At 35.1% G+C, this 144,179-nt stretch overlaps 11 protein-coding genes and 2 pseudogenes across 11 annotated transcripts; 7 read left to right on the top strand and 6 right to left on the bottom strand.

Annotated features, from left to right (window-relative positions):
- The first annotated feature begins 13,744 nt into the window (after positions 1-13,744).
- LOC115962567 (UDP-glycosyltransferase 83A1-like) lies at positions 13,745-16,122 on the top strand. The gene is made up of 3 exons (XM_031081427.1): positions 13,745-14,114; positions 14,378-14,874; positions 15,076-16,122. Exons 2-3 carry the CDS (start codon positions 14,403-14,405, stop codon positions 15,957-15,959), a joined length of 1,356 nt encoding a protein of 451 aa, XP_030937287.1. The 5' UTR covers positions 13,745-14,114; positions 14,378-14,402; the 3' UTR covers positions 15,960-16,122.
- An 11,302-nt stretch (positions 16,123-27,424) lies between these two features.
- On the top strand, positions 27,425-29,820 carry LOC115965359 (UDP-glycosyltransferase 83A1-like). Its single transcript, XM_031084559.1, has 3 exons — positions 27,425-27,821; positions 28,084-28,580; positions 28,782-29,820. Exons 2-3 carry the CDS (start codon positions 28,109-28,111, stop codon positions 29,663-29,665), a joined length of 1,356 nt encoding a protein of 451 aa, XP_030940419.1. The 5' UTR covers positions 27,425-27,821; positions 28,084-28,108; the 3' UTR covers positions 29,666-29,820.
- Positions 29,821-36,078: 6,258 nt separating this feature from the next.
- LOC115964466 lies at positions 36,079-36,816 on the top strand (annotated as a pseudogene).
- A 5,044-nt stretch (positions 36,817-41,860) lies between these two features.
- Positions 41,861-44,375, top strand: LOC115964465 (UDP-glycosyltransferase 83A1-like). Its single transcript, XM_031083772.1, has 3 exons — positions 41,861-42,335; positions 42,713-43,427; positions 44,063-44,375. The coding sequence occupies exons 1-3, from the start codon at positions 41,861-41,863 to the stop codon at positions 44,373-44,375; spliced, it is 1,503 nt and encodes a 500-aa protein (XP_030939632.1).
- A 10,879-nt stretch (positions 44,376-55,254) lies between these two features.
- On the top strand, positions 55,255-61,315 carry LOC115964464 (UDP-glycosyltransferase 83A1-like). The gene is made up of 2 exons (XM_031083771.1): positions 55,255-55,369; positions 60,993-61,315. Exons 1-2 carry the CDS (start codon positions 55,255-55,257, stop codon positions 61,313-61,315), a joined length of 438 nt encoding a protein of 145 aa, XP_030939631.1.
- A 1,973-nt stretch (positions 61,316-63,288) lies between these two features.
- On the top strand, positions 63,289-64,506 carry LOC115964463 (UDP-glycosyltransferase 83A1-like). The gene is made up of 2 exons (XM_031083770.1): positions 63,289-63,760; positions 63,971-64,506. The coding sequence occupies exons 1-2, from the start codon at positions 63,289-63,291 to the stop codon at positions 64,504-64,506; spliced, it is 1,008 nt and encodes a 335-aa protein (XP_030939630.1).
- Positions 64,507-70,716: 6,210 nt separating this feature from the next.
- Positions 70,717-73,917, top strand: LOC115965857 (40S ribosomal protein S19-3-like). The gene is made up of 4 exons (XM_031085146.1): positions 70,717-70,881; positions 72,506-72,596; positions 72,710-72,893; positions 73,508-73,917. Exons 1-4 carry the CDS (start codon positions 70,798-70,800, stop codon positions 73,578-73,580), a joined length of 432 nt encoding a protein of 143 aa, XP_030941006.1. The 5' UTR covers positions 70,717-70,797; the 3' UTR covers positions 73,581-73,917.
- A 4,358-nt stretch (positions 73,918-78,275) lies between these two features.
- LOC115962973 lies at positions 78,276-79,532 on the bottom strand (annotated as a pseudogene).
- A 9,858-nt stretch (positions 79,533-89,390) lies between these two features.
- On the bottom strand, positions 89,391-90,629 carry LOC115963025 (probable F-box protein At4g22030). The gene has a single exon (XM_031081909.1). It carries the CDS (start codon positions 90,627-90,629, stop codon positions 89,391-89,393), a length of 1,239 nt encoding a protein of 412 aa, XP_030937769.1.
- Positions 90,630-94,564: 3,935 nt separating this feature from the next.
- Positions 94,565-109,388, bottom strand: LOC115964462 (probable F-box protein At4g22030). Its single transcript, XM_031083769.1, has 2 exons — positions 109,294-109,388; positions 94,565-95,729 (listed from the first exon to the last, which is right to left on the bottom strand). The coding sequence occupies exons 1-2, from the start codon at positions 109,386-109,388 to the stop codon at positions 94,565-94,567; spliced, it is 1,260 nt and encodes a 419-aa protein (XP_030939629.1).
- Positions 109,389-109,694: 306 nt separating this feature from the next.
- Positions 109,695-110,990, bottom strand: LOC115964461 (cell division cycle 20.1, cofactor of APC complex-like). Its single transcript, XM_031083768.1, has one exon. The coding sequence runs from the start codon at positions 110,988-110,990 to the stop codon at positions 109,695-109,697; it is 1,296 nt and encodes a 431-aa protein (XP_030939628.1).
- A 13,281-nt stretch (positions 110,991-124,271) lies between these two features.
- LOC115962974 (probable F-box protein At4g22030) lies at positions 124,272-125,510 on the bottom strand. The gene has a single exon (XM_031081857.1). It carries the CDS (start codon positions 125,508-125,510, stop codon positions 124,272-124,274), a length of 1,239 nt encoding a protein of 412 aa, XP_030937717.1.
- A 17,044-nt stretch (positions 125,511-142,554) lies between these two features.
- LOC115962967 (probable F-box protein At4g22030) lies at positions 142,555-143,805 on the bottom strand. The gene has a single exon (XM_031081855.1). The coding sequence runs from the start codon at positions 143,803-143,805 to the stop codon at positions 142,555-142,557; it is 1,251 nt and encodes a 416-aa protein (XP_030937715.1).
- Positions 143,806-144,179: the final 374 nt, after the last annotated feature.

The following is a 144,179-nucleotide window of genomic DNA, read 5'->3' as shown; positions in this document are numbered from 1 at the left end:
TAATAGCCAAACTTTGGGAATTCGTGGGGGTTCATGGCTTTATTGTCACAACCTTAAATTTTGTGATTTTTTTAGTAAGAAAAGAGAGAGAGAAAAAGAAATAGAAAAAAGACGTGGCTTACTGACAAAAGCAATGTGCTAATGCATATCAGAATTTACGAACTAGTTCCCGAGGCATACCAGATAGGAAAAAGAAGGCCATTGTAAGGCTGTAGACTGCCAAGTTTTTCGTCATTGTACGATTGTTACTCATGGTGGTAACAAGTAATAAATAACAAGTATGACAAAGTTTATGGCTTTATTGTCACCGCGTAAAATTTTGTGATTTTTTTTATAGGAAGAAAAGAGAGAGAAAAAAAGAAATAGAAAAAAGACGAGGCTTATTGACAAAAGCAATGTGCTAATGCATATCAGAATTTAAGAACTGGTTCCGAGGCATACCAGATAGGAAAAGGAAGGCCATTGTAACTTGTAAGGCTGTAGACTGCCAAGGTTTTCGTCATTGTACGATTGTTACCCATGGTGGTAACAAGTAATAAATAGCAAGTATGACAAACTTCTCTCAAAAGGTACGATGAACTTGGTTTTGGTTAGGCCAATTTTTCTTTAGTCTAATTTAATTATACAAATATATGTATATAATGTTTTTTTAAGAAATTTGAATTTTGATTCTTATTCTTCCTTTCTAAATACTTATACATGTAAAGTGGTCATCACATTAAAGATATGTAATGATAATAATGATATTTCTCACTTTCCTTGCTAAGAAAATTTCTTGTGTGGATGTTTTTTGTTGTGTCTTAGCATGCTTGGATGATGAGAAATTTGAGTGGGGAAGAAAGCAATGATTTTGAAAAGGGCATGTGGTTGGTCATTATGTGGTTTTCTCTTTATAGGTTTTGGAGATTTAGCCACCCAAAAAAAAAGAAAAAAAGGGGGGCTTTGTTTTGGTTTTATTGAGAAATCTGGTTTATTGAATGCTTCAGAGTGGTTTGATAACTATGACATCCGTTGATTTGGATGGGTTTTTATTTTATTTTTATGTTTTAAAATGTGTATAATTATTGAGAATAATGAGTCTTAAATTTTTTTTAATTGTGATCTATGTTTCATACTCACGTATCCTTGAATTCTTTATTTTTATTTTTATTTCATTTGCTTCTTCTATTCCCTGCTTATTATGCAGTGTACATTTGGGTTTTGTTTGATATTTTATTTTTTGAGTACATTGCTTTTTGGACAGTCGATTTGAATGGTCGAATGAAAGAGAGAGGAGTTGAAATTTGGGTTTGCTCAATTTATTATTTTAATATTCTTTTTAATTGATTTTACATATTGTTATGTATGTAACATGTTTTATTTGATCTACATTTTATAATTGGTAGTTTGGAAACGATGGGAGGTGTCACTTATTTCTAACCTCCATCATGTGAATTGAGTTAGTTTGTTATTATAGGTTTTGAAATTAATGTAACTAGTTATTAACCCATACGATATACAAAAAAACTATTGATTCTGAAAAAAAAAAAAAAAAAAAAAAAATCCAATAATGAGTAAATAGACATTATGAAGAAAAAAAAATCAATTGAAATTAATTATTTTTTCAACCTACTAAGACACAAATACCAAAAGTCCCAAGACTTAAAACTTCAAAATTTATAGAATCCCCAAATTCAACTTCAGAACCAAACCAAATTCAACAAATTTATATATAACATACCAAATAAAAATTTAATGTTCCCTAGACTGGAAAACATAGGTTGCATTTTTTATTTTTCTCCAAAAAAATAGATGCTTATCTGTCATGTATAATAAAAAAAAAATAATTAGTAGAAATTTCAACCCAAAAAACCAAATCCACGATTATCAACGTGAGTCTCTTTTTTTCAATGTTAGTCTCTTTTTTGTTTTTTTTAGTCCTATCATAATTTTTGTTTTTATATAGATTATCAACATTTGAGTTTGAGTTTAAGTTGAACTTGTTAGAGAGATAGAGTTTCACTCCTTATTAAGTTTTGATTAAACAAAAATAATTTTATTTTAAAGAAAATGATAATGATGAGTTTGAATTTAAGTTGAACTTATTAGAGAGATAGAGTTTCACTCCTGGTTAAATTTGAACTAAGAAAATAATTTTATTTAAATATTGTGCTGATGTGAAAAATTGTAAGAGTTTTAGAGGTTTCAATTATATATATATATATATTAGCAATATGTTAAGGGACTTCAAAATTTGAAAACAATAAGAGCTATTCTTCATACCATTAAATCAGTTATGGCATCAATTATATGCCTTAATCTTAACTCCAAGCACAAGGATTTGATTTTCAAACGGTGTTATTGTGTCTTGAAGTTATCATGGAAATGAAGATGGAACCATTCCTTTGTAATGGGATATTTAGAACTCTTTTTTTTTTTTATTAGTTAATTATAGTTTATCTTTATTATATTTTTAATTGAGTGATTGAATAATGAGCGGAAGATAAAAAAAGAAAGTAAACACAAAGGTTTATGTAGTTCGACTTAATAACCTACATTCATGGTGAAAAACCCTTAATGGCTATATAATTGTCTATTAAGCTCTTATATTGAAATGAATTCAATATATATAGGATTTATGAATTACAAAACAATATTCTAACTCTAGCCTAACTGTATATTAACCAATGCTAATTGTTTATTCTATAAATACATGGGACTACAATTGATTTGTTCCTCTTGGACTATAATATAGTTAACACCCCCACTATACTAATAAGGTGGAAATCTTGAGTTTGAAAGATCTTGAATGTAAAACTTGACAAGTCGGGGGTAGTATACAACCACACATGATGATGATGGTTGACACCAAGAGTTTGGAAGTTGAGTCGTTAAGTGAAAGTATTGTGTGACTAGCGTTGTTGAAGACAAGTACAACATTTTGCATGAGGCTGGCAACGCAATTAATATGGCACATATGCTGCCTGACTGACATGGTGGGATCTTTTGTTACTGGCATGTCACTAATAACGAGGTTGACATCTAGCGGACAGGGCAAAGTTTAGATGTGGCAAAACGGGCGGGTCAGATCAATCGGGTTTGTAGGTTAATTGGGTTGCAGGTCAATCGAGTTGTGGGTCGAGTCATGTTGCAGGTCAGGTTGAGTTGACCCATATTTTTCAAACAAGTTCTTTTTTTTTTTTTTTTGGAAATAGATGCAATCTGTCAATTATTTATGAGTTCCTTAACTGTGATTAGATTCTCACTGGTAATACTGTTACCACTTACCAATTACCATTAAACACTTGATACCCAAATTTGGTACAACTCTTGTTCCAGCTTTCTAGAAGCTAATCTTAGTATAATTTTCGATTTGTTTAAAGTAGGAAGAGAAAATGAAGGTGATAAGTAAAGAATGACAAACTATAATGGAGTACATAACATATTAAGTAAAGAAGAATAAGTAAATATTTTATAAGAATTACATCTCAATTTCAATTTACTCAACATTGGTAGACGTGACAAAATGGGCGGGTCGGGTCTGGTTCGGGTTGGGGGGGTTGCGAGTCAATCAAGTCGTGGGTCAAAATGGGTCATTTTCAAATGGGTCAATCGGGTCAGGTTAGAAAATTCTGATCCGTTTTGACATGTCTAGCAGAGTTGCAGCCTACAAGCAGGATCCAATCCCAAAACTTCATATAGAATGACTCTATTGATATGAAAAGTTATGTGACTATGGCTAATACATGGTAGTACTTTTTAAAATTAAGAGGTGTTCAGTAATATTGTTTTAGTAATGTTGTTTAAATGTTGTGAAAATATGTGTGAGTTTAAAAGTGTTGTGAAAATACATATTGTATTGTTTAATCAACGAAAACTGTTGTTCAAACAACGTTACCTAGCAGACCCTAAGTTTTGCATTTTCCAACTTGAGACCCTTGTTCTTGAAGTCAAGATTAATTAAAAATTGGTTTCTATCCTAATAAATTGGCGACTATAGTGAGAGTAAATGCTAGTAAAAGCTCGAAGAATAATAGATAATATTGCTTCAAGTTCAGACCTATTTTACTTAAGATGAGTCGAGAAAATCAAGCGTTAGCCATTGTTGGACACCAACATAAAATAGATCAAAGCTTTGATAGGTTGGGTCATAGAATAGCTGAAGTTTGATGCCTTACCTAAGCAATTCTCAAAAGAAATGGCAAAAGTACTTCGAATGTGTCCAATTACACTTTGTAATATAGACTTAGTACAAAACTCCACTGTTTTCAGACCCAAACCGGACTGGAGGTCGGACCGTGAAAACCGAAAACCAGATTGAAATATGGTTTTTTAAGCATAGAGAACCAAGCATATGTGGCAATTCCGTGAACCCCTGAAACCAGGGTTGGACCACATGGTTCATGTAGAACCAGTGGCAAGAACTGTGAGGTCCAACCCCTTAGCATTTTTTTTTTTTTTTTTTTATAAAAACAACTTAACACAATTTTATTCTACTTAATTAAATTATCCATCTCTTACAAGGAATAAAAAAAAATTATAATTAAAATCCTTCAAAAATATTCAACTTTACTTCAAAAATTAATCATAAATTTTAATGTTTTCATGGTTATTATTTTATTTTATTAACTTTCTTATTTAATTATTAAATATATGCTTGAAAATCATTAAATTTCCCTCACATATATAGATATATTAGTCAATTTTGCTAGTTTTATAAATTTAAATTTATATTTAGGCTTTACTTAATTATAAAATTAATTATAACATCATCATGGTTCGACCCCGGTTCAACCTCGGTTCAACCTCAAAAACCTTGAACTTCTCCCTTTTACTGTTCAATGAACAGTCCAGGTTTCAAAACCTTGCAAAACTCTGGAGTGGTGGATGGTCCTACTCCTCAGACCAATAATACACTGGCCAGGGGGCATGAAAGGCCTTTAGGATATCTTGAGGTTAACCAAAGTAAACCACCTCAAGTAGAACAACCTAGAGTTGAGCCACTTCGAGTAGAGCCACCTAGAATTAATGGAGTCACCTTGAATTGCAATTCTTAGGGACAATTTCCCAAGGGATGAAGAAAAATCCACTAAGGTTGTGTTTGTTTCACCTGAAAATGCTTTTAGGAAACTGTTTTACACCTTTAGGTGTGTTTGGTACCCATAGAAAATATGATCAAACAGAAATTTAGCAACCCGTTGACCGTAAAATCAACCACTAAAAGCATAAAATCATTTACACTTTGATTTTACCTTCAAACATTTTCCGAAAACCACACCTAAAGAGAGAGAGCTCAAGCACACTCCTCACATGGTCCAAAACCCATCTCCAAGCTCACCTCAGCCAAGCTCCAGCCAACCCAGATCATGTCGCCCCCACCGCCTAGATCACGCGCCGACCAAGCTTCCTCTTTTTTCTCTCTTCTTCCTCAACTCTTCTTCTCCTTCTTGCTCAATGTCGCTACCATCTAGATCGGAGCCTTGCATCTCGTTCTCGTCGTCGCCACCCAAGACCGATCTCGTCGCCGCCACTGAAGACCAATCTCATTGATCCAATCTCCATCTCTTTCCCAATCTATCTCTCTTTCCCTTAATCTCTCACTCTTTCTTCCTCCTCTTACTGAGTTTGTGAATAAAAATGTTTTTATTTTGATATTTGGTTGTGTTAAGTGTATATTTTGAAATTTTTTGTTATAAAATTTGTTTAGGAGCTGAAAAAATGGCTGAGAAAATGTGAAAATTTTGTAGGAAAATAGCATTTTCATAATGTTAACAAACACCAGAAATCGTTTTCTGGACTATTTTCTATTGTAGAACCAAACACTCGGATTTCATTTTCCTTACGAGAATTCACTTTCCCCTGCATTCATTTTACACTCAGAATTCGATTTACATAGAACCAAACGCAACTTGAGACTTAAGAATTAGATTTTGAAGGGCATAAAATGCGCTATAACTCTAGTCTTGAAGAATGTGAGTTTAGTGGTTAAGAGATTGATAAGGAAGGCCATGATCTTTCCATATATAGAAAATTATGGCCAATCACAAAAGATGAGTTGGTTGATGAAAAATTCACCAACCATCTAACTTGAGAATTAAAACTCGGAGGGAATGAAATCATGGTTTTGAAACTTGGACCGTTCATTGAACCGTAAAAGGGAGAGGTTCAAGGTTTTTGAGGTTGAACCGAGGTTGAACTAGGATCGAACTGTAATGATGTCATAATTAATTTAATAATTAATAAAAATAAAAATAAAGGTATTAAATTCATAAATATTAATAAAATTGACTAAAATATTTTTAAAAATTGAAACAAACTTTAAAATAAATTTTATTATTTATTCTTATTATACCTAAATTATATAAATTAATGAATTAACTATAATGTTTTTTTTTTTTTTTTAAATCCAAAAAAGAGGGGAGATGATAAGATTTATTATTAAAAAAAAAAGACTAAAGTAAAAAACTCAAATATAGACTTTTATTAGGAAATAAATTAGTATAGTGGGGATTTGGCTATTTGCATTTTGCAAAATAGGAACCAGAAGATTCCTTTTTTTTTTTTGGCTGAATGAACCAGAATGGATGAGTGAATTTAAATTTGAAAATCAAATTTAAATTCACTCATCCATTCTGACTCCATCCACATGATTTTTGATTTATCTATTCCCAATGCTTTTATTACTTTTACTTTGTGAAGCTTTACTTTTACACGGTTATCCAGCATTAGAGCATCCACATCAGTAGATGCAAAAATTGTGTAAATTTACACATCTAAAACCTACTTTTTCTATTATACACACTCACTTTTACAAATCAACCACATCAGTATGTTTATTATACACATTTATTCAAATAAAATATTCAATTCACACCCACCGTCAACCCAACCAGCCACCATCATCAACCCACCCAGCCACCATCTTCAACCCACAAATCTTTAGCTAATTCATTCTTATCAAACCCATAAACAGTCAACAAAATTTAAAAAAAAATAAAATAATAATAATAATTCTAAGCAAAATTATGAGCAGCCAAACAAAAACGCAGGTGCGTTGGTGTTGCTCTGTTCCTCCAAGGTTCCAGGCTTCAAACGCCTGGCTGGATAGAGTTTTTCCAAGTGGGTTTCTTGTCGAACCAGACAAAACCGCATGTTGCGTTTGGGTCCCACCAGAGCTCGGTGTATCGGCTACGCTTGTTCCATGTATGAACCGTGCCGGTGAGGCCGAGGAGGAAGGCGGTGCAGGGGATGAGGCCCATGAAGGTGATGGCGAAGGATGTTGCTCCGGCGCAGGGGTCAAGAGTTTTTGAGCGATCTGGAAGAGGATCTGAGTTTTTGAGCAGTGTAGGCGAAGGATGTTGCTCCGGTGGCATCATTTTGGCTAGCCGGAATATCAGATTGAAGAAAAGGATCTGAGATTGAAGAGAAGGATCTGAGAGCAATAGGGACAAAGAAAGGGACTGAGATAGAACGAGAGAGAGGTGAAAGTGAGGCGAAGGAGTGAGAAAAAATTAATAAAATAATTATAAATGAGCTACAGTAACCGTGTATATTTACACGGTTACTGTAGCTCGTGGAAAGGTTTACACGATTTTACACATTTTTACACCCACTGATGTGGGTGTTTTTTTGCTCAAAATGTGTAAAATTTGTACTTTCTTCTAAAATAGAAGACTATACATGGACTGATAGGAATGCTCTTAGCCTTCTAGTTCAGTACTCCTACAGTCCTCCCTCTTCTTCCTCCTCACGAGTCACGTCTGCAACTGCGCTCATCTATTTTTTTTTTTTAATCTCATCATGCCATCAATCGGTGCTCCTTAAATTTCTTACTTCATCTTCGAATCTTCTTCATCAGTTTCTCTCTTTCTTTTTATTTTTATTTTTTTTCACTTTAGATCCATGCCAGAATATCAGATCTGAAAATCAAATTTCACCAACGTCTTACGGTTGGATCGGCTTACAGTTTGAATGGTTTTTCAGGTCAAACCTCGGTTCAAGTGGTTCTCTCATATTTTCTATATACCTGGTTTTCATGTATAAAAATCCGTTTTGATGAACAGTTCACAGTTAACTCGATCGGACTATACGGTTTGGGTTTAAAAGCCATGCATGCATAAAATGCCTTATGATTTTAATATTGAAAAGAGATGTGCTACGTCTACAATATTTTTATAATATTTTTACAACAAATCATAGGTGGTTAGTTGTTATTAGTTCTAATTTGAACCTACTACTGAAATTATTTTTCTACCCCATTAATAACAATCCATAATAACCTGTCACATTAGATTTGTTATGAAAATGTTATGGACATAACATTTCTTTATTGGAAAAAAAGTAAATTTAAATGGAAAGAGTTTGCTAATGAATGATTAGTGAAAATATCCAATTATATTCAATGTCATTATTCAATGATAGAGATTATAAGAATATTTTTCACTCACTCTAAGTGGGTTTATAATAGAAAGAAATGTAAAATTTTATACATTTTTCTTTAAAATAACTTATATATGTAAATGTATAATTGTGTAAATTTACAATGAAACTATTCATTTTACATTTAGTTTGTTATTTTATTCTGAGAATGAATGAAGAGAGTGAATAATGATTATTATACTCGAAGAAAAAAATAATTAAATAGTTAAAAAAATTTTAATATTTTAATAAAATGTAGTATAAAAAAGATAATTTAATGTGAATTATTTTGATAAATGGGTATGTAAAATAATAAATAAATAAAAAAGGTACGTTTCTATATTAAAATAGATATAATTTTTTTCACAAGCTTATGTGAATTTTCTTACCAGCAAAAGACGTACACTTCGAAGTGGTATCCACTGTTCGATGGCCCATCCTTAAATCAATAATTCATAATCAATGGCCAGTATCAAAGTCGTATGTTTTCGGTTCATCAAAAAAGTTGTATGTTTTCTTACTTCGAAGTGGTACCCACTGTTCGATGGCCCATCCTTAAATCAATAATTCATAATCAATGGCCAGTATCAAAGTTGTATGTTTTCGGTTCATCAAAAAAGTTGTATGTTTTCTTACTTCGAAGTGGTACCCACTGTTCGATGGCCCATCCTTAAATCAATAATTCATAATCAATGGCCAGTATCAAAGTCGTATGTTTTCGGTTCATCAAAAAAGTTGTATGTTTTCTTACTTCGAAGTGGTACCCACTGTTCGATGGCCCATCCTTTAATCAATGGCCAGTATTCATCAAAAAAGTTGGTATGTTCAAAGTACGTATGTTTTCGGTTCATCAAAAAAGTTGTATGTTTTCTTACTTCGAAGTGGTACCCACTGTTCGATGGCCCATCCTTAAATCAATAATTCATAATCAATGGCCAGTATCAAAGTCGTATGTTTTCGGTTCATCAAAAAAGTTGTATGTTTTCTTACTTCGAAGTGGTACCCACTGTTCGATGGCCCATCCTTAAATCAATAATTCATAATCAATGGCCAGTATCAAAGTCGTATGTTTTCGGTTCATCAAAAAAGTTGTATGTTTTCTTACTTCGAAGTGGTACCCACTGTTCGATGGCCCATCCTTAAATCAATAATTCATAATCAATGGCCAGTATCAAAGTCGTATGTTTTCGGTTCATCAAAAAAGTTGTATGTTTTCTTACTTCGAAGTGGTATCCACTGTTCGATGGCCCATCCTTAAATCAATAATTCATAATCAATGGCCAGTATCAAAGTCGTATGTTTTCGGTTCATCAAAAAAGTTGTATGTTTTCTTACTTTGAAGTGGTACCCACTGTTCGATGGCCCATCCTTAAATCAATAATTCATAATCAATGGCCAGTATCAAAGTCGTATGTTTTCGGTTCATCAAAAAAGTTGTATGTTTTCTTACTTCGAAGTGGTATCCACTGTTCGATGGCCCATCCTTAAATCAATAATTCATAATCAATGGCCAGTATCAAAGTCGTATGTTTTCGGTTCATCAAAAAAGTTGTATGTTTTCTTACTTCGAAGTGGTATCCACTGTTCGATGGCCCATCCTTAAATCAATAATTCATAATCAATGGCCATTATCAAAGTCTTATGTTTTCTTCTTCTTCTTTTTTGAGAAAACATCGTCGTATGTTTTCGGTTCATCAAAAAAGTTGTATGTTCTCTGACTTCGAAGTGATATCCACTGTTCCATGTCCCAGCCTTAAATCAATAATTCATAATCAATGGTCATTGTCAAAGTTGTATGTTTTCTTACATCCAAGAGGTATTTTTACTTCGATTGGACATGCTTGCATCAATGGTCATTGTCAAAGTTGTGTGTTTTCTTACATCCAAGATATTTTTACTTCGATTGGACATGCTTGCATCAATGGTCATTGTCAAAGTTGAAGTTGTATGTTTTCTTACATCCAAGATATTTTTACTTCGATTGTACATGCTTCCATCAATGGTCATTGTCAAAGTTGTATGTTTTCTTACAAAGTCGCACGTTTTGCTTACTTGCTGACTAAAAGTAAATGAAGGTTCACGTCTCTGCCTCGATGAACAGATCATAGCTGCCGTCTAATATTTTGCAGGAATTTTAATCGAATTGTATGTTTTCACTTTTCACACCAGCCAAACTTTGGACTATAGCTGTTTTGCTCTGATTTTACAAGATTTAATACATTTGTTTATTGAGTTAGAGTTTTAGAGTTTTTTTTTTTTTTTTGAAAGCGAGTTAGAGTTTTAGAGTTTGAATTGCATTTATTCGGTGCTTTTGATTTTCTAGTTTTATACATATTCTTATAGCGATTTATATTACGATTATTGTCCTGATTTGCTACACGTAGCTCATTACATTGATAAACTGCTCTTTCAATTCTTACCTGAGGACAGTCTATTCTTTATTGATTATTATTATTATTATTATTATTTTGAATAATTTAATAGTTAGAATAATAAAGAGAAATTTGAACCATGATTCTCCATTTATACTCATATAGAGCTGACAATTTCATTAGTTACTATATTCTGAATTACACTTTGTATCCTAACCTTTTATAATGCATGATTAGTAACTTAAATTATAACTCGTGTTACACTTTACACTAGCCATTAATTCTACTATTATCCTGGATGGAAAACCAAAGTTTAGGGTACAAAATCTAATTGGGAATATAGTTTAGGATGGTAAAGTGTAACTTCTTCTTTGTTTTTATGGGATTGAGAAGATGGACAATTGGGTCTTTTTAAGTGATGTCATCCAAGATAATGGCAAAATTGATGGCGGTGTGCAAAGTATAACATGAGTTATAGTTTAGAGCGCTAACCGTGTATTTTAAAAGTTTAGGATGCAAAATGTAATTTAAGGTATAGTTTAAAATAGTAAAGTATAATTTCCCCTTTATTATTAACCAAAATAGTCTTTTTTGATTATTGATAATAGAGTTATTAATCATTTTTTTTGTAGACACAAAAAAATTAATAAAACTTTTCACAAATTCTAACATAGCATATCGTTAATAGTAGGTAAGAAAATAATATCAATTATTGATAAAACCTTGTCAACCTGTGAAAAATGTGGGCAAATTTTTTGTGTACATCCTTGTAGAATTATTACTCAACGACAATCGACTGAGCCTTCCAGTGTACAAAGTCCTTTTCGTTGGGCATGGTTTGAACGGTGGCTCTTAATTTAAGATTAGAAAGAAAGGAAATTTTTACCAGCCAATAATGGCAAAAATAGCCAAATACCACTAATTTTCGAAATTTTTAGTTGAAACTCAAGTTTGCAAAACTTGATTTTGACATGAAACTCAAGTTTACAAAAAACGAGTATTTGAAAAAAGTCCACTTGGAACTCGAGTTTTATAAACTCGAGCTCCTTGTGATATCTTTTTCCTTTGGAAGAACCAAGTTATTGTCACAAACAGAGTGGTCTGGCGACTTGACCTCGTGACTTGACTGAGTCACGAGTTTGAGTCGCGAGCTAATCGTCTGGCCAGACTGGAAGTTTTGTCCTATAATGCTCCAGCTGGCATGACTCTTCAGCTCCTCTGCATGCTTCACACGTGTGCCAGTTTTGGCGACTTGCCAGCCACGAGCCAGTCACAAGGCATTGCTGAGTGCACACTCTTGAGCATTTCTTCACACTCTCTCACATACTACCCTTACATGAATCCCACCTAAATACAGGGTTTCTAAATGCTGAATTACAAGCAAATTTGGCACGGAATAAAGCAAACAAGATGGTTGATTAAATTCAATCTTACAAACATCATACTTATAAATGTCACTTTAAATGTAACACTTTCGTTATTGTGCCAAAACCAGCAAAGTAAGGGGTGGTTTGGTTTGACATAATAATAAAAGAGTGAGGTTTAAAGTGAACACACACACAAAAAAATAGTGTTGGGAATTTAGAACCTGATTGTTACAAATTAACTAGTTTAATGCCAAGTTAAGTTAATTAAGATATTATGCTTTCAAGTTCAATTTATGGTTAATTGTCTCACAAACCAATACCACAAAACAAGTGCAAAAAATAAAGAACAATGCAATATGGTTACAAAGGGAAAACCCTAGAAGGGAAAAACTCACTAAAGATTTACCACCAACCCTTAAGGAAATAGATCCACTATATAGAATTGAAGTTTATAATAGAATTGACCCTAATCTTATAGCAACTCCAAGTAGAACTTACTGACATGACCACACACAACACTAAATCTTTGGACTCTTCTATTGTGGATTTTGTTCAACTTGAATGCTAGACTACAACTTCAAGAATATTCTTGAAGATTCTTCATAGTAGCAATCTCTGTGGTTTTTGAGTGTGCAACAACTTCACTTTTAGCATCAGTCTTGAACGGTAGTCTTGAACATCAACTAGTCTTGAAAATGACTTCTAGACTTAATCTTTGTTCACAATTTCCAACCTATAAATACAAATCTAACAAAAAAGCCTAATGGATTGCAAGAGTTCATTGTATGTATCCTTACTAATAATTCTAAATTTTAAGATCTTCTCTTTACTCATTCTTGATAAATTTTAATATCTAAATCATATATTAAGAAAATTCATATTCTTATTTTTATTTTATTTTTTTATTTTTTGAGAAGAAGGAAATTAAACCCTTGATTTTAAAAACTTTCAATTAAAATAAAATAATGAAAAATAAAATAAACCATCTCTTTTTTTTTTTTGGTGAAACCTAGTTTGACATTTATTATCCCGTTATTCTATAAATCACAAAAATGTAATATTTATTATCCCGTTATATCTCCAATATTTTTCTAACTAAAATATTAATTATTGTGGCCAAGTAAGAAAAAAAAAATCTTGCACTAAGTTTTATATTAGTCGCCCAACATTATTTTCTATGATATGTTTAATACTCTTCAAATGAATTGCCAAGTAAAAAGAAAAACCCAAATGAATGAATTAGGTGAAAAGGAATTACCTTTAATTCTTGGCTTGCACTAATGCCAATCACCTTCTTCAGGTCGCATTCATTTTTACTTGATAAAATTATAGACAAAAAATTTGACAAAATTTTTCACAAATGCTAACAAAACATATCGTTAAAAGTAGGCAAAAAAAATAATATCAATAATCGATAAATCCTTGCCAACCCGTGAAAAATGGGGGCTAAGGACAATAGACTGTTTTTTGTGCAAGTCCTTGTAGAATTATTATTCTAAGGACAATAGACTGAGCCTTCCAGTGGGTAAAATTTTTTTGCAAGTCCTTGTAGAATTATTATTCTAAGGAGCCTTCCAGTGTACAAAGTCCTTTTCTTTGGGCATGATTTGACCGGCGGCTCTTAATTTAAGATTAAAAGAAAGGAAATTTCTACCAGCCAATAGCATACTTGAATCCTCTGAACAAACTCTTATTTCTTTCATTTGAATAAAATTTCCTTCACCAAATACTCAAGAACCCTTCAAGGCATGCACCTTTTGATGACATTTGATTTCACATTTGCTATAAAGAGCTCTAAAAATCAAACCAATAGCTCCCAAGCACGTCTGTGAGAGCCTGAAACACTCTTTTCCTCTCTTCAACTTTTAGCCGGTTTGAGCTTTCGACTTAAAAGAGTTTTTAAGGGCTTACTGAGCTTACTCACACAGTCACCGATCATAGATGCCGTCTGATATTCTGCAGGAGTTTTAGTCGAATTGTATGTTTTCACACCTGCCAAACTATGGACTATAGTTGTTTTGCTCTGATTTTCCCAGATTTGATACATTTGTTTATTGAGTTAGATTTTTAGAGTTTGTATTCTATTTATTTGGTTCTTTTGATTTTCTAGTTTTATTATTGACCAAAATAATCTTACAATTATCTTATTATAGTAGCATGTGCTGTACTGCTTATCATACTCTTCAGTTGTCTCCATTGGTAAGTTACTAGATATTTTGGTTATGATTTGTAATTTTGCAGACTTCAGAATTTAGAATTTGGGGTCATGGGTGGCCAACCACATGTGCTAGTCATACCATTTCCAGCACAGGGCCATGTTGCCCCACTTATGAAGTTTTCTCACTTTATTGTTGATCATGGGATCAAGGTCACATTTGTTAGCCCTGAGTTCATACATGAAAGATTAAAAACTACAATGCCAATGAAGAGCCCAATAAGGCTAGTCTCATTCCCAGTTGGTCTAGAACCCGGCGATGATCGAAATGATACTATTAAGCTGATCAATAGTTTTCTAGAAGTTATGCCAGGTCATTTCAAGAAATTGATTGAGAAAATTAACGAGTCTGATGATGAGCGTATCAGTTGTGTCATTATTGATGGAATGGTTGTGCCCGCACTCGAAGTAGCTGAGAAGATGGGAATTAAAATGGCTATATTTTGGCCTGCTGGACCAGCAACCTTGGCCATCATACTAAGTATACCAAAGCTTATTCAGGATGGAATTATAGATACTCGAGGTAATAATTAACTACTATTTTGTCAATGACCCTATGTCAATTAACACCTCTAAGTCTCCATTTCGAGGTTAAGATTTTATTTTAAATGAAAAGAAAAATGGAAAAGGGGATAAAGTTCATACGGATGTTATTTTTATATTAAACAATTGATATGTTATATGGTACTTGTTTGGTTTTGATAAAAATAATTTGACGATGTAGGAGCTCCATTAAAAAATGAGTTGATTTGGCTGTCAAAGGAAATCCCTGAATGGACAAGCACAAAGTTGCCATGGAGCTGCCCTGGAGACTTAGAGTGTCAAGAATTTTTATTTGGACACGTTTTCAGGATGAATCATTTTGTCAAACAATGCAACTGGCTTCTCTGCAACTCATTCTATGAACTTGACTCATTGGCCTTAAATTTAATTCCTGAAATCATGCCTGTTGGCCCATTACTTTTGGCCAATCAATCAGGCAGTCATATTGGAAGCTTTTGGCCAGAGGATTCAACTTGCCTAAGTTGGCTTGATAAACAACCTGTGGATTCAGTCATTTATGCTTCCTTTGGCAGCACATCAACCTTCGACCAACAACAATTGGATGAACTTGCACTTGGACTTGAAAACATAGGCCAACCATTTTTGTGGGTTTTTCGGTCAGATATCATCAATGAAGCACTTTCTGAATTCCTGGATGGGTTTAGAAGAAGAATAGCTGATCGTGGAATGATTGTTAATTGGGCTCCTCAAGAGCAAGTGCTAGCTCACCCTTCTACTGCATGTTTTCTAAGCCATTGTGGATGGAATTCAACCTTGGAGGGTATAAGCATGGGAGTCCCATTTCTATGTTGGCCTTACTTTACAGATCAATTCCAAAATAAGAGTTACATATGTGATGTTTGGAAGGTTGGTTTAGGGTTGAACCCAGATGAAAATGGGATTATCACCAGGCATGAAATCAATACAAAGATAAAAACATTGCTCTTTGATGATGGTATAAAAACAAGTGCATTGAAGCTGAAGGAGATGGCTAAAAAGAGTGTTACCGAAGGTGGATCTTCTTTTAAGAATTTTGAAAGCTTTATTGAACAAATAAAGCATTAAGATGTTTTTAGAGTGTTTATGTTTTATTGCTTCTATGTCTATCAAAGTATGCAATTTCATTTAAGTTTTATTGCTAAAAAATGAAGATGTGAACAGGTGTTTAAAGATTTGAATTGCCATAATGGCTTGCAAAGTTGGCATCATGAATTGCAATTAGCCTTAATTCTGTTTAAGCTTAATTAACCTGCTTATTGAGTATTTTACTTCCCCTTTTTCTGTTCTTTTTTGGTAAGCAAAAAGGCTAAGTGCTTCAAAGTTGCAATTTATCAATTATGACTAAAGTTTTAGCAAACATTATTGCTTCTAAAGTACACAAGTGAAAATGCTAGCTTAACCACAATTCACAATTTTTTTTTTTTTTTTTGATACCACAAAGGGGAGAAAACAAACCAACATTACACAACAGCTGGATTAAACCAGCTACAGTTTAGAGGCATTTGACATGCCAAGCTAGCAACTGACCAAACAGAATTTACAACAAGTTTAGGCACTAAGTACACATCACAACAAAGCCCATTGTGGTTCAAAAAGTCTAAATCAGCAAGCTGGATCTGTTGCAGCCGGTTTGTGGTCTTCCTATGTTGAAATAGATGGACTAACTGTCTGCTAGTGCCTAGAAACAAAATATATTGGAAACCATGGTTTTTTGCTTTGAGAGCAGCTTCCACCATAGCATCCAACAGCGCCTCACATGTTGTATCAGCTACACTACCATTAACACCATAAAACAAGCTATCTCCCTGCCTAGTAATAGCTTCATAAGCTGAAGACCAACGGTTTAGCTTCTTGCTCTTGGCTCCAGCAAGCTTAACGATCAACTGCCACTGCCCTGAGGATGAGTAGTGGTCTGGTTGAGATCTTCTTGGCTAACTAGTGTGTCTTGGTTGATCAAGGAAAGCCTCTTTGTACCTGCAAGCCATAGATTGAGAGATTAAAATCACACTAATAGGATTAGGTTGTAACCCATCATAGAGCACTCGGTTCCTATGTAACCAAATATGCCAAAGGGTTGTAAAAATTGCTTGTAAGTAAGCCATAGAAGAAGGCTCCCTGGATTTGAACTTCATGAGGATTGTTGAAAGCCAATGCTGGACACTTAAACTCCTAAAGTCAGTAGCATGTACAGCCAAGGTTGATCCGTGCCAACAAGCTCTAGTAAAAGGGCAGAAGAGAAAGAGATGAGTTGAAGATTCAACATTAGAATCACAGAGGGGACATGTTGTTTGGGTTGGGATGCCTCTGTTGTTTAGATTAATAAGAGTGGGTAATCTATCCTGGATAAGTTTCCAAACAAAAGTATTGATTTTCAAAGGAACTTTGACTCCCCAAATCAGATTCCACACATTTTGGTCTCCATGAATATTTCCAGAAGAAATGGAATCCTGTATAAGAATCTCATAGGCTCTTTTGACTCCATAGTTACCGTTAGCCGCATTGGAAAACTTCCAAAGCAACTGGTCTTGCACATCATGAGTTTTAGGTAAAGGAATTTGAAGGATTTGTTTGCTCAAAGGAAAGGGGTATAAGGTTCGGACCAAGTTAGCTTTCCATGTTTTGGAATTGTGGTCAATAAGATCCCCAGCTGTACCTGTTTGTATTTCAGGATGATGCAAGGTACCATGAGAACTAGGAAACCAGTTTTGATGAGTAAGTGGGGTATTGAATCCATTACCAACTCTCCACTGCCCCTCCCTAAGTCTAGAATCACCTTGCTTAACAATGGTCTTCCAACACCAAGAATGATGAGACTTTGGAGTGTATTCTTGTAAAGAACAATGTGGGTAGTATTTAGCCTTAAAAGTCCTTGCCAGCAAAGAGTTAGGATTTTGGTACAACTTCCAATATTGCTTTGCAAGCATAACATGGTTCATGGGACCAAACTTTTCAATACCAAGACCTCCCTTCCTCCTATGTTGACAGATTTTTTCCCAATTCAAAAGGTGAAGTTTTTTTTCACCTTGCCCATGCCCCCACCAAAAGGCACTAATAATGGTATCCATCTCATTACACACCTGATCAGGAACCTTAAAACAAGAGAATGTGTATAAAGGTAAAGATTGAAGCACAGAGGAGATAAGAGTTGTTCTTCCTGCTTGTGATAATAATCTAGCCTTCCAACCCTGCAATTTGGACTGGAGTTTTTCAACCAAGAAGTGAAAATCAACTATTTTGTTACCCTTAAGCTTAAAGTTGAGGCCGAGGTACTTGGTAGGAGTATGCACCAGATTAACTTTTAGCTTTCTAGCCAAGGCTTCCTGGTCTTCCATAGGCATATTAGGTGAGCAAAATAAATCAGATTTGAGGGGATTTATAGACTGCCCAGATACCCTACAATACCAATCCAAAATTTTCAGCAAGGTGTCAACAGAGTGCTTATCCTTCTTGAAGAACAGAAGGGAGTCATCAGCAAACAACAGATGGGTAAATGAGATGTCATTCCTTCCAACTTTAACCCCTTTTAACTTGTTTAAGGTTTCAGCTTGTGTAAGGGAGATGGAGAAGATATTAGCACAAAAAAGAACAAATAAGGGGATAGAGGGTCCCCTTGCCTCAACCCTTTAGTTGGTGTGAAAGACTTAGACATGTGACCATTAATGAGTAAGGTAAATTGCACAGAGGTGACACACTCCATAATCCAATTAATCCATTTTGAGTCAAACTTTATCACCACAAGCACTGCCTTCAGAAAATTCCATCTAACTTTATCATAAGCTTTGGTCATATCTATTTTCAAAGCCCCAAAACCGAATTTCTTCCCTCTCTTCCTCCTAAGGTCATACATGATTTCATGTGCTATAAGAATATTGTCGGAAATGTTTCTTCCTTTAATGAAAGCATTTTGAAAGGGAGTAATGAGCTTATCCATAAGTGGTTTTAGCCTATTAACAAGAATTTTGGAAATAATCTTATATAAGACATTGCAAAAACTAATAGGCTGGAAATGAGTAACCTCTTCAAGGTAAGTGACCTTAGGAATAAGGGTAATGAAAGTATGGTTAAGCGGTTTGAAAAGTGAGCCAGAATGGAAAAAGGCTTGGACAGTATTAATAACATCTGACTTGACAGTTGGCCAATACTCTTGATAGAAGAAGGCAGGGATACCATCAGGTCCAGGAGCTTTGTGAGGTCCTAATTGGAACACAGTGTCTTCAATTTCCACACTTGAAACTGGTCTAATAAGATAAGAACAATCCTGGGCAGATAGAGTGGGAATAGGTAAACCTTGGAGCTCATCAACTAGTTCCTCCACACTAATGTTATTTGTAGCCTCAAAATTTTCCTTAAAGTGATCATTAAGTGTGGTCTCAATCTCTTCAAGCTTATCAGTGAAAATGCCCTGATCATTCTTGATGTGAAGGATCCTACTTCTAGCTCGTCTCTGTTTAACCACTGTTTGGAAAAATTTAGTGTTCCTATCCCCTTGAAGGAACCACTTAGTCCTTGCCTTTTGGGCCCACATCAACTCCTCTCTATCTAACAGGGTTTCAATCTCCATCCTAAGGGTTTTTTCAGCTTTAGCATCCTCAACAGAATTGATAGAATTCTGGAGAACTTGCAGTTGAGCTTGTTTCTCTTGAATCTCAGTTTCCACTCTACCAAAAACCTGTTTATTCCACTCCAGAATACTTTTTCTCACATTAGATAATTTGTTTCGAAGCTGGGCAGCTCTAGAACCAAAAGAATTAAAATTCCAAGACTTCTTAATCAAATCATGACAAGTAGGATGAAAAATCCACATGTGCTCAAACCTAAAGGGTCGTTTCCTATAAGGACCACGAACCTCCAAATCCAAGATAATAGGTCCATGATCAGAATGGATGATAGGAAGGTTCCTTAAAGAGTGTAAAGGATACATATTAACCCATTCAACTGTGGCAAAGGCCCTATCCAACCTTTCCATTACCAAATCCTCATCATCTCTATTTTTTATCCATGTATATCTCTGCCCAGTGGCCATTAAGTCACACAAATGAAGATCATCTATCACCTGTTGCAACAAATTAGCACCAACAATGTTGCCCTGATTGAAGGACAGTTTATCCTGAGAGTTTAGGACTTGATTAAAATCCCCAATACAGAGCCAATTTGGATGTGAATGATCTTTCAAAGATTTAAACTGTTGCCATACAAGGTCTCTTTTGGCATGATTAGGATGTCCATAAACAAAGGTGATTGAAAGAGGATTCCGTTTATTGTCTAGTAAATTAATATGGATGAGATGTTCAGATGCAAATTCTACAACAAGACTCTTCCTAGGCATCCAAGCCAGTATCAGCCCCCCACCAAACCCTACTCTTGGAACCTCCCACCCATCAGAAAACCCACACTTATCCCAAACTTTTTTCTGACACTTAAGAACTGCAGAGGATTTGCCCAAACCTCTACAGTTCCAACTCATAATCCTCATGGCTGTTGGGGAAGTTGCTTTGGGCCAACTTCCCAACACCCATTTGGATATTCACGGAGCAATTCATCATCAGGAGGTACATGAGACAATGAATTAGGAAGTGATTTAAGCAGAGAAGAGTCATTGGTAACTTCTTTCTGGAGAAAACCACAGAGTAACCTCTGTCTAATGTTCCTTCCTAGCCTCCCCAAATCAGGTTCGAACCTCTTCCTAGCAGCACAGGTTGTCTCTGGCAACACATCACAATGCAAACTTGATAGATAGCCAGGATCAGAGTTAATAGAGGCAGGTAAAGGTGGACCTGGGCCTAGCCCATGCCCCTCAGAACCAAAAAAGGAGTTAAGGCCAGTATCAAGGCTCATAGTCTGTGATGGGCCTGCCTCAGAAACTCTTCTAGCCTGCGGCCCAGAACTAGTATCTCTGTCCACTCTGTTAGCTATAGGTTGAGCAATAGGGGCAGCAACTTCAGGAATTTGTCCCGCATCCCATGCATTGCTACGTACTCACTCAAGATGACCTTCATTCAGCATATCCAGATTAAACATCCTCACCATTTCAGAATCACTCTCTGTATCCGAGTTCACACCTATTTGAACTCTCAATTCCCCAGTTGATTCACAAAATATTTAACATTTCAATTTTTTTGCAAAAAACACTTTTGAGTTAACAACTTAGCATGCATGTTGATACTTAAACAATTGTAGGGATGGAAACAAGGAAAGTTTTGGACAGGGATCTCATTCCCAACCATTTCTACTACATACGAGTCAATAGCATCTCAGAAAACACTTTTGAGTTAATTGCAACATTTTTTTTTTTTTTTGTAGCCTAAAAAAAATTAAAAAAACGACATGGCATTATTTTATTGAATAAATTGAATGCACGTGGTAAGCATATGTGGCACTTAACAGAAAATATGGATGAATGAATTGCTAATGCAAATGGAATAAAACTTCAAGAGATAAAATCTAAATTCTAAAACTTCATAGTGTAAAATCCAAACAAATCCAAATTTTAGAAGTGCTGTTTTTAATTTAGCCTTAGTTTTTTAGAAAAACTTAAAAAAAAAAAAAAAAAAAGCTGAGACTATCATCGTTAATCAGTAGAGTCTATATCAATCAATAATTGCTTGGTAAGAAAATATGGAGGATCTTCGATCTAAACTTGTTTAGATGCAAATATCTAGTTTAAAAATGATGCAGCATTATTTTATTGGATAAACTAAACAAGCGTGACAAGTTTATGTGACATTTAATGGAAAATTAGAATGGATGGATTGCTAATGCAAACATAATATAACTTTAAAGGGTTAAATTTCAAATCTTGAAACTTTAAGGTGTAAAATACAAACATTCACAAACTTTATATGGCATTTAACGGAAAATATGGATGAATGAATTGCTAATGCAAATGGAATAAAACTTCAAGAGGTAAAATCTAAATTCTAAAACTTCATAGTGTAAAATCCAAATAAATCCAAATTTTAGAAGTGTTGTTTTCAATTTAGCCTTAGTTTTTTATAAAAACTTTAAAAAAAAAAAAAAAGTTGATACTATCATCGTTAATCAGTAGAGTCTACATCAATAAATAATTGCTCGACAAGAAAATAGGGAGGATCTTCGATCTAAACCTATTTAGATGCAAATATCTAGTTTAAAAATGATGCAACATTATTTAATTCTTGGATAAACTAAACAAGCGTGACAAGTTTATGTGACATTTAATAGAAAATATGGATAGATGGATTGCTAATGCAAACATAATAGAACTTTAAAGGGGTAAAATTAAAATCTTGAAGTTTTAAAGTGAAAAATACAAACATTCCCAAATTTTAGGGCTTAATTTGCACTTTAGTTTAGTTTTTATTCTTTTAGTCTTTAAAATCTATTTTATTGAATTTTTATTTAGTAACTCTCATCTGGGAAGCATCGACATGCTGCATATGTGTCCCAGCCCCTTTTTTCTTTTAAGAAATTATTGGACACGACAAAAACACGTTGGAGACACAGCCTATGACGATAAAAAAAAAATAAATAAATAAAGATTTATAACCTTGCATCTCCATTATTTAACCTTCTCTCTCTCAATTATTGTTTTCAAAATAATAATAATTTTTTTTTTTTTTTTTTTTAGAGTTGTGTGGCTGACCGCCCTTTTTTTTACTTTCAATTGGACTTTTGATGGCTAGCTGTCAACCACTCCTTCTCTATCACTCGTGTCTTTTTTTTTGAAACTCACATATGAGCAAGGCACTCACATAATGGGCGGCTTTGATATGTTTGGGCACACGCACTGAACGTGTGATTGGATTAGAATTAAAAATTAAAATTATTCTAATATTTAGCTTATTTTTGTTATTTTTTTTATTTCATTTTTTTTGTCATATTGGAAAAGTTAATTTTTTTAAGGGAACATCGTTTATTGTCCTGTCTATCTTTTAAAAATGTATAAGTTTCTAAAACTACCATTAAATAAATTTATCAAAAAATTGAATTTGCTGGTTTTTTTTTTTTCAAATAGTTTTGAAAATAAAATAGGAGTATAATAGGAATATTACTAAATTAATAACTTTTATTTTTATAAATAGGACAATATTTTGGGACATCCTAAAATGGAATAGAGGACAAACAAAGTGGGATGAAGATAGTATTATTTATAGGCCTTATTGTACTTTTTGGCACTATTTATGAAGAAATTATACAGTCCGCTGGTGGACCACCATGTCGCTTGTCCACCATTCCACTAAAAAGCTCCTACTTGTTTAAAATTGTTGAGTCAGTAATCAATTTTTGTTTAAAAAAAAAATTAACTCAGCAATTTTAAACAACTGTGAGTCTTTTAGTGGAATGGTGGACCATGTCACTTGTCCACCATGTGCACCTTATAATTTCTCTTATTCATGAGCCCCACAATACTTTTTGGCACTATTCATGAGTTCCACTGTACTATTTTAATTAACTTTTACTTTTATTTACAGTATTTTTAGCAATAATTTTTCAGTTTCAGCAAAATAAACAGTATCCAAACACACCTTAAAATTCAAACTTCAAACCCTATGAATAGTGTTCAAATGTCACTTTTTCAAAGTAAATGTGGGAAGAGACAAAAAAAATTTTGAATGACAGAAAAAATTTAGCTTTCTCTCATATGTATATTAGTTGGGATGATAGAAAAGCGGAGAGATCGAAAATTTTTGTATTTAGTTGAAGAGAAAAGTGAGGGAATAAAAAATATAACTTATATAAATTTACTTATTACATTAAATAAGAAAAATATTATTTATTATCAATTAAAATTAATGAAATTACTCCACGTCTTATAAAAACGAACACGTTGCACATATTATACTATTTTAAATTTTTGTTATTATACATATTTTTTAAAACAATGCAAAAAAAAAAAAAAATTTAAAAAGAAAAAAAAGAAGAGCACAGACTAACGTTGAACAACATGATGAAAATAATAATAATAATGTTATAATTGAGGGTAAAATTTTAAATTAAATGGCTCAAGCAAAATGGCTTCTATTATACTCACCAATTTTCAATGCCATAGACTTAAACTCTCTTTTTTTTTTTTTAATAAAGAAAAACACTATTCTCCGTGAGATTATTTAAAAAATAATCGGTTTTGGTGGTGAGAAAACTCTTGGCCCGCCAAAAATTATCCTACTTTTTCTCCTTTACTGGACAAACCAAATCCAAAGATGATCCTCACTCCTCCACCGCTACCACCAGCTTCGCCGCTGCTGCTTTTCGGCAAGTACAAGTCAAAGACAGAAGAACTACTAAGAAGAAAGATAATTCTAATTCCAAAGTCGATTTCAACAACGCTGGGCTCCAAGACAAAAACAGGGGTAAATCTACTATTATCTATGTAGATTTTTATTTCCTATCCCTGCAAAAGACTTGTTATTGAGATTTATTGAATTTGGTGCCTATGATGTGTCTAACGAAATTCCTTAGTAATAAGAAAGTTGTCATAAGGAGTTTCTTTGAATATGATCACAAGCCCAACTAAATTGTAGTAAGCTTAAAGTCTATAGTGAGCCCATTTGAATTTTCTTTGATCTTCTTTTCTGTAAAACTTTTCTTATAGATCTATGTGATTGTGGAATGCTTTTTCAAAGATGCAGTTGCTTCAAAGTTGGGCTTTTTATTTTTATTTTTATTTTTTATCTCATCAAAAAAGTTGGGTTTTTTTTTTTTTTTTTTAAATTTTTACAAAACCTCAACTTTTAAGTCTTATTTGTTTTTTCTTTTTTTGAGATACATAAAAATGAAACAAATATACATGTTTACACTTTAACCTTCATGTCCAATTACTTTAATTTAAATCATAAATCCCGCTCCAATTATTTTTCAGGGCCTAAATTGATGGAATAGTCCATGGACATTAATTCAAGACTATAGATAAATAAATAAATAAAGACTAGAGATCAAATTCTTGAGAACCCTGCAAGGCATGCACCTTAAATTGTCACATCCAATTTCACATTTGGAAGAATGAGTTATAAAAAGCAAACTAAACCAGCTATTACTCTTCAATTTTTAGTTCCTTTGAGCTTTTCACTTTAAAGTTTTAAGGCCTTATACACACTGTCACACACATAGATCATAGCTGCCTGTCTAATTTTTTATGGATCTTCAGTTCGACTTCCTGTATGTTTTCATACCAACCCCTTCGTGAACTAGAGTTACTTGTTCTGTTTTTACCTTATTTAATACATTTATTTATGAAATTTGATGGTCAAAGTTTGAATCACGTATATGGGTAAAACACAACTAGTGTCATCTTTTCTAAGAAAAATTTAATTCAAAACAACCAAGTGTTTGAATTTGATTGAGAACCTAAAGTAATGTATCTTTTTTTTTTTTTTTTTCCTCGAAAGTCTTGTAATTCAACTGTACTTCTTAGTGTTTCAAATGAAGATATCCAAAATTAGAATCCTCTACCCCTAACTATTGAATTATCAAACAAAGAACAAAGTTTAGCTACAACATTGGTTATAACTTAAGGCTATAAACTCACTCAATAAAATAAATATTACAATATATTACAGTAATGTATCTTTTCTTTTCTTTTTTTGCCAAGAGTCTTGTAATTCAACTGTACTTCTTAGTGTTTCAAATGAAGATATCCAAAATTAGAAACCTCTACCCCCAACTATGGAATTATCAAAAAAAGAATAAAGTTTAGCTATAACATTGGTTGTAGCTTAAGGCTACTAACTCACTCAATAAAATAAATATTACAATATATTTTGAAAATCTAACCGTTGAATTGTATGTTCTTTACACTCTTAATACACATGTTAAATTTTGTGTCAATTGGATATTATTTACTATATGATCTATAAGCTTATATTTTGTGCATAATTTTAAATTACAAGAGATAATTACAGTAAACTCATCTGAGATTTGGCCCGTTTATGCTTTGCTTATCCGTGGTTTAAAACTTTATACTTTGCCCACCTGTACTTCAATCCGTTACCCCCCCCCCCCCGACTACCCACCTCACCCTCAGACGTTAGAAAAACACATTTTTATTCTAAATTAGAACATAATACAAATTGAAGTACACAAACTCACTCTCTTTTCCTCACGAGCCCTAGAAACACGAAAATCCCTGTAGATTCCCCATTCTGCATCTGATATTGACATAGTGTTGCAAGTGTAAACCTAGATGAGCAACGGGTTGTTCGAGGGACTAAAATCCTGATAAGAAATTAGTCACTATTTGGGTTTTTACTTTGGGCTTGTGGTTGTTTTATTGTTTTTTGAGTAATCAATCAATGGTCAATGTTACATGTATTGGAATGAGAATATTGGTTGTATTTGTTGATGTTTATGAAAAATGTGACCACCTGTTCTTTGGATTTGTGTTTGTTTATGGGCATTTTATCTGTTGTGGTCATTGTGTCTCACAGTGGACCCAAGTTTCTATTGGGTTTAAATTTTAGTGTTTGCATGTGCTATTTAGTACAACAGAATCAAAAGTAAAGCAGAAAATGTGGTCCCTCTGTGTGTGTTGCATCCCAAAAGCAAAATAGAAACATGCAAGTGTTTACTCTTTTGTTGTTTACAATTCTTTAATTGTTAATTGTATACGTGTCAAATGGTAATTTGTTATTGCAAATGGATGATGAGGAAGTGAAATTAGAGGTACATTATGAGAGTACTTTTCTGTGGAACCCTAGTTTAGAATACTTTGGTGGGAAAGTTGAAATAGTGTACAGGGATCTTGATAAGCTTAGTTATTTTGAAATAAAAGGTATATGTGAGGAATTGAGGATTGATGAACCGTGTAAAGTTCATTATTTAGGTCCTAGGGGCAACTTGGAGCAAGACTTGAGGCTCATACAAGATAATCAAGTTGTGGTGCCCATGTGATAGCCTAATTAGGGAGGGCCAAGAGACACCATCATACTATATGTGGAGAGTGGTAATGCTCCACTTGTAGTTGAAGTTCCTGATGGTGGAGGGGTTGGTGTAGGAGCTGGTGCAAGGGCTGCTGTAGGGGGTGGTACAGGAGCTGCTACAGGGGGTGATGGTCTGGAAAAGGAGTTTGATTAGTTGAATGAAGGTCTGGAAGGAGAAGACTTTGCTGATGACATTTTTGGTGAGTCTTCTCCACCTCACACAGTGCCATATGAGCCTAACACTGTTCCAACCACTGATACATCTCATCTAAACACTAATACATCTCATCCATTCAAACACTAATACACCTCAGCCAAACACAAATGTACCTGGTCCAAGCAATGTTCCTCCTCCAAACATAGATTTAGATGAAGAGTGGGCTGAACCAACTTTAGAGGATGATATTGCAAGTATGGATGGTTTTGATGATGAGTAGGGACTTAACAATTTAGAGTTCAATAAGAGAACTGATACATACTTATTTTTTACATGTTTACTTATTGACATTGAACGCTTACACAAAGATATTGTTAATAAGAACATATTGTTAAAAGTAAACAAGGAAATAATTTCAATTATCCATAAAGTCCTTGTAGAATTATTAATCAACGACAATAGACTGAGCCTTCCAGTGTACAAAGTCCTTTTATCTGGGCTTGATTTGACCGGCGGCTCTTAATTTAAGATTAGAAATAAAGGAAATTTCTACCAGCCAATAGCATACTTGAATCCTCTGAACAAGCTCTTATTTCTTTCATTTGAATATATTTTCCTTCACCAAATTCTCAAGAACCCTTCAAGGCATGCACCTTTTGATGACATTTGATTTCACATTCGCTATAAAGAGCTCTAAAAATCAAACCATTAGCTCCCAAGCACGCCTGTGAGAGCCTAAAACACTCTTTTCCTCTCTTCAAATTTTAGCCGGTTTGAGCTTTCGACTTACAAGAGTTTTAAGGCCTTACCGAGCTTACTCACACAGTCACCGATCATAGATGCCGTCTGATATTTTGCAGGAGTTTTAGTCGAATTGTATGTTTTCACACCTGCCACACTATGGACTATAGTTGTTTTGCTCTGATTTTCCCAGATTTGATACATTTGTTTATTGAGTTAGATTTTTAGAGTTTGAATTGCATTTATTTGGTGCTTTTGATTTCCTAGTTTTATTATTTACCAAAATAATCTTACAATTATCTTATTATAGTAGTATGTGCTTCACTGCTTATCATACTTTTCAGTTGTCTCCATTGGTAGTTACTAGATATTTTGGTTAAGAATTGTTATTTTGCAGACTTCAGAATTTAGAATTTGGGGTCATGGGTAGCCAACCGCATGTGCTAGTCATACCATATCCAGCACAGGGCCATGTTGCCCCACTTATGAAGTTTTCTCACCAGATTGTTGATCATGGGATAAAGGTCACAATTGTTAGCCCTGAGTTCATACACGAAAGATTAAAAACTACAATGCCAATGAAGAGCCCAATAAGGCTAGTCTCATTCCCAGATGGTCTAGAACCCGGCGATGATCGAAATGATAAAATTAAGCTGATCAATAGTTTTCTTGAAGTTTTGCCAGGTCATTTCAAGGACTTGATTGAGAAAATTAACGAGTCTGATGATGAGCATATCAGTTGTGTCATTACTGATGGAATGGTTGTGCCGGCACTCGAAGTAGCTGAGAAGATGGGGATTAAAATGGCTGTACTTTGGCCTGCTGGACCAGCAACCTTGGCCATCATACTAAGTATCCCAAAGCTTATTCAGGATGGAATTATAGATACTCGAGGTAATAATTAACTACTATTTTGCCAATGACCCTATGTCAATTAACACCTCTAAGTCTCCATTTCGTGGTTAAGATTTTATTTTAAATGAAAAGAAAAATGGAAAAGGGGATAAAGTTCATATGGATGTCATTTTTATATTAAAAAATTGATATATTATATGATACTTGTTTGGTTTTGATAAAAATAATTTGACCCTGTAGGGACTCCATTAAAAAATGAGTTGATTTGGCTGTCAAAGGAAATCGCTGCATGGACAAGCACAAAGTTGCCATGGAGCTGCCCTGGAGAGTCAAAGCGTCAAGAAGTTTTATTTGGACATCTTTTCAGGATGAACCATTTTATCAAACAATGCAACTGGCTTCTCTCCAACTCATTCTATGAACTTGACTCATTGGCCTTAAATTTAATTCCTGAAATCATGCCTATTGGCCCATTACTTTTGGCCAATCAATCAGGCAGTCATATTGGAAGCTTTTGGCCTGAGGATTCAACTTGCCTAAGTTGGCTTGATAAACAACCTGTGGATTCAGTCATTTATGCTTCCTTTGGCAGCACATCAAAATTCAACCAACAACAATTGGATGAACTTGCACTTGGACTCGAAAACATAGGCCTACCATTTTTGTGGGTTTTTCGGTCAGATATCATCAATGAAGCACTTTCTGAATTCCTGGATGGGTTTAGAACAAGAATAGCTGATCGTGGAATGATTGTTAATTGGGCTCCTCAAGAGCACGTGCTAGCTCACCCTTCTACTGCATGTTTTCTAAGCCATTGTGGATGGAATTCAACCTTGGATGGTATAAGCATGGGAGTCCCATTTCTATGTTGGCCTTACTTTACAGATCAATTCCAAAATAAGAGTTACATATGTGATGTTTGGAAGGTTGGTTTAGGGTTGAACCCAGATGAAAATGGGATTATCACCAGGCATGAAATCAACACAAAGATAAAAACATTGCTCTTTGATGATGGTATAAAAACAAGTGCGTTGAAGCTGAAGGAGATGGCTAAAAAGAGTGTTACCGAAGGTGGATCTTCTTTTAAAAATTTTGAAAGCTTTATTGAAAAAATAAAGCATTAAGATGTTTTTAGAGTGTTTATGTTTTATTGTTTCTATGTCTATCGAAGTATGCAATTTCATTTAAGTTTATTGCTAAAAAATGAAGATGTGAACAGGTGTTTAAAGATTTGAATTGCCATAATGGCTTGCAAAGTTGGCATCATGAATTGCAATTAGCCATAATTCTGTCTAAGCTTAATTAACATGCTTATTGAATATTTTACTTCCCCTTTTTCTGTTCTTTTTTGGTAAGCAAAAGTGCTTCAAAGTGGCAAATTATCAATTATGACTAAAATTTAGCAAACATTAGTGCTTCTAAAGTACACAAGTGGAAATGCTAGCTTAACCACAATTCACAAACTATATTTAACATTTCTATCTTTTTGCCAAAAAAACACTTCTGAGTTAGCAACTTAGCATGCAACAATGAGTTGCAGGGATGGAAACAAGGAAAGTTTGGGACGGGGATCTCATTCCCAACCATTTCTACTACATACGAGTAAATTGCATCTCAGAAAAAACTTTTGAGTTAATTGCAACAATTCTTTTGTAGCCTAAAAAATATATAAAATGACATGGAATTATTTTGTTGAATAAACTAAACACTTGGTAAGCTTATGTGGCACTTAATGGAAAATATGGATAAACAAATCGCTAATACAAATGGAATAAGACTTCATAAGGTAAAATCTAAATTCTAAAACTTTATAGTGTAAAATCCAAACAAATCCAAATTTTAGGGGTGTTGTTTTCAATTTAGCCTTAGTTTTTTATAAAAACTTTTTGAAAAAAATAAAAGTTGATACTATCAGCATTAATCAGTAGAGTCTACATCAATCAATAATTTCTCGGCAAGAAAATAGGGAGGATTTTCGATCCAAACCTGTTTAGATGCAAATATCTAGTTTAAAGATGATGCAGCATCATTTTATTGGATAAAATAAACAAGCGTAACAAGTTTATGTGATATTTAATGGAAAATATGGATGGATGGGTTGTTAATGCAAACATAATAGAACTTTAAAAGGGTAAAATTCAAATCTTAAAATTTTAAGTGTAAAAAACAATTATCCTCAAACTTTAGAACGTAATTTGCACTTGAGTCTAGTTTTTATTCTTTTAGTCTTTAAAATCTATTTTATTGAATTTTTATTTAGTAATTATGATCTGGGAAGCGTTGCCTGTATTGCTTGTGTTAGACACGTACGGGACATGCTGCAAATGGGTCTGTTTGGATTGAGTTTAATTTTGCTAAAACTGAAAACTTAAACTAAAAATACTGTAGCAAAATATTTTTTTAAATGTGTGAATAGTACCGTGGGATCCATTTTTAATGAAAAAATTGCTGAAAAGTGAAATTTGTGGATTCGTAAACAGTGCACGGATGCACTGTTCACTGTGGAAAAGTCAACATTTGTGGCTACTGTTCATGAATAGTAGCCGCATTACTCCTGAAACGCATGAAAACAAAACAAAACAAAAAAAAAAAAAAGAAAAAAAAAAAGAGAAGAAGGACACGTTTACTGCGTGCAACTGTAACGTAAGTCCCATGCCCAAAACGCAAACGCTGAAACATAGTAAAACGTCCAAACCAACAGGTACTATGTGTCCCAGTCCCTTTTTTCTTTTAAGAAATTATTGGACACGTTGAAGACATGTTGGAGATACAGCCTATGTCAAATAAAATAAAATAATAATAATAAAAAATGAAAAAAGAGAGAGATTTATAACCTTGCATCTCCATCTTCAATCTTTCCCTCTTTCTCATGTTGTGTTTATTTTTTTTATTTTTTTATTTTTTTTTACCTTCTCTCTCAATTATTGTTTTCAAAAAATTTCTTTCTTTCTTTTTTTAGAGTTGTGTGGCTGACCTTCTTTTTACTTTCAATTGGACTTTTGAGTGGCTAGCTGTCAACCACTTCTTTTTTATCACTCACGCGTCTTTTTTTTTTTTTTTCTTTTTTTTTTTTTTTTTTTTTTTTTTAAATTCACATATGAGCAAGGGACTCGCATAATGGTCTTTAATATGTTTGGGCACACACACTAAAATTCAAACTTCGAACCCCATAAATGGTGTTCAAAGGTCACCTTTTCAAAGAAAACGGGGGAAGAAATAAAAAAAAGTTGAATGATAGAAAATATTTAGTTTTCTCTCATATATATTTAGTTGGGAGGATAGAAAAGTATAGAGATAAAAAAATTTTGTATTTGGTTGAAGAGAAAAGTGAGAGAATAAAAAATATAACTTATATAAATTTACTTATTACAGTAAATAAGAAAATTACTCCCTCCGTCCCACTTTTTTTGTCCTGTTTGAAATGTTAAACTTTTTAAGAAAATATTATTTATTGTTTTGTCTACCTTTTAAAAATATATAAGTTTTCAAAACTACCTTAAAAAAATTTATCAAAAAATTGAATTAGTAAATTAATAGGGGTATAATAGGAACATTAGTAAATTAATAACTTTTATTTTTAGAAAACAGGACAATATTTTGGGACATCTCAAAATGGAATAGAAGACAAGAAAATGGGACGGAGGGAGTATTATTTATTATCAGTTAAAATTAATAAAATTACATCTTATAAAAATTAACACATTACACATATTATACTATTTTAAATTTTTGTTATTATATATATTTTTAAAAACAATGCAAAAAATAAATTAAAAAAAAAGAGCACAAACTGACGCTGAACAACATGATGAAAAAAAATAGAAATAATGATATAATTGAGGTAAAATTGTAAATTAAATGGCTCAAGCAAAATGGCTTCTATTATACTCACGAATTTAATTTGGGTTCTAATTAGCTCAACTCGTAAAATCTCTAATGGTGTATAAGAGATCTGGAGTTCAGTCCCTGCCTATACTAAAAACTATTCTTCGGTGCCCCGAGATTATTTAAAAAATGGTCTAATTAATACCATCCATTTTTGGAAATTTTTTATGAGAAATTGAAAAAACTATCATACCAGTTAATTACTTTGTCGTTTTTTTCATAAAAAAATTCCTAAAATAGTTTACTAACGTGTGCCCTAAGGGCACCGTTAGTAAATCCCATTAAAAATAACCAGTTTTTGGCGGTGAGAAAACTCTTGGCCCACCAAAAATTCTTCTACTTTTCCCTCTTTTAGAGCATTCCAATCAAAGCTTTCAAAATTTTTAGCATTTAGCATCTCAAAAAGTCATTTTGTCAATTTTAACACCTTATTTTACAATACATCCAACATCAAAAGTTTTATTTTTTTTTTATCACTTCATTTAAAATAATATAAAAAACTTATTAAAATAATAATAATAAACTACCTCTACAAACATTAAAAGCAATGCCACTTATCTAAGGAATATAATAATATTTCTTGTTATAAGATTTGAGCTACAGTAGGTTGCTATCTATGGCAGTCTACTGTAGCTCATATGCCAAAATTTATAAAAATAGCATCTTCGTTTTAGGGTGTTTTTTGAGGAATGGGGTGCTAAAATTTGACTTTTTAGCTTTTAAAAGTCTTATTGTGAATGCTCTTACCGGACAAACCAAATCCAAAGATGATCCTCACTCCTCATCGCTACCACTAGCTTCACTGTCGTTGCTTTTCGGCAAGTACAAGTCAAAGATAGAAGAACTACTAAGAAGAAAGATAATTCTAATTCCAAAGTCGATTTCAACAACGCTGGGCTCCAATACAAAAACAGGGGTAAATATACTATTATCTATGTAGATTTTTTTTTTTCCTACCACTGCAAAAGACTTGTAATTGAGATTTATTGAATTTGGTGCCTATGATGTGTCCGACGAAATTCCTTAGTAATAAGAAAGTTGTCAAAAGGAGTTTCTTTGAATATGATCACAAGCCCAACTAAATTGTAGTAAGCTTAAAGTCTATAGTAAGCCCATTTGAATTTTCTTTGATCTTCTTTTCTGTAAAATTTTTCTTATAGATCTATGTGATTGTGGAATGCTTTTTCAAAGATGCAGTTGCTTCAAAGTTGGGTTTTCTTAATTTTTACAAAACCCCAACTTTTAGGTCTCTTTTTTTTTTTTTGGAAAGAGACATAAAAGTGAAACAAATATACATACTTACACCTATTTTTATTAAAGGTGGGTTACAAGAGACAATGTGACAATTTTTAAATCTCGGGTAGGCAATGTAAATTAAGGTCAAATTACAATAGGTTTATTGTAATTACTCCATAATTAATATAGGTATCTTCATCGCACCTGTGTCCTAAGTTTTCAAAACTTGTCATGTCATATACGTACCCATAACCATACATGTAATTGTGACCATACTTCCTAGTCTATGATTCTTATTAAAGGCACGCGTAATAGTAATATGGATGAATCTTGAAAATATTTTTTGTTATTGGGCCTGCACAGGAATTCTATGTCCCTAGCAAAACCCAAGAAATTTTGGTTTACCAAATACCCAATCACCTTCATGTCCAATTCCTTTAATTTAAGATTAGAAATTCAGCTCCAATTATTGTTCCGGGCCTAATTTGATGGAATAGTCAATGGATATTAATTTAAGACTAGAGATCAAATTCTTTAGAACCCTGCAAGGCATGCACCTTGTCTTGCTGCATCCAATTTCACATTTGCCAGAAAGAGCTATAAAAATCCAACTAAACCTTCTATCTCTCTCCAAATTTTAGCTCCTTTGAGCTTTTGACTTTAAAGTCTTAAGGCCTTAACAGTTAATTCACACTATCTGATTGTCACACACAGAGATCATAACTGCTGTCTGATATTTTGCTGGATCTTCAGTTGACTTCTTGTATGATTTCACACCAACCCTTTCACGAACTAGAGTTATTTTGTTCTGCTTTTTACCTGATTCAATACATTTATTTATGAAATTAGATGGTCAAAGTTTCAATTACATATATGGGTAAAACACAACTAGTGTTATCTTTTCTAAGAAAAATTAAATTCAAAACAACCAATTGTTTGGATTTAATTGAGAACCTAAAGTACTATATTTGAGTTTTACCCTATATTTGATTTCTTTTTTTTTTTTCTTTATATATATATATATATATATATATATATATCCTTATTGTGTATTAAGATTATTGTCTTTTTGCCATTCGAATCCCTCACCCCTACCTATCAAATTATCAAAAATATATGTGGATATTAATTACGATGATTGTCTTGATTTGCTACATGTTATTACATTGATAAATTGTTCTTTCAATTCTTACCCTGGGGTCATTCTCTTCATGTTCCTGTTTTATTATCAAATCGGAAATTTTACAATTATCCTTTTGTAACAATAGTGTGTGATTACCAATGCCTTTCTCGGCCTTCTAGCTAAGATCAAGTGTGTGAATTACCAATTATCATGCTTTTTGCTCATAATATATTGTTTTATTTCCTTGTTTTTTACTACCTTCAAACTATGAGACCATTCTAAAGCCTGTCAGTATTCGACTTCTTGTGAATTATTGGAGCTCTTCTAAAAAACAAAAAAGTTTTTTTTTTTTTTTTTTGGCATTCTTAGAGCGTCATGCTATCCATATTCTAGCTATGTGTTGGAGATTTACATGAGATATTGTTCATGATTTAATTGGAATATGACTTCGATGTGTTATTTTGCAGATTTAGGAATTTTGAATTTGTGATGTTATAATTTTTGTGGCAATATAGCGTAGAATTTGTCATGGGCAGCCAATCACATGTGCTAGTCGTATCATTTCCAGCACAGGGCCATGTTGCGCCACTTATGAAGTTGTCTCACCAGATTGCTAATCAAGGGATCAAGGTCACATTTGTTAGCACTGAGTTCATAATTGCAAGATTAACAACAACAATGCCGGTGAACAGCCTGATAAGGCTAGTCTCACTCCCAGATGGTCTAGAACTTGGGGATGATCGAACTGATGCTCTTAAACAGATAAATAGTTTTCAAGAAGTTATGCCAGGTCATTTCAAGGACTTGATTGAGAAAAGTAACAAATCTTAAGATGATCGGATTAGTTGTGCCATTGCTGGGATATCAGTTGTGTGGGCATTTGAAGTTGCTGAGAAGATGGGAATTAAAAGTGCTGCATTTAGGCCTGCTGGACCAACAACCCTGGCCTTTACACTCCAGATCCCAAAGCTACTTGACACCTCTAGTCTCTCCATTTCACTTGAAATGAAGAAATTTCATTTCATGGTTAAAATTTTATTTTAAATGATGAAAACAAAAAATGGAAAGAAGTTAAAGTTCCATGAAGGTTACTTTTAAATTAAACAGTTGATACATGATATGGTACTTGTTTGGTTTTAGTAAAAAGAATTTGATGACCCTGTAGGAGCTCCAATAAAAAATGACTTGATTTGGCTGTCAAAGGAAATCCCTGCATGGAAAAGCTCAGAGTTTCCATGGAGCTTCCCAGGAGAATCAAGGATGCAAAACATTTTTTTTCAATATGCTTTCAGGATGAATCATTCTGTCAAACTATGCAACTGGCTTCTCTGCAACTCATTCTATGAACTAGACTCGTTGGCCTTAAATTTAGTTCCTGAGATCATACTTGTTGGTCCATTACTTTCAAGCAGTCAATTGGGCTGTCAAATTGGAAGCTTTTGGCCTGATGATTCAACTTGCCTAAGTTGGCTTGATAAACAACCTGTGGGTTCGGTCATTTATGTTTCCTATGGCAGCACCTCAATTTTCAACCAACAACAATTTGATGAACTAGCACTTGGACTTGAACTTATAGGTCCTCCTTTTTGTGGGTTATTCGATCTGATATCACCAATGAAGCACTCTCGGAATTCCTAGATGGGATTAGAAAGAGAATAGCTGATCATGGAAAGATTGTTGATTGGGCTATCTCACCCTTCTACTGCATGATTTATAAGCCATTGTGGATGGAATTCAACCTTGGAGGGTATAAGCATGGGAGTCCCATTTCTATGTTGGCCTTACTTTACAGACCAATTCCAAAATAAGAGTTACGTATGTGATGTTTGGAAGGTTGGTTTAGGGTTGAACCCGGATGAAAATGGGATTTTCACAAGGCACGAAATCAACACAAAGATAAAAGCATTGCTCTCTGATGATGTTATAAAGACAAAGGCACTAAAGTTGAAGGAAAAGGCTAAAAAGAGTGTTAGTGAAGGTAGATGTTCTTTTAAGAATTTTGAAAGCTTTATTGAACAAATAAAGCATTAAGATGTTTTTAGAGTGTTTATGTTTTATTGTTTCTATGGCTATCGAAGTATGCAATTTCACTCAAGCTTATTGCTAAAAAATGAAGACGTGAGCAAGTGTTTAAAGATTTGAATTGCCATAATGGCTTGCAAAGTTGGCATTATGAATAGCAACGAGCCTTTACATATTATTTATATATTTTCATGCATCGCAATGTTCTTTAATCCAAGTTCATATATAAATATTTAGTTGTTTATAGAGACTTGATCTTTATATAAAAGGCAAAAAAAAAAAAAAACATGATTTTGGTTCTTATATTTTGGGGTTATAGTCGATTTGATCCTTAGATTTTGGTAGCCGTCAATTTGGTCTATATTATTTTTAACTTACAATCAAATTGATCTTTACCGTTAACTTATTAACAAAAAAGAATAGTGCTACAGACACAAACTATTTTACAATATTTTTACAAACTGCATTATTGGCACATGGTTAATAAAATAATAATAATAATAATTTAATTACTGCTTTTTAAAAAGCCCCATCGGCAATTTTATTGACATCAGCAAATTAAAAAAAAATGGGAAGAAGGGATGAGTTTTTTTATTATTAAAAAATATCAAGTTTTTCTTACACTTTCTTGTTAGCCAAACACAGAAACCCAGAAATGCAAAAGTAAAACTCATCCCAGGAAATTCATTCATTATCTCACAATCAAAACTTATCATTATCACCCACAAAACCTTTGAATATGAATTCAGCAACACAAAGTGGTGTACCCCTACTATAACACAACTAAAACGCACAATCCCACTTGAAGGAAGTGAAAAGAGGATTGATTCCTTCTAGTGGGAATCAGAGTTAGTGAGGAAAAGATTTTGGGTTTTGGGTTGGTGTGAGTGCCTAAGCAAATGTCTTCTATGTTGTGGGTTTAGGTACTAGTATTGATTACAAGGTACTGAATTTTCTAGGTTGAGCTTATTTAGTGTTTTCAGGTTGCTGTGTTTGGCTAACAAGAAAGTGCAGGAAAATTATGATTTAAAATGGAAAAAAATTTTAAAAAGCACTCATCCTTCTTCTTTTTTTTTTTTCCGTTTTTCTCTGATCTTTCTGATGTTTAATTTTTTTTTCATTTTTAAAATTGATGATGTGGCTTTTTTTAAGAAGTAATTAAAAATTTTCATTATTTTATTAGTCACCCGTGTGCTTACAATACACACCATTTGTTACGTAAATATTTTCCGTTAGTCAGTTAATGATAGAAACCCATTTTATTGTAAGTTGAAAATAATATTAACCAAATTGACTACTACCAAAATGTAGAAATCAAATTAACTATGACCTCAAGATGATGTTTTCTTGGGTGCATATAATATGCACTCAGTCATATATAATTTAAAGTAATTTTTATTCTTTTTATTTAGTTTACCTATGATTCTTATTAAAGGCTCGCCTAACAGTTATAATATGGATGAATCTTGAAAAAATATTTTGTTATTTTTCTTGCACTGGAATTCACTGTCCCCAACAAAACCCAAGAAATTTTGGATTCCCAACTACCCAATCACCTTCATGTCCAATTACTTTAATTTAAGGATCTGTTTAGATACTGCTTATTACTGAAAACTGAAAACACTATAACAAAATAATTTTTAAATGTATGAATAGTGTTGTGGAACCCAGTTCTAAAGAAAAATTTGCTAAAATCTGTACTTGCGGGTTCCGTAAACAGTACATGGGAAACACACAAAAAAATGCAGACATGCATGTTTGCTATTTTCAGTGCAAGCTAAACATACACTAAGTGTGAGTTTGGGAAGTACGTTTTGTGCGTTTCCCAGTGGGTGCATTTTTTTAGTGGGTCTCGTGCACTGTTTATGGGACCTACAAGTACTTTTTTCAACAAAAACAACTTTAAAACTGGGTCCTACGGCACTATTCACACATTTAAAAATTATTTTGCTACAGTGTTTTCAGTTTTCAGTAATAAGCAATATTCAAATAGACTCTTAGTGTGTGTTTGGATACCAATGAAAAATTAAAATTATTTTACTATTTATCTTATTTTTTATACTATTCATGGGCTCCATTGTACTTTTTAGTACAATTCATAGGCTCTGCTATACTATTTCAATTAATTTTTACCTTTATTTATAATACTTTCAGCACTAAGTTTTCAGTTCCAATAAAATAAACAGAATCCAAACAAACCCTAAATCAGAAATCCATCTCCAATTATTTTTTAGGGCCTAAATTGATGGAATAGTCAATGGACATTAATTTAAGACTAGAGATAAAATAAATAAATAAATAAATAATAGAGATCAAATTCTTGAGAACCCTGCTGCAAGGCATGCACCTTAAATTGCCACATCCAATTTCACATTTGCAAGAATGAGCTATAAAAAGCCAACTAAACCATCTATTACTCTTCAATTTTTAGTTCCTCTAAGCTCTTCACTTTAAAGTTTTAAGGGCTTATACACACTGTCACACACATAGATCATAGCTGCCGTCTGATATTTTTCTGAATCTTCAGTTCAACTTATTGTATGTTTTCACACCAACCCTTTCATGAACTAGAGTTACTTGTTTTGCTTTTACCTTATTCAATACATTTATTTATGAAATTTGATGGTCAAAGTTTGAATTACATATATGGGTAAAACACAACTAGTGTTATCTTTTCTAAGAAATATTAAATTCAAAACAACCAAGTATTTGAATTTAATTGAGAACCTAAAGTAATGTATCTTTCTTTTTTGCCAAGAGTCTTGTAACCCAACTAGTTGGTACTTCTTAGTGTTTCAAATGAAGATATCCAGGATTAGAATTCTCAACCCCCAACTATTGAATTATCAAAAAAATATGTACTTTGAGGGGGGATATTAATTTAGATTATTGTCTTGATTTGGTACATGTTATTACATTGAGAAACTGTTCTTTCAATTCTTACTCTAAAGTCATTCTCTTCATGTTTCTATTTTATTATCAAATTAGAAATTTTACAATTTTCTTGTTATAACAGTAGTATATGAATTACCAATACTTTTCTTGGCCAAGGAAGTCAATACCATATCGGAAGGCATTTTGGTTTATTCAAAAAAATGAAATATTTCGGTACCGATTTATATCGGTGTACCGTTTCGGGATTACTGCTAATACATATATACCATATATGCATTGAGTTAAAAGTGTGTATATAGTTATTAAATTTATATCCATCCTATATGTTTTTTTTTTTTTTTTGAAAACTATCCATCCTATATGTTTAGTTCAACATATAAAAATGGGCCAAGTCCAATATATCATATCAGTCTTACATTATCTATCTAAGACTTAAAAAATAAAAATTTAAATTTAAATATAAGTACAGAAAAAATAAAAAGTTTTCAAAAAACAAATTGAAAGTAAAATTTCAAAATTGAAACTTTTAAGATTGATTGTCTTGGAAATAGAAGAGAGAGTTTGTGTGGATAATAACACTACTCCTTATCCCTCAGCCACATATTTTAACTTTCAATCATTTCTTATTTTTTGTTGTATTTTCATTTTGTTACTTTTTCTCCTTATCTCCTTCTCCACTTATTCAACTATTCTCTCTTTCTTCCATAAACCATCCAACCAAGCTTCAGTTCCACTTAGCCCAACTAAAGCTTCAGTTTTGAAAATTCAAATAGTGTGTAAAACACCCTTGAACGTTTAGACCCCCAATTACAAAATAACCAATTCAAGCTTTATGTCAAACAACTAGTGCGTAGAAAATGAACAAAAACTATAAAACAGAATTAGTAAACAATCTAAGCCAATTAAAATCACAACTCACAGCAGATAATAAAAGGCAAAGATAAAAGGGAAGGAAGATGCAAACACAAGGACAACACACGATGTGTTATCGAAGAGGAAACCGAAGCCCTTGGCGTAAAACCTCTTTGCCGCCCTCTGAGCAGTAAGTAATCCACTAGCAAATGTAGTTGGGATACATGGACAGCAATAGACCCTCCAAGCCTAATCTACCCAGTGCACCTAAGCCCTTCAAGCTTCTTGCTCCAACGAGGTTGCGCCGAATCTATTTTTTTTCTAGCTTCCTGGATTTCGCTACTTGACCATAGCATCAACCAATGTAGATTGGTTCCTTCCTAACTGTTTCCCAGAACACCAAACAACCCTCTCACAGTAATGGATATGGTGAGAAAAGGTTTTGGTAAAAGACCTCTCAAGGGTTTAACAATGGAAAGGAAGAGAGTTAAGGAATTTGAAGAGACTCTTATGTAAAGATTGTAGATGAATCAATCTTGTTTTTCTCTAGGGTTTCTCTCTCAAAACTCTCTTTCTTATATGGGTATAAGGGGTATTTATACTGGGGTGAGAATGGAATGTGAAGAGTCAGGTTTTACAAAACAGGGGTGGCTCGTGGCTTGATTGAGTCACGAGATCTAGCCGCGCGGTAACAAAACTGCCAGTTGTCCTATTTTGTCCTGTAGTGCTCCAGCTAGCATGACGCTTCAACTTCTGGCATGCTTGGCACGTGTGCTGCTTTTGGCAGCTTGAAGCCGTGAGTCACCCGCCAGATAAAGTCGCGACTCTCTGTTTTCTTGCACACTCTTGAGCATTTCAATACTCTATCTCACTCACTACCCTTACAACAAACTCACCTAAATACAGGGTTACTAAATGCTGAAATACAAGCAAATTTGGCACGGAATAAAGCCAACAAGATGGTTGATTAAATTCAACCTTACAAGGTCCACCACTTATACTGCTTTTTGCTCATAATATGTTGTTTTATTTAATGGTTTTTTACCTTCAAACTAGCTCTTATGCACATAGTTCTATGAGACCATCTAAAGCCTGTCAAATATTCAACTTCTTGTCACTTATTGTATCTCCTCTCACAGAAAAAAATAAAAAATAAAATATATTTGACTTATTGTTGCAGTGTTAAAGGGTGATGCTATTCTTAATCTACCTATGTGTTGGAGACTTACTAGAGAGATTGTCTATGATTTAATTGGAATATGACTTCCATATGTTATTTTGCAGATTTTGGAATTTTGAATTTGTCATGGGTAGCCAACCACATGTGCTAGTCATAGCATTTCCAGCACAGGGCCATGTTGCCCCACTTATGAAGTTGTCACACCAGATTGTTGATCATGGGATCAAGGTCACATTTGTTACCACTGAGTTCATAAATGCAAGATTGATAACTACAATGCCAGCAAATAGCCCGATAAGGCTAGTTTCACTCCCGAACGGTCTAGAACCCAGGGATGATCAAACTGATGCTCTTAAACTGATAAATAGTTTTCAAGAAGTTAAGCCAGATCATTTCAAGGACTTGATTGAGAAAATTAACGAATCTGATGATGATGATCGGATCATTTGTGTCATTGCTGATGTAACAGTTTCGTGGGCATTTGATGTTGCTGAGAAGACGGGAATTCAAAGTGCTGCATTTTGGCCTAATGTACCAACAACGTTGGCCCTTATACTTCTTATCCCAAAGCTTATTGAGGATGGAATTATAGATACTCAAGGTAATAACTAACCAGTGTTCTTTGCACCTCCCAGTCTTTCCATTTCACTTGAAATGAAGAAAGTTCATTTCATCGTTAAAATTTTATTTTAAATGACGAAAAGAAAAATGGAAAAGAAGTTAAAGTTCACATGAAGGTTATTTTTGAATTAAACAATTGATACATGATATTGTACTTTGTTTGGTTTTGATTAAAATAATTTGATGACCCTGTAAGAACTCCAATAAAAAAAGACTTGATTTGGCTGTCAAAGGAAATCCTTGCATGGAAAAGCTCAGAGTTTCCATGGAGCTTCCCAGGAGAATCAAGGATGCAAAACATTTTTTTTCAATATGCTCTCAAGATGAATCATTCTGTCAAACTATGCAACTGACTTCTCTGCAACTCATTCTATGAACTTGACTCGTTGTCCTTAAATTTAATTCCTGGGATCATACCTGTTGGTCCATTACTTTCGAGCAATCAATTGGAAAATCATATTGGAACTTTTTGGCCTGTGGATTCAACTTGCCTAAGTTGGCTTGATAAACAACCTGTGGGTTCAATCATTTATGCTTCCTTTGGTAGCACCTCAACCTTCAACCAACAACAATTTGATGAACTAGCATTAGGACTTGAACTCACAGGCCTACCATTTTTGTGGGTTATTCGTTTAGATATCGCCAATGAAGCACTTTCTGAATTCTTGGATGGGATTAGATTGAGAATAGCTGATAGTGGAAAGATTGTTGATTGGGAACCTCAAGAGCAGGTGCTAGCTCACCCTTCTATTGCATGTTTTATAAGTCATTATGGATGGAATTCAACCTTGGAGGGTATAAGCATGGGAGTCCCATTTCTATGTTGGCCTTACTTTACAGATCAATTCCAAAATAAGAGTTACATATGTGATTTTTGGAAGGTTGGTTTAGGGTTGAACCCAGATGAAAATGGGATTATCACAAGGCACGAAATCAACACAAAGATAAAAGCATTGCTCTCTGATGATGTTATAAAGACAAAGTCACTAAAGTTGAAGGAAATGGCTAAAAAGAGTGTTAGTGAAGGTGGATCTTCTTTTAAGAATTTTGAAAGCTTTATTGAACAAATAAAGCATTAAGATGTTTTTAGAGTGTTTATGTCTTATTGTTTCTATGTCTATCGAAGTATGCAATTTCATTGAAGCTTGCTAAAAAAATAAAGTTGCGAAAATGGAATCATTAATAGCAACTAGCCTTTGTTTTGCCAATTCATGAATCTCAATTGCATACTTGTATCATATTATATACTATATTATTATGTAATAAAAATTGTGTTTGAAGCATTAGTCATTTCTGTAATTGATGTTAATAAAAAGCTTGAGAGAATTGCATCAAAGAATTCTGCAGGAAGAAGTCCAATGAAATATAAATAGTGTTATTTTTTTCAATGATGATTGTAAGAGTCATATTTTTATGTATTGGCATATCCGAGATTAAAAAGCACTTTATATGCAATTGAGTCTTAGTTTCTAGTGTACTTAAGAATAACATATTGTTCACCAACAAGTGGTACAAGTAGTTTTATTGAAAACACAAGATTACTCAAAAAAACTGCTCAAGAAAAGTTGAATTGCTGGTCTCGATACCCATCGATATATCAAGAATAAATGATCTTGATATCTCTCTATCTATCGTGCCTTGCAAAAACTAAACGTTTGCTTCTAAGCATGTACATATCATAGCTCCTATTGGTGCCTCCTTTCTTAGGCAAAGAGTAGCTCAATTAAAAGCTAGCTTAAAACGTCCTAGAGTTGAGTCTTCTATAGGTGACGCATTTAGAGGTCATCCTTCTAGTGATCCTTCAACTGAGGAGTATGTGGATCCCACTGCTGTTGTGGATCCTGAGCCATCCACATCTACCACCATTTCTACTAGATCTATGTTGGAGACCGTACTTATAGTCCAGTCTGCACATGGACAACTGCTCTTGGACTTGCTCAATGAGGTTGCTACCTTAGAAGCTGAGCTTGCTGCCACTAGTGGTGCCTCTCCACCAGCTCCACCCTCGGATCAGCCATGATTTCCCTTTGGCAATACGTCGCAAAAAGGGGGAGTGCATAGAGATAGGGGGAGTGTGATAGATGAGATAGGGGGAGTAGTTTTTTTGATGTATTTTGAGATGTATGTTCTTTGTTCTTATTTCACAAACTTTGATGCATTGTTTATGGTTTATATATTATGATGTTTATTCATTATATGATGGTTACTCATTATAATATGTGTAGTTTATTTTAAACGTAGATCAGAAAATTCTGCGGAAATTTCAAACGCAGCCCAAGCCCATATGATGTGTAGGGTCATGTGTTTCACTCCTAGTATAAAAGAAAAAACTCTAACCACGTTTTAGAGGTCTTTGAATAGCTTTTTGTTTTCTCTCGTGTGAGATTTGAGAGGTGTTTTCCTTAAAACACAAGGAAAGCTCTCCTAAAGTCTAGATTTGAAATTAAGTTTTGGTGGTGATTCAATTGTTGCACAAGGATCCTTCAAAGTACAAAACCTTTGAGTGAAGTCTTAAAGTCACAAGTAGAAGAACTTGTGTTTGGTGCAGTAAGTAGTCTATGGACTCAGATCTATCATGTGGTCGTGGTAGTAAGTTTTCTACTCGAGGTAGCATTAGGATGTTAGTAGTCTAAGTCCTTTTGTAAAACTTCAATTCTTTCATAGTGGATCTATTTTTACCTTGAGAATAGCTAGGTTAAATCCTTCCCAGGTTTTTTACTGGTTTGGATTTTCCTGAGTCATCAGATTTTTGTGTTCTTTACTTTCCACATTATATTTGTTTTGCTCATAATTGTTTAACCTAGACTTGAATAACAAACTTGTTAATCAACTTGACTTAATATTAGGTTGAACATTTTGTGTTAAGGCGGCTAAAAACCTAACAATGGTGTAAAATCCAAATATTTCCAAACTTTAGGGAGTAAAATCCAAACACTCCTAAAATTTAGGGGGTAAAATCCAAATTCTAAAACGTTAGGCTATAAAATCAAAACACCCACAAACTTTAGGTAGTAAAACCCAAATTCTGAAACTTCAAGATATAAAGTCTAAACACCCCCAAATTTTAGGAGTGTAATTTGCAATTTACCCTAATCAATTTAAAGGGTAATTGCAGTAAACTCACCTGTGTTTTGGCCTAAAATTATTTTGCCTACCAATGATTTGAAAAGTTTCAATTTACACACTTGAGGTAAACTTCGTTTATTTTCCATAACCAACTTTTGTTAAAAACAATGGTAAATATGTATTTTTGCTCTCCTTTTTATGTCTCTCTCTCCCCCCCCCCCCCCCCCCCAATAACATAAAAACACAATAGAAATAAGATCAAAATGGAATTGGTCACTCTTTCCATTCACATAGATCTTAAACACGAAGAACATAAACCCAAAAAAATCAAATCCAAATCAAATCTCCACAATTTTATAGCTAAAGCCCACTTTCTACTAATTTTATATTTGTTGCTTGCTAACCCACTTTCCACCAATTTTATATTTGTTTCTCTTTTTTTCTTTCTGGGACAGTCTCTCACCTCCTTCCGTCAGACCAGAAGGTCCAAAACTTTCTTCTCTTCTCTCTCATGGAAATTTTTGTTACGTAGGAATTTTCATTGGTTTGCTCATATGAATTTTCTTTGATCTGGTTTGTGTTTGGAACTTAGGATTGGGGTTTTGTTTGATCTAGGAGGTTCAAAATTAAGCCGGATCTAGAGGAAAAGGAGCAGATCCATAAAATTAAAAGAGCGTAAATATATTGAAAAGGTTTGTGTGGATTTGGTTCTTGGTGACAAGATGTTGAGGTTAAGGACCCGGTCAAAATCCCCACCAAGTATCTACACGTCACCACCAGGAAGTCCCCTTGTGGTGAAGGTACGAACACTTTGATAAAATTGTAAAAATTTGGCTTGGCAACGCACTGGTCAGGTTGATTGGGTCATTCAATAGCTGATTTTATAGATTATTTTTCCATAGAAACTAAATGTTACACCCAGTATTGAAAAAAAAAAAAAAAAAAAAAAAAAAAAGGTTGATTAGGTTGTGGATTTCCTTTTTTATTTTTTCCTAAAATCATGTGGTGTTCTTGTAATGGTTTTTTTGTTTGGCTTTGTTTACTATGGCCGAAATATCCTTCCACTTTGGTTTGGTTTTAGTTGGTTGATTTGGTGGTTGAATCTTAATGCTTCTTAATCCTAGAATGAATGTGTTATGAGAAATTTTGTATTTTGATAGGAATTTTGGATGAACTATTAGATTTCCTTCCTCTTCAATTTTTTACAAATAGCGCTTTTTTATTTTATTTTCTCTTGTCTTTTTACTTTTTTTTTTTCGATAACTTTTTACTTGTTTTTTGATTTGGGAAGAGAGAGACATAAAAAGAAAGTATAAGTACATATTTATTCATGTTTTTAACAAAAGTGGGTTACAGAAAACAAACAGAATTTACCTCAGATGGATAAAGTAACACTAACCACAAATAGGAAAAGTGATTTTGGGTTAAACCACACTTGAGTTTACTACAATTTTCCCCTAATTTAATGAGAGTATTTAAAAAAAAAAATGAGTAAAAAGTAGAAGGACAAAGTTTAGCTATAAAATTGATTATAACTTTAGTTTATAACCTTACTCAATATCTTTTTATTTGAGTGAATTTGACAAATCTACCATTAGATTACATCATCTTCTTATATCTTCCATTCTTGCAAAAATTTTAAAAAATTAAAGATCAATAGGAATTGTAGGGACACGGTTTTAGTTGACCCGATCCTCGTTGGTCAGGTTTTGGCCCAAAAGGTCCCACACAATGAATTTTTGTAGAGTATAGGCTGAAGAACTGGGTTTCAGTTAGCTTAAACGGTTTGTTGCATGGGCTCAGGGGATACAAAAACAAGAACAAAAGGAGATAGTAGTGAAGAGAGATCCTTCTCAAATGATCAGGTCTTAAACTTGATTAATGGGCACAGATTCATGCAAATAAAATTTCTCTACAGTGTTCTCTCCTCTCTTTTTCTCCGTCTCTCGTCCCCTCCTCTTGGGGGACTTTTACATATTATATAGGCCATCTCCTATCACCTGAGCTTTACACTTGTTGATCATCCAAACCCCCACTTGAGCACATGTTCCATCAGACACCCTTATCAATTTTTTGTGAGTTGCAGTGGTCAAGGTAGCATTGTTCAGGGGTCTTCTCTTCATTAATGCGGCCAAGAGAGTAGTTGTGATATATTTAATGTGGTGGTGGCAGCCTTTGCTGAGATATTTTGGGTCTTCTTCCTTTTTGCGGATTCGGGGAATGGACTACAGTGGCTGGGACACACCTTCGATCTGGATTTTGCAGTGTCCGAGGAGGAATTCGTCCTCGGACATATTCTCTTTACCCCAGTGGGCCTAAATAAGGATTTTGGGCCACGATGTCTCCTTGGACGGACTGGTCCTCGGACGGGCCCAGGGCCTAGTCAACCTATTATTCTGGGCCGGTCCCCACAATAGCCCCTCAAAACTCCGGTTTTTGATCTCCTTCTGAGGAGAAAAGCGGGGTTTTGACATTTACAAAGGATGGAATTAATGAGATCTTGGTTCGTGCATGCGGGCAGTTACTTTTAACGCGCTACAATTTACGAGATGCGGTCATTTACTCTAGGTAGCTTTATGTCTCCTTTATCCAACAGCGAGGCGTAGATCTGACGGCCAGCATTTTTCCTTGAATTTTTGAGCGGGAGTGATTTTTTCTCTCCCTTTTGCTATATAAAGCACTAGAGAGGCTCATTTTTTCTTTTTTATCCGCATATCAAAAGTCTAGAGAACTCTAGAGAACTTCAGCGCCCAGAGATCTACGAACACTTCCGTTCTTCAGATTTTCATAACCGTTTCTGCGAAGCGTCCTTCCTAGAAGAGATCTTCAAGCATCTTACTGGTCGTTTGTGGAGGTACTCATAAGTTCCGTTCATTTTGTTGCTTCGAATTTCTCCTCGGTTTTCACTTTTCTCCTCGGTTTTTATTTCCGTCCCTCCAGTTCATCTTAGATGGGTAGATTCAAAGACCTAGTAAACACTCCGGCTGCCATGGAGGCTTTTAGGGTAAAATACCACATCCTGCAGGGGGTGGTTCTACGGTACTGTCCCCCAGAAGGAGTATTGACAGATAGAGACGTGGGTGAAGTTGTCATTCCTATGATTGCCTTTATTGAAGGAGGAATGACACTCCCCATGCGTAGGATTACTCGGGACTACTTGTTCCACCATAGGTTGACACTGCATCAGTGCGCTCCGAACATGTTCAGGGTATTAGGCTGTATAGATGTCTTAAACGAGCGGATGGGTCTAGGCCTGACCTGCCATGATGTGGTTCACCTGTACGAGTGCCACTACGTCGAGAAGGGAGGGTATTACCTTAAATCTCAGTCCGAGGTGGTTAGGCTAATCTCCTGCCTCCCCATATCCAATAAAACTATGAAGGATGACTTCCTCATTACCTCAGGAGAGTGGAGCGATGGTTTTCATTGTCCAACTCGGGCAGGAATTCCAGGTGCGGCGCCTTTAGGGCCAATCCTTTAGGGAGGGGGCTTAGCTCTTCGGATTCACTCTCTTTTTTGCTTAAGAGTCATAAATTTTATAATTTAACTCTAATCCCCTTCTCGGCTGTATTGCAGATAGAGCTCTGGTTGCTCCCAAGCTGAGCCACGTGAATGTTTCAGCCTTGAACTATCTTTTAAGGTCAGAAATCTACGCCACCGAGGACGGGCAGCTGCGCGCGTGTCATTTGGTTTTGGGCTACCGACCACTAACCCACTCTTTCCAAGCCATTGGCCATGCCATAAGAGCTGGTAGTCCAAGGTTGGCTAGGATTGACGTATCCAAGCCCAAGTTTTTGGCCCGACAAGATCTCAAGCCAGTCATGTTACCTGGCGTTCAGAATCTTCCACCAGCCGTGCAACTGCCTCCGCCAAACAACCTTGACGTTGCTGCGCCAATTGAAGGAGAGACCGAATCATCTTGTCTTTCTCTTGAGGAGGAGATAGACGAGTTCTATTTTGAAGAGGAGGTTGATCAAGCCCCTTTGATTAAGCTTTCAGACCCTGAAGGGGAGCAGGATCGAAACTCCATGGTCGGCGCTCCGATTATTATAGCCTGCTCAGACGACTCTTCAGACGAGGAGGTAGACAATGGCTGGCAAAGGAAAAACCTTACGAGAATTGATCTCCTCCCGAGGAAAAGGTCAATCTTCGAAGGTGTCTGCTCAGTCGCAGACCCAGGACCTTCCTCCAGTCGCTCCTCAGGTTCCTTCTGACCTCGGCCTCAAGGTTAACTCGGACTTAAAAAAGAAAAGGCCGGCTGAAATCCCTGAGGAAGGCGAGGTGGTGCCTCGCCAGGGCAAGTAGCAAAAAACCACCCGGGGGCAAAAGAATAAAAGGGCTTCCTCCGTAGAGAGCCGAGAGGAGGAGAACCGGGCTGAAGTGCGTGTTCAACCACGCACTTGGAGCCCAAAGTTGGAGCTAGATGGGGTTGCTATCCCTTACATTGCATCGGTCCGAGAATACAACAGGGGTCGAGCAGGGTACATAGCTGAGGCTTTGGAGCAGCCAGTACTCCTCCCTCGGGATATAGAGGCCTACAGGCGGTTCTCTCAGCTCGAGCTCTTTCTATCCCTTAAGAGGGACCTTGCAATGGTAAGTGACCCTTCTACCCTTTCGTTAAATCATTAGACATTGTTGCATTCTAAGACAATTTTTGTTTTGTTGGCAGATCACTCAGCAGGTGTTTGTGGCTGAGGAGTTCTGTCGCAGCAACCGCAGCTTAGCTGAAGCTGAGGCCCAATCTTGGACAGAGGTGGAGAAAACCGTGAGGTGGAGAAAACCGTCGGCATGGGATCAACGTGAGATGGCGGCCATCATACACTGCCTGGCCATGGCCTGATCTCCACGAATCTCTTCTACTTGGCTTCTAGATGGGTATTTTACCTTTTGGTGAAGTGTGGAGGATACAGCTTCTAGGGCATGGATCCATGGCCTGGCTACTATCGCTGTGTAGGGCAAGTAGGCATCGACCATGATAAAGTTCACCTCCACCACCTCTGACCCAGTCTATATGGGTAGTCTGATCTGCCCTTTTGGCGTAACAGTCTTCCCTTCGAAACTGATAAGGGGAGAGTCATAAGCCGTCAAATCCTCCGGCCTCAGGTTCAGCCCCTTGTATAGATCAGGGTACATTACCTCTACTGTGCTACCCGGGTTTACCAGCACCCTTCTCACATCAAAGCCTTCGATTCTCAGCGTAACCACTAAGACATCGTCGTGAGGTTGGATAGTTCCCCTCTTATCCTCATCTGAGAATCCTAATATTAACGAGCTTCCCTTTTTAGACCTTTTAAATTCTCTTCCCTCGTCCTCGGCAGAGAGCCGAGCCACAGACAGCACCCTGGAAGGAAATGACCTAGTTCTTCCTGGAGTGGCGAGGATGACATGGATCGTTCCTATGGGGGGTCTTAAGGATACATCTTTTCGAGGCTTTTGCATTGCCTGGCTCGGATGACCGGTCGAGGGGTGTAAAAGGTGACGTAACTTTCCTTCTCAGACCAACTGATCTAGGTGATTCCATAGATTCCTGCAATCCTCAGTGGTATGTCCGTGGTCCTGATGATAGTGGCAATACAGGTTCTGGTTACATTTTGAAGAGTCTCCAGCCATCTTTCCCGGCCATCTGAAGAAGGGTTCGTTCCTTACTTTCTCCAGCATTTGTTGTACTAGCTCTCTGAACATGGCATTCACCGTTTGCAGGTTACTTTGTCCAGCTTGTCTCGAAAAATCTCTCCTCGGCTGGTTATGGTTATATCGTTCCGACCTGAAATCATTCGCTTTAGGGGGAATGATCTTCTCCTTTCCCTTTCCTTGTAGCTGATCTTCTTCCACCCTTTTGTACTTATCAATCCTATCCATCAACTGATGAACGTTGGCAACTGGTTTACCAGTGAGAGATTTCCTTAAGCCATGCTCGGTGGGGAGACCGCTTTTGAATGTGCTGATAGTGACATCGTCATGGTTCTCATCCAACTCGTTATACAGCTCCCAATATCTAACCGAACATGCCTTCAGGGTCTCTCCCTCGTGCATGGATAAGGACAACAACGAACTTAGGGGTCGAGGGACTCTGTTATTTGTAATAAAGCGAGAGCAGAAAGCTTGAGTGAGCTGCTTATATGAGCCTATGGAATTTGTCTTCAGGCTATTGAACCATCTCATCGCCATTGGTCCTAAGCTGGATAGGAAGACTTTGCACATTAGGGCTTCATTTTGTGAGTAGATAGCAATTTTTTGGTTAAACTGACTCACGTGCTCCACCGGATCTGCCAGCCGTTGTAGATGGCGAACGCTGGTTGATTAAAGCGTTGAGGCAACTTAGCCCCTTCAATTCTATACATGAAGGGTGATCTTGAAATCTGGTCTAGTGCCCTATTCATAGCATCGTTTCCCAAACCCTTGCTGGATGGGCTCTCATAATTTCGTACAGGGTAAGACTCCTTCTCGCAAGAAAAGGTTTCACTTGGGGGTGTTCTCGATCTCCGTCGATAACTCACGTCCTCCTCATTAGAGGACGCATCTGAGTTGGAGGGAGATCGCTTTCGCCACGTACGTCGCAACTTCCTTTTCAGGTCATCTATCTCTCCCTGCATGGCCTGATGACTGTTTCACCTTTGGGATACATGACTATCTATCTGCGTATGACTTTGGCTCGTCTGGGTAATATGTACGCTTCCCTCACGATGCATTCTGCTGCCTAGGTTGGCAGGATTATTTTGCCGCTGGGACTCAATGGGTTCTGTCTGTTGAGGGTTAGCCTGGCAAGGATTCTCCTGATGTGGACCTAGTTCTGCCATGCTCGACCGTTGTGCTTACTGATATTTTAGTTCTTCCCACAGACAGCGCCAATTGTAGGGACACGGTTTTAGTTGACCCGATCCTCGTTGGTCAGGTCTTGACCCAAAAGGTCCCACACAATGAATTTTTGTGGAGTATGGGCTGAAGAACTGGGTTTCAGTTAGCTTAAACGGTTTGTTGCATGGGTTCAGGGGATACAAAAACAAGAACAAAAGGAGATAGCAGTGAAGAGAGATCCTTCTCAAATGATCAGGTCTCAAACCTGATTAATGGGCACAGATTCATGCAAATAAACTTTCTCTAAAGTGTTCTCTCCTCTCTTTTTCTCCGTCTCTCATCCCCTCCTCTTGGGGGACTTTTACATATTATATAGGCCATCTCCTATCATCTGAGCTTTACACTTGTTGATCATCCAAACCCCCACTTGAGCACATGTCCCATCAGACACCCTTATCAATTTTTTGTGAGTTGCAGTGGCCAAGGTAGCACTGTTCAGGGGTCTTCTCCTCATTAATGCGGCCAGGAGAGTAGTTGTGATACATTTAATGTGGTGGTGGCAGCCTTTGCTGAGATATTTTGGGTCTTCTTCCTTTTTGCGGATTTGGGGAATGGACTACAGTGGCTGGGACACACCTTCGATCTGGATTTTGCAGTGTCCGAGGAGGAATTCATCCTCGGACATATTCTCTTTACCCCAGTGGACCTAAATAAGGATTCTGGACCATGATGTCTCTTCGGACGGACTGGTTCTCGGACAGGCCCAGGGCCCAGTCAACCTATTATTCTGGGCCGGTCCCCACAGGAATGTTATCAATAAATTATTTAAATTGCAATTTTTTGTACTTTAAAATTACGTATAAAATATAAGTTTATAAGTCATATAATAAATAATATCCAATTGATACAAAATTTTACATATGTATTAAGAACATAAAAAACAAGCAATTCAACGGTTATATTTTCAAAATATGTGATAATGTTTATCTTATTGACTAAAATTGTAGTTTTAAGTTATAACTAATTTTGTAACTAAACTTTATCCATAGTAAAAAAAGTCAGATTTTTATTATTATTTTTATTGATCTAAAATAAATTTAAATTTTTGCATGGTGATTTGAACGCTCAAAGATCAGTTCAACTTCAACGTTCAACCAAAGAAACAAAAACTTCAACGGTCAATCAAAAAAACTGAAAAAATAAAAACAAAAACAAAAAACAAAAAACTTCAACGTTCAACCATGTGCTATACGCAGAAGTCCTTGTATGCAACGCAAGAACTTCATCCTCAATTTCCTTCTCTCCTCCCACGGTTCCACCCATAACCGAGCCACTGTATCAGCAGCGAAGGTACTCTGATCTTTTCCCCTCTCTCAATTAGTCAATTTGATAATTGATTCACCAGATTTTCTCCTAACTTATTCTGTCTTGAACTATCGACTTCCTCTCTCTCTACCAACTCCAAGTTTCCAATAATTTTATAACTTTCTGATTTCTGGGGATTACATCTGTTAGATTCGGATTCAGAAGAAACGACTATATTATAAATATATAGGCTAGCGTGAAAACAAATTACAGAATTTACAGTCTGCTGCTAAAGTTGCGTGAGGTACTTTTTTCTATTCAGTTCATTTATGAAATAATTATTCCTGAAATTTTCAGTTAAACAAAGAATAAACACTATGCAAAATGCAAATGCATAATAAAGAAGAATTAAACATTATTCCTGAAATTTAGAAAACACTGTTGCGTGAAATTTAGTCAATTGTTTATGTAATTGTTAAACAAAACTTATATTTGTTCCCTTTTTTTTTGGGATCCAATCCTCTCCATTTCCCTTTGAAATGGAGAGTGTCCATTCCATGGACAGGATCTTTTTGAAAAATAACAAGGGTTAAAAACGTGACAGCTCATAACTTAACTCAATATCAATCTTAACTGTGGTTAAACACTTAAACTAGAGGGCCCTTTAACTCAACCGGACAAATTCTACTAGAAAACAGAAAAAAAAAAAATAAAACATAAAAGTGAAAAGAGAGAGAGAGAGAGAGTTACAGCTCTTTTAGGAGGTAAAAGTGAAAACCAAACGTGCACGTTCAAAGCTTCAAAGAACACGTTCAAAGGTTCAGAGAACAAGTTCAGAGCACATCTCTGTTTCTATCTTGCCAAAACAGAGGTATATCCGTAAAACTTGTTTATGGTTATCTTATTTGATGTTTGATCATTTTTCTGCATTTATATTGTTGTCTTGGTGAGTTTAATTATATTGTTGTTTTGGTGGCTGAATGCAAGTTAGAGTCTATTTGAATTTTTATTTTTAATTTTTTGAGATAAAGATTGAATCTTTATAATGGCTGGATGATTCTTGGAGTCCATCTCATTTTTCTGCATTTATACTGTTGTCTTGGTGAGTTTATATTGTTGTTTTGATAGTTGGATGCAAGTTAGAGTCTTTCTGAACTTTTATTTTTAATTTTTTGAGAAAAAGATTGAATCTTTATAATGGTTGGATGATTCTTGGAGTCCATCTCAATTTTTTTGCATTTATATTGTTGTCTTGGTGAGTTTATATTGTTGTTTTGATGGCTGGATGCAAGTTAGAGTCTATCTGAACTTTTATTTTTAATTTTTTGAGATTAAGATTGAATCTTTATAATGGTTGGATGATTCTTGGAGTATCTTTTTTATTTTTTTGAAATAAAGATTGAATCTTTATTAGTATATGGCATATTTGATTGCCTAGTCTATCCATACCAATGGTCCCTGTTCTGCCTGGTCTATTTCCCATTTGATTGCTGACATTCAAGACTTGGCTATGTCTTTTGTTTCTTGCAATTTTAGTTGGATTAGTAGATGCCATAACTCTACTGCTCATTCAGCAGCCAAATTTTCCCTTGCTTCCAATGACTCTTTCATTTTTACTTTGGCTACTCTTTCATTTTTACTCTATCTCATTTTTTTAAATCATCTCTATTTTGAAAACAAATGATAGGTGAAAGTTATAATAAATTTATGGTCAATTTTTTCTAGGGATAATGATGGAAATACATGTTCCTTCTAATGTGCCCATGGAATCTACCCCATTTAAAGGGATGGAGTTTGAAGAAGATGAAAATGCATATGATTTTTATAATGAATATGGCAGAAAGGCTGGTTTTAGTATTAGAAAAGAGTATGTAAATAAATGTAAAAAGACTGGAGTGGTTACTTCAAGGAGATTTGTATGCACGGAGGAGGGAGTTCGATGCAAAGACAAGAGAGATCAGAATATAAAAAATCTATGAGCAGAAACAAGATATGGTTATGTGTCCCACCCCATTTTTCTTTTAAGAAATTATTGGACATGTTGAAGACACGTTGGAGATACAGCCTATGTCAAAAAGAGAGAGAGAGAGAGAGAGAGAGATATATTTATAACCTTGCATCTCCATCTTCAATCTTTCCCTCTTTCTCATGCTGTGTTTCTTCAATTTTTTTAACCTTCTCTCTCAATTATTGTTTTCAAAAAATATCTTCCTTCTTTTTTTCTCTCTCTTTAGAGTTGTGGCTGACTACCCTTCTTTTTAATTTCAATTGGACTTTTGAGTGACTAGTTATCAATCCCTTCTTCTTTATCATTCACGCATCATTTTTCTTTTTTTTTTTTTAATTCACATACGAGCAAGGCACTCACATAATGGGCTTTAATATGTTTGGGCACACACACTAGAATTCAAACTTCAAACCCTATAAATGGTATTCAAAGGTCACTTTTTCAAAGAAAATGGGAGAAGAGGTAAAAAAAAGTGGAATGATAAAAAATATTTAGTTTTCTCTCGTATGTATTTAGTTAGGAGAACAGAAAAGCGGAGAGATAAAAAACTTTTATATTTGGTTGAAAAGAAAAGTGAGAGAATCAAAAATATAACTTATATAAATTTACTTATTACATTAAATAAGAAAAATATTATTTATTATTAATTAAAATTGATAAAATTACATCTTATAAAAATTAACATATTACACATATTATACTATTTTACATTTTTGTCATTATATATATTTTAAAAAAATGCAAAAAATAAATTTAAAAAAAAAAAAAGAGAGAGAGCAGATTGACGCTGAACAACATGATGAAAAAACAAAGGAAAGAAAAAAAAAAAATAGAAAAGATGTTATACCAAATCCAAAGATGATCCTCACTCCTCTATCGCTACCACCAGCTTGGCCACCGCTGCTCATCGGCAAGTACAAGTCAAAGACAGAAGAACTACTAAGAAGAAAGATAATTCTAATTCCAAAGTCGATTTCAACAACGCTGGGCTCCAAGACAAAAACAAGGGTAAATCTACTATTATCTGTGTAGATTTTTATTTCCTACCACTGCAAAAGACTTGTGATTGAGATTTATTGAATTTGGTACCTATGATGTGTCTGACGAAATTCCTTAGTAATAAGAAAGTTGTCAAAAGGAGTTTCTTTGAATATGATCACAAGCCCAACTAAATTGTAGTAAGCTTAAAGTCTATAGTGAGCCCATTTGAATTTTCTTTGATCTTCTTTTCTGTAAAAATTTTCTTATAGATCTATGTGATTGTGGAATGCTTTTTCAAAGATGCATTTGCTTCAAAGTTAGGTTTTTTTAATTTTTACAGAACTCCAACTTTTAAGTCTTATTTTCTCTTTTTTTTTTTTTGTTTGTTAGAGAGACATAAAAATGAAGCAAATATACATATTTACACTTATTTTTATTAAAGGTGGGTTACAAGAGACAATATGACAATTTTCAAATCACGGGTAGGCAATGTAAATTCAAATCAAATTACAATAGGTTTATTGTAATAACTCCATAATTAATATATGTATCTCTGTGGCACCTGTGTCCTAAGTTTTCAAAACTTGTCATGTCATATACGTACAGGGCCGAGGGGGGGCAGGCGCCCCCCCGAACTTTCAATTTTTTTTAGTTCTAATATGGTACATATATCACACATGCGCCACCAACACAAAAGACATTAGGTTGTGGATTAAAAAAAAAAAAAAAAAAAAAAGAAGAAAAGAAAAGAGGATCCTACTGCCAAATGAAAAAGGGAGTATACAACCTAATACTAATACTAATAGGACTCTATAAATATATATATATATATATATATATATATATATATATATAGTATAAAGGAGTAAAGGATGCCTCACATTAAAATAAAAAAAAATAAAAAAATCTTTTGATACTAGTCTCTTTCAATTTGTAACTTAGAGTTTTTGTTGAGTTTTTAAAAGCATTCAGCACTTAAAGGAATTGTCCAGCTTGCTGAAAAGATGGTAGAAATGAAAAATGATGCTTCATATCCATTGGTTTACTCATTAGTGACCTTGGCATTGATCTTACCAGTTGCAACAGCTATTAATGAAAGAGTTTTTTCAGTAATAAACATAATTAAAAATCGACTATGCAATTGAATGGGAGATCAATGGATGAATGATTGTTTAGAAAGATATATTTAAGACTATTAAATGTGAAAAAATCATGCAACGGTTTCAAAATATGAAAAATCGTCGAGGGCAATTGAGTAAATTAAGTTAGGTGTGAAAAGCCAAATTAAAGTTTACATTTTATGTTAGATTCTATATGACAAGTACATTAGCATATAGTTGCTTATTTATTTTGTTATTAATATTGATTATTTTTTTAGATTAGTTTTTTACTTTTAATCTTGTCTTTTAATCTTGCTTCCCCTAACCTAAATTCCTGGCTCCACCACTGTATATCATACCCATAATGGCCTGTTTGGAAGTTTAGAGAGGGAGGAGAGTAGAGGGGAATGGTTATCCTCCACCTTATTTGGATGTTTTTAAAATTAGTAAGGGGGAAGGGAGTAATTAGCCCTTCCTCTTATTTGGATGTTTTAAAAATTAGGATGGAAATGAGAGGAAATGATTTAAATAGACAAATTTACCCATATTTGAAAATCTTTTTTTTATCTAATTAATAAAGCAAAAACTTTTTTTTTTTTAAATCTGTTCTTTTGCTGTTTGGATGACAAGAAAATGCCATCCCCCATAAGAAATTTTTTTTATTGTTATGAGTGCTCTTTAACTTGCATACAGATACCAATAGTTTCTTTATTGACCAGTAACAAATATCTGCAAAACTCTTCATAATGGACTTAGACAAAATCCTTTCTCATCACCACCATGAAGGGCATAGAATTCTAAGAAAATTTTAGGATATTAAAGCTCCAGAAACAATAAACTTTGCGTTAGAAGTCTCTCATTCAATAACATTACAGGGCTCTAGATGTCAAGAATGGAAACCTCCTTATTGGAAACGCACAAGTTTGCAAAACAATAGAGACATTAAAATTATTATTTTATCAGATCAGTCACAACAAGGTGTATGTGCATGTGCATAGTGAAGCTTCGCTTTGATTTTCGTAAGATTTCATTTATTTTTGACTATCTCTGTTTTCTCAACAACCAAACGGTGATATAATTGTACTCTATATGTAAATCTTACTCTGTTCAAAGTAGGTGATCTGATGAGCATCGGATGAGCATATTGTCCTTATAATCATTGTTTTTCCTTTCCCCTGTTCTATATACGTTAAAACAGGGTATCCTTAGCTTGTATACTGTTTGATATTATTAATACAATACCTATCTTTTATCTCAAAAAAAAAAAAAGTAGGTGATCTGATTGGTTTGTTTTTGTTCAAAGTAGGTGACATTCATTTTCGTCAACTTCAGATGGATGAGATTTTTTTTTCTTGGCTTTATCTATTTTCTCAGCAACCAAACGGGGGATAGGTGTACTAGATTTGTGAATTTTACTCTGTTCGATTGGATTGTTTTGTTTCCTATTCTTGGATTTTGAAAATTGATCAATTTTATTTTGTTTATATCTTCAATCATGAAGCAACATGTTGATCAATTAAAAATAATATACAACGACCTGGTGCTGTGTTTGATTCCTGAGAATATGCTTTGAAGATTTTTCAAAATCAAATAATTGATCGTCTATTTGGTTACTGAGGAAAATCATTTTTTAGTTAGTAGTTATTGAGGAAAATATTAAGGGAAAGAAAAGAAAAGAAGGATCTATGTTAATTTTTTGGTTTGTAATTTTGTTAATTTAGAAAGGGTAAATTGGGGAATTTATTTGGTCAATAATTCATCTACTCTACTCTCCCTCCAAATCTCTCTAATTTAGGGGAATTAAAAATGGGGGGTTAGAGGTAGTTGAAACCCCTCCAAACCCCTCCTCTTCCTTCCTTAAAAAACTTCCAAACAAGGTAATTGAATTACTCTCCCTCCCTTTACTCTACTCTCCCTCCTTTTTTTAACTTCCAAACAGGCCATAAATGTAATTGTGATTTGTGACCATGCTTCCTAGTCTATGATTCTTATTAAAGGCACGCGTAATAGTAATATGGATGAATCTTGAAAATATATTTTGTTATTGGGCCTGCACTGGAATACTGTGTCCCTAGTAAAACCCAAGAAATTTTGGTTTTCCAAATACCCAATGACCTTCATGTCCAATTTCTTTAATTTAAGATTAGAAATTCAGCTCCAATTATTGTTCCGGGCCTAATTTGATGGAATAGTCAACGGATATTAATTTAAGACTAGAGATCAAATTCTTTAAAACCTGCAAGGCATGCACCTTGTCTTGCTGCATCCAATTTCACATTTGCCAGAAAGAACTATAAAAATCCAACTAAACCTTCTATTTTTGTCCAAATTTTAGCTCCTTTGAGCTTTTGACTTTAAAGTTTTAAGGCCTTAATAGTTAATTCACACTATCTGATTGTCACACACACAGATCATAGCTGCTGTCAGATATTTTGCTGGATCTTTAGTTGACTTCTTGTATGATTTCACACCAACCCTTTCATGAACTAGAGTTATTTTGTTCTGCTTTTTACCTAATTTAATACATTAATTTAAAAAATTAGATGGTCAAAGTTTGAATTACATATATGGGTAAAACACAACTAGTGTTATCTTTTCTAAGAAAAATTAAATTCAAAACAACTAATTGTTTGGATTTAATTGAGAACCTAAAGTACTATATTTGAGTTTTACCCTATATTTGATTTTTCTTTTCTTTTATATATATATATATATATATATATATATATATATATCCTTATTGTGTATTAAGATTATTGTCTTTTTGCCATTCGAATCCCCCTCCCCCACCTATCAAATTATCAAAAATATATGTGGATATTATTTAAGATTATTGTCTTGATTTGCTACATGTTATTACATTGATAAATTGTTCTTTCAATTCTTACCTTGAGGTCATTCTCTTCATGTTCCTGTTTTATTATCAAATCGGAAATTTTACAGTTATCCTTTTGTAACAATAGTATGTGATTACCAATGCCTTTCTCAGCCTTCTAGCTAAGATCAAGTGTGTGATTTACCATTTATCTTGCTTTTTGCTCATAATATATTGTTTTCTTTCCTTGTTTTTTACTACCTTCAAACTATGAGACCATTCTAAAGCCTGTCTGTATTCGGCTTCTTGTGAATTATTGGAGCTCTTCTCAAAAAACAATTTTTTTTTTTTTTTTTGGCATTCTTAGAGCATCATGCTATCCATATTCTAGCTATGTGTTGGAGATTTACATGAGATATTGTTCATGATTTAATTGGAATATGACTTCGATGTGTTATTTTGCAGATTTTGCAATTTTGAATTTGTGGATGTTAAAATTTTTGTGGCAGTATAAAGTAGAATTTGTCATGGGTAGCTAATCACATGTGCTAGTTGTATCATTTCCAGCACAGGGCCATGTTGCGCCGCTTATGAAGTTGTCTCACCAAATTGCTAATCAAGGGATCAAGGTCACATTTGTTAGCACTGAGTTCATAATTGCAAGATTAACAACTACAATGCCAGTGAATAGCCTGATAAGGCTAGTCTCACTCCCAGATGGTCTAGAACCTGGGGATGACCGAACTGATGCTCTTAAACTGATAAATATTTTTCAAGAAGTTATGCCAGGTCATTTCAAGGACTTGATTGAGAAAAGTAACGAATCTTATGATGATCAGATTAGTTGTGTCATTGCTGGGATATCGGTTGTGTGGGCATTTGAAGACTGAAGTTGCTGAGAAGATGGGAATTAAAAGTGTTGCATTTTGGCCTGCTGGACCAGCAACCTTGGTCCTTACACTCCGGATCCCAAAGCTTATCGAGGATGGAATTATAGACACTCAAGGTAATAACTAACTAGTATTCTTGACATTGACCAAATTAACTACTACCAAAATATAGAAATCAAATTAACTATGACCTCAAGAGGATGTTTTATTAGCGTCACTCAGTCATATAATTTAAAGTAATTTTTATTCTCTTTATTTAGTTTACCTATGATTCTTATTAAAGGCTCGCCTAACAGTTTTAATATGGATGAATCTTGAAAAAATATTTTGTTATTTTGCTTGCACTGGAATTCACTATCCCCAGCAAAACCCAAGAAATTTTGGATTCCCAAATACCCAATCACCTTTATGTCCAATTACTTTAATTTAAATCAGAAATCTAGCTCCAATTATTTTCCAGGGCCTAAATTGATGGAATAGTCAATGGACATTAATTTAAGACTAGAGATAAAATAAATAAATAAATAAATAAAAGACTAGAGATCAAATTCTTGAGAACCCTGCAAGGCATGCACCTTAAATTGTCACATCCAATTTCACATTTGCAAGAATGAGCTATAAAAAGCCAACTAAACCAGCTATTACTCTTCAATTTTTAGTTCCTTTGAGCTTTTCACTTTAAAGTTTTAAGGCCTTATACACACTGTCACACACATAGATCATAGCTGCCTGTCTAATATTTTTTTGGATCTTCAATTCGACTTCTTGTATGTTTCACACCAACCCTTTCATGAACTAGAGTTACTTGTTCTGCTTTTACCTTATTCAATACATTTATTTATGAAATTTGATGGTCAAAGTTTGAATTTGATTGAGAACCTAATGTAATGTATCTTTTTTTTTTTCTTTTTTTTCTTTTTTGTTACCAAGAGTCTTGTAATTCAACTAGTTGGTACTTCTTGGTGTTTCAAATGAAGATATCCAATATTAGAATCCTCTATCCCCAACTATCGAATTATCAAAAAAAGAATAAAGTTTAGCTACAAAATTAGTTATAGCTTAAGGCTATAAAATTGGTTGTAACTTAAAATAAATATTACAACATATTTTGAAAATCTAACCATTGAATTGTATGTTTTTTACACTCTTAATACACATGTTAAATTTTATGTCAATTGGATATTATTTACAATATGATCTATAAGCTTATATTTTATGCATAATTTTAAATTACAAAAACTTGCAATTTAAAAAATTTATTGATGACATAGCTATTGATCTTTAATTTTCTTGAAATTTTACAAACAAGGAGGATATAAGAAGAAGATGTAATCCAATAGTAGATTTGTCAAAATTCACCTCCAATGAAAATATATTAAGTAAGTTTGTAGCTTAATACTACAACTAATTTTGTAGCCTAAGATTACAACTAATTTTGTAGCTAAACTGTGAGGGGGGATATTAATTAAGATTATTGTCTTGATTTGGTACATGTTATTACATTGATAAATTTTTCTTTCAATTCTTCCCCTGAGGTCATTCTCTTCATGTTCCTGTTTTATTATCAAAACAAAAATTTTACAGTTATCTTGTTATAACAGTAGTGTATGAATTACCAATCCCTTTCTTGTCCTTTTAGCTAAGATCAAGTTTGTGGTTTACCATTTATACTGCTTTTTGCTCATAATATGTTGTTTTATTTAATGGTTTTTAACCTTCAAACTAGCTCTTAAACACATAGTTCTATGAGACCATCTTAAGCCTGTCAAATATTCAACTTCTTGTGACTTATTGTATCTCTTCTCACATTAAAAAAATAAATAAATAAATTTGACTTATTGTTGCAGTCTTAAAGGGTGATGCTATTCTTATTCTACCTATGTGTTGGAGACTTACTAGAGAGATTGTTTATGATTTAATTGGAATATGACTTCCATATGTTATTTTGTAGATTTTGGAATTTTGAATTTGTCATGGGTAGCCAACCACATGTGCTAGTCATACCATTTCCAGCACAGGGCCATGTTGCCCCACTTATGAAGTTGTCACACCAGATTGTTGATCATGGGATCAAGGTCACATTTGTTACCACCGAGTTCATAAATGCAAGATTAACAACTAAAATGCCAGCGAATAGCCCGATAAGGCTAGTTTCACTCCCGGACGGTCTAGAACCCGAGGATGATCAAATTGATACTCTTAAACTAATAAATAGTTTTCAAGAAACTAAGCCAGATCATTTCAAGGACTTGATTGAGAAAATTAACGAATCTACTGATGATCGGATCATTTGTGTCATTGCTGATGTAACAGTTGCGTGGGCATTTGATGTTGCTGAGAAGATGGGAATTCAAAGTGTTGCATTTTGGCCTGCTGGACCAGCAAACTTGGCCCTTATATTCCATATCCCAAAGCTTATTGAGGATGGAATTATAGATACTCAAGGTAATAACTAGTATTCTTGACACCTCCTAGTCTCTCCATTTCACTTGAAATGAAGAAAGTTCATTCACTGTTAATATTTTATTTTAAATGATGAAGAGAAAAATGAAAAAGAAGTTAAGGTTCACATGAAGGTTATTTTTAAATTAAACAATTGATACATGATATGGTACTTTGTTTGGTTTTGATAAAAATAATATGATGACCCTGTAGGAACTCTAATAAAAAATGACTTGATTTGGCTGTCAAAGGAAATCCCTGCATGGAAAAGCTCAGAGTTTCCATGGAGCTTCCCAGGAGAATCATGGATGCAAAACATTTTTTTTCAATATGTTTTCAAGATGAACCATTGTGTCAAACTATGCAAATGGCTTCTCTGCAACTCATTCTATGAACTTGACTTGTTGGCCTTAAATTTAATTCCTGGGATCATACCTGTTGGTCCATTACTTTCGGGCAATCAATTGGAAAATCATATTGGAAGCTTTTGGCCGGAGGATTCAACTTGCCTAAGTTGGCTTGATAAACAACCTGTGGGTTCAGTTATTTATGCTTCCTTTGGCAGCACCTCAACCTTCAACCAACAACAATTTGATGAACTAGCACTTGGACTTGAACTCACAGGCCTACCATTCTTGTCGGTTATTCGGTCAGATATCGCCAATGAAGCACTTTCTGAATTCTTGGATGGGATTAGATCGAGAATAGCTGATAGTGGAAAGATTGTTGGTTGGGCACCTCAAGAGTAGGTGCTAGCTCACCCTTCTACTGCATGTTTTATAAGTCACTGTGGATGGAATTCAACCTTGGAGGGTATAAACATGGGAGTCCCATTTCTATGTTGGCCTTACTTTGCAGATCAATTCCAAAATAAAAGTTACATATGTGATTTTTGGAAGGTTGGTTTAGGGTTGAACCCAGACGAAAATGGGATTATCACAAGGCGAGAAATCAACACAAAGATAAAAACTTTGATCATTGATGATGGTATAAAAACAAATGCATTGAAGCTGAAGGAAATGGCTAAAAAGAGTGTTACTGAAGGTGGATCTTCTTTTAAGAACTTTGAAAGCTTTATTGAACAAATAAAGCATTAAGATGTTTTTAGAGTGTTTCTGTTTTATTGTTTCTATGTCTATTGAAGTATGCAATTTCATTCAAGCTTGCTAAAAAAATAAAGTTGCAAAAATGGAATCATTAATAGCAACTAGCCTTTGTTTTGCCAACTCATGAATCTCAATTGCATGCTTGTATCATATCATATATTATATTATTATGAAATAAAAATTGTGTTTGAAGCATCAATCATTTCTGTAATTGAAGTTAATAAAAAGCCTGAGAGAACTGCATCAAAGAATTCTGCAGGAAGAAGTCCAATGAAATATAAAGTGTTATTTTTTTCAATGATGATTGTAAGAGTCATAATTTTATGTATTGGCATATCCAAGATCAAAACGCACTTTATATGCAATTGAGTCTTAGTTTCTAGTGTACTTGAATAACATATTGTTCATCAACAAGTGGTATTATTGAAAACACAAGACAATTAAAAAAAATTGCTCAAAAAAAGCTGAATTGCTGGTCTCAATACCCATTGATATATCGAGAATAAATGAATCTTGATATCTCTTGATCTATCGAGCTTTGCGAAAACTAAACATTAAATTTTATTTTTAGCCCATGATGACTTGACCTTCTTGGAATTTGTGCACTAGGGTTCCAAAACATTTTTTTTTTTAAACATAATTTATGTTTATCATCATTGAGACAGAGACATACATGCATAACAAGAGTTGTTGTGACGTCTATGCGCCTAAGATTTTGTACCTAGCTACTACCAATTCATCCAAATGTGGATTAAAGAACTCTAAAAGTTACAAAAATCAAAAGGATCACCCGTAGATACAAAGCATCAAGTGCAGGTTGTTTGTATCGGGAGATTTAGTACTAAGGAAAGTCTTGGGGAATACCAAAGATCCTACCATGGGAAAACTAGGATCTAATTGGGAGGGGCCATATCGAGTTACATTAATCTCGAGGACAAGGGCATATCGACTAAAGGACTTAGATGAAAGACCTGTAGCTAGGCCATGGAATGTATTTAACTTTAAAAAGTATTACTTATTACTTTTGATCGATATATAGAAGTCTGTACATTATCCATGTTTACTACTATTAAGTCTAGAAAATAGCAAAGGACATTAAGAAGGCCCAAGCCACGACGTTGAGATTATGGTGCAAAAAAACAAACTCTGTGGTACTAGACCCTGTCTTTGCCTCGAGTAGGTCTTAAGTTGAATTTTCTGTCTTAGCCTGACTCTAGGGTTACTAACAGAAAAGGAAATTGAGACTTAACCCCCCCCCCCCCCGGTGGTACTAGACCTTGTTTTTGCCTCAATTAGGTCTTAAGTTAAATTTTCAGCCTTAGCTTAACTCTAGGTTCACTAATAGAAAAGGAAATTAAGACTTAAAAAAACAAAAAAAAAAACAAAAAAACAAAAACAAAAAACAAAACAAAAAAACAAAAAGGATGCAAACCCCATGGTACTAGACCCTATCTTTGTCTCAGATAGGTCTTAAGTTGAATTTTCTGCCTTAGCCTGACTCTAGGGTCACTAAGAGAAAAGAAAATTGAGACTTAAAAAAAAATGGTGTTAACCAATCCCACAAAGCTGAACTTTTTTTCTCTACTTTCATTAAAACAAACTTCCTACCTTAGTGAAATTCTAGAACTAAAGGAGGAAAGAGGATTAAAAAACAATAAAGAATGAAAATAAATGCTCAAGAAATATGGGAATGCAATATATATATATATATATATATAGAAGAATGATAGTCTGAATTACAAAATTAACCCTCTAGACAAGGCATATAAAAACTAGAAATAAAAAGAAAGTAAAGCTAGGATCTAAGAAGCTTTAAGCCACCCCTCCACAAAACGGCTCCTCTTCAGAACTTGCCAAATCACCTGCCATTAGGTTAACTGCAGGTGGACCCCTGGCCTCCCTCATCGGGGACTCATTATTGATAATAGCCTGGATCTCGAGGTTTGGGACTATTATCAAGTCAACCGAGATAAGGATGCTATCATCTTGCCTCAGAGTAGAGGAAGCCTATACCTGCATCTTGTCTAAGGCCTTGGTCCACCCCTTGGTGAAGTAAACTTGAAGATTCCACTGCACTTCAGGCTTCACCAAGATAATGTAATCAGTCTGGTCTTGGTAATATGCAACTTGAATCTTCTCATCGTCCACAGTGACAAAGGCCTTCAGCTCGGTCTCCTTTTCTTCTAACTTCTCTTTAGCTTCCTGGAGCTCTTTCTCTAAAGCTTCTTTCCTCTTAGTTATAGCCTTGGTATTCTCCTTGGCCTCAGAGTGAAGCTTCTCTGACTTGAATACTTTGTTCATTGCATCTGAGATTTTGCTAAGGAGATCCTCGTTGTCCTTAGCCAGCTCCTCTAACTTGGCCTTAGTAGCCAAATACCTTTTCTTCAACATTGTGGAACATTGATAACCCCACAAGATAATAGTTAGAAGTAGAACTTAACTTATGAAAAAAGAAAGAAAAGTAAAGAGATGGGGGGGAACTTACCATGATCACTTCCCTCTTCATGTTGAAGAGGAGGGAGTTGTCATCCCACTTCTCCCAGTGGTTCATATCTTTGGGAAGAAGGAGTGCCCGACCCACACACTTAACAACGAGGCCCCCTCAACCCTATCTTTAGGGCCTAACTCTGTCAGTCATAAGAAGGGACTCCCCATCTACTACGAAGGACATTGTGTAGGCTCCTTAAGTTTGGACAGGGGCATCGGCCCCCACAGTAGGAAAGTCTTCAAGGTCAAGGATCGTCACCACAGGACCAGAACTCCCCCTCTCTCCCTTTTGCTGTTTTCACCTACCTTGCGACCCATGAGATGGAGTAGTGGACACAGGAATAGCTAAAGTCACCACGAGGGCAACTGGGGCTTGAGTAGAAGGGGGTGCACCCAGAATTTGGTTGAGAGTGACTCGGGTTCATTGGTAAGACATTTCTTCCAGGGTATCTTCTTTAAGAAGAGTGGTCGGGAGTTCAGGCACTTAAATCCTAGTAGAGGAATCTTGAGAAGTGGAATTACCCATCTTTCTTCTTCTTCTTTGGCACAGGCTGTTGATAAGAATAGCTACCATAACTCCTAGGTGTTCCCGGGGTGAAAGGAGGTGGAAAATCCTTACGTCTTCATCCTTCTGCACTCTTTTAGACAGGGATAGAATGTACTCCTTTACTCGGATGTCAATGTAAGGGAGTAAAGGGTGATTTTGTGTGATTGCCCTTCCCACGTTTTAAAAACTCCAGTATACAAAGGTATACCCGAGGATAAGATACTTGGCTTGAAGTTTCCCGTCTGAGTGAGGGTATATGGGAGATCTCAGTAGCCTGTTCAAATCTGTGGAGTTGATCAACTGTCTTCTCTTTTTGAATGCATGGTCATCTGAAAAGATAAAGGAGCGATATAGAAATTAGTTAGGAAGATAATATCGAATGAACTGTGTTAACACATACATATGAAATGAATAAATAAAGATATAAGAAAGAAGCTCCTAAAAATCCTACCCACCTGCTCTACCCGCAGTTGTGGGATAATGGATTCCATCGAGATACCAATTCACCGAGATGATCAAATAATCTCCTTCTTTCTCTTTGTTGAAATCCGGAAGGCCCGATATGAGTCTTACTTCCCCATGCTAGATTTTGAAATAAAATCCCGAGGATTTACTATCTTGGAAGCTATATATATATATATATTTAATATCATGCTCGGTTAAACTAAGGTCGAGTCTCCTATTAAGTACATCTACGCTACTAATAACTCTAAATACATTAGGGGTACATTGGTCGGGGCACACTTTGAAATGCCTTAAAAAGTTGGTTAATAACTTACTCACAGGGATCCTAACCCCACCCTATACAAACGCTACCCAGGGAATAACGACCCTACCTTCCTTTCTTGAGAATATTGCCTCAGACTCGGGGCAATGTCTCACCTTTACATCCTCGAGGATACTATACACCCTTTTAAACTCAGCTAACCTTTCAAGTGTATCAACCATGGGTTTGAACTTCCCCATTAACTAGATTTGATATGTAAAAAATTAAAAATTAAAAATTAAAGAAGAAGAAGAAGAAGAAGAGCAAAGAGGAAGAAATTAAGACTTACAAACAAGAAAAAGAGAGACGAAATGCCAGAGTACACTTGAGTAAGGTCAAAGAAGTTATTAGTGAGAAGGAGTACGAAGAACTCGAGAGAGCTTGGAGAGGGAAAGGAGAAAAATAGAAAATGGGAACTCAGAAACTAGTTTGAGTTCCCCCTTTTATAGAGAAGGAGAGAGCAGGAAAAAGGGGGAAAGTGACCCTTGGTTTCCCACACCCTTTTCCGTTTTCCAAAATGCACATCTAGCCATTCATAAACATGCATGCCATTAATCGAAGGGCAATAAACTTGGGCACGTTTGGAACATTTATTACTTGATAGCGCCACCTCACATCAGTGACAGTTAATGATTACCTCCCATCTATCTCAAACCATGATCTCCACCTCAGCACTAATGACATGGAGTTCATGGGAGGCTATTGTGTGGGGAGTGGATTCAATTATGGGTCGAGGCACAAAGGGCTTGAAAGCTCATACTAAAAAGGACAGGTTGAACCCATCTCTATGAACCACAAAGAGAAGTGTCCCCCTAGACGATTCCCAAGGAGATCGGGATATGCCGCCAACATTGAAACTCTCATATGAGGTAATAAACACAGATGATCTCGGAAAATACAAAGGAGTAATATGGAACTAATTCCTTTTTTATATTGAGGTGCCATTCTCACCAAGTATATACCTCGGGAAATTCACTAAGAGGATAAGAATCACAAAAACTATCACCTTCACATTAATTAAAGGTTTTCTACCTAATTTCTTCCACATTAAGTGCATATAGGACAACCTAAACAGTACAAACACCCCCCAAAAGTCTCGTTTCAAGATAAGAAGGGGGGAGAAACCAATAGAAGAAGGGGAAATATCCCAAAAAGATCAAATTAAGGGCAAACCAGCTGGAAGGATAAGGAACGGGAGAATGCCTATAAAAGAAGAGGAGATGGCAATGAAAAAGGGGATGAGAAAAAAGACTAGAAAAGAGAGAGGAAAAATAGAAGAAGAGACATTCCTTTATTTTTAAAGTCCTAGTACCACAGGAAAAGAGTGTAATGGTTGTTGCTTGTAATATTAATACAATCTTGCTTTCATAGAGTAGTTGTTTGAACTTCCTATTGTGGAGTTTTCACCTTGTTTAATTGATAAATAAATTGTGCTAATCGGTCACCTAGGAAGGAATTTGTCTTAATAGCTTATTTAACCTTCTTGAGAATTTTTTACCCCCCCACCCCCCCAACACACACACATATATTGATAAGTAACAAAAATTTTATTCAAAATAACAAGGACACTATAAATGTACTATTGGGCAATAAAATCAAGAACATATGATTTATATTATTGTAAGAGGTTATTATTATTATTATTTTTAAAATAATTGTAAATGTGGGCAGGGTGGGGTCTCACAAGACCTTGTGAGGCTGAGATTAGACAAGGTAAGGGGTGTTTGGTAATATTGTTTAGATAATAGTTTTAGTTGTTTAAACAATACAACTCGTATTTTTACAATACTTTTTTATCCACACATATTTCCACAACACTTAAACAACGTTATTAGAACAACCTTATCAAACAGCCTGTAGTTTCCTCAACTTGTCATCCTCTCAAAATCTTCAACTCCAAACTATCCAAATATAAAAACCTGAATTTTTTTAAGGACTAAAAAAAAAAAGAATAGCTGGGTCAAAGAAGTAATTTTCAAAATCTCAGTGACCAAAAAAAAAAAAGAGTCATGCGCTTGGTTAACCCTAATTCCTGAAACGTATCTTATATACTCTCTTTTCACAAACCCTCTCACACACATACAACACATCGCCGCAAGAGCACAAGCAGCAGCACCAGAAGAAAGAAGAAAAAATGGAGGCGGCGAGAACCGTAAAAGATGTGTCACCTCACGAGTTCGTCAAGGCCTATGCCGCTCACCTCAAACGCTCTGGCCATGTATATCTCTCTCTCTATTCATGAACTCTTATTTTTACATGTTGATGATGCGTAAATCTGTTTTGTTCTATGAATCTGAAACTTTTACCTTTTGTTTTTTTTGATTTATTTTTTAGTGAGAAGTGAAAGTGATTGTTCTTTTGGGTATTTGTGGTTAGCCATTTGATGAAATATACATTGGAAGCTTATTATTGTGGATGTTTGAGTTGCAGGGCAGATAGGTTTGTTTTGTACTTCTATGTAAATCTGAAAATTGCAAAAAAATATTTTATTTTTCATGGAAATCCCAGGTACCCATTTTTGGGATTGTTCCAAAGATGGGTTTTTTTTTCTTCTTTTGTGTGTGGAAAGACGTGATTCATTTGAAAAGTTATAGAAATGATAGATTCTATGGAACTTCTTGTTTTAAGGGTTTTTTTTTTCATTGATGTATAAGGGTGCTTATTAGGATGGAGATGTGGTGTAAAGAATAGTGGAGTAGTTCTTCTTTATATATTGGTTTGTTTGTGTCATGTCTTTAGCAAATTTGTTCAGGGGGATATCTAATAGTTAAACATGATTACATGGTCTAAAAGGAAAAGTTTAGATTGATTTCCTTGCGTGTTTATATTTGTAGAACTATATTGTAGTCGTGTATTTTTAGATGAATGTGTGACAATCATTAAAATCAAAGAACTGAATACAATAGTTCAAAACTCAGCAGCAACGCTGCAAGCAATCATCAACAACAAATAAGCTGCTACAAACAAAACCACAAACACACCAAACAACAACAATGGGCAACAGACAGCACCCTGAACCACACTTGTTACCAAAACAATAAAAACAAAAGAACATGTTGGCATTTGAAGACATATTAGATGTGCTCCAATTAGATGTGCTCCGTACACGTAGATTTAAATATTCTCTTCTTTAGTTCCTTTGCACCCATTCAATCACAGTGTCCCACCAACAATTATAAGGATCATTGATTAAACAGAGCTGCATAGTCTTCTTCTAGTGCCTTTGAGTGAAATAGCATGCCTGGCCCCTTAGGCACTCCCATGGTTCGTGAGAAGGAAAAAGGACTCATCCTTTGCATCCGGAAGTCCACAGAAAAATTATTGCTAACAAGTCGCTGGGTTTTGATGCACATGGCCCTGGGCTAAAGTTCGTGGGCTTGGTGTAGTGAAAGAGAAAAAGTAGCTTCAGTTTTGAAAGAAGAGGTGATCTGTGTCTCAACAGAAATTCTGAAAAATACACATAAGCAGTTCCCTTTATAGCCTCAAGATAGTAGCCTATCCCTTTTAGTCAATTGATGCCTTAATGCCAACCAGCATATGAATGAGTGTTTAGCTATCAACAGGAACTAACATATTTTACTTCTGTTAATGTAATTTCTATTACTTCTGTTTTGTGCAATCATTTTTATGTGGGTTTATGTGAAAGCAGGCTGTTGCTTGTTCCCATATTTGTATAGGGGGTTTAATTTGCTTTCTCGTGTCTTTTGTTTATTATGGAAATTAACAAGTTCCTGTGGCTTTCTTTGGCATTAAGGATTTATATTGTTTTGTAAATGTAAGCAACAGTTTTGAGCCATGCTGCTATTCTTATGTTTTCTTTCTGTCTCCATGTTTTCTAATAGGTTGAGCTGCCTGAATGGACTGATCTTGTTAAGACTGCAACATTTAAGGAACTTGCTCCATATGACCCAGATTGGTACTACATTAGAGCTGGTATGTCTCCCTCTCTCTCCCCCCTAAAAAAAGTGTGCGCATGCAATCACATGTAAATGTTTTCTACTATAATTGTGTATTGTGATTGCATTTTTAACTCAATTGTACTGTAGCTTCCATGGCAAGGAAGATCTACTTGAGGGGGGGTCTAGGTGTTGGTGCCTTCAGAAGGATCTATGGAGGAAGCAAGAGAAATGGCAGTCGCCCACCTCATTTCTGTAAAAGCAGTGGTGCTATTGCTCGTCACATACTTCAGCAATTGCAGACAATGAAAATTGTTGAAATTGACGCAAAGGGGTGAGTATCTTTGGCATTGATTGTGGTTCATTTATTAAAGAATGGCAATTTGTGGCTTAATGTTTGGATTATTCAAACCCCAAATAAAAATATTCTCCTTATTACTGGAATTGTGTATTTGAAAGAAAAGGGTTCCTGATGTGGTTCATTTCATACCCTCAAAAGTTGAGGGTCTGTTTATTGTGTTAAATGTATCCAAGGTTTTCCTCAGTGAGAAATATGATCTCAATTTATAAAAGTTATTCTTTTTGGGATACAAATTAATAAGACATGGTAATTTTTCCTACAATCTTCTGCACGGTATAAATGAAAGCATCTAGAAAACGGATTTTTGTTTACATTATAAATTAAGACAATTTTTTGGGCATTCTAGTCACGTTGAAAAGAAGCCTGAATACCTGATAAGAAACTTTGTTTTACTGTTCTCTGTGCGAATAATTTTTAGGAAAGGACTAATTTTTTTTTTTCTAAATTCAGAACGAAATTTTATTTACATGGGTCAATCATGTATTGTTCTTTGATAAAGTACCTCCCAACATCATGTGAGGACAATATCATCAATCTAACATCCCATAAATTTTTTGGTATTTACGACAACTTTTATTGTCTGCCAGCGGAAGGAAAATCACATCCAGTGGCCGGCGAGATCTTGATCAAGTTGCTGGACGCATCACACTTACCCATTGAGGGATTAATGCAGGCTTGTTAAGGACGGAGAACTACTTGAGAAGGACCTTGGGATTTAGTTGTTTGAGTGGACATAAATATAAGAGGCCAGTAGCACATTTAATTTTCAGCTTTTACTGTCACATTTGACCTCAGCTTCTATGAGTTCACTGTGCTAGTTGTTTTTACTATTTTATGCAACTGTTCAAGCGTAATTTTTGAAAATGTTCTTATTAATGATTTACCTTTCTTTGCTTCAACTGCTTCGATGTTAGCTTATGGTGACTGAAATAGTTTTATTCATGGCCTTGTAATGAAATAGTTTTATGCTTCTTGTAATGAATTTGAACGCATTCATTGACATGTGCACACATCATAAATGCATACATATATGAACTTATGAATGTTCCATTCTCTACCAAAATCCATGTTGAACTTCACTATAGCTCATCAAGAGCGTGAGAGAGGAGCCTCATTAGCTGTGTTGTGGCATATAGAGTGAATTTTTTGAGAAATTGTCTGCTAATTTGACGTGGTTAACCTAAATATTGTGGTTTTGGTTGCATTGAAACCAGTATTCTGTTATTCTGATATGGTCACCGGTAATACCAAAGTGTGTTGAGGTGGTTATTTACTATTCAGTGCACCCTTGTAACGGGCGTCTCACTGACTGTACTTAACAATGATTAATTGATTGAACTAAAGTTTGAAACTCAATTTTAATTCTTTTTTATTTGGGTTTGAAACTCAATTAGTAAATGCAAAAACGAAACTTGACTCAATATTGTAAGCATTATAACTTTAATGAAAATTTGTCAAATACTTTTTATACTTGTTTTATAATTTTTTTTTTTGATGGTTTGTTTTATAAAAATTATTACTTTAGTAATGTGAATGAATTAATCGGTAATTTTTTTCCTAGATAATTCATAAGTAGATCTTTAGACTAACATGCAATGCATAAAAAGGTTTTGATAAAATTTGATCTTTGTTTTTTTCTTTTATTTTGTCTAAATATAAAATGGTGATGATTAGTAGGAATTTATTATTATTATCTTTATTAATAAAACTATATATTCTACTGTTTAAATAATTTGGTAAGAATCTAGTGGAGACTTTAATTATGAAATAGAATTTTAAAAAAATTATATATATATATATTTAATAAAAGAATGAGTATAAAATTATGAAAAACTTAAAAAGTTTTTATTTATTTATTTATTTATTATATATATATATATAGATTATAGATTACATATGTGGGTTTAAGTTAATTTATTTAACCAACTTAGTAGGGCTCAAGTACAAGCTCAAACTCATTTGGGAAATTAACAAATCAAACGTGAACATAAAAACTGAACTAGTTTAAAGATTGATGTCAATATTTTGGCGAAAATGGCCAACTGGCCTTAAAATTGTAACTATCTAGTTAGTAGGTGCTGTTTAGAAACATATTTTGTTTATAGCATCTCGAGTCTTAAAGACTCGATTTTGGGCTTCAAAATCGAGTCTTTGGGGCTCAATTTGTATGCTTAGACCATTTCTGATATGGCACTTTGTCCACATGGGTGTCCACCTGGAAATCGAGTCTCTAAGACTCGATTTCAAACCCAAAATTTTTTTAAAAAAATTCAAAGTCTCTACCTGCCGAAATACCCAAAACAAACAGATCAGATCAGATTAGAGGGAGAGAAACAGAGAACCTCACCAGCGCGGCCAGCGTTGCGCTCGGCCAGGGGCTTGCGCGCGACCTAGGCTCTCGCGAGCCCTAGGCCGTGCGCGAGCCTCAGGCCGCTCGAGCCCCAGGTCGCGCGCGAGCCCCAGGCCGCGCGCGAGCCCCTGGCCGCGCTCGACGCTGGCTGGCGCGAGCCCCAGGCCGCCTGGGTCGCTGGTCAGTTTCTGGTCATGCCTCGCGTGCCTGGATCTCCGATCTCGATCTACTCTCCCTCTCTGTTTCTGGTTTTCTTTTCTTTTTTCTTTTTTCTTTTTCTCTGGGTTTTTCCTCTGATGCTCTGGTGTTTGGTTTGGTCTGAGTGTTATATATAGGGCTTAGAAATCGAGTCTTAGAGACTCGATTTCCATGTAAATGCCATGTGGCAGTTCTGCCACATCAGAGTTGGTCCAAGCTACAAATCGAGCCTCAAAGACTCGATTTTGAAGACCAAAATCGAGTCTTTAAGACTCGAGATGCTATAAACAAAATATGTTTCTAAACAGCGCCCACTAACTAGATAGTTACGATTTTAAGGCCAATTGGTCATTTTCGCCCAATATTTTAGTCATAGATTTAAAAACCGGACCGGACCAGTCGGTTAAACCGGTTCAATCGAGAATCGGACTTTAATTCTGTCCGGTTATTACTAAAAACCGGAAATAAAAGAAAAACCGGAAAAACCGCCGGTTTAACTGAAAAACCGGCAATCGCTACGGTTAAACCGGTTTTTAAATAACACTTCAGCCACTGTGTTTCTGAACAAAAAATTAAAAATAAAAAAGAGTTTTTGTTTTAGATTTAAGAAGAATAGAGGTTTTGACTTTGAAAATGTTGTTAAGTCTAAAGCTGTGAAGCCTTAGATGGCCACACTGACACCAAAAATATCAGATTTACTATTTATGACTTGACACAGTTGAAAAGAACTGAGGAAACTCAAACCAAAGAGATGCAGCCACGCAGGTACAATGTCCGCTTCAGTTGAAGAGCTTTTCTTGCTGCTCTTGTATTTTTTTTTTTGGCTGAATAAAAAGAATGAGAAAAATCTTGCTGCTGCTCTTGGAGACTTGCACATGCACCGATGCACAAATATTGACCGAGAGAGAGTACTGAAGGCAAAGAGATGAGAAATGAGAGAAAAGTAAAAGAAGAAACTAGTACAAAGCTTTTAATTAACCAAGGTGTGGATGTAAGATTTCAAAATATGTGGTGAGTGGAGTATCAACGTGTAAAGGACTAAAGGTCGGATATGTGGTGGAAAGGTAATGGGCAATGATATTGTCACTCGCTGGTGACTTTTTGATATTTGCTAAATGAAAAAACAACTAAAATAATTTTTATAGTAGGCTTGAGTTTGGCTGTCTAATATATAAATAAAGAGAGACGTTATATTTACAATATTTTTACAACAAATTATAAGTGGTTAATTGTTATTGGTTCAAATTTGAACTTAATACTAAAATTACTTTTTTTTCCCTAACAATAACAATTAGTAACAACTTGCCACTTAAAATTTGTTATAGAAATATTGTAAAAATATTGTGGACATATCATTTCTTATAAATTAAAATTAAGGCTTAATGTTTTACTGTTATTTAATTTAATTTTTTAGTTAAAATATTAGTTATAAAATTATTTATTTATTTATTTATTTATATTTTATAATTATTAATTAATTATTTATGACATCATCGGTTCGACCATCGGTCCGACCATAAAACCAAGAATCACTCTCTATTCCGATTCTTTGACTGTACCGGTTTTTAAAACCATGATTTTAGTCAAATGAGCCAAGTTAGAACAACTCAACACTTGTCTTTGGTACAACTTGATTTTTTCATGACAGATTTTGGAAGAAACTAAGAAGACGTAATTATATCGAGATAAATTTGCATTACACGATCACATTGAGTTTGCAAACTATATTATTAGCATCAAGGTCCTCGTGCATCTGGCATTTCTCCATTTTCAATTAAACATTCACCATGCAACTCTTCCGCTTAATCTATTAGTAAAAAGTGGCATTCATGTCACAGTGCTGTTTCAACTAGTTCTCTACCTATTCTATTGGGAGTTTGGGACGTAAACATTCAGCCAATTCTAAGGAAAAATGACCAAAATTCAATTGGATTGATACCAAAAATTAAAAAAAAAAAAAAAAAATCCTGAAAAATATATCATAAAAAATATTAGAATATAAGGCAAGAGACAAGGGTTCAACGCCCAAGCCACATCTTGCTTATGTTGTATACTACCTTCATATTGTTATACAACATCTATACAATGTAATGTATATCTGTTAGTACACATCATTCATTTCATGTTTTAAATGTGAACATTAATAATAAAAAAATGTGTACATCACTCGTGAAATTATGAACATTTAAGTATGAAAAGTGTACAATAATGAGTATGAAACAATATTTTGAGATTGGGTCCTAAGATCGATAAATGCCAAGCAAGTCCGAAAAACTTGATAAGCCACACTTATTATTACAAGAGTTGTATTAAAAGCGAAACAAGTAGCCTTGACGATTTGGTTCTGTTTCACTGGGCACAAGCTAGTGGTGGATGGTGGCTTTCATTTTCTGTATGAACAGTTTTGGCCCTTTTGGTGATAGTAAAACTCTTTCCGCTTCCATTCTCTGTCTATATATGTTCAACTATGATTCAAGATCTGTTTAACCACCTGATATTAGACTAACATGGCTAAATATTCTCCCACCCCTTCAATTCATGCAATTGCAGATACACAATATGACTTCTCTATCTAACAATAGCATAATTCGATATATTCAACAGGGTAGACTTGTCTAGAATCCCATGGCCACATTCACAGACAAAATTGTGGACGTCAAGGAGATATAAGAATCATATTATCAAAAACCACAGCAATCATGTCTCATCACAATTGAGGAACAATTCGATTCCTAGATGTAGCAATTAACTACTTGAAATCAAGCTCAAAAAAGGGAAAAACATGTTCCATACAGTTTGTGAATCCACAAAGTTGTGTGGAATAAACACTGCCCCACAAAAAAATAAAGTTATGAACCCTGAATTTCTTTGTCTAGGAAAAACCCTCTAGTTCACTAATTGCAGTGTTACAACAACAAAAAAATTGGAAACTATGCCCAGTCCTGTTAGTAGAAGTGAACTAAGATGACCTCAACTTCTAGTTTTTCAGCTCAACCTGAAAATCTTTTTCAGGATACCTTTTACATGCATCGTAGCAAGCATGTAACCACCTTGAATGGACCAAAATAGTTTTATCCAGCTCTGCCTGCTGAGACTCCTCTGCTGTGGCAGCCCAAGTGACCACATGTGTGAAGGGGGTAAGAACATCATCCATAGAACAAATTGCTCCTAACTCCTCTGCCATCAACCAAAGACACGAATTTTCTGGCTTCAAACTCGTGGGAAAATTACCTTTGAAGGTTAATTTACATCCTTGGAGTACCCTAAGGTTTGCAAGTATCGATCTAACATCTCTATGCACAAGACCACCCTTGGATTTTGGGTTGAAAAACAGTCTGTGGATTAGTTTAAGTTTTTCAAGAATGGTGGCGAGCACGCCAGTGGTCTCATCTTCATCAGTGTTCAATGCAGAAAAAGATGCAATACTCTTGGCACTTTTTGAATTAAAGTAAAAATATTTCTGAACAAGAATCAAGTTTGATTGATCATGTTTCCACACATGCAGGTTATCATCAAGAATAATAGCCATACGTTTGTGCCTTGGCACAAGATCAAGACTCTTCTCTTCTGAGTCAACTAAATCTTCACGTGCAATAACTCTGGATTTGAAGTAAACTTTTTCAGGGTCAAGAAACTCAACCATTTTTTATGCATAATCTCGTTTACCCATTGTACATATATGCAATTCAAACATGGTACTTGCTTCTTTCAGAAAAGTGTGAACGAAAGGCCTCAGCTTGGTCATCATCGCCCAAGGTTGCACACGGAATAGGCTATCCTTGAACTTATCTTGCAAAAGTTCTTCAGGGGTTTTCAGATATTTCGATCTTTTTGTTGTATGAAGTAAAGTTTTATCTAGATCAAGAACTAAAACAATCTTTTTATTGTTTAACAATTTCTCTTACTCTACTACCATCTGTAACTGAGAAATTTCATCATCAGGGCTAACCCACAAATTCTAATCAATGTACTTGAACCTGAATGCTTCATTCACACAATCCATACACATTCCTCCATAAGCCTTAAGATTTGCTTTATGTGTATCATCATGAACACCCATGATACTAAATGAACTGGAATACGAATCTTGTGGGAAGACCATCTTGGGAATAATGATCTTTATGATGAATCTTGTAAGTTTCTTTATCCCAAGATTTGTGACTCTCTCTCTTATGTATTTATGTATAAACGAACATACAAATATATATGATTCAAGGAAAAGATGTAGATTACAAAGGAAGTATCAAAATATTCTCATAAACCCCGAATTCCAAATACACACCCAAAGGAGCTCTCTGGCCACAAGGGGAAACCTTTTTTCCCAAAGTAAATTGCCTCAGCTAGAACGCTATTACAAAACCAATGTTGAGGCACAAAACATGTAATGTATATATATATATATATATATAGCAAAGGTTGGTTTGTGCCGTGGAGCATAATTACCGAATCCAAGTAGGACTTTATTTTTATTTTAGTTTTTATTTGAGAAGGAATCCAAGTAGGACTTGGATTGCTTAAGTCGGCAAACGTATTTTATAAAGATTTTTAGTAACTTTGTTTCAAAAGGATTTTAGTGTGTAATGAAATTTCACTTACCTTCTTCTAAAATTTCACTTAATCCAAGTGGTTGCACAAAATTGCAGTAATTTTTAGATAAAAACAACATTTTATTTGTTCTTATTAATTTTTTTAAATAAAATAATAATAAGTGTTTTAACAAAACATACAACCTACAATAAGTGTTTTCTAAAATTTCAAAAAAAAATTTAGCTGGCTGGTACCATATAACTACAACTTACAATTGTGCCTATCTAAAATATAATCTACAAAACCTAAAATTAATAGAACAGAATTACCTCTATATATATATATATATATATATATATAAAAGGTTTCAATAAATAAAAAATACATAAAAGCAAATAAGATAGAATTAAAAAAAGAAAAAGATAAGAATTGAATACTATTGTGTATCAACATATGTTTTGTTAATTTTTTAAGTACATTTTGTTTTTTTTTAATAAATATGCATCTTATGTCATCTTTTTCCTAATAATTAACAAAAGAAAGTATTTGGTTTACATCTACAACTACAGTGGTGTTTATCTAAAATGACATCAACAAAGTCTAAAATCAATAGAATATAATTACCTATATTAAAAAAAAGGATAGAATTTAAATTTTAAAAAAAAAGAGATAAAAAGTACATAAAAGAGAAAAAGATAGAATTTAAATACTGTGTATCAAACTACGTTTTTGTTTTAGTTTTTGTTTTTTGTTTTTTTTTTTTTTTTTTTTTTTAACTACATTTCTCTTTTCTTTTCTTTAATTTTTTGGATAAATTTGTATCTTATTTAATCTTTTTCCTAATAATGAAGTTTTAAAAAAAAAGTGTAATTGATTTTCATCTAAACCCATTCTTTTTGTTCATATCATCTTCTTCACAACCTAAAATTCTCTCTATATTCACACAATTTTTTAGTGTATTATTCTTTCTTCTACATATCTTACAATTATTTGCTATACTCTTCCCTTCTCCTTTCTACCCTACCTACAACCTTGTAGGTATTTTTTTTTTTCTTTCATCAAATTGAATAGATTTTGTGTATTTGTTGCCTTTTTATTATATATTATATGATTTTTATCAACAAGTTTTAAAGATAGGCTGAAATTCTATGTTTGATCGCACCTTTTAGTGTTTTTTTTTAGACGTCAATATAGCAAAAAATATATTTATATAATTTCTTTTCTCATCACATGATTATTTGTTTGTTGACATCAATATTTTATTGTGGATTTAATTTGTTATGGTTTTTGTTTGATACTTTGTTCCATGTAATCTATCTTCTTTAAAAGCAAAATTTGCTATCAACATGAAATTGGATACAAGAGAAAAAGAATGATCTAAAAATGTTCTTATATCCAACAGTCCAAGTTCCTATGTAAGTTTATCTTTACTTAACTCAGTTTTCAATTTTTTTTTTTTTTTTTTTTAAGTTCAAAAATTTGGATTGTTTTTCATTAATGAATTGGGATTTTGGCTTAATTTTGTTTTCAACTGTTTTAATTATTGAATTCATTATTTTTTCATGTGAAATATTAATATCTATTTTTTTTTCGAGAAAAAAAATATGTGTTCTTAAAGGCTAAAGCAAAATACAATTACAAACATTACTTTAAACTAGGGTGTTATATTTAATTACAAACATTACTTTAAGTTAGGGTGTTATATTTATTTATTAGTAAGTTAGAATGTTACATTAAGTTAGGGTATTATATTTATTTATTATTAAGTTAGGGTATGGATACATATGTTGGTTTTACAGCTAAGTGGTGATACAACTTATAACCATTTGAATAAAATCAACACTAAAACAAATGATTTAAATTTCAAAATAAAACATAAAAAATTAAATTCCTTTTAGGTGTACAAGTACAATTTATTTTTTAATCTTAAATTTGGAATTAATTCTTTTAGGATGATTTGCCTCTTCATAAATAAATTGGAATTATTAAAAAAAATTAGAAAATTTTTTATTGATCATTGTAATTAAATATATTACATATAAGGACAAATATACAAAATTCAGTTTGTTTTAAGATTTTAAAAAATAGATTTTTTTTTTTGTTATTATCTTTTACACACACACATAGAAAGAGAGAGAGAGTGAGAGAGAGAGATTTTATTAATAATTGTTATACTATTTTTACAATTTGCCATAGTTTTTAAAATATTTTATAATATATTTTTTTTGAACAAAAAAAATACCAAACTTGAACTTACATAATATACATCTTCCATGTAACTTACATTTTTTTTTTTCATTTTATTTGTTATTCAATTTATTTATGTTATCAAAATATTTTTTATTAAACCATGCATCGCACGGCATAATACTAGTAAATAAATAAAGAGTAGGTTAAGGTGACAAGTACTTATAATTGTGACCAAATTTCTTGAGAAATATTAGGATCTGCAATGGCAAAATTGTAAGTGGTGAAGAAAAAATAGTGAGTTTATGTGAAACTAACAAATAGTCAGTTACAATTAATCACATAAAATAATTGAAAAAGAAAGTATGATAAAAATTGTGGTTCTAAATTACTTATTACTTATGAAGTTCATAAGTGAAAATGCCAACTTCATCGCAACTTCTCTTAATTTAGCAAAAATTTTCCAAATGCTTATTGTCATGCTGAGTTTGAAATTAACTATCGGTAACGACGGTAAGTAATTCTAGTATAATCATCATCAATCATCATATCCACATGCCCCAGTGTTAACAAAATAGGTGAATCTTTCTTGAAATAATGCATCTACTTAAAAAAAAAAAAAAATGCTAAAATGGACCAATGGTGTCATATATATCAAGGTTTTTAGACCTGAACTAGACCGTACGGTCTGACCCGAGTAACCGGGAACTTCTCACTAACACGGTTCTTTTAACCATCAAAACCGTTCTATGCACAAAAAGCACGAAACCATTCGAGCCGCGGTTGAACCGCCCGGATTTGAGAACCATGACCGGTTCTCATGGTTCAGATCAATGCTTTTTTAAAAATAAATTAAAAAAATTTAGAAGCTCACAACACCTTATCACCATGGTTAAAGCTTCAACCACTATGAGATGCTGTCAAACATTGAAAATATTGAGATCCCATCATCTCTATCTCGCTAGCTTTGTCTCTCGTTTGTTCTCTGTCCAAAACTTTTTTTCTTAATCTTCTTCTCTTTCTCTCCCTGTCTTGTTTTCCTGCCTCTACTCCGTCTAGATGTTGCGTAAACTGGTTTAAGAAAACTAAAGAAAGGTAAAAAAAAAGAAAAGGTATGAACTGGGAAGTTGGAGTATGGAAGAAATGAAGGTTAGGAAGACGAAAGAAGGGAAAAATATGTAGAAGTTAAAGGCTGACTTGGTGCAGAGATTTTTTTTAAAGGTGTGGTGTAGATTAAACCTTGGAAAATGGAAGCCTTGGGGAAATAAAATAAATAAATAAATAAGGTAAAGTTGATGTCCTGATCCAAACATGATGTGTTGCTATGGAGTGGCAGGTGAATGGAGCGAATAAAAAAGAAAAAGATTTTAAATTTGTATTGGGTTAGAAAGAGAAATATTATACCTACAATATTTTCATAATAAATTTTAAGTGGTAAGTTGTTACCGGTTGTCAATGTTGGAACAAAAAAGTAATCTTAATGATATGTTCAAATTTGAACCAACCTATAATTTGTTGTAAAAATATTATAGACGTAGATATTCTAGATTAGAAATTAATGTAATGATATTTTTACTTAATATTTTTATAATATTTATACAATAAATTCTTGTATTAGAATAATATTTAAAGTAATGCTAATTCTCTAAATGAATTAGACTATTTTAGTTAATTTTTATATTTTTTATTAATTTAATGTTTTTATATATATTTAAAATAATTATTAAATTAATTATGACATCATCACGGTTTGACCCCGGTTCGACCTCAAAAATTTTGAACCTCTCCCTTTTACAGTTCAATAAACGGTTCGGGTCTGAAAATCTTTATATATATTAGAATCTCCATACGGATATAATGTGAAGTGAATATATATAAAAATATAAGTAAATATATTTGTATATATAATTAAAATACAAAAATTATTTTTAGGGTTACTGCACTTCCTCTAGAATATGTAACGTTTTCCTTAAATTTTAAAACTGAACAATGTTTCTCTCAAACTTTAAAACTGGGCAATGTCTCCTTTTAGACCATTATCATTAGCTTATGCCAAAAAAAAAAAGAAAAAAAAAGAAGCATTTTGTATCATTAAAACCTAATTTATTTATTTTGCATTACCACTCTAACAACACTCTCGTGGGTTCTAGTTAGCTCAACTAGTAAAGTCTCTGATGGTTGAATAAGAGATCTAGAATTCCATCCCCTCCTACACCAAAAACTGATTAGTGTCTTAGTCTGATCATAAAGAACGAACGTTATAGGTTGAAACTCTCTCTCTCTCCAAAAAAAAAAAAAAAGTCTAACACACCCTACATTTCATTCTCTATTGTACACTACATCATAATAAATCTATATCTATATATTACTAAAAGCTGAAGCGTAGCATTTAATACTGCTGCTCTCACGTTGCGCCACATCTACTGCCATGCCATTCTTTTTTTTCTTTTCTTTTTTAAAATATAATTTGTCCTACAATTTTAAAATGGTTTTTACAATTTTCAGTCCTCTAAATGCAACCCACTACTTATTTATTTACTTCCACTATCACCCTATAATAAATCTGTATAATTAATCCAGCCCACCTCTTATTTATTTAGTTCCACAATCAAGCCCAACCCAAAACCTTTTCAATTTAGCTTTAGGGTTTTGTGTGAGCATTTTCAACTTAAAAATAAAAATAATAATAATAATAATAATAAAAAACAAAACAAAATGTTGAAGCCTTTCAAGCTTTAGGGTTTTTTTTTTTTTTTTTTTTCCAATTTTCTTATAATTGTTTTTAACATTTATTTTTTTTTTAATATTTACACTTCTCCAACATTTCTCTCTCTCTCTTACCATTTCATCTCCCCACTACTTTTTCAATCTTTCTCCCTCCCTTACCTTTTCATCTCCCCACTACCCTCTACATTAATATCATTCCTCCTCTTTCCCTTCATTTTCCTTTATTTTTGTCTCTTCTTATTCACACCCTCTTACTATAAATTTGTCACTATTTCTTCTATTCTATGCATAGTTTTCCCTCAAAAAAAAAAAAAAGGTTCCCTCTCTCTCTAAATTTTTTGGTGGATTTTATTTTTATTTTTCTTGCATCTCTACTTTAGGTTGATAATTTTTTATATTATTTAAAACTCTATTTTGGGTTAATGAGATTTAGTTTTGTTTTTTAAATTGTGATTTAGTTTTGTTTTTTAAATTGTTGTTGTTGTGTTGTTGTTTTTTTTTTTTTTTTTTTTTTTAATTCTCTTTGATTGTTAAATGTTATCCTATTGTGTTCTAAAAAATTAAATATAGCATATAAAAATATAATATTATTCTATTACATAGTATGATTTGGATAATTTGGTATTTATTCTGTTGCATAGCATGATTTTTTATAGTGCTCAATTTAGATGTTAAACTATGAGACTTTACTAATTTATGCTTATTTTCTAATCCTTTGTGGTGGACAAATTACTCTTAGTAGTTGTATTAGAAGTACTCTATAATGCCATTTATTTAAAGAAAAGCAAAGGTTAGCCAAACAAAAATAATCGGATAGGTGACAAATTTTAACTTTTGCAATTTTATTTTTATTTTTATTATTATTTTATAATAATGCATGTATAGAAATTTAATTCTTAGATTTTGCTAATAATAGTTTATTTGATAATATGTTTTGGGTGGCCGACATTATAATGTCTACAAAGAAAATAACCTTAATAGATTATCAAAAACAAAATTTTATCCTAATATTGGTTCAATTAATCATTGTTAAGTTTTATTAATTTTTTTTAGTTTATGTTTTTTTGGTGTTTTGGATTGTTCCTATATTACATTTATGATTGTTCCTATAATAAATAAAAATATAATTACGAAATACATTACTCATTATTAGATTAGTTTAAATTGTAAAAAAAAAAATTAATAAAACCACTATAAAAATAATTATTACGCGCAACGCGCGGGTTCGCGGCTAGTATTATATATTTTTAGACCTACAACAACAACCATGGCCACAAACCTTAGTTTTCTGAACCAAACAATAGTCCACCATACTACTAAGCTGCCATGTGAGAACCGCGCACAAAACCTCAGGCGTAAATGGGTTCTAGTGTTGGTGTTCTGGCATGATGCAATGTTGAGATTGGGGTGGCCACGTGGTTACTTGGGTTTTTATTGATGGTGGCGGAATTGATTGAGGAAGAGGACGGTGGTTTGCTTGTTGTGGTGGTGATATGAGAGAGAGAAGAGGTGAGAGAGGGAGAATTTTCCTTTGCCAGAAACTAGAGGATAGGAAAGAAATTGAATAAAAAAAAGGCCTAAAAAGAAATGCATGCTATGAACTACAGCATCCTTTATTTTTAAAGAATATTGTAGCAACATGTAAAGTTTTCTACAGTGTTGCATAATGGGTTGGAGGCGTGTTTTTGGTGTTTTTTTTGCTATGGTATTCTATAAATTGCATTTAGATAATTGGATGACCAGATGCCAGTGGCAGCTCTAGGAATTTTCTTGAGAGAAGTCATTAAGAAACTTAAATTAAACAAATTTTAATAAAAAAATAACTTGAATATATTGTGTTATTGAAAAAAAAAAAAAACACATATATGAAATTTTATAATTTCTTTCTACGAGTTTTCATATTTTGAAATCGTTACATGATAATTTATTGTCAATTATCATTATCTATTGTCAATGTAGATGTAACCATTTTATTTTCTTAAGTTTGTATAACATTTTTATTTTTGTGGAGTTGTCATTATTTATTAGTTATTTCATAAATTATATAAAGTTATAGTATATTTATATTATACATGTATGTCTTCACACACATCACAATTCACACAAATAACATTATATCAAAAAATAACAAAATAAGACACAAAATTAGTATCAAACACACACACACACACACACACACACACACTCACATGTATATAATATATATTTATAATAAAGAAAGACATTCAAAACTCAAAAACACTCACATTTTACTCTTAAGAGTCAAAAATATATAGAAAGTCAAATAGAGATTAATAAAGATGAAATGAGATTCATGAGAGAAAGGGAGAGTGATTTGTGTTGTTAATTAGTTTTGAGATGAGCTGATCTATGTTGTTTGATTTTTGTGCTAAATTGATTTGTGATCAGGGTGTGCAAATTTAAACTAAGTTGTGAAAAAATATTTTTAAGGATAATTAAATTAATAGAAAAAATATTATATATATATATATATATTTTTTTTTTTTCAAGTCAAGGGGTTCAAATCAAGGGGTTCATTTGAACCCTTACTTACAAGTGCAGCCACCCCTGCCAGATGCATGAGCCAATGATAATGCTTTCAATATTGGTATGCTTCTCTTAAAATTTAAAACTGAGCAATGTGCTCCCTTAAGCATTACGTAGTAAGTATTTTAACATATTGTGTTAAGATTTACTTCAAATTTGATGGAAAATACCTTTTTCTTTTAAATTTAACTAGTAAGTTACCCGTGCGATGCATAGATAATGTTATAATATTTTATGTAAGATAGTTTTAGAAAATGTTGTATAAATATTATAACAACTTTATTTGTAATGAGTTCATCATAAAAGGCAATAATTATAAATTGTACACACATATTTATTATAATTATTCGATTGAAGTAATGAGAAATTAAAAAAAAAAAATAAATAAATAAACTTTGGAGGAGTATTATAGAATAAAAGTTGATATAAAATTTGTTTTTCTCTCTTTCCTTAATTCTAAAACAAAATACACATTCTAAACTTTCACAGTCAATCACATCATTTACAAAACCCGTAAATCCACAACGTCCAACCTTAACATCAAAATAGTAATTGTCGGTGTCACTCAACATAAAATGCAAGCCCTCATTCTTTGGTTGTAGCCAACTCATACGAGTAGGATTAGATGAAATAACAATGTTAGAGCTTGAAAGATTGAAGGTAAATGATATCATTTTTTATCTGTGTGTATTTGACATGGGATGGCATGAATGGTTATAGGTAAGTATATATAAAGGGATAGAAGTGCAAAAGGTGAAAATGATGAATTGAAATACAAAGAGGTTTGTGGTATGTGTGAATAATGAAAAGTCTTGAAACATTGAACCAAAGGATACAAAGAATATTTAATTTTTAATTAGAAAAGTCTTGAAACTTTGAACCAAATGAAACAAAAAGTCAATATTTAATTTGTTCTTGAGAATATTTCAATTCTCTTTGTATAGAATACTTCACTTAGCAGAACCTCATGCTTTTCTATATGAGATCTCTTTATTTATATTTATATATATATATATATATATATTTTTTTTTTTTTTTTTTGATGATTGGTTAATGTAAATCATAATTCAATAGTTATAACAAAAGATGGAAAATTTAAACCCTAAATTTTTTCATTAGAAACACCAAAAAAGTGGCAAGCTGCAATTGATGAAATATATATAAAGTGAAATATTTAGAAGAGTAAATTATTTTGATTCATACACACATATATGGATTCACACATCTGATATTTTTTAGTGTTTCATATACTAAAATAATCATTAATTCGATTATATTATTATTGCACATTGAAAATACCAATATATATATAACTATATCTCCTCAAAAAAGAAAAACTCAACAAGAAAAGCAGACTCCTTTTGTAGGTTTACATTGAATTTTTGGTTTGTTCACTCTCTGGCCTGAGATGGCAAAAAGGAAAGAGGCTGTGGTAAGGTTTTACTTGAGCCATTTCCAAATCGATGGCCAACTGCAACTATTCAATAGTATTGTATTATAAAACAATAAAGTACAACATTTCAAATAATCTATCCAGTGCAATTCTTTGACCATCTGTCTTGAATAGTTTACTAATTAATAAACTACTCAAGACAGATCGTCAAAGAATTGCAACTAATCTACAATAGAGAATTACTTTTTCAACAACATAAATTTGAACTCTCTTGTGCTATGGTCGTAAAGTTATTTGTGTCTGCAACTTAAATTTTCAACAACTTGTAATAGGAAAATCAAGTTATTGTATAATATGCAAGAAACTAAGAAACTAAGAAAATACATACATATTTACAAACTCTTTTTGCACAAGTAGCTAATATAAAATTTGAGACTTTTGAGCATTTTTTCTATGTTAGAAGATTGTACAAAGAATAAATTAAGTTATAAACAATCAACAAATCAAAAAATTGAATTAACTATGTACAAAATATCCAAAACTAGAAAAGCTTGCTAGAGAATTCGTCTACACGGGAAGAAGCTGACTTTCTAGCAAGTTCCCTGAGTTGTGATAAGCTTCTCCCAAGTTTCAAAGCCACCTTCATTTCAAACAATTCCCTATTTTCTCTTTTCTCCATATCTCTTTCCACAAGTGTGATTTCAATTGATTCCTGCAGTAGTTGGAAAAAGCCACCACAGTTTCTATACATCTCAATCACCATCCCAACTTGTCCACCATGCTCAAAAGCATTAACTGTGCTAGCTAAAGCCCCAGCAGCCACTGCTACTATTGGTGCCCATGATCCATTACCAACAAAAGCTGAGCCCAAGGCTGCAATGCCTGTGAGTAATGGACCTGAGATAGCTAAAGTCTTGTTGATCTTCAATGCCAAGTTGCCAAGTCTTACATAGTCCTCAATGTCTTTTCTCTCCACCACCTTAACAATCTCTCGCATTTCCATTTCAAGTTCCTCACTCCATCCATTGTCACATTGTTTTCCTTCATGTAAAAAGTTTTTCTTTTGTAGTACTTGATTTTTAGGCCACCAAACAGCTGGCTCAAACTTTGCAGGGAATTTTTCAAGCATTGCACCAAGCAAGGGAAGTGGGTAGGCTTTATCAAGGGCCAAAACCTTTTCCATCACCTCCTTCACATCTTCTTGAGTTGGAGTTACAATGGCGATCATGGTTTGGACTTGGCTCTGGAGCTGCTTGAACAATCTTGTAGCATTACGTTGCTCTTCAGCAAGCTGTGAAGGCTGAATTTTGTTCACTATTAGCAACATTCCTGTGGCCGCGGAATACAAAAGAGTAGACGATAATTTCAAAGCCAAAAGGGGCATTCCAATGCCACCAGCTGTGGCTGCAACACCAGCCATTGTTGCAGCAGCGAGAATCATCATGTTGATTGAGTTTAGAAGAAGGGTGTTCCAATTGTCACGTTGTTCTTCAATGTTGGCGTGCATCTCTACTCTATCAGCTACAGCCTCTAAGATAGCATATAGTTGAATGGTAACAATATTTGTACTAGAGTTGTGTGATCTATCATTGATCTTTTCTACTGGGATTGTGTTTATGAACCCGTCTCTTATATTCAGTTCCTCACCTAGATTTCTCATTGGTATTTTTGGAAGTGAGAGAGAGAGTTTTGGAAGATGTGGGACATGAATAGCGGCATTGATTTTCCTTGAACAACAACATGAAGAAGAAGACGAAGGTAATAGAAGAACTGAAGCCATTTGATTGAGAGGTTTTCTCTTTTGGTTCTTGTGTATATATGTTATAGAAAAAGAAAGGTTTTGAATGAAGGTGATGAGGCTCTCAACTCTTATTTATAGTGTGGAACTATAACTGGGTCAGCTACAGAAAAATGTTGAATTCAATGGTTGACTGGCCTGATCCATTCGTATTGGCTGACTTTTTCATATTTTTTTGGGGGAATTAATTTTATTGGCTGACCCATTCTGTATTCACAATTTTCTATGTTCAAAATTTTTGTCTGGTTTATAGCGTCGAACTATGACTGGGTCACGACGCAGCTATATATTACTCTATTACTACAAACTAATTGGCTAATTGCTTTCTTATATTTTTTGTCATACAATTTTAGATATCTCTAAGAGGTCAACATCTCAAAGGCGAAAGCATGTGTCCTTTTCATAGGCACACCCAGTCAAGTTTAGTATATTAGTATAGTAGAGTATCTTTTGAGTCACCATTTTTATTATAACTATAAGTTGTTTGACAATAAATAATAATAAAAATGATAGGTTTATATGAAAGTAATTATTTACAATTTATGATAGACTATATCATCAAATAATGATAAATGGTGGTGGTGTAGAAAAATTATTATATATATGTCTTTTATTTGGTTTTTGATATTGTATTTTGAGGACCTTTGAATTGATGTTAAAAGCTCAAAATGTACTTAAGAAAGATCTATAAAATTTACCTCAAAAAAAAAAAAGGATCTATAAAAAAATAATAAATAATAGGAACAAAGAAAACTTACAAATTGGAGCCAAATTCAACTTATTTCATTAATTAGTAGATGGGGGAAATTCAAATATTGGAACTTGGTCTAAATTGATTTTGAAAGCTCAAATTATGTACTTAAAGAGAGATCTATAAAATTTTCTTCAAAAAAGAAAAAAGAAAAAAAAGAGATCTATAAAAAAACATTAATAATAAGAACCAAGAAAACTTACAAATTGGAGCCTAATTCAACTATTTTCATTAGTAGAGGGGAAATTCAAATATTGCAACTATGTAATAGAGATTGAAAATGAGCGACAAGTACAAATTGTGATTTAACGTTTTATTATTCTTACCTCATATTCAATATCATTCCATTGTAACATTTTTTTATCTTTTACAATTAATAGATGCAACAAGGTGTAGAAACTTAAAATGAGCATATGATTGTAAGAGATTCATAGGTAAGATCACGTTATCTTTTTCATCACTGCACACTTTAATGTAATACAAAACTTTAGCATTAAAAAACATGTGGTACTAATTCTAAATGTAGATTTCAATTTTTTTTTTCTTGGTTTTAGTCCCAATTTGATAAACAAACAACTTCATTACTTCAGTTTCTTGAAAGAAAGATTTATTTTTTTATCAACTATCGTGTTTCATGCTAATATCAAATTCCTTATACAACATTCATAATAATAATCAACACTTTTTTCACTTTGAATAATAATAATTTACAAAATTCAAACGAATACTCTTAAAATTCTTTCATTTTTTCTTCCTTTTATCAATATTGTTCAACATATCTATGCATATGCACGAATTACAAGCTAACACATATATATAAAATAAGAAACCATTTCATATTTTAAAAATGTATGGTTTAAAAAAAGTATAAGCTAATATTATGTATAATTTGAATATCTTCTAAAAAACATGTATAATTTGAATGATGTAATTATGATTGTTTTTAATTGTACCATGCATATATAGGGGGTTACACTCTAATTTATACATAAAGTCAAACCTGAAAAAAAAATCCAATTAGATTTTCAATTGGTGTCTAATTTTGCAGCACATATCCCTTTTTTTTTTTTTTTTTTTTTTTTTTTTTTTTTTTTAAAATTGTGGCAAGTGAGTTGTTAGTGCAAAAGCAAAAGAGTCAAATAAATAGGAAGGAAAAAGAAATGTTTGGTTTGACTTTGACAAGGTATTAACATGATTCTTGGCAACGGAGATTGGAGAAAATTTTAAAAATAATAATGAAAATGAAAAGGGAATTTATATTTATGTTGGACTTAAGCTTTAGATTAGGTTTTGTTCCCATCTAAACCAAGTCGAAATCAAAACTAAACTCTAGCATAACAGAAAATTAATAACATTTTCTATCTATATTTTTAGCATATAGTATTATTATTATACAAATAGTGGTTGGACAAACTAAAATTGAGAATTTCATGGATAATAATTTAAATGATTTTTTTATTTGTTTCAAATAAACTTATATTTATTTTATAAGTTGATTATTTATATTTTCAAATGAGATAGGTTCAAGTTACACCTGGTGTAACTCTTTAGAGTTACATCTTTTCTGAACCATTAGATTTAAGTAAATCCAACGGTTTAAAAAAGACACTCATTAATACTGAGATTAGAAGGATCTCATTTATTATTCCTTATTTATGATATTCCATACTTATCTCTTAACCCAAAAAATGTATACTTATTTCTCTCCCTCTTCCTCCCTCTCTCTCTCTCTCATACGTATTTATGTAATCTTTTCTCTTTATATTGTTTTTGGTTTTTGACACAGTTAAGGACATAGAAATGGATTAGCGAAATATAAAAGATAAAAGGGTAGAATAGAAGTTGAAGTAGTACCAGAGGAAAAGTAATTTGGGTAGAGAAGTTTTGCTCATATTCATATTAAAAATTTTGATTTTTTTAATATATAAATTTCACTCTCCAAACACCATTAAGGTGGTCTTCAACGAGGAGTAAGATTGAAGAGGCAGAGTAAATGGACTTTGGCCTGGAGATGGAATAACAAAGAGATGAAACTGAAAGTCAATCACTTTGCTTGCTTGGAGTGCTGCTGATTTGATTCTTATCATTCCTTCATTCCCTTTTTTTCCTCTTAATAAAAATTTTAGCAATTTAATAATTGAAATGAAAAATTGGATGGCGTTTGCTCTTAGTTTTTGCTCTCTAATATTTATTCTTGTAATCAAGCTAAATAATTTACCTCTATCAAATTCCTGAGTCAATTGTCGGTGAGCACAAAACCAAGAAACAAAACAGTTAAGAGAATATGAAAATTTTGTTCCTAATTAACAAAATGAGAAAATGAGTCACAAGTTGAGAGAGAAGGTGGTGGTAGATTGGAGCAATATACACGGTCTTGCCATATTTGCTGTTTGTTTTCTCTCTCCCACTAAAGGTTAGTAGATTTGTGAGTGTAATTAATAAGGAGAGAGATAATAAGAATGTTATTAATTAGGTAAGTATTTATTAATAATATACATAATGATGTTTTCTTTTTAGCCATTAGATATTTTGAAAATCAATGGTTATAAAAAGGTGTAACTCTTATAAAGTTACACCAGGTGTAACTTGAACCCATCTCTTTTCAAATATGTAAACATTATATACTTTATATATTAACTAAGTAAAAATTTAATATGCATTTAGTGATGCTTATTTGTAAATGTATCCCATGTATATGTATGGGATTACAAACTAGTTCATTAAAACAAGAATGCACAGCTATTAAATTATAATTAAAATAAAACTCAAATGCCCTTAAAATTGCAATTTTCAATGCACAATAGTTTCAAAAAAAAAAAAAAAAAAAAAGATGCCAAAATTAGTTAATAAAAAAATAATGCGAAAATGCAAATTGCACCAGCTAAATTTGACCATTTGACTGAAATTCATTTCAGTCATTTAATTTTACTTTCGTTCAATTGAATTATTTAAGTATCAAATTTATTTAATTTAGGTCTTTGGTCCAATTTTCATTTTATTTTATGTTAGAAACTAAGAAAATACATACATGCATATTCTTTTTCGAACTCTTTTTGCACAAGTAGCTAATATAAAATTTGAGAATTAAATATTTTTTCTATGTTAGAAGATTGTACAATGAGTAAATTAAGTTATAAACAATTGATAAATCAAAAAATTGATTTAACTATACACGAAATATCCAAAACAAGAAAAGTTTGCTTGCGACTTCGTCTATATGAGAAGAAGCTGACTTTCTAGCAAGTTCTCTGAGTTGTGATAAGCTTCTCCCAAGTTTCAAAGCCACCTTCATTTCAAACAATTCCCCATTTTCTCTTTTCTCAAAATCTCTTTCCTCAAGTGTGGTTTCAATTGAATCTTTCAATAGCTGGAAAAATCCACCACAGTTTCTATACATCTCAATCACCATCCCAACTTGTCCACCATGCTCAAAAGCATTAACTGTGCTAGCTAAAGCCCCAGCAGCCACTGCTACTATTGGTGCCCATGATCCATTATCAACAAAAGCGGAGCCCAAGGCTGCAATGCCTGTGAGTAATGGACCTGAGATAGCTAAAGTCTTGTTGATCTTCAATGCCAAGTTGCCAAGTCTTACATGGTCCTCAATGTCTTTTCTCTCCACCACCTTAACAACCTCTCTCATTTCCATTTCGAGTTCCTCACTCCATCCATTGTTAAATTGTTTTCCTTCATGTAAAAAGTTTTTCTTCTGTAGTACTTGATTTTTAGGCCACCAAACAGCTGGCTCAAACTTTGCAGGGAATTTTTCAAGCATTGCACTAAGCAAGGGAAGCGGGTAAGCTTTATCAAGGGCCAAAACCTTTTCCATCACCTCCTTCACATCTTCTTGAGTTGGAGTTCCAATGGCGAGCAAGGTTTGGACTTGGCTCTGGAGCTGCTTGAACAATCTTGTAGCATTACGTTGTTCTTCAGAAAGCTGTGAAGGCTGAATTTTGTTCATTATTAGCAGCATTCCGGTGGCCGCCGAATACAAAAGTGTAGACGATAATTTCAATGCCAAAAGTGGCATTCCAATGCCACCAGCTATGGCTGCAACGCCAGCCATTGTTGCAGCAGTGAGAGTTATCATGTTGATGGAGTTTAGAAGATGGGTATTCCAATTGTCACGTTGTTCTCCAATGTTGGCGTGCATCTCTACTCTATCAGCTACAGCCTCTAAGATAGCATAGAGTTGAGTGGTAACAATATTTGTACCAGAGTTGTGTGATCTATCATTGATCTTTTCTACTGGGATTGTGCTTATGAACCCGTCTCTTATATTCAGTTCCTCACCTAGATTTCTCATTGGTATTTTTGGAACTGAGAGTGTTGAAATCAAGAATGCAAGCTCAAAGAATGTTCAGTAATGGCGGAAAGCATGCAGAGAGAGAGAATGAACATTCTAAGCTTTGAGAAAAATGATTTCGTATATATTAAAATAACTGACTCTGTTTCTTTATATAGTAGAAACAGAGCAACCATATGACCAAGTGAAGCAATACTATCAATCAATACAAACATGACAAGTGGCCTAACTAACTAAGTATGTTCTGTAATATCTACACCCGTGTAATACAAGCACTGCTATATACAAAACTACAATACGAAAACTATTAAACTAATAGCTACAAGATAATATCTCCAAGATATTCTATGTGACAAATATCTGCAAGACTCAGATATTTACAAGATATTCAACACTCCCCCTCTAGATGAACTCTATGTAAGGTTGAATTTATTCAACCATCTAATTGGCTTTATTCCGTGCCAAATTTGCTTGTAATTCAGCATTTAGTAACCCTATATTTAGGTGGGTTTGATGTAAGGGTAGTGAGTGAGATAGAGTGAAGATTGCTCAAGAGTATACAAGAAAACAGAGACTCGCGGCTGGGACTCGCGGGTGACTCGCGGCTGCAAGCCGCTAGACGCAGTACACGTGCCAAGCATGCTGGAAGGTGAACAGTCATGCAAGCTGGAGCACTACAGGACAAAACAGGACAACTGGCCATACGGTTATCTCGCGACTGGATCTCGCGACTTAGTCAAGCCGCGAGGTCAAGCCGCGAGCTACCCCTGTTTTGTAAAACCTGACGTTTCACATTCCTCTCCCACTCCAGTATAAATACCCCTTTTACCCACGATTGTGAGAGAGCTTCCAGAGAGATTTTTGAGAGAGAAACCCTAAAGAAAAACAAGATTGATTCACCCACAATCTATACCTTAGAGTCTCTTTAAATTCCTCAACTCTTTTCCTCTCCATTGTCAAATCCTTGAGAGGCATTATACCAAACCTGGTTCTCACCATCATCATCACTGTGAGACAGCTATTTGGATTTCTGGGAAGCAGTTAGAAAGGAACCAATCTTCATTGGTTGATGCTACGGTCTAGTAGCGGAATCCAGGAAGTTAGAAAAGAAAAAGGTTCGGCGCAACCTCGTTGGAGCAAGAAGCTTGGAGGGTTTAGGTGCACTGGGTAGATTAGGCTTGGAGGGTCTATTGCTGTCCATGTATTCCAACTGTATTTTCTAGTGGATTGTTTACCGCTTGGAGGGCGGCGGAAAGGTTTTACGCCGAGAGTTTCGGTTTCCTCTTCGATAACACATCGCGTGTTGTCTTTGTGTTTGCATCTTCCTTCCTCTCTATCTTTGCCTTTTTATTATCTGCTGTGGATTATATTTTGTTTTGGCTTAGATAGTTTTTTATCAATTCCATATTATAGCATATGTTAAGTTTCCGCACACTAGTTGTTTGACATATTGTTTGAATTGGTTAAGTTGTAATTTGGGGGTCTAAACGTTCAAAGGTGTTTATACACGTTTTTGAACTTTCAATTAGTATCAGAGCGGGTACACTGCTATTGGTTTCATTACCATTGTGTGATCCTTGACTCCCTTTTGAGATGGATAGGTCTCAATCCCTAAATGCACCTCCATATTTTGATGGTAGTGATTATGCTTTTTGGAAGGTTCGCATGAGAGCTTTTCTGTGTTCTATTGATGAATCCGTTTGGGATGCTGTTGAGATAGGTTGGACCAGACCTGAGGCAGCCAAATCCACTTGGGATAAGGCAGCACTTGCTGCATCTAATGCTAACAGTAAAGCACTCAATGCTATTTTCTGTGGTGTATCTCCAGATGAATTTCACAGGATTTCTCACATTACCATTGCCAAAGAAGCATGGGAGATTTTGGAAATCACCTATAAAGGCACGAAGAAAGTGAAAGACACCAAGTTACAAATGCTGACCACTCGGTTTGAGGAGCTCAAAATGAGTGAGGATGAGTCTTTTGACTCTTTCTATGGGAAGCTAAATGAGGTGGTTGTCAGCAAGTCCAACTTGGGGGAGAAAACGAAGGATTCAAAGATTGTAAGGAAGATCCTTCGATCATTACCGGAAAGTTTTTGTGCTAAAGTGACAGCGATTGAAGAGAGCAAGGACCTTGATGACATCAAAGTACAGGAGCTGGTTGGTTCTCTGCAGACTTATGAGATGTCGCTGCCAAATCAACGGAAGGGTAAATCTCTTGCCCTAAAGACCATTAATGAGAAGGTGGAAGATCAAGACTCATCGGGAGAAGATGTGGTTGACAAAGATGTTGCATACCTTGTCAAAAATTTCAGAAAGTTCTTGAAATTCAAAAATAATGGCAAATTTGATGATAAAAGAAAATTCCAAAGTTCTGGAAGGGAGAAAAGGGATTTCAAAAAGAAAGATGGAAAAAAATCCCAACCCACACAAGGTGTCACTTGTTTCGAATGTAACGGGCATGGACACTTTAAGAAGGAATGTCCGAATTATTTGAAATCGAAAGGTAAAGTGTATGCCATGACTTTGAGTGACTCGGATTCGTCTGACTCAGAATCTGAAGAGAGCTGTGATGGAGAGGGGAACTATTCAGCTTTTATGACTATTGCTCATGTTGAGTCTTCAGATGAGTTGAATCTGCTTGTACGAGACCTTGGAGAACATAGTGATGATGAATCACTAGGAATTGTTGAAGAATCAGATGTTGAAGAAGATGAAAGCACAGCAAATCTTTAAGAGAATTATAACTCACTCTTGGAGAAGTCGGGTGAGTACACAAGGGTGGCCAAGGCTGCTGTGAGAAAAATAAAGAAGGTTGAGGAGGACTACAAAAGTCTCCTAATCCGATATAGGGAGGCCAAATGTGAGATAGAAACACTGAATGGTGAGTTGTCCGAAACTTACACAAAAGTGAGATTTCTTGAGAATGAGGTTGTGCAAGCAAATGCTAAAATAGAGAGGGTCACCACCAAGAAGCTAGATGATGTTATCTCATCTCAAAAGAGCTTTTCAGACAAATCCGGATTGGGATATACCGGAGGAAGTAGTTCATCTGGAAATGTCACTAAAGAAGTGAAGTTTGTAAAGGCCAAAGATCCAGTTATAGCTGACCTTACTGGTGAGAAGCTCGAGGTGGAGGAGAAGAAGAATGTGGTGAACCAACGGATGCTGAATCCCCGTAATCAATCTGTGGGCAGGTCTAAATCTCGTGCCAAGTCACGCCCACAACCACAAAGAGGTTCTAGAGCAACTTATGTGTGTCATTACTGCGGACTTCAAGGGCATACTCGACCAAATTGCCAAAAGCTGAGAGCAAAAAATAGTGCAACTCCTCAAAGGTCAGGAGGACCTAGAAATGATAGAAGAATTTGCGTAGCTGATCAATCTAGAGATCAGAATGGTGATCCCAAAATGATGAACGTGATGAAGATGATTGGTGCATTCACCAACTGCTTAGAAAGCTTCTCACGAAGGTTTGAAAGCCCTAACTCCCGTACCCAATCCTATAAGGAAATCACCCCAAACGCAAGTGACGTGTGGGTGAAAAAGGGTACTCATGCATAAGCATTACAACATGTCCATGCATTAATACTTCCTATGCTTTATGACAATGTTTGTTTGTTTTGCTTGCTGTTTTTGCTGTTGGTTGTTTGCTTGTCTACTTGTGCATATTTTTAATTTTGTCTTATCAATCTTTTTGTTTCTTGTGTCAAAAATCCAAAAATCACATAAAAAATTAGAAAATCAAAAAGCTTGATTGTTTTGTTGAGTTTTTGTCTCAAAACTTGTTTTGCCTTGTACCTTTGTGCTAATGGCTTTGTGCATTTTCGAGCATTGCTTGTTTTCATGCACTCATATCACTATGGGAAAAATCTTGAAATCTATGTGATTGTTGTAAATAAATCTTCAAACTTGTCATGAATGATTAGTGAATGGTTATATTGATTTTGAGACATGCATAGACTTGTATCTATATATCTTCCCACTTTTTATTTTTGTTTTGCTAAAAAAAGCTCACCAAATGTAAATCTCCAAATGAAAAGAGATATTGAGCTGCAAAAGCCTGTCGCACATTCTAGTATTTGACTAGGAAAAAGGGTAAGCGACCTTATATTAAAGTGAATGTTTATTCAAAAAGGCAAAGGCTTGTTCATTAAAGTGAAATATCAAATGTCACTCTCACAATGAGAGGTGATTGACTCAAAAGATCAAAAAGATCAAATGTTATGATTGAAAGTGGAGTTAAATGTAAAGCTCCAAATTAATGTTATCAAGTTTTGTGGGAGGTCATATATACATATTTCTATAATTGAGATGGGTCACATGATCTAGTGCTAATTGTGCATGTCTTGGTTGAATTGATCATTGAAATTTCACATTAGACTAAAGTCTATCTCATTGTTGATATCCACACACAACACACAAGTTTATGTTCAATAAATGCCATATTCATTTGTGTGATTGTACTTGATGAAATGTGTTTTCACATGCTCAATCTTTGTTAAATCAAGCACAAAAAGATTTTTGAGTGTTTTAAGTGTTTTTGGAAAGTATTTTGTTTGAAAAATCTGAAAATTTCAAAAATCCAGTTTTGCCATGTTTTGGCGGCTCAGTCGCGGGTATGTCAAGTCGCGTGCCTTAGTCGCGTCTTCGCGGGTCATTTTTGGCGACTTGTTCTCGAGTGGAAGGTCCAGTCGCGAAGGTTACTCAGAGATTTTCGTGGCTCAGCTCGCGACTCACTCGCAGGTAGACCTTCCAGTCGCGAAAAACACTTAGAAGAATTTTTCAAATTTTTGTCTTTGAGTGTCTTGGTGGCTTGAACTGGCGACTGTGTGGCGACTTAATCAAGTCGCGAAAAACGCGTGTTTGGCAGAAGCAGGAGCAGTTTTTAAATCTTTTTCAGTTTTCCCTCGAACATTTGTGACTGTTCATCTTCTCTCTAAACTATCTCCCTCCCAAACACTCCGTGCTCCCATCTCCAATCTCCATTGTTGCACATTTTCTGCTCAAATTCTTCAAGTCTCAAGTATGGGTTTTAAGTTTTGAACTCATTTCTACTTGATTTTGTGTTTTTCCCTTTGATTTTTCGCATCTGTTTATATTTTAGAGATGGGTTTGTGTTTCAAATATTGCTCTTGTTCATACTTAGCCTGCGGATACTGTTGCTAGAAATTGATTTGGTCTTAGTTGTTTCCTTTTTTCTCTTCATCCTGTGCTTTACTAAGTGTTTCTTTTAATTATTTGAACTTGAGCTGTTGAGCTGTTTCAAATTGTTCCGTTTGAGGTTGTGAGTTTTACTGTGCTGAATGTGCATGCTCTATTGTGTAAATCCATTGGGTGCATCTGTTAGTTTCACAATGCTGTTTATGAGCCATATCATTTTCCATTATCTGTCTCATTGTCATATATCTGCCTTTAGGATAGTTTCTATATCTGATGTTTTTATATGTGTTTCCTATCTTAGGCTTGTTTATCCATGTGATTGATCTAAGTAGCTTATGTTTAAATATTCAAAGTTCATTTGTATGGATGAAATCTCTTTGTTAATTACATGGTACTGACTTGTTCTGCACATATATTGTTCTATGCTGTATTGGCCTCTTCTGATTGTTCACAGATGGCTCCCTCACCTCCGAAGAAGAAAACTCCTGCAAAGAATGCTGACAAAAGATTGAAAATGGATTCTAAACTGTTTAGGTCAGTTCATCACTTTGAGAGATACAAGGATAACTTCTTGAAAGCAGGAATTATTCAAGAAAGATTGTAGATTTGGAGGACTTAAGACAAACCTTTATCCCCAGCTGTTTTGAAGGAAGAGGATGGGAAAAGCTTCTGAATGATTTCCCTGTAGTGTGTGAACCCCTGATTAGGGAATTTTACTCAAATGCTGTGATAAAGGAGAATGAGTTAAGTTGCTGGGTTAGAGGTAAAGAATTCATTTTGGATGCACATGTCATAGATGATGTACTAGGGCTTGAAGGCTTAGAAGATGAGGAATTTATCAATTACAAGGATATGAGTGTTTCTATTGAAACAGTTCAACAAAGGATAGGTGGGCAGAGGGAAGGGAAATGTTTGAATACCACTGCCTTTCCAGTGGACATGAGGTGTCTAACAATAATCATGATGTTTAACCTCTATCCCATAAAGAAGTTGACTACAATCAACTGTGCCAGAGCAATTTTCCTGATGGATCTCAAAGAAAAGAATTTCATTGACATAAGTTCCCACATATATGATACCATTGTGGATGAGACAAGAACAACCTCTAGGCCAAAATTGATCTTTCCCAGTTTGCTAATGAGGACTTTTAGAAGGAAGGGTGTTCCAATCCTTCAAGACATCAGTCCCATGTCCACACTTTCTGCAATTAACAAGCTTACCTGTAAAAGGATAAGTGTTAGGCTTCCAGGAGAAGAAGATGAAGGTGATGAAGGAGAGGGTGTCCCAATGGAGACTGAAGCAGAGGCAGCAGGACATGCATCAACCTCAACACCCAGGAGGAGTGGCAAAAGACCTAGAGCATCAACTTCTTCAGAGACACCTCCAGATGCTTTCCAAATCATTTTGGAACGACTTGATGGGATCAGAGAAGTCCAGAATGAGCACTCTGAGAGGATGAGAGCCATGCAGGACCAGATTGATGTTTTGTCTACAAAACTTGACAGCTTCACCACTCAGCCTGAACAGTAACCCTTTGGCCATTCCTGTCAAAAAGGGGGAGATGTTTCTTTCTGTTGATAATGACATTGATGATTGAGAAGCAGAAAAGCAGCTCTTAAGGGGGAGTAATGTGTTGAGGGGGAGTTGTCAAATTCAGAGACTTTGTTTATATATGTTTATGTTTTGGGTACTCTTAGTGTTTTTATGGGTTTGATACACTGTGTTTTTGGTGTATAGTTGTTTCTAACTCTTAACCTATACTCTTGGTTTAAACTTTAATATATTTTGATGATGTTATTCAGGATGTTTTGTGTTTGTACCCATGTGCTTTTGTAAGCTTTTAGGGTTTATGTTTTATGCATAGTTTGTAGGCTTTATGGTTTGTACCTTGCTTATTGCAGCCTTTATGCTATGTTGAAATCAGTACTTTAATCTAAATGTCTTGCATTTTGGTTTATGTACTGTCACTCTTGTGCCCTTGTAGGATTGTTCCTAGATGCATATACCTTGTGTATTATGCATTGGTTGAGTGTTGAACATACAAGTGTCTTGCCTTGTGCTTGTTAACTTGTATGTCCTTGTGTTCATTCCAAGTGTGAATGAGCACTGTGATCACTACCTTGTGGTGTTCACTTGGTTGATCAAGCCATGATTTGTTTCTTAACTCCATCTTTGCTTGATCACATATTGCCTGTTTCATATGCATTTTATAATTTTCTGCTTACAATGATCATGGTGTATTGTTGTGTTTCAGGAGTATTATGTTCATATGATTCAAGTGCTTCACAGCTTCTAGAGTTAGGTGTGAGTGAGTTTTGTTCAACTGTTCCCAACTCACATGTTAAGTCTAGAGTCTGTTTTAGGGTTTTGTCACGAAATAGCCAAAGGGGGAGATTGTAAGGTTGAATTTATTCAACCATCTAATTGGCTTTATTCCGTACCAAATTTGCTTGTAATTCAGCATTTAGTAACCCTGTATTTAGGTGGGTTTGATGTAAGGGTAGTGAGTGAGTTAGAGTGAAGATTGCTCAAGAGTGTGCAAGAAAACAGAGACTCGCGGCTGGGACTTGTGGGTGACTCGGGGCTGCAAGCCGCCAGATGCAGCACACGTGCCAAGCATGCTGGAAGGTGAACAGTCATGCAAGCTGGAGCACTACAGGACAAAACAGGACAACTGGCTATACGGTTATCTCGCGACTGGATCTCGCGACTTAGTCAAGCCGCGAGGTCAAGCTGCGAGCCACCCCTGTTTTGTAAAACCTGATGTTTCACATTCCTCTCCCACTCCAGTATAAATACCCCTTTTACCCACGATTGTGAGAGAGCTTCTAGAGAGATTTTTGAGAGAGAAACCCTAAAGAAAAACAAGATTGATTCACCCACAATCTATACCTTAGAGTCTCTTCAAATTCCTCAACTCTCTTCCTCTCCATTGTCAAATCCTTGAGAGGCATTATACCAAACCTGGTTCTCACCATCATCATCACTGTGAGACAGCTGTTTGGATTTCTGGGAAGCAGTTAGGAAGGAACCAATCTTCATTGGTTGATACTACGGTCTAGTAGCGGAATCCGGGAAGCTAGAAAAGAAAAAGGTTCGGCGCAACCTCGTTGAAGCAAGAAGCTTGGAGGGCTTAGGTGCACTGGGTAGATTAGGCTTTGAGGGTCTATTGCTGTCCATGTATCCCAACTGTATTTTCTAGTGGATTGTTTATCGCTTGGAGGGCGGCGGAGAGGTTTTACGCCAAGGGCTTTGGTTTCCTTTTCGATAACACATCGCGTGTTGTCTTTGTGTTTGCATCTTCCTTCCTCTCTATCTTTGCCTTTTTATTATCTGCTATGGATTATATTTTGTTTTGGCTTAGATAGTTTTTTACCAATTCCATATTATAGCATATATTAAGTTTCCACACACTAGTTGTTTGACATATTACTTGAATTGGTTAAGTTGTAATTTGGGGGTCTAAACGTTCAGAGGTGTTTATACACGTTTTTGAACTTTCACTATATATGTTGATTAGATTCATCTTGGATAACAAATAATGAAATTGCTTATACACGAGTGCCTTAGTAAAGAAATCCGCAATCTGGTGTCTAGTAGGTACATGGAAGGTCTTGATCACTCGAGCTTGAATTTTTTCTTTAATGAAGTGGCAGTCTATTTCTATGTGCTTTGTTCTGTCGTGGAAAACTGGATTTGCAGCAATATAAATAGCTGCCTTGCTATCACAGTAAAGGGAAGCTGCATGATTGTGCTCTAGTCCAAAAGTCTTGAGCAAAGCTATCAACCAAACAAGTTCACTTGTGACTCTAGCCATTGATCTGTACTCAGATTCTGCTGAAGATCTTGATACAACTTGTTGCTTTTTACACTTCCAAAAAATCAAAGACTCACCAAGAAAGACACAAAAACCTGATATAAACCTTCTAGTATCTGGACATGCTGTCCAGTCAGCATCACAGTAAGCCTTAAGCTTCAATTCTGAGTTTGCAGAGAGAAACAACCCCCGACCTGGTGTCTTCTTTAGATATTTAAGAATTCTATAAGCTGCCTACAAATGTGGCACTTTCGGAGAACTCATGAACTAACTAAGTTTGTGTACTGAATAGCATATGTTTGGTCTGGTGAGTGTCAAATAGAGCAATTTACCTATCAACCTTCTGTACAAGGAAGAATCAGGAACATCCTCTCCCATTGAACTACTGAATTTGGCAGACTGCTCCATTGGCACATTAGCACATTAGCAGGCTTGCTAGCTAGAAAACCTGTATCAGACAACAACTCCAAGGTAAATTTCCTTTGACATAAACTAATACCCTTCTCGGTTCTAGAAACTTCAAGGCCTAAGAAATACTTCAAAGTGCCAAGATCTTTTAGCTTGAACTTGTTGTCTAGGGAAAGCTTGAAGGTGTTGATAGCCTCCACATTATTGCTAGCTATAAAAATGTCATCAACATACACTAGCAAAATGATGATTAAACCTTTGTGGACCTTGGTGAAGATTGAATAGTCAGATTTGGATTAAATGAAACCATCAGCAATGATAGTAGCAGACAACTTAGCAAACCACTGTCTACTAGCTTGCTTGAGTCCATAAAGAGACTTTGTGAGCTTACAGACCTCCCCCTTGTTGTCAAATCCAAGTGGAGGAACCATGTACACCTCCTCATCTAAATCCCCATGAAGAAAGACATTGTTGACATCCAATTGAGAGAGATGCCAACCATAAACAGCAGCAAGAGCCAACAATGTTCTAACAGTGACAAACTTCACCACAAGAGAGAAAGTCTCATAATAATCAATGCCCTCAGCTTGAGTGAATCCTTTTGCAACTAGTCTTGCCTTGTATCTCTCAACAGACCCATCTGCCTTGAGTTTAATCTTGTATACCTACTTGCAGCCAATGGGAACCTTGCCAGGAGGAAGTTTGGTCATAGCAGCTTGCCACAAAGGATCAATCAATGCTTGAGCATAAGAGATAGGTTCCTTGGCAACAGTCAAAGCAATGGCAAAAGCCGTATGTGAAGTAGACAATCTATTATATGAAAGAGTACAAGAAAGAGCGTAAAGAATACCTGAACTATCAGAAATAGAAGAATCATGAGATTGAGGTAGAGAAGCAGTGGCTAACACATGAGCAGATGCAAGATTACAATGATAGTCATGAAGATATGAAGATGGCTTATGAGGTCGAGAAGACCTTCTAACAAGTGGTAACTCAAGTACAGGAGAAGAAATAGGATCAAGAAGTTCATTATGATCAGAATGAACAAAAACAGATGGAGAAGGAACTGAATCAGAATGCACAAGGTCAAGAAATTCATCTGGGGGAACAGCAGGATCAACAGAAGAGAAAGGAAGAGAAAATTCTGCAGAAACAGTAGGAGGAATATCTGGAACCGAATTTTGAGGTGGAAATATAAGAGAAGAATTGGAAGTAGAAGATATGACAAGTTTAGAAGTCCAATGTTTGAAAGGGAAAATGAACTTCTTAAAAATGACATCCTTAGACAAGAAAACAGTTTTAGAAGCTAAATCATACAATTTATAACCTTTGGTACCAAAAAGATAGCCAATGAAAATGCATGCTTTAGCTTTAGGATCAAATTTTGTTCTATGTCTAGTTAAGGTTGAAGCATAACACAGACTGCCAAAAGACTTAAGATGATCATAGGTAGAAGGATAACCTAAGAGTTTCTCATAAGGAGTAAGATTTTGTAACAATGGATTAGGAAGCCTATTAATGAGATATGTTGCTGTCAAGACACAATCCCCCCAAAATTTCAAAGGCAAATTAGCCTGAAATCTTAAGGCTCTAGCAGCATTTAAAAGATGCCTATGTTTTCTTTCAACCACAACATTTTGTTGTGGAGTTTCAACACAAGACAATTGATGAATGATACCCTTAGAAGCATAAAAGGAAGAAAGGGAAAATTCAGGTCCATTGTCTGACCTAAACACTTTGATAGGAACATTAAATTGGGTCAAAATCATATGAAAGAAGGATGGAATTAAGGTTGAAGCATCAGACTTGTGCTTCAACAAATATACCCAAGTACACCTGCTATAATCATCAACCAAAGTGAGAAAATACTTTGATCCATTCAGGGAAGGAGTGGAATATAGTCCCCAAATGTCAGCATGAACCAAATCAAAGCAAGATAAAGAAATGCTAGAAGAATGAGTAAAAGGCAATTTGTGCTATTTAACTAAAGGACAAATGTGACAATCAAAAGACTTAGTATTATTGCAAGATTTGATATCAGGTACAATATTATTCCACAAAGTCAATCTTTGTGAAAATGGATGACCTAATCTATAGTGCCATAGCCTAAAAACACTATCAGAAGAATCAAGATTACAAGAATTAACACTTTTGCCATGAAAACATGATGACAACATAGACAAAGCCTCAGAAACAGAATCTGGTAGAGTGACCTGTGAAGTGCACTGCAGTGTGTAAAGGCCTCCTGAGTTATGATGCTAGCAACCTGATAGGTAGTGGCAAAACTTGCTTCTGGTGGGGCTTGAGTACCAAAATGACATTGTGAATTTAGTAAACCAACCAGTTGTTGATACTCAACTCTGGTGAGGGAGACAGGTTCATTAGAGGTATCCTCAGTTGTAACCAGATTGCTTGCAAAGGTTTGAGACTTGTTCTTGAACTTGTACCCAGGAGGGTAACCATGTAGTTTATAACATTTATCAACTACATGTCCCAAAGCACCACAGTGAGTGCATTGAGGTCTGCCAGTCCTTGACTTATTGAAATTCTTGACATTACCACTAGACTTAGGTCCCAATGCTGCCAATGCAGCTGCTGTGTCAGTGAAAACCTTCTTCCCAACACTAACCTTTCTTTGCTTCTCATCTTGAAGCAAAAGAGAGAAAACCTTACTCAAAGGAGGTATGGGATCCATAAAAAGAATTTGACCTCTGATTGCAGTATAAGTCTCATTCAGTCCCATCAAGAATGACATAGTACAATCCTCCACATGGTGTCCACAAGTACAGGTTCTATAGGTAGAAAATTCATCCCAAAGACCCTTAAACTTTGTGTAGTATGCATTGATACTTAAATCCTCTTGAGTTAAAGAGCTAACTTTCTTCCTTAATTCGAAGATCCTAGGACCATTACCTTGTCCAAACCTGTATTGTAGGTCAAGTCAGACCTCTCTTGTAATCTTGAAATACACTATGCTTGATTGTAAATCCTTAGAAATAGAATTGAACAACCAAGCTAATACTGTGCTATTACATTTACACCAAGATGTGTACAGAGGATGGTTAATGGATTGTTGCTTAGAAATTAAGCCATCAATGAACCCTAGTTTGGTTTTGGCATCCAAAGATATTAGAATAGCCCTATTCCAAGTGTTATAATTCTCCTAAGTAAGAGGTTGAACGACCAATGAAACACCAGGATTATCACCACTGGATAGGAAATATGGACTAGAGGAAATTTCCCAAGGCTGGACAATACGAGCAGTTGCACTAGATGTACTTTCAGTCATACTTAGTACAATGATGAAGATACAGAGTCCCAAACAAGAATTGGCAAAAGAAAAAAAAAAAAAAAAAAAACCAGACTTTCCAGAGAATTCTTCAAAGAACAATGAATGAAGTGATATGATGTACATCCAAATCAAATCAAGATTCAATATACAATCTTGATGAAATCACAACAGAGAACAACAAATTGGGAAATGAAACCCTAAGAAATCAAATTAAGATTCAATTTACAATCTTGATGAACTCACTGCAAATCAGGAATTGAAACCCTAAGATTGGAAAGAAATCAATTTCCAATTATGAAGAAAAAGAATCTAGATTTCAATATGCTAAAGAAATCAAGATCTAGAGAGTGATGAACTTAGTGCAAGAATCAATCAAAAACATAATGAAGAAAATTTCTAATTGATTTGAAAGAAGCACCAAGAAATCAAAAAACGAAATTGAACTAGGAAGAATCAGAGAATACCAGACTTGAACGATTTTGTGATCTAGTTCAGCTCTAATACCATGTTGAAATCAAGAATGCAAGCTCGAAGAAAGTTCAACAATATCGGAAAGCATGCAAAGACATGAAGGCAGGCAGAGAGAGAGAATGAACATTCTAAGCTTTGAGAAAAATGATTTCGTATATATTAAAAATAATTGACTCTGTTTCTTTATAGAGCATAAACAGAGCAACCAAATGACCAAGTCAAGCAATACAATCAACCAATACAAACATGACAAGTGGCCTAACTAACTAAGTATGCTCTGTAATATCTACACCCGTGTATTACAAGCACTGCTATATACAAAACTAAAATACAAAAACTACTAAACTAATAGCTACAAGATAATATCTCCAAGATATTCTATGTGACAAATATCTACCAGACTCAAATATTTACAAGATATTCAACAGAGAGAGAGAGAGTTTTGGAAGCTTTGGGACATAAATAGCAGCATTGATTTTCCTTGAACAACAACATGAAGAAGAAGATGAAGGTAAAAGAAGAACCGAAGCCATTTGATTGAGAGGTTTTCTCTTTTGGTTCTTGTGTGTGTGTGTATATATATATATATATACTTTTTTTTTTTTTTTTTTGAGGCAAATGTTTTCACTAAGAAAAATTAGGAGAATACAACACAAACTTTCTCGAGTTGAGAGTAATCAGAACTTTAAACATAATACCAAGTATATTACTATCCTTACACATTCAGCCAAAAAGTAAAACTTTACATCACTATCTTTCTTCAAACAAACAAACAAACAAAAAAAGTAAAATTTAATTCGGATTGGCGTTTTGCATTGTCCCGTTGTTGAGTAGTTTCACTATCGGATAACCTGGGAAAAGGGATCGGGGTTTGCTTTTGGAGCACGTTTTGCTGCTTGGGGGTCTCCAAAGACATTCCAGAATTTGATTTTTTCATCTGCTGCTGCTGATGCCACTGTGCAACCATCTGGGCTCTGAGCCATAAACAGAACTCTGGAAGTATGACCAGTGAGCTCGGCCATCTTCACCATTGATGGATATTCCCAGAGAGTAAGCTGGTTCTGAGTAGACCCATGAGAGCTGAGCAGCTCTCTCTCATTCTTGTTCCACAATAATGAACAAACCTGAGAGCCAGTGTCCACAGAATTCAAGCATGCACCAGTATGAGTATTCCAAAACTTTATGCATTTACCATCTCTACCTCCACCAGAGGCTAGCAAATTGCTCTCGAAAGGACACCAAGCAAGAGCTTTCACTGCAGATGTGTGATCTTCGAGCCTGTGAGCCCATTGCGTTGGTGAATTTGAAGATGTCCTTGATCTGTCCCATATGAATAGTAGTTTATCATTTCCTCTACTTGCCAATTTCTGGCCTGAGGGTGACCATTTCAGCCCGCAAACCTCTTGCTTATGACCTCTGTAGGTTTCGACAATATGTGATCCGACTCTTACATCATGGTTAATGATCAGACTGTCCATTCCTCCAGTGGTAAGGATGTGATTGTTGTTCCATGCCAGTGATCCAACTCTCAATGTGTGGCCTCCTGGCAAAGTTCTTGGCTGTTCCTTAGATGTTAAATCCCACAACTGTACTTCTGAGTTGTTCAAGCCAATGGCAATGTGCTGGCCATCAGGAGCCCAGCTAACACTTGTAATCGGGCCTTTTCCTTCATCAACGGTGACAAGTTGTGAAGTAGAACCATTAGAAGCATCCCAAAGATAAACTGTATTTCCAAGAGCAATTGCAAGAACATTGCAGCTTCCCCAGTCCATTAAATTTAAGTAGTAATCGTCCACAAGGTCAGGGGCATCTAATGTCCTCTCAGAAGTCTGAGGAATGCTTCGCTTGGGCTTGGTGGGCTTACCCTGCTGCTGAGAAGAGAAGAGAGCAGGGGGCTTGTTCTTGAAAGGGAGAATTCGAGTCCCGGTCATGTTGAGGGCCTCTGCCAGATGCTTCCTGTAGGCCTCTCTGGGGGGTGAGCTTGCAGGTGGGTTCTCTTTGCCTTTCCTCCCTTCATTCAGCATAGAGCGCGCATAATCAAAATTAATTGCTGATCGGTTTGGAATAAATCTATCCAAGTTTTCTTTGGAACTCTTTTTCTTTGATGAAGAAGAATTCAATGATCCTGAGTCCATAACTCTAGCACAAACAACAACAATATATATATATATATATATATATATATTTATATTTATATTTATAGACAAAAAAGAAAAAACAGAGAGAGAGAGAGAGAGAGAACACAAACCCCTACAAAAAGATACTATTAGTAACAGTTAGAAATTAAAGAAATCAAAGAATCAAAGCCTGTGAAACAAAGGGTTAGATCAAAAGCAACAAAATAGTATAAAGAAATAGTTTTGATGAAGAGAGCTTCTTGTTGTTGTGAATATTTTGAGCGCTTGTGAACAAGAAGTAGATCTTGAGAGAGAGAGTTTGTGAGGGTTGTGAGAGGAATGAGAGGGTTTATATCGTGAGAAATACTGATGAGGATTATTAGGTTTTTGTTCTGGTTTTTGTGTATATATGTTGTAGAAAAAGAAAGGTTTTGAATGAAGGTAATGAGGCTCTCAACTCTTATTTATAGCCTGGAACTATAACTGGGTCAGCTACAGAAAAATGTTGAATTCAATGGCTGACTGGCCTGAACCATTCGTATTGGCTGACTTTTTCTTTTTTGGGTTAAAAAAATTGTCTTGTTGTTTATTGTGTCGAACTATAACTGGGTCGCGAGGTAGCTATTTGTCTTTTTTTGACTGGTTGTTTTCTTATATTTTATGTGTCATACAATTTTGGATATCTCTAACTCTAAGAGGCGGGTCAACATCTCCAAGTCGAAAGCATGTGTCCTTTTCATATGCACACCAAGTCCAAAGTTTAATACAGTAACGTAACTTTTGTGTCACATTATAGATATGAATTTTTTTTTTATGATAAATATTAAAAAAAAAAGTGATAGGTGAATGTGAAAATAATTTTTTACAACTTATGATTAACCACATCATCAGATAATGATAATTGGTGGTGGTGTAAAAAATCTATAATGGGTATGTCTTTTAATTATTTGGTTTTTGATATTGGATTTTGAGGACCCTTGGTCTAAACTGATTTTAAAAGCTCAAATTATGTATTTAAGAGAGATTTATAAAACTTTTCCTCCAAAAAAACAAGAAATAAGAACCAAGAAAACCATGAAAATTATTATCATATATAAGCTCAAATGTAAAAATACCTTCGATAACGTAGAAAACCTTCAATACTAGAAACGAAAGAGTTTTTTTTTTTGAATAAAGTCAATTCTCCACAACCTTGGCCATGGGCTTGTCTTCCAAATTTTTTTCACAGCTCTTTTGCCTTCATCTCTCTCGTAACAAAATGATTTTGATTTTTGGCAAAACGCGTAAAAGGACAATACCGTAATCCTGTACCTTCTTCTAGTCTTTAACATATTTTAAGTTTGCTATTTTCCACAACAATAAACACTTGTTGGATCGTAAATAATGTTATGAATACCGTTTCGGGGCCTGATTCGGTTTGTCCAATAGAACGATATATTTCGATACCGGTCAATTTTGACGTACCATTTCTGAGTGTTTTGAGATTTCTTAAAAATAGTATATATATATATATATATCTTATTACTTTTAGAAAAAAAAAAGGTTATATTTTCATACATTTATAAAACTTGTTAATTTAAAATTAATCTAATTAATTAACTTTAACAGTTAAGCTACTATTATCTTAATTAAAATACTAATTATTTCTTTTAATGCAACAAAGTGAGAACAAAATTAAAATAAGGCTGGGCAGTTCAGCTAAGCACACTGCCCAAGCCAAACCAACCCTATGTCCAACATTTTATTCTTTTATTATTCTTACTTTTTTCCTCACAAGCCATATATATATATTTTTTTAATTTCTAGGTGTAAATGCACTTTTAGTTCATACATTTTGCACTTTTTTTCATTTTTATCCTTACATTTTATTTTTATCACTTTTAGTCCATAAACCAATTAACGCTTGGCATTTAGACCCTTTCCATCACTCAACTAACAACAAAAGCTGACGTGACTAACGATAGAATAAAAAAATAATATAATCACACACATTAATTAATTAAATTTAAAAAAAATTAAAACTCATTAGTTTTGGGAAGAACTAGCTATTAATAATCTTCCTGTTCTTCTTCTTCTTTAGAACATGAACTTCATATTCTTCACCAAATCAAGACAAACCCAACTGGTCAACATTTATAATCAATCTCAACACAGAAAATTCTAACACATTCAACATTGAAACCTCTAGTAAATCAAACCCATAAATCCAAGAAATAGACCCATAAACCCATAACCAAATACTCTTTCACGTTCATCCATACAAGGTTCATAAATCCAAGACCCACAACCTATAAATACGAAACCAAACTCACCATCCTTGACCCAAATCCGCCATCAACTATACCACCCCGTCGATCAAATCCATTTCCCAAAGCAGCAAACACCACCACCATTGTAACACCCCAACCTAACTTTATAGTTAAACTATGTGTTTGAGTGGTTAATTATTATTTTAAGCCACTTTCTTTTTATAATTAATAGAAGAGTATTTAATAAATATATTATTTTATAATTCTTTTGGATAAGAATTGTAAAGATTATAAATAATTGAATGACTAATTGTATTATATATATATATATATATATATATATATATATACTAAATATGTACAAAATTATATTAAGTGGTTTAAGTTATTAGATACATTGTTGGTGTTTTAATTAAGTATGATGCATGAGATGTTATAGTAGAAATTCTACTCACACATGCAACTAATGGAAATTCAACACATATAATGCCAAAGCATCATGCATATTGACACATGTTATCTCCTTAAACCCCAAAGACCAAGACTTGGCCGGCCATGCAATGAACAAGCTCCACCTAATCTCTTCTTTGACTTTCTCAAAGAAACTAGAAGACTCAAGAAGCTCTCTCCCTCCCTCAAACCCACGGGTCCACACATCAAAAGAAAGATAAGTCTCCATCTCATCTCTTCTTTGACTCTTTCAAAGCAACTAGAACAATCAAGAACTCTCTCCCTCTCTTACCCATGGGTCCAACACCAAAAGAAAGAAAAACTCTCAACTCTCCTCTCCCTTTCACACCTACGGGTCCAGCAGCAACAAGAAGTTTCTTTCGATTCTTCTCAAGCTAGCTTTTGTTCCCAATTTAAAGCTAGAGTGATTCTAGCTCAATCACTCCTTAAACCTGTGTCTAGGGTAAAAGGAAAATCTAATCCTTTTAATCTATTGTTCATTTTAAACTTAAGTGATGGTTATATGAATTTGTAGATGGGTGTGTTGGATTTTAGAGACTGTTGATTGGCTGAATATGAAGAGAGTCATTGTTTATGCTTGCATGCGCTTCTAGATGATAGACTAAGATAAAATCTGTTATGGGTAAGTGTTAAAATGAGTAAAATAGCTAGATGAACTTTACGGTATTGTTAATTGAGATGTTGTATGTGTAGTTGATTCAGTAATTGAAACTTGTTAAGAGTTAGTTCATGAACTTACTAAGAGTTGCACTCATTGGTTAACCTGTTTGGTCATTATAAATCCTGTATTTTTCTAGGACAGCTATGGGTAAAAAGTTTTTTGGAGATTATTATATAATATGTCTAGTATGTGTGTATTAAATTTCATATGAAAATACCATCGTTTGATAATTGTTTGTGAATTTACAAGAAAATGTTGCAAAGCTGCCTCTGTGACAGATTCTGTGTTTATACATGATAAATTATGTATTAAATTTTATACAATGAACTAGGATGCTAGAAGTAGTTCTTATGAATGCTAAGACACGTATGGTTCTATTAGAAGTGGTCTCACAGCATTTGGATCAGTATAAAAAATAATGGTTTAATTTCTAAGTTGCATGAAATTCTGTCTGGTCAGATTTAAGTATGATGTCTTGCATGATTTTTAGTAAATCATGGTTTTATGATTTGACTCTAAAAATGATATGAAATGTACTAGACATCCATAGGAGTGGCTTTGTAAATTGGCATGAAAATTGGATGTGAATTGGTAGCCCATTTGTATTTTATAAGTGAAGTTTATGCTGCTGAAATGAGCATTAAATAGTAAATGATAACTCTGACTTTGAGGATTTAATTCTAAAGTTAGGGTGAATTTTTTGAGCTATAATTTAATATGCTTATCTTTTGGTATGTTTAGATCATAGATAGATTTTGTATAACTTGATTCAAGGTTTAGTACTTTAAAGGAGGGATTCTAAACCATTCAACTGTTGTTTTTATGAAGTTGTTTTGTTCAACATGCTGTATATTGCCTTATGAGTATATATGATTACATGACCATGCTGAAAGGATTTTATGTTTATGCATGTATTATTGTCCTAATCTCAAACACATCTTGAAATGAAGTTGCCTCCTCTGGAAATATATGATATAAATATGAGAATGAAGGTTTTTCTTTAGTTTGGTACATCATTTGTTGATGTATGCATAATATGTTTGTGGGAACCTCGTTGAGGTGGGATTAGGATTTCCTTGATTTTAAGAGATAGGCTTTGAAATGAATGTGTAAGTTTATGATAAGGAGTAATTGATAGTAATAAACTTTGATATTTGGTTTAAATGGTACCAATACCCAAATCTAAGCTCCTCCGATTGTAGGCTTTCGGTTCCTCTACTTTCAAATAAGGGATAAGTTATATAGACATTTGGTAAGTCATGAGGTTATTTTAAAGTATATTATGCATTAAAAGGTTTTGATTAGAGATATGGTATATAATCATGTTTCAGACAAATATATGTTCGTGAGCTTTCGAAACCTTATATATATGATTTAAGCATATTTATGCCATTACTAATTCTACGGACATGATGTTTAAAGAAAATAATGGAAATACTATTATTGTAAAATGTTATGCAAACTATGAATTTCAGTATGATGTATAAGTATGAAATGTTTTTGGATTATGTCCTCTGATGATCTGAACTCGGCTAGTAGGGGTTAATTACTGGCTTTTCATGGAAAATGTTATCTGTTTAGCCATTTAAAGTGGAGGAAATGGGGCTGCCCGTAACTTTAGACCATTTAAAGTAGAGGAAATGAGACTGCCCGTAACTCTAATCTAAACAAGGCCTTCTCCCCAATGTGTACGGACGGCGGAGAGGAACAAAACCTTGAAGGGATGTGCCATCAGGCCTCCTAAAAAGGACAACATCATGCACATGGGGGCACCCAAATGTGATGAGACCTTCTCTGTTGTGCACATGCACCAAGTACAGACTTATCAGATATGGACTAACCAATATGTTATAAACAGCTATATTTTGTTATTAATCATGAGAGAATGATTTTGTTTAAATGCATTATAAAAAGTTGAAAGCTTTAATGAAAAGAATGAGTTTCTGATAAAAAAAAAACTATTCTTTAAAGATAAGAGTTTCTGAAGTTCTGTTGTGCTTTAAAGATAAAGAATCTAATGAAAAGGTTTTAGTGTTCTATAAAGATAAAACTTCTGATGAAAGTACAAGTTTATGTTAAAAAGTCATCAGATATCTGTTCTTTACGAAACGTTAAGTTTTATGACTATGAAAGTTATAATATTTTACAAGAATAAATTTATAAAGAAAAGTTTTCTTATTTGTCAAGATGTTTCTAGTTTAAGACAAAATTACCAATTATCAAATTTAAGTTAAAATGATTATTTTGTAATGAGAATATATATGTATATATATATATATATATATATATGTATGTATATGATTCTAAATAATCAATATTATATTTGGTGACTTTGTAAGAAATGAAAAAAATTCAATCCGAAAGGTTTTGGTAATATTATTCTGATAAGAAAAAGAAGAACAATTATTTACCTATGAAAAACATATAAGTTATTATTATGAATAATATAAAATACTATGTATGAAAAGATGTTCTCCTATCTGAATATTCATAGAATGAAATGATTTGATTTACATGCATCCTTATTAAATTCTCATGTATCTTACCTTTACTGAGCTGTGTAACTCACCCCTTCCACGTTTTCAATCAACAGGTTTTATTTTTGGAGCAGAGGGAGCCTTAGTCAAGTTTTGGAAGGAGCTGGTTTTAGTTTTATATATATATATCCTAAATTAGCAATTTGATGTTTAGATTTGTAGTATGGTTTATTTTAGAATCTAATGAAAGTTGTGTACCTTAAAGTATTAAGAAATGTATTATGTGAAAGTATGGAAATTAAATGACTAGTGGATTATGTTATATTTTGAGTACAATGTAGATGTTTTGAATATCAAGTGAAAAGTTATATTAAGAAGTAAAAAAAACAAGAATGAAAGTAAGAGGGAAGCTTTTGTAAAAGTTTAGTTGGTTCTTGTTAATACCAAGTTTAGGCTTAATATTAACATGCCGGTCATGCTCACAAATCCGGGTATCGGGTTTGGGACGTGACAACCGTCGTCGGAAAAACCCAGCCCCATCGAAACCCATAAAAAACTAATCAAACCCACAACACTATTGTCGATCAAACCCAACCCCAAAAACCCAGAAAAACCTGATCAAACCCACACCACCATTACTGATCAAACTCAGCCCCGAAAGCCCAGAAAAACCCGACCAAACCCACACCACCATCGCCGATCAAGCCGGAAATACCCAGCCCCACGGAAACCCAGAACAACCAGATCAAACCCACATAACCATCGTCGATCAAGCTAGAAAAACCCAGCCCCATGAAAACCCAAAAAAACCCGATCAAACCCACTCCACCATTGCCAATCAAACCCACACCACCATTATCGATCAAACAACAAAGAGGGAGAGAGAGTCAGGTTTAGAGAGAGAGATAGAAAAAAAAAAGTCAAAGATTAAGATTTAAGAGAGATTGAGGGATCGAGAGCTTGAACAAAGAAAGAAGAAAAAGAAAGATACAAACACAAACATGCACCATGAGAAAGAGAAAGAGAAAGAGAAAGAGAAAGAGGGGATTTGGAATTGAAGGAAGAAGAAAAGGAAAGATTAGAAATTTATACAAATTAGTTTTTTTTTTTTTTTTTTAAATGGTGGAAAGAGTTATTTTAAATCTTCGATGTTTTAAATTTTTGGGCAATCAAACATGTTTAGGGAAGAAGATGAAGAATATGAACAGTCATGTTCTTCCCAAAAACTAATGATTCTTTTTTTTTTTTTCTAATGTTTGTTTTTAATTTAATTAATAAATGTGTGTGATTATATTATTTTTTTTATTGCACCATTAGCCATGTCAGCTTTTGCCGTGAGTTGGGTGATGAAAAGGACCTAAATGTCAAGCGTTAATTGGTTTAGGGACTAAAAGTGATAAAATAAAATATAAGAACCAAAATGAAAAAAGTACAAAATGTAAGAACTAAAAGTGCATTTACGCCTTTTTTCTATCCCCATACATCTTCATATTTGTCTATAATTCCTTGATTTCCACCCTTCATCACATCACTTTTCATCTTTACCTACATTGACTGACTCATAATTATAGCTTTCTATCTTTCTTTTTATTTCTTTTACTCACACACGCAACTTGTCAAGGTTACCTCCTAATAAGCTTTGACTCTCTCAGTCTTCCTTCTCTATTTTCCCCCCTCTCTCTAATGGAGATCCAAAATTGTTAAGCTTGACTACGTGAGCCATAATATTCCTCTAGTTAAGCTATTGCTATTCTACTACAACTCATCATATGAAGCAAAAGACTACAGTGTTTTTGAGCAAAGGAATGGTGGATTGATTTTGGTCTATTTAGATTCTTTAGAAGATCCAAGTTCAACTTCATTTGCAACAAACCCATACCAGCCAAATCTTGTATTTCGGCCGAAATCAATCGAAACAGCTCGGATCTCTCAAAACACGTCAGAATAGGCCAAAATCTCATCCGAGGTGGAATTGAGGGGCCTGCCATTCCATTTTGCTTGCCGATACGAGATTTTCCGGCCGAAACGAAACGGTATCCATAACTTTGATCGTAATATCCATGACGTCTCATTATCACACAGCTAAAGTTGTTTGTTCCATCAAATTTGGCATTAAAGACAGTAATTGTCCACAACAGTGATATTCGAGGAAAGAAATTTCGCCCACAATATAAAATTACATAAGTAGTATAGAAACTTATTCTTGAAATCCAATCTTGAATATACCCAAAAATTTAAATCTCATGATTGTTATAGAATTCAATGTATATATATAGGGCTGGGTTCAAGTTATAACTGGTATAACTTTAAGCAATATTACACCACCCAATAAATTGTTATAGAATTCATATTTTGAAAATCCTATAGTTGAATTACATGTTCTATATATTTTTAACATTCATGCTTATGTTCATGTCAATTGAATGTTATTTACAATTCAATCCATAAACTCATATTTTATGCATTATTTTAAACTACAAAAAGTTGAATTTAAATAATTGATTAATGACATAGCTATTAATCTTTGATCATCTTGAAATTTTGCAAGTATGGAGAATATACGAAGATAATATAATCTAATTGTGGATTTGTCAAAATTAACATTTAATTAAAAAAATATTGAGTGGTGTAACATTACTTAAAGTTATACTAGGTATAACTTGAACCCATAAGATTCTGCCATGTGGTACACTTTTTGCAGATAATTGAAGTACTCTTAAGCCATATTAGAGATAAGAACAAAATTAAAATTAGAGACTCTTTATTTTCTTTGGTTCAATTAATGTTTCAAGACTACTTTTGTTATAATTTATTTAATGTTTCAAGGCTATTATTTGTTTTATTTGGTTCAATATTTCAAGACTTTTCATCTCTCTTACACACACAAAACTCTTTGCATTTACATTCACCTTTTTCACTTTTGCTCCTTTATATATACATGCCCACACCCCTTTATGTCATCTCATATCAAATACACTCAAACAAAAAACGATATTATTTACCTTCAGTCTTTCAACAACACCTACATAACTCTAACATTGTCATATTATTTGATTCTAACCCGTCGTATGAGTAAGCTATAACCAAGGAAGGGGGCTTGTGTTTTTTATTCAGTTACAGTAGCTTATAGTTTTGATGTTGAAGTTAGACGTTTTGGATTTTATGAAGGCTGTGATTTGCTTTGAGTCTTTGGGTATTTGGGATTTTGGTTTGGAAAAATCATAAATGTATTTTGTTTTAGAACTAAAGAGAAAGAAAAAGAGACATTCTAATTGATTATTTGTAAAATTAACTTTTTTTTTTTTTTCTTTTTTTAGAACTCATAATGTGTAGGTTTCTTTGTAAGTTTTTTTTACTACTATATTGTGCGGAATGAGCCATAGTGATAAAATAAAAATCGATTACGATTTCAAAGTGTTTTGCGCTTTTTTTTAAGGATATGGAAGCCTGACTAAAGACAATTAAATTTTGATAAATTGATGTATTTTTAGCTAATTTTTCTTTGTTTAATCATGTTTTCTTTATGTTAATACTTACAAATGATTTCTTTAATTTCATTGAGATAATGAATTGGGTATTTGAGATTGAGATCTCGATATTTGGATGTGAGAATAGAATGGTTAAGGAAATGTTTAGGAAATTTCTTAAATTTATGTAATTTTAGAATATAAAAGTATTTTATGCTTTAAAAATTCTTATTTTTTAGATTTCAAAACCATTTAATCAGATAAAAATTAAAGCCTACTTTTAACAATAAATATTATAATATGTTATAGTCTTATATATAGTGTTATGCAAAAAATTTTAATAAAATATTAATTAAGAAAATCAAGTTTCAAACTATTCAACAAAATTGTGAGCAAACACAAATATTATACATCAAAATAAGTATTATATGTAGGTCTTAATATACATAAAAATAATCTCAAATAAAAATTGTAAAGTATCCGCGCATGATGCAAGACATCATCTAGTAATTTAGAATAGCAATCACATTGGCTTAGTCAAAATTTTCTATCTATTATAAAATAAGAACTATTTTTTGTACTTTAGCTAGCCATTTTCAAAACACTAACACCTAATTTTTTATCCTACATTCTAATTGTGTTTAAATTTTGTGCCACATGTCCTATTTAATTTTTTTAATCTTTGTACCGATTGAGTTATCAAGTGCAAGAAGTAAATATTCCAAAATGAGTGAACCGTAAAAAAATCAAATCAACCAATAATCAATTTTGCTGCTCTTGCTTTTCAAATCCAACGATTTAAATTCACAAGGTTCACTCTGTTTCGAGAAATCACTAGAGAAAAATAAACACTTCTAAAAAAATAAAAATTTTATGTCGTTTTCTGTTTTCTTGATTTCCTGTTTTGTAGGGATCAAAACAAGATGTGGAGATAATAAAATTTCAGAAAGAAAATAGGGCAGGTTATTTTCGGTAACAAAACACTGTTAATTTATTTTTAGTACGATGATTATTATTGATAAAAATTTATACGTAAACTTTGCTATCTGTAAGGGGTTTGGAAAAACACATTCAACCTTAAAGTTCTTTTTTTGCTGCTTATATATTATCCTTTTTTTAATTAAATTAAATATGAAATTATTATTGAATATATAATCTGTTTGAAGTTGCATGTAACGGGTTATGCTTTTTTCGTTTAGGTATTTTTGTTCTCTCTGTGGTCAAGGGGTGTGTAAGATGGTATGATATTTCTTTTGATAGTTGAGTGGACTTGGTTTTGCTTTTCAATTTTGGGTAATTATTGGATATTCCCTGAATATCATAAATGCGTACTCCCTTTTTTCACAAAATAGTGGGTCTCACTAATTAAATTTATGGTGAAACCCACAATTCATATGAGAATGGGGAGTACGTATTTATGGTACTCCCGAAGTATTCAATAATTTTCCTTCAATTTTTGAATAGGATTATCTCTTGATTTCATTTGCAATAACTCTTAATGTCTTAATTAAGTACATACAAATGTTCATCAAAGCAAATACCTATTAGCATTGATTATATTTTGTTATTACCAGTTTTTATTAAATTAAGATGGAGTTAATTTTCTGGAGATAGTCCCCTTGCCAACAAGAGCTTTCTCATGGTAACCTGTTATGATTTCAATAGATTTTACGTTCAATAATAATCTGAATTTTTTTTTTTTAAAGATAATATGTGATAAGCAAGAGGTAAACGGTCTTGGCCTTTGGTTTATCAAGTTTGCCTAGACCATATGAGTTTCTATGTTTCATTCTATCTTTAGCTTAGACCATGAATTCCTTTCCAAAGTAATATTTTTGATCGTTCTTTTTCTTATCTGCATTTGCATCCCTTAATGATGATGTGGAGTAGGAAGATCACGTCAGATAGAATTAGAGAGAAGGCAGCTACCAGTTGCAAGGAGCCTAATTCAACTATTTTCGTCAGTTAACGTCGCTTCATATTTAGGGACATACTCTCCAAATAGTAGTGATAATTATCATGATTTTCAATTATATGGTTATGTTTCTTCATGCTTAATTTTAAATAAATTTAGTTGGTGCATGATTGCTTAAACAGTTGTTGATTAATTGGCAAAATAAGAAAATTGTTTTGTGAAGTACTTTGTAATTTGTATGATCACCTTGCACACTTAGGTAAGATAAGTTTAGCATCATCACTATTTGAATGTTTCCGTACATAAGTATGGATTACAATCTAGTTTTTATATATAAATATATATATATATATATATATATATACACATACATATATATATATATATATATATTAATTTGATTCTCAATTTTGTGCCACGTGTCTCATCTAATTTTTAATTTTTGTACCAAGTGAATTATTAAGTATAAAAATGGAAAAGTCCAAATCCAATTAGGTTCTAAATTGGATTTCAATTGGAGTTTAATTTTGCACCACATATCCATCTAAATTTTTTAATTTTTATGGCAAGTGAATTATTGGATGCAGGTCTTTTTGGATATACACTATTGTAAGTTTCTTTAAAAAACTTTCTCTCCTCTCTCCGTGCATATGTGTTAAAATACTTAGTATTCTAAAAAAAAAAGTTTATTGGATGCGAAAACCAAAAATTCTAAATCTAATGAAATTCTAAATCATATATATATATATATATATATATGAGAAATCATTACATATTTTAGAAATATATGGTTTAAAAAAAGTGTAAACTAATACCATGTATAATTTTAACCTCTTCTAAAAAAAGTTATAATTTGAACCATGTAATTGTGATTATTTTTAATTAATATTATACCCATGCATATGCACGGGGTTACACATTGGTATATATATAAAGTCAAAATTTAGATTTTCAATTGGTGTCTAATTTTGCATCACATGTTCCATGTATTTTTTTTAATTATTGTTCCAGGTGAGTTATTAGTACAAAAACCAAAGAGTGAAAATAAATAAATAAGAAGGAAAAAGAAATGTTTGGTTTGACTTTGATAAGGTATTAACATGATTGTTGGCCATGGGGATTGGGGAAAATTAAATAAATAATGAAAATAGAATTTAAATTTAAATCTAAACTAAACTCTAGCAAACTGAAAATTTATAACATTTGCTATCAATATTTTTTCTTATAGATTATTATTATACTGACAGTGGTCGAACAAACTAAAATTGAAAATTTCATGGATAACAATTTAAATGATTTTTTTATTTATTTCAAATAAATTTATATTTTGTTTTATAAGTAGTTTTTTTATATTTTTAAATATATAAACATTATTTGTAAACTAAGTAAAATTTAATATACATTTAGTAATGCTTATTTGTAAATATATTTCATGCATATGCATGAGATTATAAGTTAGTTTCATTAAAACATGAATACATAGCAAATAAACTGTAATTAAAATAAGGGAACTCAGATGCCCTTAAAAGTGCACTATTCAATGCACTAATTTTAATTTGTGTTTCAAAAATAAACTACCAAATTAGCCAATAAAAAAAAATGCTAAAATGCAAATTATATCCTCCAAGTTTGATTGAAATTCACTTCAATCTTTTAGCTTTACCTTTCTTTAATTGAGTCCTCTAAATTTCAAATTCACTAATTCAATAATTTAGGTCTTGCGTCCAATTTTTATTTTATTATATGCTAGAAAGTGAGAAACTAAGAAAATACATACATGCATATTCTTGTGCTGCGGTCGTAAAGTTATTTGTGTCTGCAACTTAAATTTTCAACAACTGGCTATAGGAAATTCAAGTTATTATATAATATGTGCAAGAAAATGAGAAACTGAGAAAATACATACATATTTGCAAACTCATTTTGCACAAGTAGCTAATACAAAATTGGAGAATTAAGCTTTTTTTTCCTATGTTAGAAGATTGTACAAAGAATAAATTAAGTTATAAACAATTGACAAATCAAAAAATTCAATTAACTATGTACGAAATATCCAAAACTAGAAAAGTTTGCTTGCGAATTCGTCTACACGGGAAGAAGCTGACTTTCTAGCAAGTTCTCTGAGTTGTGATAAGCTTCTCCCAAGTTTCAAAGCCACCTTCATTTCAAACAATTCCCCATTCTCTCTTTTCTCCAAATCTCTTTCCTCAAGTGTCGTTTCAATTGACTCTTGCAGTAGTTGGAAAAAGCCACCACAGTTTCTATACATCTCAATCACCATCCCAACTTGTCCACCATGCTCAAAAGCATTTACTGTGCTAGCTAAAGCCCCAGCAGCCACTGCTACTATTGGTGCCCATGATCCATTACCAACAAAAGCTGAGCCCAATGCTGCAATGCCTGTGAGTAATGGACCTGAGATAGCTAAAGTCTTGTTGATCTTCAATGCCAAGTTGCCAAGTCTTACATAGTCCTCAATGTCTTCTCTCTCCACCACCTTAACAATCTCTCGCATTTCCATTTCAAGTTCCTCACTCCATCCATTGTCACATTGTTTTCCTTCATGTAAAAAGTTTTTCTTTTGTAGTACTTGATTTTTAGGCCACCAAACAGCTGGCTCAAACTTTGCAGGGAATTTTTCAAGCATTGCACCAAGCAAGGGAAGTGGGTAGGCTTTATCAAGGGCCAAAACTTTTTCCATCACCTCCTTCACATCTTCTTGAGTTGGAGTTCCAATGGCGAGCAAGGTTTGGATTTGGCTCTGGAGCTGCTTGAACAATCTTGTAGCATTACGTTGTTCTTCAGCAAGCTGTGAAGGCTGAATTTTGTTCATTATTAGCAACATTCCGGTGGCCGCGGAATACAAAAGAGTAGACGATAATTTCAAAGCCAAAAGGGGCATTCCAATGCCACCAGCTGTGGCTGCAACACCAGCCATTGTTGCAGCTGTGAGAGTTATCATGTTGATGGAGTTTAGAAGAAGGGTGTTCCAATTGTCACGTTGTTCTCCAATGTTGGCGTGCATCTCTACTCTATCAGCAACGGCCGCCAAGAGAGCATAGAGTTGAGTGGTAACAATATTTGTACTAGAGTTGTGTGATCTATCATTGATCTTTTCTACTGGGATTGTGTTTATGAACCCGTCTCTTATATTCAGTTCCTCACCTAGATTTCTCATTGGTATTTTTGGAAGTGAGAGAGAGAGTTTTGGAAGATTTGGGACATGAATAGCGGCATTGATTTTCCTTGAACAACAACATGAAGAAGAAGACGAAGGTAATAGAAGAACTGAAGCCATTTGATTGAGAGGTTTTCTCTTTTGGTTCTTGTGTATATATGTTATAGAAAAAGAAAGGTTTTGAATGAAGGTGATGAGGCTCTCAACGCTTATTATAGTGTGGAACTATAACTGAGTCAGCAACAGAAAAATGTTGAATTCAAAGGTTGACTGGCCTGATCCATTCGTATTGGCTGACTTTTCATATTTTTTTTGGGGGAATTAATTTTATTGGCTGACCCATTCTGTATTCATAATTTTCTATGTTCAAAATTTTTTTCTGGTTAATAGCGTCGAACTATAACTGGGTCACGACGCAGCTATATATTACTCTATTACTACAAACTAATTGGCTAATTGCTTTCTTATATTTTTTTGTCATACAATCTTAGATATCTCTAAGAGGTAAACATCTCAACATCTCCTTGCAGTTGTTAATAAAATCCAATTCAACCCAATAAATATCTGATGTGGGACTCATCACACACCTACACACATCACAAAATCAATCAAATTAGGGCATCACAATCTCCCCCACTTAAATCTCTAACGGCCTCGTTAGGGCCCACTTTGTGGAGTAGTGTCTCCGAACCCACATGGGGTTACCGGGCCAGCTCCGATACCATATGTAACGACCCAAGGAAAAGCGCTAGCAATATCTGCGCTATACCACAAAAGGAATAGTCACAATTGAGGCTTCTTGCAGTTGTTAATAAAGTCCAGTTCAACCCAATAAATACCCGATGTGGGACTCATCACACATCCACACACATCACACAATCAATTAAATTGGGGCATCACAGTAATAATTATAAGTTGTTTGATAATAAATAGTAAAAAAAAAAAATGATAAGTTTATATGAAAGTAATTATTTACAATTTATGATAGACTATATCATCAAATAATGATAAATGGTGGTGGTGTAGAAAAATTATTAGATATATGTCTTTTATTTGGTTTTTGATTTTGTATTTTGAGGACCTTTGAATTAATGTTAAAAGCTCAAAATGTACTTAAGAGAGATCTATAAAATTTACCTCAAAAAAAAAAAAAAAGATCTATAAAAAAATTATAAATAATAGGAACAAAGAAAATTACAAATTGGAGCCTAATTCAACTTATTTCATTAGTAGAGGGGGAAATTCAAATATTGGAACTTGGTCTAAATTGATGTTGAAAGCTCAAATTATGTACTTAAAGAGAGATCTATAAATTTTTCTTCAAAAAAAAATAAATAAATAAAAACGAGATCTTTAAAAAATATAAACAATCAGAACCAAGAAAACTTATGTTGAGGTCTAAAAAAAAGGTCATAATGAAATAAGCCCAAAACAAAAGAACAAGTCAAGCCCAAAAGGAAAAATCTCAGGCTAAGCCCAAAAGTAATAGGCACGGATGACCCATGGGGGACAAAAGGAAGGCCCAGAGGATCCTGAAGCCCAGAAAAGGAAGAAGCATCCCAAAAAGAGACCACGACAAAATATAAAGAAGCGAGGATCCTCAAATCCCTTCAAGCATGAATAAAAAGGAAGACTGGGACAGATCGGTAGAAAGAAGACAGGAAAAGAAAAAAACAAGAAATGCAAGCGACCTCTCATGGCACAGACAGCAAAAGAGCCTCGGGGAATCAGGACAGGGAAGAAGAATGGCAACGAATGACTTTCAAAAATGGCAGAACAGGATTCCGCCCAAATAGGAAAGAAAGGGAAAAGAGGAATGCGCCAGAAATGGGGATGCCGAGAAGGGCATACCTCAGCACGTCCCAAAGAGGATGGCCAACCAGAAGCTTTCGAAGGAACCAGAACCAAGAGAAGGAAAGAATGAGAGAAAACGGCAAAGGGACTTACCGAGGCGACAGGGACAAAACATGCTCTGTTTGCAAAAGAACAAAACAGGGGAACCCGGGACACCCAGAAAAACTCCATTATAAAAGGAGGGGACGGGTTGTGAAGAAGGTAGCGAGAAAAAGAAAAAGAAACACAAGAAAGAAGAAATTCTCCTGGAAGAACCGTCAGAAAAATCTATGCAGAAAGAAAAATATTAAGGGAAGAACAAATACTGCTTCCCGATATCCTGTAAAGGTCACTATTGCACATACTCGGATTCAACGAGAATCAAACTTTGCAAGTTTTGAAGGCTGAAATAGCCATTCAAGACTGCAATTTTTGAGCTTGATTGGACCTTGTATCACGTCCTAGTGAGCTTTCTGTAATCAAAACAGATAACTTATTAATGAAACACTGCTTAATAATTCGCAGGATCCTCATAGCACTATTTCTTTGTTTTATCGTTTTGCTAATCCTGCTTTGTTTTTCCTTCTGAACTTACGTTGTTAATTTTGGTACTCCTCGATATCCTTGTTTGTTGTCTTTCTGTATATTGTCAGGAGTATTCTCTGCATTCACTTGATTCTTAAACAGCTCGTTAGCTGCGGTGAATCAAGGCCCGGTCCACCAAATCCTTCCTTTTCATTCAGGCCCAGGATCCTTGGGCTTGAGTATCCTGAAAAAGGCACTCTCACATTTTGGCGACTCCACTGGGGACTGGGCAAAGAAGAAGGAAGAAGCAACCCTTCACAGAGAATGCCTCCGAGACAAAGAAACAGTAAGGGAACTAATGTGCCACCTACGGCCTCTGAGCCTGTAGGAGAAAACGAGGAAATCTCCAGACAAGGAGGTGGGATACCCTTGGTAGAACAGGAAGTGGTGTCAGAACAAAGACACGCAAGGCAGGAACCAGACCTAATGGCCAGAATGACAGCAATGTTAAAGGATCTGGAGTAAGAAGTTCGTCTTCTCAAAGAAGGCAGGACACAGGAAGTCAGAGACAATATTCCCCCTACTGGCCACCAAGATGGGACGCAGCCAGAAGGAGGGTCAGCAGTGGGAGGAAGGGCCAACCCTCAGTACTTGACACTGGCAGACGTCAATGCCCTTCTGGAGCAAGAAAGGGAAAAACTCTCAGGGGTCCCCAAGCAATTCTCTCGGGATCCCCCGTTCCCTCCAGAACTTCTTGGCAAACCATACCTTAAGGGGTACGAACCCCCAAAGTTCCATCCTTTCGATGGAAGGAATGGAAGTGCCGTGGAACATGTGAGTAGGTTTGTTCACACTATGGGCCCCTATGCAGGAGACAAAGAATTATGTCTAAGGGAATTCGCCAAATCCTTAGTAGATAGGGCATACACTTGGTACACCACACTGAGATCCGGGTCCATCAAAACCTGGGATGAGATGATGGAAAAATTCTGCACCAAATATTACCCTGGTGAAGACAAAATCACTTTCCAGAACCTGCAAATGGTGAGGCAGAGACCTGGAGAAGATCCTGTTCAATTCATCAAAAGATTCGAAGATGTATCCTTAGACTGCTATGGAGACCATGAAGAAAAAGAGCTCGTGGAAACCTGTGTAGCCAACATGCTTTTTGATTACAGGCTTAACCTTGAAAATTTATGTATCACACAATTTGCTGACCTGCTACAGAGAACCAAAAGGACGGCGCAAACCATGAAAACAAAAAGGCTGCTCGCATCCCAGGCTATGACAGCATCAGCAGGAGAGAAAAGGAAGAGACCAGATGGGAAGGTGTTTGAGGAACCACCAGTGATCCCATGTACAGCTGAGGAATTAAGCCATGTCCTAGACAAGTGGATTGGAGATGGGGTGGTCAGGCCATTCACTGTGTCCAGGCCACCAACAGAAGAAGAAAGGAAGAACCCTTTATTTTGCAGAATCCATAATTATGTCAAGCACTCCACCAAGGATTGCTGGACCCTTCGCAGACTCTTCCACAAAAAGTTGAGAGAAGGAACCCTGGAGCTCACTCAGAAGGAGCCGGAAGTGCAGAGGAACCCCTTACCTAACCACAAAGGAAAAGGGGTGGTAGCAGTGGTAATACACGGGAACCCGGCAGAAGCAGGAGAATCTGAAGGATCCTTCCACCCGAGCACAGTCAGAACCCTCCAGAAAAATCTCAAGTTCAGGTCACTATTCAATCAATTAGGATTCGGACCAGAAGCAAGGAGGGTGGCCACAGAGTCTCTCATGAGCATAGCAGCAGATTCAGGGATGGAATGCTTTACAGCTGAGTCACATGCTAGTCGAGCTTTCCTGGAAACAACCAACGCAATAACCTTCACTGATGAAGACATGGAGATTGAGCACCCAGACCACCGTAGACCCCTTTATCTAATGGCCACCATAAACGGCGTTCAAGTCAGAAGAGCACTGGTGGATACGGGGGCATCACTCAACCTCATAGCCTTAAGTACCCTGGAAGCTATTGGCTTAGTTGACAGAAGGATCCTGGGGACTCCCATGGAGATAACAGGATTTGGAGGATCAGTAGAGTCAACAGAAGGATACGTGCAACTAGCCTTAAGGGTGGGGCCGATAGTAGCTCTGACAAGATTTCATGTGATTAATGCAGAAGTTTCTTATCACGTGTTGCTGGGACGCCCGTGACTTCATAAACATCGCCTTATTCCATCCACGTTCCATCAATGCATTAAAGGGAGACTGAATGGGAGGCTCATAAGGATCCCTGCCAATCATAATCCTTTCAGCCAAGGAGAAGTGAACTTTGCAGAAACGATTTTTTATGATGAGTTGGAGTCAGATGATGAGAACCCCGCCCTGGGGACCCCGGGGGCACCTGTCCTAGAAGAAGAAGAAGGAGGAAGGGGCACCCGTGACCTAAGAAACCTTCTAGAAAGAAAAAGAAAAAAGAGAGAGCCCAGCTCTTCAGGATTCTGAGAATGTGTGGTGGTGCGGGAACCTGGGGGAAGGCTAATTTATCATTTGTGAAGGTGCGCGGGACCCGAATGCATTGTGCAGGAAGGTCCCGGACCACCGAGCTGCATGATGGCCCAAGAAGAAATCCCAGAAGAACCAGTTAAGGAGGCCCAGATTCAGCCTGAGGAAGAATTAAAGGAAGTAGACTTGGGGACAGAACCAGGATCCCGAAAACCTGTCTTCATTAGCAGTCAATTGGTGGCTCAAGAAAGAGAACAATTGATAACCTTGCTTCAAAAATACAGAGATGTGTTTGCATGGACCTATGATGAGATGCCAGGTCTAGACCCAGAGTTGGTAGTCCATTCTCTTAATGTGGACCCAGGGATGAGGCCAGTAGTCCAACCAGCTAGGGTCTTCCACACTGAGGTAAAAGCTCAAATAGTCCAAGAAGGCAAGAAATTACTAACAGCTGGTTTTATCAAACCCATCCAACACCCAAAATGGCTTTCCAACATTGTACCTGTGAAGAAGAAAAATGGTCAGATCCGTTGTTGTGTAGACTTTCGCAACTTAAACAAGGCATGTCCTAAAGATGAGTTCCCCTTGCCCAATATCGACCTCCTTGTAGATTCAGCTGCAGGAAATTCAATGTTCTCGTTTATGGATGGGTACAGTGGATACAACCAAATCCGTATGGCAGCCAAAGATGCAGAAAAGATGGCATTCAGAACTCCGATTGGGAACTTTTACTACACTGTAATGCCCTTTGGCCTCAAAAATGCAGGGGCTACGTATCAACGGACCATGACAGTCATTTTCCACGACATGATGCATGAGGAGATGGAAGATTATGTAGACGATATTGTGGTCAAGTCAAAAACCAGAACAGGACATTTCCAAGTTCTTGAGCAAGTCTTTGAAAGATGCAGGAAATACAAGTTACGTATGAACCCCATGAAGTGTGCCTTTGGAGTGTCTGCTGGAAAGTTCCTTGGGTTCCTGGTACATCACAAAGGCATAAGCGTGGACCCAGCCAAGGCCACAGCTATTGCCACGATGAGAAGACCAACTACTGTTAGGGAACTCAAAAGCTTCCTGGGAAGGGTCTCCTATATCAGGAGGTTTGTGCCTGGTTTAGCCTCAGCTACAGCAGGCTTATCCAAGCTATTAAAAAAGGGAAATGAATTTACCTGGGGAACGGAGCAGCAGGAAGCTTTTCAAAGAATTCAGGGCATTATGAATCATCTGCCCACCCTCCAGGCACCAGTACGTGGGCGACCTCTGTTGCTATACCTAGCATCAAACTCTCAGGCGATAGGAGCTTTGCTGGCACAAGAAGATGACCAAGGAAATGAGCAGCCTATATATTATGTAAGCAGAACACTCAAGGATACCGAGACCAGGTACCCCAGAATAGAGAAAGCCTGCCTAGTAATCGTTTATGCATCACAAAGGTTGAAGAGGTACTTCTCAGCTCACCAAATCCTCTTGGTGACCAAATCCCACCCCATAAAAGCACTCCTGCACCAGCCCCTTCTCACGGGAAGGATAGCACAATGGCTAGTGTTGCTCTCACAATATGATATAAGTATAAAAACTCCCAAGGCTGTCAAGAGCCAGGCCATAGCAGATTTGCTAGCTCAATTCCCAGGAAAAGAAGAAGGCCCGCTGAGTGAAGAAATCCCTGGTGAGGTAGTAGTGATGGAGATTCCAGGGAAGAAATGGACCATGAGGTTTGACGGGTCAGCCACAGCGACTTCAAATGGGGTAGGAATTGTACTAAGCTGCGAAAATGGGGATACCATGCCCCTGTCCTTCAAGCTTGGTTTCTCATGCTCTAATAATGCAGCTGAATATGAGGCATACTTAACTGGGTTGACTATAGCACTCAGCATAGGAGTGAAACATATGAGAGTGTTGGGAGATTCTAATCTTGTAGTCTCCAAAGTGAAAGGTGACTTTGCATTACGGGAACAAAGCTTAGCAGCCTACAGGACTTGGGCACAAAGGCTGGAGATGAAATTTCAAACCTTCAGCATAGAATACACCCAAAGAAGTGAAAACAAGTTCGCAGATGCTCTCGCCACCCTAGGATCCCAAATACCATTTGATGGGAAGGATACGCTGATAAAAATAGGAAGGCAGGAACATTCTATTGTAAGGATCCTCCAAGGGATGTACCCCGGGGAATCCAAACAGTGGGACTGGAGGGACGGAATCAAAGAAAGGATGAAAGAGGCAAGCCCCAGAGGGAACATCAAAGAACTAATGGATTACATTCAGATAGAAGGAGAGTTATATAAGAGACTGCCAGGAGGAATACTGTCCAGATGTATCGCCGAGAAGGAAGGAAAGGCGAAACTAGAAGAATTACACGCCCAAGCATGTGGAGTTGCAGAAAAACTTAGCCTATACAGAAGGATGCAACGCATGGGGTATTACTGGCCGGATATGGACAAGGAAGCAGCAATCATACAGGAGAAATGCCAGGAATGTCGTTTGGCAATTGATAAAGAAGAAAGCTACGCGGTGTTTATTGCAGAAGATTGGTGGGTTCCTTTCATAGGATACCTGGCTCGGGGGGTCCTGCCAACCGACAGGGAACTGGCCCACAAGCTCAAAAAACTATCGAGCAGGTATTTCTTGCAGAACGACATTTTATTCAAAAAGGAATACCATGGGGATCCCCTCAGGTGCCTGGGACCAAAGGAAGCTAGAGAAGTAGTCAGAGAGGTGCACTCTGGAGATTGCGGAAGTCACCCAGGAAAGAGAAGACTGTATAAGCAGTTATTGTTGTTGGGATATTACTGGCCAATGATGAAAAGAGACTCTGAGGAGCTGGTCAAAACATGTCATGCTTGCCAAGTCCTAGGAGATGCAATTCACACTCACCCAAATGTCCTATAGGATATGACGACGCCATGGCCTTTTCATACTTGGGGGCTCGATCTCATGGGGCCCATAAATCCTCCATCCAATGGTTATATATGGATCCTGGCAGCCACGGAGTACTTTACAAAATGGGTAGAGGCCATCCCTTTGAAAAAAGCTACTGGGGCAGCTGTAGCAAATTTCATTCGAGACCACATCATTACAAGGTTCGGGATCCCCAGAAGATTGATCAGCAATAATGGAACCCCATTCATAAACAAGGATATAAAGGGATTAACTGAAGCATACCATATCAAGCATGGAAGATCTACCCCGTACTACCCACAAAGAAACGGTCAAGCTGAAGCTACTAATAGGGTAATATTAAAAATCCTTAAGAAAATGAAGCATGAGTATGGAGGAAAATGGAGTGACCATCTGGCAGATGTGCTTTGGGCATGTAGAAGCTCTGTAAAAACAGCCACAGGATTCTCCCCATTCTCCCTGGTTTATGGAACAGAAGCCATCAGCCCTGTGGAGTTAGTCATTCCTACACCAAGGGTAGTTCTGGAGGAAAACCAGGGAGAAAGTGAGGACGCAAGCAATGAAAAGAGGCTAGCAGATCTGGAAGGAGTAGAAGAAGAAAGAGAACTGGCTAAGAAAAGGAGCCAGAGATACCAGCAAAGAATGACCAGAGCATATGCACAAGCAGTACGCCCAAGAGTGTTCAGTAAAGGGCAATTAGTGCTAAGGATGGCGAAACACGTGAGGAGGAACCTGCCAGGGCCTTCCAAGTTCACCCCAAAATGGGAAGGACCCTACATCATCAATGCAGCTCATGAAAGTGGGTATTATTACCTTGCCAAAGAAGATGGAACAGTCCTGACAGAGCCCATAAACGGGAAATGGCTGAAGCAATATTATGCATAAGGACAAGGGGATCCCGGTACCTCAGGGTCCTTTCACCAGCTTCACTATCAGCTAAGTTCTTTTTATTTTTTGTCTTTTTATTTTTCAGCCTTTATCATGAATTCTAGTCTAAGATAATTTTGTTCAGGAACATGTGATAGATTGACACTTTGTGGTCAATACTGCACCAAAAGACTTTTCTTTGTTCCTTGAAAATGACCATGTTTTAATGAAATTCCTGTTTCTTCAACATTTAAGTTTTTCTTTAAATACTGCAGAAAAAACCAAATTTGGATAAATTTAAGGAAGGATACCTGAGTAAAAAAAAAAGGGGAGAGTATGTAATACCCTTTTACATATGGCCCAGGATTCACCTCACAAATAATTTCAGATATCCCACAAACAGTCCCAAGTGCATAGGTCTAGGATCACAGAATAAAAGTAAAATATCTAGGATACCTAGCCTAGCACTTGGCAAAAGGAGAACCTGTCAAAGTTCATGAACTGGGACCGTGTCTCAAAAAGAAAAATATGTACATAGGGAAGGATACCAGTGTACCCAGTTCAGTACTTGCACAATGGATTACCGGGTACCTGGACCAGAATTTACAGTGAAGCCTGTAAAGAGCATGGTCCAGGACTCAGGAAAGAAAAGAGCCATAGGAAAGAAAAGGCAATATACCAAAGAAAAATGTAGATTCACATACTAAGAAAAAAAAGAAGCAGTTTTGAAACACAAAAGAGAAAGCAAAGAGCAGAACAATGTTCAAAAAGAAAAACTTATACAATCCCAAATTGTTTATGTAAAAAAAAAAAGCTAAGGAATGAGGCCGGCCAACAGGGAGGCATCTGGAGAAATAACAGGCACAGCCAAAGTAGCAAGGATCCTCTGCCGCTTGACCTTCAAGTCTTACAAAACCTTGTGAGCACGAGCCAAAGCTTCCTCAGCAGCAGCTATCTCAGTGTCTATACTCTTGAATGATTGCCTCTGAAACAGCATATGAGCCAGCAGACGCAAGTGATCCAGCAGAAAAGACAAATTAAACTTAGCCTCTAGAAGGTCTTGCACCACCCCTCTCCACTCCAGAAGCTTTTCTTCAGACAAGGAATCTATGGAGGAATTCCTTAAGGAAATCAGCACAGCACACAGCAACTCCATTAAAATATTGCCTAGAAAAACGCCTCCCCTGAAGCCGCTGGTAAAATCCCCGTGACTCTTGAGCAGACTCTCTAGCAGCGGCAGGCCTTCCACAGGAACAGAGAAACGCAGGAAGCTGCCATAAGAAGACCCAAAAACATGGAAGTGGCTGGCAGGAAGACTGTTGAATTCCAAGAGATCAAAGCGAGCCAGAAAAGAGGAAAGCCTTGAATCAAGATCTGGGGCAGTCATCTTCGAGGCATCCCCATCACTGTGTCACCACTTGCAGAGACAGGAGGACTTGCAGCCTTTTGCTCTGGACGAAGGTCAGCAACTTGAATAGGTCTCACAATTCCTTCAGGAATAACAGGCTCAGAACCTGCAAAGCCTGTATCAATATTCAAAAAAAAAGAAGAAAAGAAAAGAAAAGGAAGAACGGATTTAGTCAAAAAAAAAAGGGAGAAAAAGAAGAACAAACCGGTTCCAGCTTCTTGGGGCAGAGCCTCTTCTTCCTGATCTCCTGACTTCCCCGAAGATTCTGGGTAGGAACATAAGGCAAGTTGAAGAAAAGGTGAAGGACCAATGGCAAAGTGGCTAAAAGAAGGGATAGATGCAGGGGGCTTCGCCATATATAAAAAAAAAAAGGAGGGGGAAGAAAAGGAAACACGATGGGAGTAGCTTGCACTCACCTTCTGAGCTTTCTGATTCTAAAGAAGAGGCAACACTGGGAGCGGATTTCTCACTGGCTTGACCTAAAAGGAAAAGGAAAAGGAGGAACTCAAGAAAAACTGGAAAAGAAAGTAGAATATAACGCTATTCCAAGGAAACAAGGTTTACCTGTTTGTTTGGATAAAGGAGTGTCTCCCAAAGCACCTTTATCTGACAAGGACTGAGGAAACACAGTCCTGATAGGACTAGGAGTACGCTCAAGATGGGGACTTTGAGATGACGGGATCCTAGAAGCTTTGGGATCCTGAGAATCCTGGGAACCTTGCATTGGTTGCCCAGTTTCCTCGGCTGGGTCATCAGTAGGGGGCTCCTCCCCCATAACAGGAAAAACAACAGAAAGAGCTGTGATAGTTTCCTCCCCCAGAGCCTTATCAGTCATAGGAGGGGATACCTCCACCTAAAGGAAGAAGAAGAGGAGAAGGCAGTGTCAAAAAGAAAGGGAGAGAAAAACACAACAGCAGGAAATGCAGACAACATAATGTCAGAACAAAAGAAAAAGGGGAACACATACCACGTCGTCTCCAGAAGATTGGCTCTTACCCGTCTTGTGATCAAACTTGTGCTTGGACTGTAAAGGAAATCACCACTCGTCAGCAAAATAGAAACAAGTGCAACAAGGTGAATAAAAAAAAAAAAGAGAAGAAGGAAAGAAGTCTTGCCCTTCTCTCTCTCTCTACAGATTCTCTGGAAGTCTTTTGCTTACTACGAGTACGCCCAGAGGGTCCTAAAGGAGGCTGGGATACCAAACCAGAGGATCCTAAAGAACCATGGACTGAAGTAGTCACAGGAACCTGGGGAAAAGAAGACTCTACCTTGGTCTTCTTCCGGGTCCTTGAAACCAAAGGTTCCCTGACATCCTTGCCTTCCTGAGATGCCAAGGGTGCTTGAGATTTCCCCGTTTTCCTTCTTTTCGCCTCAGAGCCTATCTCCACACCCCCTGTACTTTCGCCAACATCAGCAGCTTTCATTTTCTTCGACTTGACATCTTTACCTTTACTCGGAGCAGTGGCAGCACTTATTGTCTCTGTTGCACCCCTTTTGATGGGCACCCCAGAGGAAGCACCAATGATGAGACTATCACCCAGCCAGGTCTCAGGAAAATCCTGTCCATAAGCCACCCAACCTCCCCTGGAGGCATGCCACTCTGCAAACCCAGTCTTGCTGCTTGCAGCAGCAGAAACAATCCCAGCAGTAGGAAGGGATAAACATCTATTAGATGTCGGAGCAGAAACAATGCTAGGATTCGGGGCATCCCGAATTGCACCAGTGCCAACATAATCAACAAAGGACTTTTGTACTCTTCTCCAATAACTGGTATAGCCACTAGAAGCAAAGACTCCTCTCTGGGAGTTAGGCACTGCAAATTGGGGGCTCCTCCGTGACCAATAAGAAAAGGCCTGCAGCCTCAAGAAAGGATCCAAGGAAGGAAGGGATGGCACCACATCCTTAAAAACTGGAGGAATGTCCTGATCAAAGCCAAATTGCCGAAGCACCCGGTGTGCTGAATAATGAGTATATTTTGGGCCACTTGAAGAAGGCACAGGAAGCCAGGAGGGGCTAATGCAGGCAAGATAAGCCAGACTGCCCTCATCACCACGGCGCAAGTCAAAGGTATTACCTGTAGAAGATAAGAAAGAAGACAACACAGAATCACACGCAAAGCCAGGACCAAACTCACGAGGGGATCTCCAATATAAGCTCCCCGCTTGGTCAAACAATTCCACAAGATTAAGGCCACCACCTTTCAAGCTAATCCAACGAAAAATAATGGGAAAGGCATCAGTAGAATTGCCACAAAGACCCTTCACTATGTCGGGGGATCCTTGGAACTTGTCCTTCACAAATTTCAAATTCCTGCACTTAGCCAAAGTAGCTGCAGAACGGTCCCACATGAAAATCTGAAGAATAGCACAATGAAGAGATGAAGTGATCACATAGCAAGAATCACCCTCAGCCTCATCTCCATGAAGCTGGTCCAATTGAAAATAAACGTGACCCAAGAACAGAGGGGCCAAAGGATAATGGGTACCTCGAGCCAACTTGATTGCCAACGGAAAAAACGAAGACTTAACTTCGTACCTAGGGAACTCACTAAACAAAAACTTACTAAGCCAAAAAGCCAGGAAACCGGCCCACCTCACTTCCTTATCTTTTTCACGAGAGAGGGTCATCACCCATCTCTCCATTCTAGCCGGCTTACCACCAAAAGAGGCGGCGCGACCACCGAAATGACCAAATAATTTTGCTTCTACCACGAGATCCTCACCAGAAAGGCTAATATCAAAGGGATTCTCTTCACCAAACACTGGGAGGAGGAAGTTATTAACCACATCCTCTAAGGTGATTGTCAATTCACCAGTAGAAAAGAAAAAAGTATGAAGGGAAGGGCACCAACGACGTACCAGATGCCTGAGCCCTTTGGCGTCTCTGAAGCCCTCAAGATTTCTGGAAATAGCCACTGCCTTTAGGATACCGGCGCGCTCCAAACGACCCACAAATTCAGCATCAGATAGTTCCTTGTCTACCCATATAGGCCAGCCCTGAATCTTTCCTGGAACAAAATCAAAGAAAATAGGAACCGCCTCTCGGATTCCTTGTCTGATCTGGAGATCAAAAATCTCTCTAGGGTCAGGAACTTGGGCGGAACCAGCGAAACCCGCTTGACCAGAAAACATCCAAACGTGAGGAGATGGAGGAGCCTCACCATGAGATATATGAGGAAAAAATAAACTGAGAGAGTACCAAGGATCCCGTAAAGGGAAGGCCGGGCGTTTAGTAACCTTGTGAGAATCACTCGGAGCAGAACCAGAAGAACCTTCACCCTCAAAAGGACTGGGAGTACGCTTTCTCCTCTTTCGAGAAGAAGAAGAAGCCATCGAAACAACACGCACTCTGAGAAGAAAAGAGATTGAAAGTGCGAAAGGGAGGAAGACCAGAGTAACAGAGAAAAAAAAAAAAGAGAAACACAAAGAGTGAAAAACTCAGAGAAGCAAAGTGATAAGATGAAACGGCTACAATAAAGGCACGAATAGCAGTTGGGGAAAACAGTTTATGGAAAGACGCACCAGTTGCCAAGAAATTTAATTTGAAGTGATCAGCAGTTATTAATGAGAAATAACGGGAAACGAGAAAAGTGGGTAGAGGAGTTTTACCTCAAATACCCAACTGCCACGTCCCGTATAAAGAGGAAGCTGCAAAAGGTAATAATTATAAGGGAATGCAACATGTAAAAGGGAGGTGACTAAAAGCAGCAGAAGGGCCGGGATCCCAAGTAAAAAGGAAGGGAACCCAGTAGAAGACAAAAAAAAAAGGGGATACCACGAAAATCCCAAGAAACCTAAATCACTCATGCGTGGGTTTCAGGCAACCCACGAGCTCGGGGGGCTAAATGTTGAGGTCTAAAAAAAATGTCATAATGAAATAAGCCCAAAACAAAAGAACAAGTCAAGCCCAAAAGGAAAAATCTCAGGCTAAGCCCAAAAGTAATAGGCACAGATGACCCATGGGGGACAAAAGGAAGGCCCAGAGGATCCTGAAACCCAGAAAAGGAAGAAGCATCCCAAAAAGAGACCACGGCAAAATATAAAGAAGCAAGGATCCTCAAATCCCTTCAAGCATGAATAAAAAGGAAGACTGGGACAGATCGGTAGAAAGAAGACAGGAAAAGAAAAAAACAAGAAACGCAAGCGACCTCTCATGGCACAGACAGCAAAAGAGCCTCGGGGAATCAGGACAGGGAAGAAGAATGGCAACGAATGACTTTCAAAAATGGCAGAACAGGATTCCGCCCAAATAGGAAAGAAAGGGAAAAGAGGAATGCGCCAGAAATGGGGATGCCGAGAAGGGCATACCTCAGCACGTCCCAAAGAGGATGGCCAACTAGAAGCTTTCGAAGGAACCAGAACCAAGAGAAGGAAAGAATGAGAGAAAACGGCAAAGGGACTTACCAAGGCGACAGGGACAAAACATGCTCTGTTTGCAAAAGAACAAAACAGGGGAATCCGGGACACCCAGAAAAACTCCATTATAAAAGGAGGGGACGGGTTGTGAAGAAGGTAGCGAGAAAAAGAAAAAGAAACACAAGAAAGAAGAAATTCTCCTGGAAGAACCGTCAGAAAAATCTATGCAGAAAGAAAAATATTAAGGGAAGAACAAATACTGCTTCCCGATATCCTGTAAAGGCCACTATTGCACATACTCGGATTCAACGAGATTCAAACTTTGCAAGTTTTGAAGGCTGAAATAGCCATTCAAGACTGCAATTTTTGAGCTTGATTGGACCTTGTATCACGTCCTAGTGAGCTTTCTGTAATCAAAACAGATAACTTATTAATGAAACACTGCTTAATAATTCCCAGGATCCTCATAGCACTATTTCTTTGTTTTATCGTTTTGCTAATCCTGCTTTGTTTTTCCTTCTGAACTTACGTTGTTAATTTTGGTACTCCTCGATATCCTTGTTTGTTGTCTTTCTGTATATTGTCAGGAGTATTCTTTGCATTCACTTGATTCTTAAACAGCTCGTTAGCTGCGGTGAATCAAGGCCCGGTCCACCAAATCCTTCCTTTTCATTCAAGCCCAGGATCCTTGGGCTTGAGTATCCTGAAAAAGGCACTCTCACAACTTACAAATTGGAGTCTAATTCAACTATTTTCATTAGTAGAGGGGAAATTCAAATATTGCAACTATGTTACAGAGATTGAAAATGAGCGACAAGTACAAATTGTGATTTAACGTTTTATTATACTTACCTCATGTGATTTAATATCATTCCACTGTGACATTTTTGTTTTTACAATTCATAGATGCAATCATGCAACAAGTTCTCTTGCGATTCAATATTATTCCATTGTAACATTTTTTTATCTTTTACAATTAATAGATGCAACAAGGTGTAGAAACTTAATATGAGCATATGATTGTAAGAGATTCATAGGTAGGATCACGTTATCTTTTTCATCACTGCACACTTTAATGTAATACAAAACTTTAGCATTAAAAAACATGCGGTACTAATTCTAAATGTAGATTTCAATTTTTTTTTTTTTTTTTTTCTTCCTTGTTTTGACAAGGTATTAACATGATTCTTAGCAACGGAGATTGTAGAAAATTTTAAAAATAATAATGAAAATGAAAATGAAAATGGAATTTATATTTATGTTGGACTTAAGCTTTAGATTAGGTTTTGTTCCCATCTAAACTAAGTCTAAATCAAAACTAAACTCTAGCATAACAGAAAATTAATAACATTTTCTATCTATATTTTTAGCTTATAGTATTATTATTATACAAATAGTGGTTGGACAAACTAAAATTGAGAATTTCATGAATAATAATTTAAACGATTTTTTATTAGTCTCAAATAAACTTATATTTATTTTATAAGTCGATTATTTATATTTTCAAATACGTAAACATTATATACATTATATATAAACTAAGTAAAAATATAATATGCATTTAGTGATGCTTATTTGCAAATGTATCTCATGTATATGTATAAAATTACAAACTAGTTCATTAAAACAAGAATGCACAACTATTAAATTGTAATTAAAATAAAATTTGAATGCCCTTAAAATTGCACTTTTCAATGCACAATAGTTTCAAAAAAAAAAAAAACCAAAATTAGTTAATAAAAAAATAAGGCTAAAATGCTTTTAACTTTATTTTTGTTCAATTGAGTCATCTAAGTATCAAATTTATTTAATTTAGGTCTTTGTCCAATTTTCATTTTATTGTATGTTAGAAACTAAGAAAATACATACATGCATATTCTTTTATGAACTCTTTTCGCACAAGTAGCTAATATAAGATTTGAGAATTAAATATTTTTTCTATGTTAGAAGATTGTGTTGGGTTACACGTGTGAGTGAAGTCCCACATTGAATAAAGATGAGAAGAATGAGTGATTAATATAACATAATTGAGCACATACTCATTGGGCTTAGGCCTTTTGGGTTAAAGTGTGTCTCTATATGTTATATTAATTGCTCAAGGAAGCTCCCCAAGGTGTTTGTCTCCCCTACAAGTGGTATCAGAGCCCATGGTGGTGTGCGGCGAAGGTGGTGAGGTGTTCATGGTCCCTATCCAGCGGGGACAGAGAAAGCCTAAATAGCCCACACATAAAGATCCTGGAGAAGAAGGAAAAAAAAAAAAGCCCAACAAATGAATATTGTTAATGGTGCTAAATAATGGTGTGATGCAAGGTTCCCATGGACATGGACGTGCGGGGTTCCCATGGATGTGCGTGCGGGGTTGACACGTGGTTCCCATGGATAGCGTACGAGAGACTCATGGATGATGCATTGATGAAGTGAAAAGCCCATTAGGCAAAGGGGAGTAAGTAGGACTTGTTCATGGCCTATAGAGAGGTCTTGAAGCCCACAGAGAGGCAGAGACTCACACGTGAGGGGGAGATTGTTGGGTTACACGTGTGAGTGAAGTCCCACATTAAATAAAGATGAGAAGAATGAGTGATTAATATAACATAATTGAGCACATACCCATTGGGCTTAGGCCTTTTGGGTTAAAGTGTGTTTCTATATGTTATATTAATTGCTCAAGGAAGCTCCCCAAGGTGTTTGTCTCCCCTACAGATTGTACAATGAGTAAATTAAGTTATAAACAATTGATAAATCAAAAAAATTGATTTAACTATACACGAAATATCCAAAACTAGAAAAGTTTGCTTGCGAATTCGTCTACATGAGAAGAAGCTGACTTTCTAGCAAGTTCTCTGAGTTGTGATAAGCTTCTCCCAAGTTTCAAAGCCACCTTCATTTCAAAAAATTCCCCATTTTCTCTTTTCTCCAAATCTCTTTCCTCAAGTGTGGTTTCAATTGATTCTTGCAGTAACTGGAAAAAGCCACCACAGTTTCTATACATCTCAATCACCATCCCGACTTGTCCACCATGCTCAAAAGCATTAACTGTGCTAGCTAAAGCCCCAGCAGCCACTGCTACTATTGGTGCCCATGATCCATTACCAACAAAAGCTGAGCCCAATGCTGCAATGCCTGTGAGTAATGGACCTGAGATAGCTAAAGTCTTGTTGATCTTCAATGCCAAGTTGCCAAGTCTTACGTAGTCCTCACTGTCTTCTCTCTCCACCACCTTCACAATCTCTCGCATTTCCATTTCAAGTTCCTCAGTCCATCCATTGTTACATTGTTTGCCTTCATGTAAGAAGTTTTTCTTTTGTAGTACTTGATTTTTAGGCCACCAAACAGCTGGCTCAAACTTTGCAGGGAATTTTTCAAGCATTGCACCCAGCAAGGGAAATGGGTAGGCTTTATCAAGTGCCAAAACTTTTTCCATCACCTCCTTCACATCTTCTTGAGTTGGAGTTCCAATGGCGAGCATGGTTTGAATTTGGCTCTGGAGCTGCTTGAACAATCTTGTAGCATTACGTTGTTCTTCAGCCAGCTGTGAAGGCTGAATTTTGTTCATTATTAGCAACATTCCTGTGGCCGTGGAATACAAAAGAGTAGTCGATAATTTCAATGCCAAAAGGGGCATTCCAATGCCCCCAGCTGTGGCTGCAACACCAGCCATTGTTGCGGCAGTGAGAATCATCATGTTAATGGAGTTTAGAAGAAGGATGTTCCAATTGTCACGTTGTTCCCCAATGTTGGCATGCATCTCTACTCTATCAGCTACAGCCTCTAAGATAGCATTGAGTTGAGTGGAAACAATTTTTGTACTGGAGTTGTGTGATCTATCATCAATGACATGATTGATCTTTTCTACCGGGATTGTGTTTATGAACCCATCTCTTGTCTTCAGTTCCTCACCTAGATTTCTCATTGGTATTTTTGGAAGTGAGAGAGAGAGTTTTGGAAGCTTTGGGACATAAATAGCAGCATTGATTTTCCTCGAACAACAACATGAAGAAGATGATGAAGGTAATAGAAGAACTGAAGCCATTTGATTAAGAGGTTTTCACTTTTGTTTCTTGTGTATATATGTTGTAGAAAAGAAAGGTTTTGATTTTTTTTTTGATGAATGAAATGTTTTGATTTTTGAATGAAGTTGATGAGGCTATCAACTCTTATTTATAACGTACAACTATAACTGGGTCAGCTACAGAAAAATGTTGAATTCAATGGCTGACTGGCTTGACCAATTCCTATATTGGCTGACTTCTTCATTTTAATTTTTTTGGGGAGTTAAGTTTATTGGCTGACCCATTCTGTATTTATAATTTTCTATGTTCAAAAATTTTGTCTTGTTTATAGTGTCTCAAACTATAACTGGGTTACGACGTAGCTATTAGTTTAATTATTACTACAATCTGATTG

Source organism: Quercus lobata, chromosome 10, assembly GCF_001633185.2.
Source record: "Quercus lobata isolate SW786 chromosome 10, ValleyOak3.0 Primary Assembly, whole genome shotgun sequence".
Classification (NCBI taxonomy): Eukaryota; Viridiplantae; Streptophyta; class Magnoliopsida; order Fagales; family Fagaceae; genus Quercus; species Quercus lobata.
The sequence above is the reverse complement of the archived record's forward strand: the minus strand, read 5'-3'. Positions and strand labels throughout refer to the sequence as shown.

Bases quoted from the DNA above. Each gene is read 5' to 3' on its own strand.
- LOC115962567 (XM_031081427.1), top strand. From the start codon at position 14,403: ATGGGTGGCCAACCACATGTGCTAGTCATACCATTTCCAGCACAGGGC. The intron at 14,875-15,075 runs GTAATAATTAAC...TTGACGATGTAG, and splicing joins TGGAATTATAGATACTCGAG to GAGCTCCATTAAAAAATGAG.
- LOC115965359 (XM_031084559.1), top strand. From the start codon at position 28,109: ATGGGTAGCCAACCGCATGTGCTAGTCATACCATATCCAGCACAGGGC. The intron at 28,581-28,781 runs GTAATAATTAAC...TTGACCCTGTAG, and splicing joins TGGAATTATAGATACTCGAG to GGACTCCATTAAAAAATGAG.
- LOC115964465 (XM_031083772.1), top strand. From the start codon at position 41,861: ATGGGTAGCCAACCACATGTGCTAGTCATAGCATTTCCAGCACAGGGC. The intron at 42,336-42,712 runs GTAATAACTAAC...GCAACTGACTTC, and splicing joins TGGAATTATAGATACTCAAG to TCTGCAACTCATTCTATGAA. The intron at 43,428-44,062 runs GCATTAAGATGT...CTCCTTTCTTAG, and splicing joins AGCTTTATTGAACAAATAAA to GCAAAGAGTAGCTCAATTAA.
- LOC115964464 (XM_031083771.1), top strand. From the start codon at position 55,255: ATGGAAATACATGTTCCTTCTAATGTGCCCATGGAATCTACCCCATTT. The intron at 55,370-60,992 runs GTTTTAGTATTA...TATCATTTCCAG, and splicing joins TGAATATGGCAGAAAGGCTG to CACAGGGCCATGTTGCGCCG.
- LOC115964463 (XM_031083770.1), top strand. From the start codon at position 63,289: ATGGGTAGCCAACCACATGTGCTAGTCATACCATTTCCAGCACAGGGC. The intron at 63,761-63,970 runs GTAATAACTAGT...ATGACCCTGTAG, and splicing joins TGGAATTATAGATACTCAAG to GAACTCTAATAAAAAATGAC.
- LOC115965857 (XM_031085146.1), top strand. From the start codon at position 70,798: ATGGAGGCGGCGAGAACCGTAAAAGATGTGTCACCTCACGAGTTCGTC. The intron at 72,597-72,709 runs GTATGTCTCCCT...ATTGTACTGTAG, and splicing joins TTGGTACTACATTAGAGCTG to CTTCCATGGCAAGGAAGATC. The intron at 72,894-73,507 runs GTGAGTATCTTT...ATTGTCTGCCAG, and splicing joins GTTGAAATTGACGCAAAGGG to CGGAAGGAAAATCACATCCA.
- LOC115963025 (XM_031081909.1), bottom strand. From the start codon at position 90,629: ATGGCTTCAGTTCTTCTATTACCTTCGTCTTCTTCTTCATGTTGTTGT.
- LOC115964462 (XM_031083769.1), bottom strand. From the start codon at position 109,388: ATGGCTTCGGTTCTTCTTTTACCTTCATCTTCTTCTTCATGTTGTTGT. The intron at 95,730-109,293 runs CTCTCTCTCTCT...ATTCTTGATTTC, and splicing joins GTCCCAAAGCTTCCAAAACT to AACACTCTCAGTTCCAAAAA.
- LOC115964461 (XM_031083768.1), bottom strand. From the start codon at position 110,990: ATGGACTCAGGATCATTGAATTCTTCTTCATCAAAGAAAAAGAGTTCC.
- LOC115962974 (XM_031081857.1), bottom strand. From the start codon at position 125,510: ATGGCTTCAGTTCTTCTATTACCTTCGTCTTCTTCTTCATGTTGTTGT.
- LOC115962967 (XM_031081855.1), bottom strand. From the start codon at position 143,805: ATGGCTTCAGTTCTTCTATTACCTTCATCATCTTCTTCATGTTGTTGT.